Genomic DNA, 144,179 nt, shown 5'->3' with positions numbered 1-144,179 from the left:
CGTTATGCAAGTTATCAAACTGTAGAAATATCATTAACGTTAGTTTACTCTTCCATTTGAACCACCGAATCATCCGCCTGCAATTTTGATAATAGCAGCGGAACATCATTTATTAAGTTATATCAATTCAACTTTGTTATAATTATTGCGTGTGTGTCAGCCACAGATTTACGAAAACCTTTTACTCGTTTAAATTGTGTTATGTAGAAAATCCTCGTTAATTAACCCATATTCTTTATAGCTAACGACGGAGGTATTCGTTAAGAATGTTATAAAAATGCAGAAACAGAATTCAGATATGATATTGAAGTACATGTATATACCTGAGTAGCATTTACAAAAGGTGTTAAAATACACCAAATATATGGATACACAAAGTGAGGTATCGAAATTTTCGCAGTTATTAAAAAAATATATAATTTGTTTGCAAGGGGGGGGGGGGTTAATTACTGAATATTCTTAGTTAGCAATTTAGGAAAATGTTAACCCAGTATGTTAATGTCACTCTAACCTTCGTTTTTAACTTGATTAGAAAATTTGAAACGGGGTTGCCAACATATATATATAATATATACTTTTTCATTCAATTTAAATTGAAAGAAAATTTTGAAAACAAACACAGCAGTCAGAATAAGAAATCGATATATACATTTATAATGTATCGAAATATTTTTTTTAAAATATGATATTTTTTTTCTCTATTATATTTGAAATGAATGAAATTCGGTTATTTCGCTTTATTTTAAAAAGACAACAATCGGATATAAAGAAGAACAGTTAAGGGCAGTACTTATTCTTTTCAATGCTTTTAAAATATTTTTTTTTCGTTTCAGTCATTGTCTTACAAGAATCTTGAAAAGAACGTGATCATACATTGCTGGTTTAGACATCTAATTTTAAATTGAGTTGGTGTCGGTACTAATTTTAGTGTAGGACTGAAGAAAATTAGTTTCCCACACAAATGTTTTATCAGTGGACTGACTGAAATCCTCTTCTAGCAGAAGCAATAATGTAAGTTGCCAGGGGAGAGGAAATTAGATTTATGTAAAATGAAGCAGAATTGGAACACTAGCAAATTAGAAATGATATACTTGAACATGATTCTCTGACTTCCTCATAACCGATTTAGAAAATGTTGATACCGAATCTAGGGCAGACTCTTTGCAACAGTTACATACTTTATTGTATAAACCTGAGGGCCTGCCTAACAGTCTAAACTTCTACATCTATTGCAGCCAGATAGCCATGTAAATGACGCATTATTTCATAGATAACCAGTCATTCATTTCTTTATTTTCCTTGTATTAATTTGTCTAAGCTCAAGGCTATCAAAGGGATGAATTCTGTTATAAGTTGTAAAATGACATAGTTTACACACTTATGCTATGCCAGAAATATACTGTATCAGGGTAACGGTATCTGTGCATTCCAGTGATATATTTTTTTTTTTAATTCTTTGACATTTTTGAAAGTATTTGTAGTCTGTTTTTCCGTTTTGTTTTACGAGCAATATCAGTTTGAAGATTATGCTTTTAAAATTGTTATGGATTATGCCAACAAAATCAGCCTGCTTTTGAAATATCAAAAGGTTTTCCTCAATATAACTGAAAAATAAGCAGAATCGACAATACGAAACATTATTCCATTGATGACGTGAACGTTTGGTTCTGCTTTTATCAAATAATAGAGAAAACTCGTTAGAACCATCTGAGTCGGTGCGACAGTGTACTAAATAGATTTTGACATGCATATTATTTTACTAGTTGGTGTCAAATTACAGTACGTCCATGAAAGGTGTGATCAATTTTCCCACGTTATAAAATAACTCGCGCATGTTTGTCTGCATAAACTGATTTCAAAGTAAAAGGTTACAAGAAAAGGTACTCTGTTAGAGTTGTTAACTGCATAATCTAATCAATGAACATGTATATTACGATCCATGCTCACTTCACCTTTAATGACTAGGATTACACGATGCCTTGAAGGAGCATGGTCACGATTTTGGTCAAATTGTATTTTTCTGTTTTTATTATTTACAGTGCTTTAGGAATGCATTTCCAATGACCAAATGAAATTGGAGAGTCAGTAGTGAAGTTATGAGCAAGATACAGGGCTAAAAATTCTTTGTCGTATAAACAAGGCTCGTGTCCTGTTTTTGTTTACATTAGTTCAATATACTGGTAAAAGTTCTTTTTCAAGCTGATTTTTCCATCTTCTTATTCATTTTAAACATGAAGAAACAGATCTTAACGTTTACCACATTCATTTTCGGTCTAAAACTGGAGTTCTAACTTCAACGTTCAAAATGTAAACAAAAGCTTTGTTTACATAGCAAAGAATTGTAAGCTCTGTTACTTGCTTATAACTCAACGAATGAAACTTAAGTTTTGGTTGCCTATTAAAAATGCCTTACTGAAGCATTGTAAACATTAAAATCAGAAAATAATTTTTGACCAAAATCGTGACCATGCCCCTTTAATTCCATCTGTAACACTGTGCCTGATAATTATCCCAGTAGTAGAGTGATACAGAGCTTCTATATCCAATTGAATCATATGTGCTTTGTAATAAACCATTGCCTATAGAATATATAACCACTTCTGTTTATTGTGCATCTCATAGGAAAATGAAAACTCCTAAAACAGAAAAAAATCCTAAAGGACATTAATGAAAACCTGAAAGATATTTTAACCAACTTATTTCCGAAAAATAAATTTTCTATTCAATTGGACATTTAATTTTCTGACCTGATCAAAATATCCTTAAGAAAATAAAGTCAAATCCTTTTGGAAATTTGAATTTCTTTAAGAAATCTGTTTACTCCAAGGAAAAATAAATTTCAATCGGGATAAAAAATTTTCAATTAGTTTTTAATTTTAAAAAAGGTATTTATCATATGCCAAGTAAGATACACTCAAAACAAAGTTGGTTATATAGCCTATAGGCAGTGGTCTATCATTAACCTTTTAATATGATTCAGTTAGAAACTGCGCATTTTAAGAAGGCAAAACACCTTGTCACTGAGAAAATTATACAGCACACTGTGCATTGCGTGGTTCACAAATATCAAAACAAATATTTATTACTGAGATGGAATCTTTTTTAAATGTTTTGAATGTTTAAGACAGGAGATTTTAGAATTCATATTAACTCTATACTGTCGAGAGTTTAACCTACCCTCTTTCATGAACATAAAAAAAAGTAATAAGTCCACCTCGAAAAAAACGAAGATTAAAAATTTGTCAAGGAAAGGAACAAAATTAAGCAAGACAGTGAACAAATGAAAATCTATACTATATAATGTATATTATTGTATAAGGTATGAAAAGCTTAAGGTTAAACGCGACATCTTACATTACGTGTATTTTCTTTTTCTCCGCAATGGCAATGTGAAGATTTTCACTTCATAATTCCAAAATTATATTTTCATGTTATACATGGATGATATTTTTTCTATTTGAAAATATAGTTTCAGTTGAAAATATTTAATTATTATGACTTTATGAATAAGCATTCAATTGCATTTTGCGTGTTATTGAATGAACCGAAAAATTTATCAAAATATTCTAACTCCAAAAAAAAAAAACTGGTAAAATATCCTGAATTTTTCTGGGCATGAACAAATAAAGAAAAAAATATATCAAGGACGTTTTAACGGTAAAATAGGAAAGCAAAAACAAACAAACAAACGAACCACAACCAATATTCAGGATAAAAATCAACAGCCAAAATGAAATTCAACAGAGAACAAGCAGATTGGCTGTTTTGGTTTGCAAAATTTGACAGTTTTTAAATTTAAAAAGCTACGAGCTCGTATATGTAGATGTATGAGAAACTATTACAAACAGTCAATGGTATTTTGCTCTTTAATCAATTCTGACTGAAATTTAAGCGCAAGAAAGTTTGCTGCAATATATCTACATCTACACTACATATCTGTCTCTGAAATAATAAAACATCTCTAAACGCAATTTGTTTTAAATATAAAAACAGATTTCAATTCAAAATGGTATTAACTCTAAGATATGAACTCAGGCTTAGAACTTGGATGCGGTTATTTTTGGAGGGATACGTGTAATTTGATACCAATGAGCAGAAAAAAACTAGCAAATTTAATCAAATGGTATCCCATCATTTTTGGTAGTAAAATGATTGTTTTCTCTTATATTATCAAGAACATTAACCTTACCTTTCACTGTCATATTTTTTAAAAACAGTAATCATAAATAATTGATATATGTGAAACCAGTTTGTTGAAACGGAGAAAACCCTTTGCAGTGGTTATCAATGATTAACTTCTCCTTGTGTTATTTTGTCATACCTATCTTGAAGAATGAAGGTACTAGGTAAATCCATGATAGAACGATATTTATTTATTCCAAATCAGGGCCCTTTAAATTTGAGCACATAACATATATCTTCATAAAACAATACATGTACATGATATTATGGTTGTCTTATATAAGTATTTGACATATTTATCAATCTGTTGTCGCTTTATGATAAAGTTTAGATAATTGGGCCCATGATTGAGACACCTTCAAATGGATTTTGTAAAGTATTGTAAACAAGTGTCACGAATTTGTATCATATGATGTATAATTACATAACATAATGACAGATAGTTCTGTAAGGCGATAAATGTAAGGTATGAGACAGAACACTTGTTTTAAAACTGTACCGATACGCTTAATGAACAAAAGGTGACGTGTCATTTTGCCGAGGTAAAACAACTGATAGATCGCTTTGACAGTTGTGTGACGTATTGTGAACGAAATCTCCTTTTTAAAAATGGCATGCAAGCCAGCCAACAACATATTCACTTAATTATCGTTTTTAATGCATTCAGAATTATTTAACAGGATCATTAGGATCATTTATTTAACAGGATCATTATTGATACATGAATTAAGTAAATGGGCATATGAATATTCTTTTAGGTAATTGAAAACTTTAAAATAATTTGAATAACATCGTCTCTGTGGCGCAATCGGTTAGCGCGTTCGGCTGTTAACCGAAAGGTTGGTGGTTCGAGCCCACCCAGGGACGTAATAACGTTTTACTATATTTGGAATGAATTATGATTTTAGTACTTTTAAAAGTCCACATAAGAATCAGACAAATAGTGATACATGACAGTTTTCAGAATTCAATGATTTTTTGTGCAAATATTCCTTTTACTATACTGTTCAAGCATTGAAAGAATTTATGAAATCAGATTACAGTTGCTACGGATATCTTCACTTCGCAAATTCCCTTGCAACCACAGGTTATTCTTTAACAGATTGCATAAAATTCTCATATTTCGAAGGGGTCAAAATCTGTCTTGATGAAATAAAATATTGGTATGAAGCTTTTGTCAAGAAAATTGACTGTTTGTTCTGTTAAAAAAACTAAGATACAGAAAAAAAAAATTTATGGAATTTTATTTCTGGGGGGAACAAATTTGTATGTTTTGCAAAATTTGCTGACTCAGCATTTTCACAATTCTAAGTGAAATTCAACAAGATATAAAAAAAAACCAGCAAAAAAAGATAGCAATTCAAAACATGTCAAGTTGTTATTGGGTCCAATCTTTATCAGAATTCAATAGAAAAAACATGGGTTTTTGTTTAACAAGGTTGTTGCTTAGCAACGAATATCGACATTTTTTACATTCTAAGAAGCCCAAAATGTGATTGTTAATGGCTTATAAGTAAATCTCTTTTTTAAATATCACTATAAATCATACAATATAAATAAGTTAGGTGGTTAACATCATATTTCAACATAATGATAAATAATTGTTGTTGTTGTTGTTGTCATGGTAACAATTAGGTTGTCATAGCAACAAGGGAAAAATATAATTTTGTGGCAGTTGACAATAATTGATAATTCATGTAACTATGTTGATCGAAACAAATGTAGCATTTAATTTTTAAAATTGTCAATGGATCGTGTGATATTAGAAAGAGAGAACTCACAGGCTAATTAGCATAGCTTTACCAGCCTTTTCTTAAATACTACACAACTGTTTCATCTGCAACTGTGTTTCCTATCTCTCCACTCTACAACATCATGTACAATTAAAATGAATTTAAATCACAGGTCATTTGACTCATTTTATATAATATCAGTAATCAATGTTGCAATTCTATATTGTGACCAATGATATAACACACTAAAAATATTTCCCCCAAAAAAGAATGTATGAAGTGATTTAATACAACAGGACCACAAAATATACATGTACATGTACATAGTTCTTATACATGTAAAATGCTGAATCATCTTTCTTAAGTTTTACACCATTTTCTTTTTTCTGTTGCCAAAAAAATTGTAATACTTCAGATTAAAATACAGTGTATGCAATATATAAACTTAGCAACTTTTATTTTCATGGGCTTTTTAAATTTATTGTATCTTGCTAAGCAACAAAAAACTGTTGCTTGATAGCAACACAATCAGCCCTAGAAGATCATAAGTGTTAGTCGTTTTACTACATAAATGGAAATTGGTACCTAAAGTGTATAAAAATATACTTGTTTGTTGATTATTAAAACTCTTAAAATTCTCATGTGAATGTTGGTGACTTTTTTTGCTACACCCACTCCTTATAAAACTGGTTTTAATCAAATGGTCTCTCGATCACACTAAGCATTGCCCGTTTTGTATTTTATAAACTTGTTTAAGTGACAGCTGTCAAAACTGGTACACTTGATATACTAACCGTACACTAATATCTGTACATAATCACATTAAGAATTCTGGTAGATCTACATCAAAGACTTCAATGCACAGTAACTTATAATACATGTATACATGTACACAATAGCACAATATGTATTACATGTAATATTTAGAATCCAGTTTTAAGCATAAGTAGACACTATTTTTGTCAAAGATTTTGAATTCCTATTGAAATTCTGCTATAACATCAGCCTTTGCAATATTCAGAAAGATTGCATCCAAATCACCATCATTCATGTCGTTAGTAGATGTTTTTTTTCATAGCTGAAAGTCTTGAAAAAAGGAAGATATCTGACCAACTGCCAAATATTGGTTTGGGTTGAATCTTTTTTCCCCGCGTTCGTTCTTGGCCACTCTCATATTCTGAGAAACTATAAATGGGTGCACCTTTGTTCCACCATTCTCTCCATGTTGGAAGATGTCAGTCAAATAGGATTTCAGATCATCCGAAAATCGAGCATTTTTTCTGTCTTTTTTCAAGGCCCACCCCATGTCAGACTGCACATAACTTTGATCTGTGACTTCCTCTCCAGTACTAGAAGCGTGTTTCAGGGTATCCTCTGACAATAAAGAACATGCATTCCGCCATCTCATCTTGATATCATCATAGGTGGACATTGCTTGAAGTTTATAAGTATGGTTGCCAAGGAAACAATGGTTTTGCATATCCCCATATCTAGTAAAGGTCTGAGTACATCCTTCTTCAGGACAAGGAAAGCAATGATCAACTGCATAATTCTCATCATTCCTACTATCTGTGGGTTTCCGAATGTTCCCTTCTGCTCCATGACTCGCAACAAAACCTGATTTTATTTCTAAATCTGCAATATCCTGTAATCAGAAACAGTTACTAGTATTGATTATTCATTGAAAAAAAGCATTTTACGTGATATCAATGTTAACAATTTCTGTACTTGCTTCTCATTCAAACTTACTTTGTTTTCATGTTCAATAGGGAATTCTTTGCCCCTTCCAATGTTGTAGGCTCGCCAAGTTGTTATAAGTCCTTCACCAAACTTCACATTTGATATTCTAGTGATGCCTTTTATTGGACACTTGGCTGCAGGAGAGGGTTTTTCAAGGAGTTCAACATTTGAAGCTTGGCATCCAGTCGTTCCTCCATGCAAGTCTATAGCTGATTTCATGTCAGTAGCTGTGATGATGTTATGGCCTGATGCTGCTTCTTTACTCAACTTCCCTCTCATATGGGCAATCTTGGCATCACAATAAGATTTCCCACTTTGGGCCTCGCTGTAGTCATAGCTGGCTATGGAAATACCTGAAATAGATAACATGTGCTCTCTTCAACATCATGAATACTCCCTTTTTATGGCATTAGTAATGAACACATTTAGCATGAAAAGTGTTATATTTAAAAAATTCATGACTCTGAAGTTAGTTATAAAATTTATTTTACTCTATATATAAACAGAATTGGTATATCTGATTCAACTGATGCTTAGCATTCCTTTGATTTGATTATACCCTGAAACCTAAAAACCTAGGACAACCTTTATGCTTTTGCTTTCAGCAATTTGGTTGCCAATATAAATTTTAACTTATAAAAAGCAAAATCCCTTACCAGTACGCCTACTAATGCCTGGAATGGCAAGCCATAAGTTGCCGCAGTGGTAGCAACCAGCATTATCACTTCTCAGGAATGCCCTAGTAGTTTTTGGAAGTTGAATTTTGATGTGATGAAGTGTGTCCTCGAGGAGACATGCAACTGCTAACCAGTCCTGTTGCACTCCATCCATCACATGTGCAAATGTTCTATGCTAAAAACAATTCTTTATAACTGAGTTTAAACCAGTATAATATCAGCAGTTGACTTACATGTAATTTAAAATTGCGAGTTATTCTGTTTGGGATAAATTTTACTCAATGAGTTGCTTGATGTATCTCATCATTAGATATTATTTAAGAAAGCATGTGATAAAATTAAACTGGTGTATCTTACAATGAAGACACAGAGTAAAGCATATCAGTACACTAAGTGTTTGACAAGCCTCTTCGTCATGAAGTAAAATATTTGGAAAGGACAGAAAGATGAATGCCATTGGACAGAGAGAAACATTGACCAACAGATACATAATGACCATATCATTTTAAGCACTGGAGCTGTCTTACCTTTAAATTTGAGTCTTCATCCTTGTAAATGCACACAGATACGTGCCAATTTAAGCCCTTCTGGCCATACCAGTTGCTCTGTTTTTCTCTGAATGTAATCGGTAAGAATTTCATGGCCCAGTCCATAATGAGCACGCATGTGTTGAGTGAAATAAACAAAAAATAAAAAAAGAAAAAGGTGCACATAATAGGTGATGCAATGATTTTGCATTACAGTTGACATTTTAATTTTAGTTTTTTTTAAATGATAAAACATATAAAATATTAATAAAATATTGAATTATAGTTCTACCAAACTTCAATTTTATAGTTATACCTTTTTTCATATCATAGATCACATTTTTTCCATGATACAATGAAGTACAAGATGGAAAGATGATATGTCCAATGCTTGTAAAATTGCATCGCGGAAATGCATTTGCCCTGCACTCCTGTCAACTGCATGTTGTGAACTAACTGGCCCATAATATCTGTCATAAAAATATTCAACTTCACCATAATCACGATTCCAGTTCTGCAAATTATTAGGTAAATCTCTGTGATACAGATATCCCCCGGACCCACCGTGATTTTGGATGTACGTATATAAATCAGTCCCATCTCTGAGAATGAAATCAAGCTCTTCGCTAGACAAATTTGATATATGTGGCATACGCTGCATAAAGACAATTAAAGCTATGAGTGCAATTGCAGTACACTGTACACCATTGTAAGGCCTAAAAATATTGCACCCTTGATGCATATTAGCTAAAACGCTCCTTACCATTCTGATGTTTCGTGGGGAAATCCTCAGCATGTGCCGCTATTTTGCGCGGCAATGAACAACAAATATGGATCGTTATTCCTGCAATTACGTTATGTTTCCCATTCATAAAATAATCCTGTACTAAACTTTGAACTTAATTTTTTGAATAACTATGATTTAGAAATTTGAAGATCATGACTTCTGTATAAAATAATTAATTTTTACAATTTTTTAAAATATTGCACGAACATGTACTTACAACGCACGGGCGATTAATTTTAAAAACTCTAACTGTCACTCGTACTTTATATGCTAAATCTCGATCATCCAGACGCTTCTTCAATTTGTAGTAAAAGAGTCCGAAAGAGTCTGGATGATAATAAGTTTTTGTTGTTGTATTTTTGCTTCTTGCGAGAAAAAAATATTATACACGTATATTTCCCCCAAAATACCATAATTTTGTTTATTTTAATTAAACTTTATATTAATTTATTAAAAAAACACCTCCGCAACTTATGCACAGCTCCGCAGTAAATCATGCGACTTTTCTAAACTTATTTCATATAATGGGCCGGCTCGTGCCGGCCCATAATGAGTACCCTCAGAAAAAAATTATGAAAGAGCGAGTAACTAGAGCCGTATACATGTAAGCAATTAAAAATATTATACAATCATGTATTACGGAAAGAACATAATTAAGAATTAATCATTGCTCGTTCTGATTTATCTATAGTTAAAAAGTTATACATACAATGCTTTTTAAAAATACAAAAGTCAATAAGTAAATTTCCAATATATAACTTTTACATATAAGGGGTTTGTGGAGTAGTCAGGGTGGTGCCTCCTCTGTTGTTGGTGGTGAATTTAGACCCGAGTCCTCCATAGTCTTGGATAGGAATATTCAAGACCGTCTGATTTAGGTTTTTTGTTTGTCGTCAACACAAAAACCCCTTTGGAAAACAAGTTAGTTTTCCATCCAATAGCATTAGGTGTGACCACGTATGTTTGATCAGTGTAATGGTGATCATTTGCCTAAAACCATTGGTTTTAGGCATTTGATTCCCGTTGTTACCTCTGCAAATGGTTCTGAATCCGTACAATGTAAGATGTTCCAGCAAGTAGTACCTTTGGCCTATCTTTAGTCGGTGGTCACCATACCAATCGTAAGTATTCTCAATGTTCATGCTGCTGCTAGGCAAGAGTCTCAATCAAAGATTTGCTCTCTTAAATCTCTCAATCACCTTCAATACTTCTTCTTGAACAAGATTGAAGGATTTTCTTAAAATATGCTCTATTGTTTTCACTTTTTTTGTCTTTTCTTGTAGTTTCATCGATATCTTTTCTAATTAGATGACTGCCATTATTAGACAAAATCTATATTAAATAGTAGGTATTACTGTTGATGGATTTACTTTTTACATAACATGTTCACTTGTATCAATGTCTTTTCCGTGTTCATTTTTAATTTACCAACAGACTCAAGCAGAATTCTAATTCTTGATAACGATTTAAGTAAAAACAAAGATTTTTAGGGGGTGGGGGTGGGGGTGGGGGTTGTTTTTTGTTTTTGTTTGTTTTTTTTTTTGGGGGGGGGGGATGTTTTTTGTTTTTTTTTTCTTTTTTGTTTTTTTTTTCATTGTTTAATATAGCCTTGTCAACTTCAGTCTTTATTTAATAAAAAAAAACAAATCTGCGCATATGAATCCATGCTCGTTTCCCTTCTCAATTCAACTATTCAAAGCCAAAAAAACTTATGTGTAACATTAATAGCTTTTGTTATAACAAAGAAACTCAAACTGTATATAAGGGTTGTTTTCTGCATAATATCTATAACTTCTAAGAATTGCTGTCTCACACAAATTTATCCACGTATTGGTGCATTGAAGAAAATCCAAACAATTTAACTATAGACCTCGAAGACTTTTAATTCTCAAAAGCATCTACTTATGTACTTTAAACATGCAATGACTAATCAGACTTTGGCGTATATATGGACACAACGCCATGCTCAATTTCCTTACGTCCACAGAATACCTCGCGCATGTGTGTCTGTATATAATGAGTAAAACGTTACAAGAAAAAAGGTATTCTGAAAGAGTTATTTGATGTTACTATATTATGAACAGATATCTTCCTGATTAATGTTCACATGATCTTGCCATCTATTGTAACTTTGCCGTAATTCCATTTAAACACAATCCCTGACAGTTTTCATTGAATTTGCATATTTAATATACTCATGTAATTGAGCGCTAGAAATGTTAACAAATCAAGCTTATAATTAAGTGTACAGTACACTGTTGAGAGTTAATTTTACCTTCTTTTGTAAAACAAAAATATGCAAGAATGGCGAGAAAATGAATAGAGAGTTATGAGACACATAAAAACCATCAACAAAGATGCAAGATATAATTTCTTTAGATTTGTAATGTACAAGAAAATAAGAACAGAATTTGTACAATTGAAGCACAAGAAATTCGACTGATCCTTTTAAAAATATAAAACACAGAGAACAGAATATGTGGCTGTTTTGATTTACCAAGTCTGAGATTCAAGGAATTTAAGGTTACAATTACAAATCGTTTTTTTCTTCAATTTTTCTTTCGACGAGCCTGCCATTTAGAAATCTTGAACCAATGATAAAATATAAATGTACTGGGCATTACGAATTTTATATACACCCCATATCTAGCTTTGCAATTGTTTATGCATGCCAATGGTTTTAAATAAACAAAAACAAGATTTCACTACAAAAAGCGTTATTCTATGGTATGATAGCAGAATGATATGAAAATCGACTTTTAAGAAAATCTAATGAATTAATTTCGTAATTCATTTATTGCCTTTGTGTATGTTTAACTTTATACCAATGGACAGAGAAAATCATAATCTAGTATGCTGAATCAAATAATGATTGATTATCACTGGTATTTTGTCTTATCAAGAACTTTAACCTTAAGTTTCACTGCTGTGCAAGAATACATTTATTTGATAATATCAACTGGTGAACCATTTCATTGTAGAAACTGGCTTTACGTCTTGCAACGATTAAAAATTATTTGTCATTTACTGTGTCTTCTGTTATACCAAAACAAAGAATAAAAATAAGTAAAAAGGATTATGTGTAAATATAAGTAAATTACCCAACCAAGGACGTTAAAGATTTTTGTTAAATATTTGTACTATATATGGAATCAAATATCATCATATTTGTTATACAACAATTCTGGATGGTTATGGCTATTTTGAAACTATAATAATCTCTTTGAGAAGAAGAGATTAACGTAAAGATACAGCAAAAATGTCTAAATTTAAAAGCTAAAAATCTGGATTTTTCCTTTACTAAATTATAGTTAATAGCAAAACAAATCGTATCTTTAAAAAAATTAAGAAGGAAAAATCTAACTTGTAATTTGGTGACCATCAAGCCTCTTTAAGGACTCTACATGTTCCACAAGTTCTCATAGCATCTACCAACAAATCTTTTAAATAATGCTCTGCTATAACCTATTACTTAGTTAAGGACATTTCTCCAATTTAATTTCGAAATGTGGATGTTTATCAAAATCTTTTTACTTAAGGAGGCCGACTTTAGTTTGCATTGCGCATGTTTTTGCGCATTCTAATATAATACAGTTGATTTATACTTCTTATGAGTTTTTTTCGATATCATTTATAAAACTGAACACAATAAACAAAATACAGATAAAAATATTTAGATTTTTAAAGGAAATTTTTATTTTTAACATGATTTTTACGTTGTGCGGTAGGGGAGCATTGCCATTGCGCTTTTATGATGTTATGATAAAATGAAGCTTTGTAGGAGTACGTTATAAGAAATGACATAAAAGAAAAAGTAATAATTGTACGCTGTTGAAATTTTATATACAAAATGATGCTATCTTCGAGGACATTTTCCTTATTTTTGGAATGAATCCATTATACCAATCATCATTCGTGATGATCCAAATATATAGCAAAATTTGGTACATTTTAATATTTTGAGATGGCCACTACTAAAAACCAGACGATAGAATTTTGTTTTTTTTTTACATATAAGGTAGGAAATGATATTACTAATCATATATAACAATTTGAGAAAAAAAGCTATTGTAGTATATTTTTAAAACTGCTTTGATGTGCGGAAAATGACAGTTTCCTATATATTCCTATAGTAAATGTACCTCTATTTTGAGATGGTCCCTAAAAAGAACCAGACGGTCGATTTTCATGAACCTTCGCAAATAAACTAGAGTTGGTTTATATTACATATGGTTAAAAAATAAAGAGTTATGCTATTGTAGTTTTTCCGCAAAAAAACCCAAATCGGCCTCCTTAACTCTTCTTAAGGATCTTTATAATAATCGACATTATACCTGATATCTTTGAACCTGCTTCAGAAGCAATGTAAAAATCAATATATACTAATTAATAGACTATTGCCTAAAATATATTTAACCACATTTGCTTGTAATTTGGCTCCCCTATTGGCAAGATATTTTCTTTTAAATATTAATATCCCATGAAAAATAATTCCATAAGAAATCTAATATTCCTACAGGATATTCCTATAGTACCTATATGATTAAAGTATTTTTTACAGGATTAAATTCAACCGATTGTTTTCTTACAGGAAATTAAGAATTTCTTTCGGATTGTCAAATCCTTTTAAAGTTTTGTTCAACTCCTATCAGAATTTTAATCCAATAGAAAGTTCTTATATTCAGGTAGAACATTCTAGATATCCCAATGAAAAATCGTTTTTCTAAAGAGACAGTACGCTGCATCTTATATCAAAAACCCGACTTGAAAAAATTTTCCGATCGGGTTCGGTATTTTTGTACTATTCATGAATGTATAAACTTTCAGAAAATTACAAAGTTCTCCATGAAATAAATCTAATTATTTCACTAAAATTAATAATTACGTATAACCTATCACATATTTACATCGCAGCGTGTTACGGGGTTCAGCCTTCTATACTAAACGCATGCGTATTTACTGTAAACAAAACACATGCAGGGCTCGCGAAGTTCTTCTGGACATTTTTGTTGATAAAAATATGTCTTTTCTACTTCTCCCAGCTATTAATTGTTCAAAGTTTTTAAAATAACCACAATTATTAATTTGTAAGAATGTATTTTTCCGTGTTTATCATAGGAGTTGCTACAACCTAAATTCATTTTTGTAAATGAGGTCCCTTGTTTGTTCATTTTAAAATGAATCAAAATTGGTAAACCATTAATAAATTATCGAGTAAGTGAGGATGTGTTCCGTCTAGAGAGTCCTTTTAACCTCCTATAACCGTATGACCTTAGTCGGACGAAGATCTTGTAGTTTTCAGCACGTGTCAATTACGGTCAATCAAAATCCACGTGATACAAATAAACGATATAAGATTATTCCGGTTTGTACGACCCTTAAATTTCTGGAAGCTCATATTACGTTAATTAAGTATGTGAAAGGGGTTTTGATGTATTTCAACTATTACAATCAACGTTATTTCTTATTTCCTAACGATACAATAGGTAAATCTGAAGTTATTCACACATAGGTTTTCAGCTGTACACATACTGTCTCTTTAAGGAAAAAAACCATTTCTCCAGATGACTTTTTTCCTTTAAGGTGAGATACACCCATAACAAAATTGGTTGTAAACCTTTTAAGCAATGGCTAATCATATAACGCACAATCTGTCTGATGACTCCAATAAAATCTTCAATACATGGACAATAACCAAAAATTAACATGGATTATGGCGAATAAAGATATACAAGTACTTGTACAACTCAATGAAATGATTCTTCAAAGTGGTGTATAATTTATTAAATACATATGGTGTTTTATTTACTTCAGAGGGGGAAATTAAGGAGAGCAGAGGAGCATCTCAAACATTTCTATATTGTGCATAGATTGTGAATAAAATATTTTAAAAAACCCCACCGACTACAAAAATTCGAAACAAAAGGTACAGTTATAGACCTTGGTATATAATTGTATGTTTCAAACGGATATATTAAATATTAATAATGTTTATTACATTGATATGAATAACTTGATCTTACTTAATAGAGGTAATTTAGAACCATTTTAACAAGAGCTTGGATTTTGGGTAATTGTGTCAAACAGCAATGTGACGTAGGCCTGACTATTTCATTGCTGGCCACTCAGCCATTGCTTTTTGAAATCAACAAGATTTCTCTGGCTTTTGAGCTAAAACTAAGCAATCGGTGCATATTTCGCTTGAAACCGCATCATTTTTAACTTGTTTTGACGCAAGAAATAGATAGCTACGTCCTACTGAAAGTCCAATGTCTTGTAAAAATGGTTCTACATTTTAGATGCAGCATCGTAAAATAACTGAAAGCTGATAATTTTTTTATATTTCGTCTCATAAGGAATTTTAACACTGAGATTAACTGCTGTGTCAGTAACACATGTATGATATCAACTGGTTAACTAACTGCTGTGTCAGTAACACATGTATGATATCAACTGGTTAACCAGTCCTTTCTATTAACATACTATTCTCGTTCCGGCTATTATAAAAGATCTGCCAGTCCTTGTGTCCTGTCAACTCTGTTTCAAGAATGTTATTCTATATAGGCTAAGTATGTTATAAGTATGCAGCAAGTCAACATTGGTTTATGACGATATGGTCAGTCAACTGTATGATAATATTTTTCAAGGACAAAGGTAGAACTTTATTTACGATAAGACAAATGAGATACAAAGGTTCCTGAATGGTTGAGTTGCAATTAAACAGCTGTTTTACACACTGAATGATCCGAGGTGGTGTCATTCTTTCAAGGGAAAGCAGTGCTTGGACAGCTGCTTGGTGTATTGTCAACGGATTAAAATTACATTCAAATCATTGAATCACACTGTAGCGGTATAAATTGAAACATGCAGTTGGTCTCGAACATTGGATGGTCGTGACCAATTTTTTAACATTACTATTATCCTTAAGATGAAAAACTCTGTCTAAAGATAAAAGAAAGTATTAACTAAATCTAGAATATTAGGATTCTTTCTATACCAAATGTAGGACTAAAAATCATATGTTTAAAGTTATAAAGTAAACATGAAGGCATTCATTTTATATTGTTGGGCATCCAGCCTTTTATATATATATATATATATATATATATATATATATATATATATATATATATATATATATATATATATATATATATGCCATATAAATTTTATTCATTTTTAAATATTCTCATATTTATTTGTAGATATCGTCTCTGTGGCGCAATCGGTTAGCGCGTTCGGCTGTTAACCGAAAGGTTGGTGGTTCGAGCCCACCCAGGGACGTCGCATAAATTTTGATTTTACTTATGGAGCGAATGATGTGACCTCCCACCCCCACCCCACCCCCTTCCCGTATATGGGTTGACGCACAAACTCAATTAATGACAATTTTTGATTTCCTAATTTATACTTCCTTGATTCTGGAACACGTTTATACAATGTACGGATATTATAACATGCTTTATTATATTTCCTTTCGAATAAAATTGTAAATGATATTTGTCAATAATTTTTTTTACCGTTATACAATATGTTATGTTAATGGTTTTCTAAACAGTTCCGTTTATTTCAATATCCATACTTACCTGCATCAATTATTAGCCATGTGCCCCGGTCCCTTCGATCATGCTCTAACATAAAAAAAAAAATTCCCTACCTGGAACTCTTTACAACTCTACTTCCACTCAGTAAGTCAGTTTATGTTTGGACACCGCCATGTTTGGTTGTTTTTCTGTAGCGTGATGATGATTAGAATAAAGTTTTTCCTTTTTTTTTTTTTTTTTTTTTTTTTTGCTTACGTAAACTTAAGATCGTGTAAATGGATACCTATACATGTGTACCAGTACCAGTGTACAAAGGATATGAACGTTTTAGACGATCATCAAGATTGTTTTCGGCACTGGGGATTTTTCTTGCAATATCTGTAAAGCTTGGACTCCGGGACGTAAAAGCTTTGTTCTCTTTAAATACTCTTCGAATCATCAGCATGGACACAACAACAAGTACTTGTCGTCCGTTGCCAAACTGTCAAATCTAGGAATAAATATAGGTTTCCAGAACTTGTTTGAGATCGGCTTCGGGTGCCGATCACATTTGTGTCTATATGAGGCATCCGGAAAATTACTATTTGCGCACGTATTGCGCCTTGCACTACTTTATTTACTATGCAATGACAACCTCATTCAAATCTTTAATTACACGTAGATTACCAAAAACATTACTCTAATCCATTTACCTTGAAGATCAAACATTTATACAGTCACATACATAATGATTCAAATCACGTTATTCTTCACATATATGCGTAAAGATATTAATCGGAAGTAAAATTCGCCCACTAATACTAAAGCTTATTCATGCATTGCTACTTCGTAAATCAACAAAACGGTGCTATATAATAGTCTTGTTTATCATGTTTATTGTATGTAGCGTAATGCTTTCGTTTTACATGAACAGAGCTGACCAATGACATTACTAGTATATGGCGATTACTCAGTATTACTTTAAAAGGAATACGTGTTGCCCTCTGAGTCTTAGCCTAGAAGTGTAAAAAAAAAACCCCAACTTTATCCCTGTTCCTTCAATACGTAAATTATTAATAAGTTGAAAGAGCTTGCAGTTCACTAACGCTTGCGGCCGTTGCCATAGCAACCAAGAAAAATGTTTTCCAGGACAAATACTTTATATGACATGTTGCCAACGGCTCGCATGGAGGTTAGTTAGACAACAGAGGTCTAACATATGGGTTACTGTTAAAATGTCCTATATCAAACTTAATAGGTCTGCGTTAGAACTGACAGACCTTTTTCTTCATCCTGCATGAATGGTAACAATGGCTGTTATGTAACCAGCTGCAGTATTAGTTTTACAACCTCTTTCCTCATGTAAATAAACAAAACAAAAATAGCCAAATCATCTACAGAGGCTGAATATGGAGAATTATGCCGTCTATCACACCAGCTTCTGTAAATTACAAGTCTTGTCAGATACCTCCTCTGTCGGTTTAGGTTCTCCTTACCTGCTTGATATAGTCCTGGGCTTTCCAAGAGAACTTTTTCTTTCTGGAATCAGACTTGAAATTTCCATTTTCCAGATTTAGAGACCCGGGATTGGTATATCTTATATTGCATTCCTTTGTGTCAGCATCTTCCGTGGAGTTTTCTTGGAATGTCTACCAGGAGTTCTAGTAGAATTGGGTACCATCATTGTCTCGGAGAGTGTGGAGCAATCAACACCAGCACACATGGTTTCTTCCGATGTTTCCAATACCTGAGGTATCAATACCGGTGGGGGGAACATATTCAAACATTCTTTTCAATGTCATACTGAGTGAATCTATTGCCCAAGATACAGGTAGCTGATCCGAAAAGGGAGCGAAAAAAAACTTGCAACAGCTTTCTCTCTATATTCGGAGTCTATACGTCTATATTCGGAGTGGAGAACTTCAAGAAAAACTTGTTCACTAACTCCTGTTTTATTAGGCTCCATTCGGATATCTGATATCCCTGTTGACCTCTTTGACAGTCGTCTGCCAACAAAATATGTGAGCAGCTTGGATCACTATTCCTGGATTTGCTCCATTGAAATATCTTCCAAGCAAGGCAACACAGTTGAAAGGACTTCGCCCCCCCCCCACTTCCCTATTGAAAAAATATGACACCACTGTTGAGTTGTCTCAACAGAATTCATGCTCTTCAGCAGTATGCTTTCGAAATGAATCTGAGCTAACTGAACAACCCTCATTTCTAATTAGTTTATATGACAACTGCTCCCCTGGGAACTTCAGGTGCCTGAAATCTGGCCCTGGGGCCATAAAACTTAGACGAGCTCACTTTTTATCTCAGTCTCACTTTTCCACTATATATTCCTTGTGGAAAAGTGAGACTGAGATCAAAATAAAGTTCATCTAAGTTAAATGGCCCCAGGGCCTGATGATCGTTCATATGGGCTCCCCAGCTTTGTGATGAAGCATCTGTCCACAAGGTCACATCGTGTACCTGCTTCTTTTGTAAGGGCACACCCCAAAAAATATTTTCCGGTCGTTTCCAACATTCCAGGTGTCGGAGTAATGCTTTCTTCACTGACAGAGACTGCGTTAAACTGTCTTTGCGTTGGTGTTACATGTAAAAGACATCAGGTAAAACTGGATTGGGTGCATATGTAATCTTGCCAAAGGGGTTAAATCGATGACTTTAGCCATCAAACCCAAGAGTCGTAACATGTTCTGAGGTACAACACTCTTTTTTGATATCATTGTAATCTCTTGTACAATGTTCTTATACCTCTCCTCTGAAGGAAAAACAAGACCCCTTCGTGTGTATTATGAAGTATTTGAGTGTGACCTTTCATTCAGGACTTTTTTTAATCTTTGTAATCTTGTATACATTATAGGTCATAATTGGATCAAAATCATCTTATAAGATAGTGTTACTTTTTTATACTAGCGGAAAAAAGAAACTGTGCATTATTTAATGTATGAAAAAACATTTAAAAATTACAATGAACAAATTTTATTTTTTATAATACTGATAACACATGTATTTGTAACAACATCTCATAACACATTAATGTCAACGTCGAATAACGTCAATTTCAGCACACTCGAAAGTCACTGTTATTTGAAATTGAATTAACAAAATTAATAACGCGTGTGACCACCATTTGCGGTCACGCATGCTTGACAGCGACGCCTCATTGATGACACTAAAGTGTTCAGAAATGCTTGAGGGATGTTGTTCCAGATGTTGGTTAAAGCCTGGCCTAAATCAGCCAATGTGACTGGCTGATTTGATAAACGGCGTAAACGTCTTTTCATTTCATCCCAGACGTGCTCGATCGGCGAGAAATCGGGGAAAACAGCTGGCCAAGGCAAGACATCGACATTCTGTTGAACAAACAAGTCCCTGACTACACGTGCAACGTGTGGCCTTGCGTTGTCTTGCTGCAGAGTGACGTGATTTTGATGTCTCTGTATGAAGGGTATCACATGACGCTGAATAATTTCATCTCGATAGCGTACGCCGGTGAGATTTCCATTGACAATTTGTAGAGGGGTCCTTCCACGTGCTGATATTCAAAGTCAAAAATTTTTGCTTAATCTAATTATGGAAGATTAGTTGGATCGCGGCAATTTGAAGGCCAATGAGGAAAACATGTTCAACCATTCTGCTTGTGGTATATGCGATCTGAGGAAGGAAATTATATATGAACAACTGTGTAAAAGTTTATGTACTACGACATTAGCCTTCAAAACTTTTTTATAAATTTATTGCCATTTTTGTAATATAAAACAATGATTGTTTAAAATATAAATCTTATCATAAGGATATCAGCATTTCCGAAGTTTATCGGTAACGCTGAAGGTGATGAATGTTTACAGTGGGGGACATGTCAATCGTCTAACAGGAGTTTTAAGGTGTACTGTTGCCCAAACAAAAATGATTACAATGTAATACATTTATTGGGTCTCATGCACTGTAATATTATTAACCTCAAGGCCGTTATGTCTTTTAGTTCAGATGGTTGTTTAGACCCTGTTTATTTCCTTCATACTGTGGTTAAGGCTTTGTTTCCTTCTTGCCAAGGCGACTAGAAGGTTGAGTCTTTCGTGCAAAAGTTCCTTATCTGAAGTGAAAATAGAGGGACATACATCAGGCGAGATAGGGCACTTTGCTGTTAACAAAAAGGTCCATTGTCCAAACTAATTGATAAAAGTTTGTTCTCATTTGGGGCGGGGGGGGGGGGGGGGAATGGAGGGGGGGGGGTTGCAAATCGTTGTGGATAATTTGGTATCCGTCTCCCTTTTGCTTTTGATTTTCATTGAGTGTGTTATACCGTAATACAAAGATGTTACTAAAATATCGTGTAATTTTTTTTCTAAAATAACAGCTGGTATCTATTCCTTTCCTTAAGGAAGACATATAATACAGTCTATAAACATTGAATATATTTTTCACAAATAAATTTGATAATTGTTAGTACATTAAGATAAACTTTATTTTTGGTTTTTATAATGCCAAGTGACGTATAAATCTTATATAAACAGCAATGCGCGTCACAAAGAGATGAAGATGAAACGTTCAGGGATTTCAACGTATCGACATGGATTTTGTTGTATACTACTTTTCATTTTGACTTCTCAGCATCTAAACGATTAGGCCTAACGTTTCTTTTACGTTAGCCCAATCACTGTCTATAAAAATGCGAACTCAAGTGGTGTACGAGTAAAAGTATAGGTAACAAATCAAAAGAAATTTTCTCCAGCTTTTCTTCACAAAAACCAAAATACAAATATGTGAATTTGTTTGTCTTGACATTCGATATTGGGGACAATCTTTATGATTGGAGACAAAAAGTATGTATCGTCTAGGTTTATAAGTTAACAAATTTAAAAAAATATCACACAATCCAACGGATAGAATCTTGATTCAGATGCTTGAATCAAACCAAAGATTCAGTTCGTCTTTAAGATGTTTTAAGCACTTTCTATGGTGCACTTTTATATACAGACAACAAAATATTAAATTTGTGAGAGGGTAAAAGCTACAATTAACAAAAGTATTTAATACCAGTCTAACAAACATAGAATTCTGGATAAATGTTAGCAGATGCTTTAAAGTACGCTTCTTCAATAGTACGCTTGATAGAAGGTAACACTTTAGTTACGATGTTTGTAATGAATATTCAGATCTTTTTCTAGACATTTCAGAGTGTAAAGCAGAGTGTAAAGTCCGTCAACTGGAAACTCTCTTTGGTTGTCTCAATTTGCAATCTACGTTGGATAAGCACTTCAAAGATTCTGCCCCTGCCATTATTGATTGCAAAAAATGCTTATGCCGATTCCATAGTAAAAATCTAACTCAACATATTCTAGCATGTCATATACCTGACGGTCTGTCATAACCTGCACCAATACTTCGTCACAGAACCTTTCTAGACTTGAAATTCAATTATATTTTTTTTAAAAAGGTCTACATTGATATAACAGATAGACAATTCATTATCGATATTTTCTCATGTGAATATTCTTCTATGGACCCTTTTTATGGTGAATAAACTATATTTTGTATTTTACAATAGTGATTTACAATTCATTTCATCGCAGTTGCCAACCTTAGCACACATGCTGTATCTGAGAGTATGTGATGCTTGAGCTCAGGATGGTGCATGATAATTACAACTATTGGTCACATAATGACTAAAACCTGTCTACACATGGGGTTTAATTGTTTTTACAAGTTTTATACCCAACTGTATAATAAATTTAGAATGTATGTATCTAATAGAGGGTCTTGTCTCATTCACGCCATCAAGTGAACCCTGCACAAATAACAACTGGGCCACAAGGTATTAGCAACAAAACTGAGAAGCAATCATATTTATCGAATGAGACTCTAATGTGGAACGTTCTTGGAAAAAAATATATGTGAATTTTGCAGCGTGAGTAGCACGTGAGCACCTCAGTCACATGTTCCTGAGCAGGGACGGATAATGTGATAACCGCGAAAGTGTGCGTAGTGATTAGGATCTAGTGAGTACTGCTTCAGGCGGACTGATCTAATAGTTCGGTCACACTAAGCCACAGCTGTGCTGTACAAGAACAGGGGAAGCGATACTATAGCGATTTCAATGAAACAATTATCGAATCGATTTTGTTAGAAACTTGAAATATTTCATTTATGAATGTGGATAGTGCAAAACACCTGAGGCATTCTGATATCGTTTTCATTTTTGAGAGGAAATAGATGACTGTCTTGATACTGGGTTATAATAGACAATTTACTAGGAACTCATGGATGCACATCCGAACATTTTCCTTTATTTCACCCTTTATCAGACCTCGCCATTGTACCGCGTCATTAGAATATCCCGGATTTTCTGATGTAACGTAATTTATTGGTAATTACAGTACAAAAATCTCCAATACTTGAAAGTCCTATATAGAAAAAGGTTTTGATAATTTGTTCATAAAGCATCCCTTAATAAATCAAACCTCACGTATTTTGAGATTAGACGAAATTCCTCCTGCCAACTCCTATCACTGTAACTCTTGAATATAAAGTAAAATGTCATCGGCCACGGTTTCGTGTATCTTTCAGGGTCGTTTTAAGACATGAACATTCTAGGTCAAGTTCAATAATAGAAGATTAGTATTGATCTGTCATTTTGGGGAAGAAAGAAAGGAAATAAATAGAAGTGCATGATGCATGATGAAATATGATTGCATGCATATTCTAGATTCTTTGACCTTGGTGCTGGTCAATGTCATTCCTTTTATCGCCATATATGGATAACAAACTGCCAATCACCGGAGCTGAGAGAGCATTATTTTCATCCTAGAACGTAGAGAGGACGAATTTTTGTTAAGAACCATAAATTCTAATTTTTAAAAAACTTGAAATGCAGTTTTCTTTTTCACAATTGCTCTAAGAGTACATTGTAGTCGTTTGTAGCGCGGGTCTGTGTATGTTTTCTGTCGGGAGTTTCCTTTGTTGAACTGCTCGGAATGGGGTGAAAGCCTTAATGTGATAAGGAGTCCGGGGCATCTATTGGATCTTTTTCTGTAGGTTTCCCGGTCATTGACCTGGCCCACTGGGCGTGCACTCTCTAGTACATAATTTAAAGGGACTTGAACACCATTTGACTTAAAATTTTCAAATTTTATTTTTCCATTTTTAATGTTTATACTGACAAATAAAGAAGTTTATAATGCTATGTCAAAATTTGAAAGTCAAATACCAAGTTTTAAGTATATGGAGCTGGTTTGGTGCAAGCAGATTTACATCTGAGAATCAGCTTTACAGTGGGTTGTTAAAGGGACTTGGACACGATTTGAGATCAAAAATTTTATTTTTATTTTTTATGTATAAAATTATTTACTGGTGCATTTTAAATGATTGACCAAAATATCGAATGTTAAAGTCAAGTTAGAAGCGAAATACAGAGGTAATAACTGAATGTTATGTAAACAAAGCTCGAGTCTTATAGCTGTTTACAAAAACTGTAATGTAGAGAATTACCATTTCTTAGACAAAATGACATGTAAAAAGCAATTTAAACTTATATAATATCTTCATAAATACTATTCTCAACAAAAGAAAGACACATTTGATTGAAACTTACACCAATACAACACAAATGTAAAAAAAAAATGACAATATTCGAGCTTTGTTTACAAAACAAAGAATTATGAACTCTGTATTTTGCTTAAAACTTGATATTTGACTTTCAAATTTTGACATAGCATTATAAACTTCTTTATTTGTCAGTATAAACATTGAAAATGGAAAAATAAAATTTGAAAATTTTAAGGAGGCTGGGGTGTCAAAATATTATATAAATAGTGCCTGTTTGGGAGGGTAACAGTTGAAATTGACACCCCGAGAAAACCATTGTCAACCGACGCGAAGCGGAGGTTGACAATGGTTTTCGAGGGGTGTCAATTTCAACTGTTATCCTCCCAAACAGGCACTATTTATTTTGTTATACTGAATGTCTTTTTTAGAAATTTTAAGAAAATTTTACTGCTTTTATATAGGAATAACGTGAATTCTACAGCGAACCGTACGCGCATAATTTTCGCGCATGTAACATTTTTTAATGTTACCCGTTGCCAAGTGCGTTGCTAACGCTGAGGGTAATAGTAAATATTATTAACTGCGTCTTAACCAATCAGATTTCAGTATTTAACACGAAAGTATAACAAAATATAATATAAAACCATCAGATTTATTTGAAAATTTTATATGCGATTTCTGAAGCTATCAACTACTATTTGATAAAGAAAAATTTCATATATTTTATTATAAAATTTTATCATTTTCCATTATCTTTATATGGAGCTCTTCTTTTAAAGGAGATCAATATTGTCTAAAATGGCAGCCACCCCCCAGCCCCCTTAAGTCAAATCGTGTTCAAGTCCCTTTAAATTATGTACACATTATATTGATAGATTTGGATGACTTGTGGTTTGTACCAGCCCTACATAGCCCCATTGAGTATCTGTATTGTGTAGATGACATTTTTTCCACTCATTCAAGATGAAGGTGATTTTCCAATTTGTAAAATTTAGCGTGTTACCATGGGCACTATAGACGTCAAAAACGTTTTAAAGGGAAAAAATCTTTTTGTAGTTTAATACCCTACAGAAAGAAGTTTAATACCCTTGAGAAATCTGCCACCGAGTAAGACAGATATATATTAGGTGAAGTTGAAATAGGAAATAAACAGGATACCAAATGAAATGGCACCCGATATTCCTTCGCTGCTTTCAGCCATAGACACACCTTACATCAGACTGGATGCGATTTCAAAAGGTGTGAAAAAGGAAGTATGGGCCAGTATGAATCTGAGAAAATGTCAGTGAACAAGGAGAGATCAATAGAATTCCCTCTCTGTAGTGGGGGTAGCATCCTTTATAAGTCGGGCACGGCCTCCAGCTTGTTTCTTGGAGAGAGTCAACATGCACGCATTCATCACACACCCTCGCTCCCAAGTAAAGTGCATTGTCACATCAGTTTTAATTATCTTCATTTTCTGCTATGACTTGGTAAATGTTGATTTGCCTTCCATTGACAGTATGAAGGATTGGGGAACACCTCACCTATTCAAACCCTGGAAAAAAGTACATCGAAACAGTCCGAATTATCTGACGTTTTCCTGGCCTTTTTTAACGATTTTGATATTTTATATGCCAGGTAAACCTTCGGACTACGAAACACTAAGTACTATAACAAACCTACTGATAAATGCTTTTAGGTTGAATGTGACAAAAATTTATTTTAATAACACTTTCTTAAAGTAAATCGGGTACAAAAAGTTTTTTCTGTAACTCCTGTAGTCGGTATATAGTGATAAGATATAACATTTTTATTGAAAATTAACAAAAAATCAAATGCATTCTTATATATTACAAATCAGACGTTGCTAATAAACACACATCAAATTTAAAAAGAGTGCTCCAAAAGACGTCCTTTTCTATACATGACAACGTTATTAAGTCGATGAGTAAAATTCTTCCCAACGGCCACTTTACAGATCCCATTTTCATAATTTAAAGAATCTGTTGCTTGTTGAGTCGCTTTTCCTCATGGTATTCTGTTTTTATAACTTCCACAACTATATCTTGAGTCTGCGTTTGATAATAAAGTATAGTTTAAAAACAGAAGATGCCTGCTCTCTTGTCCGATTTACAATGTATCTTGACAGCCAAAGATTTATGATGCAACTTTGAGACTCTATATACTACTTTATTAAAATAATAGACTCGAATTTTTGGTCTTTAATACCGAAAAATCGGAAGAATACTGTCTTTTGTTTTATATATTTTAAACATCATTGGTACTTGAAGATTACCAATTTGTTTTTATTTTTTCTCAGTTAACATTCGCTAATTAATTATCGACGAAAATTCCTCAAAAAATCCCGGAAATCACATGGATTTTTTAGATTTTACAATCTTGCGCTTGTGCAATACATTCACGCTAACCGGGATCTTTAGTTTATGTTTCCACAATATCACATCTGCATGAATTAACTCAGAAATGATAATACATATCAGGGTAAATTTTTATTGGACTTTTGCTATATAATCTGTTCATATATATTCATGATTTCTTAAGAGACAAAGTATAAAATAACAAATATACTTTTCAACTAAGTACTTATACTTTTGTCTTCGTGATGACAAAAAATATTTGAGTTACACTATATTTGTTAGGAGAGTGAAGATAGAATATGCTTTATCGTAAAAATGAATTATGTCCTACGGACCCAGTTTTACAAAGAAAATACGTGTACGTTGGTGAAAATGTGTTGCAGTCTTCCATTCTATGGATTAAAATGTTTAGTTAAAAGGTATTTGCAGTCTCAAAAAGGTTTGTTGTGATGAATTTGACTGTTATTTTCAAGGAAACCTCATTAACTTTCTCCAAAATCGTTCCGGAGCGATTCTGCAATTTTCTGCGACATTACGGGTATAAGGGAGGCATTCTAACTGTGGGTAGTGCCTTTCCCGAGACACGGTTAGATTTATCAAACTAAGGAAAGTGTAGTGAAATTAATACCACTATTTTAGGCTTATAGCTTTGTTATACAAATGTCAATAATAAACTGTGTCGATGTACCAATTTCGTAAATGTCCGATATGCAATGTCAACCCGTGCACGCACGGGTCAAACTCTAGTCATATTTTAAATAAAAGCACTTTTTCCTCCAAAGCCTTTTTGTGAAAAAATTAAAAGGTTTTACTCTTTGAGTCACAATTAACAAGTTTTGATCTAATATTATTTTGCATATACGAATTTCACATGGTATCAGATATTCTGGGACCCGCTGTATGTTAACATTTAATTGATGACGACTAATTACTGTAGAAGAAATCTATATAAAAATATTTGTCTAAACCGTTAGGCTGACAAACTTGATTAGTACTTTTCTTCAAGAAGTATTATGGAAAGAGAGATAAATCCTGACTGTATAGGTTATATTCTAATCCCACAAAATATACACGTAATTTTTTCTTTCAACACTAACATGCGTATATGCAAGTATGTTACATTTATTGCTTTTTGAATAGTGGAGAAGAATTCATACGGTCACAAAGTGGAAGATTAAAAGTTCTTAAACGGTGCCGTCAACACTAGAATATTGTGTATCTAACTATATTGATTGGTGTTCAATTACAGTTAGTACAGATATTATATTGTTTCGATTATTGTACTTGATTAATGTATATGAAGTGAAACGTTTAATTTTTTCACACTGTTGAATATGGTCGACTTCTGAGGCACAGGCGAGCGAGGAGAGTGTTAATATATTTGTTACAGTTGCACGATTATTCCAGTGAGAGTTGTCCTTCTTTATCTTTAAGTTATGTTTCAAAGACTTAATACAATTTTTTGTATATTTTATGAGAAAGTAAAAAAAAATATGTGTCGTTGCAAGTAAGACACTGTACATTTTAAATTTGATGTGAGTATATGCATGATATTAATATGTAATAAATAATGCCCAGTATTGTAAGTTTATTTTTTTAATACAAAATAAAAAAAAATATATGAAATCAAAGAACATCTTTAGTTCATATTTTTCAATCCTATTGAAAAACTGTAATCTTTAAGAAATGAGTCTTATAGATATGTGTGTGTGTGTGTGTGTGTGTGTGTGTGTGTGTGTGTGTGTGTGTGTGTGTGTGTGAGAGAGAGAGAGAGAGAGAGAGAGAGAGAGAGAGAGAGAGAGAGAGAGAGAGAGAGAGAGAGAGAATGTCCTATATAGCTAGCGCTATTGGTCGGGTTCCGGTCATCCGAAGATTTTTAACGTGGCCATTTCGGAGTTCTGTGGTTGTTTTTGTTGTTGTTTTTCTTTCAAAAAATGCCACTCCCAGTATTAAAAAAATAAGAATAAGTGGACAGAATAGTCTTCCTCCATCCCCACCTCCCAGTCCAAGTCAGAATAAAAAAATTACATGTATCTAGTCGAGTCCTTCCTCCCCTTTTCAAACCGTGCATGTCATTTTTCCTCCTTAGTATGTACCACTGTGTTGGTTTTTATTGTTATCCATTCAGGGAAGTCGGGGGGGGGGGGGGGTACGTGACCATGAGGGGGAGGGGTCTAGAACATCCTCAGTCTTTTTTAAGAAAAAAATTAACCTTGTTTTTAAAATTTAATTTGGAAAATTATATAAAAGTAAAAGTTCAAGCTACTCACTCTTAGTCTCCACTTTTGTGGCCCCTTAGAAATTTTTGTTGAAATTAACTTGTAATATTTTTTTTCAAAGATGACATTTTAAAATTATTATCAGGAGTGGGCATCCCCTCCTCGATTCTCTGGGCAAAATAATATTTTGAAAATAATATTTTATGTACACCCAAAAGTTAAGTGATAAGAAACAACGTATTTCTCTAATCAGAAATCATGTTACTCATATTTACACATGCATTTATATATATGGTCCAAAATATGACTTTAAAATTTTCCCGGCTTTTTTGAACGATTTGCCTGGCAAGTAAAATATCAAAAAATGCCAGATATTTCGGTCTTTATGACGGTATATTTCAGTTGTGACTGTTTTTGCTATGGAGGGATACCTGAGACCAACCCTCTAAATACCTGAACGCCTACACCACGTGACTCACAGCTTTGAAACACCTGTAAAAAGCGCCACCGGAAGTGATTACTAAAGGTTAGATTTGGATTTTGCAAACAGAAAGTGTGAAACCAACGAGAATAGAAAGAAGTTTAAACATGGATAAACAAGTAAGTATCTTCAAATCTACTGATCTCTAAGAGAGTAAACACCAACTGTGACTTTCTGACATCGGAAACACCTGGTTATAATACCTGGGTATCGGTTGTCGGTTTTGAATATGACTGTCATTCATTGGGGGTCAGGCATTGGTCACTCCGTGTACCCCGGTGTCACAATGATCTGGCTGCCAATTAACATTTTTGCTAAAATTAAATGAATTAAATTGGAGGAATGGGTAGGCAGTGACTGTGTTTACCTGAATAATGAAAACATATAGAATTGTAAACAAACAAATAGGTACATCGTACCTATATTTATTAAAACATGTAATTTAAAACGATAATCTCAGATATTTTACTTTCATATGTCATCCGTGTTAAAATGTCTACATCAGAAACATTTTCAACTCATTTGAGATATTATTTTTACCGATCATGATTAAAATAAAATGTCTCTCCAAATTGATCATGTTGATATGATGGATTTACCGAAGCTAAACTCAAAATCCTTTGTCTAAATGACAAATGGCATACATGCAGCATATGTAGCAAATGCTGAATCGATGAACTACTTATAAAATATAAATCGTAATTCAATAATTAAATATATACATGTATGTCAATTTGTACATTGCATGCATGAACAAGTATAACTTTGTTAAGGCATATATAGCACTGAACCCAAATGTGAATAATTGTTAGGGACATTGGATCAATCTGAAGAAAACATACATCATTAACATGATACTCTGTGTTCAAGTTTAATAGAAATGACATTAGAGAGAGGAATTTTAACTGAATGAGAAGCTTGGATTAAACGAGTGTGATCAATCATTGTGTGGTTATATTCCTGTATTGAGATCTACAAGGTAGGGATAGTTCTATATTGTCGGGGTCAGAGGTGACAGTAAGACGGGGGGGGGGGGGGGGGCTACAGGTCCAGCTATTTGCCGAGTCTGCACATTGTGTGCATACCGGAATATACCGGTACTCTTGGTGCATCGTGGCACAAAACGTTCTCGGCAATTATTGCCAAGCATAGTTGTTGTCAGTGACCATCAATTTTGGATCATGACGTACGCATGTATATACAATGCATGTACTACTGTGACAAATATGGATAAGACATTGAATTTACTTTTACCGTAAATGACAATTTGTCAGCTTGGCTTTGGATATATACGTTTAATATGGTGCCCATTTGTGACGAGATAGGCTTTGTTTACTAGCTCAGAGTCACTGAGTATCTCTTTGTTATGGCCTGGGTAATAAATTGTTCAGATGACCAGTTTAAACAATAGAGGTCTGTAGGCTAGGTGAGGTTCACATACCTGTGAATCAGGTAAATAAACTTGAATGACCAACAAACGGGTCAAGTATTTATATGTAGCTATATATACATGTCTACAGGACAGCTTCCATTTACATTAACAGTGAATCATGACTAAATTCTAGTCTACCCGATTAGTGTTAGAGAGTTCACAGCTACCCAGAATAGCTATATCCTAAGGTAGGATGTTACACCATCAGATGACCAATATCAGTGATTGACCATAAATAACCAGATAGCGATCATAGCGGCAATTAGTGGCACAAGTGATTATAATGTTACCTTACATGATTTAATCCCCTGGTCATCCAGCAGGATTAAGTCTTCGGGAAGGAATTAATTACCAGGTAATAATCATAAGACTGATAAAACTGCTCTAGCTTGTTTTTCTGGAAATCACAGACCCATTTAATACTGACCATTCCTTTTATTCTAAGTAAAGTATCAAATAACCATTTTTTAAATTTATTTCTTTCTGGCCAATATCTAAGCACTAAGCATTGAATTAAAAGATGATCGATACTTTATGAGGTCTTAACTTAGGGCACTGCATGTTCACATCAGATGTTCCATGTGGACATCTGCATGCACATTTCATTTAGAAAGAAATATTTAGCATAAAAGCAAAGAAACCTGCAGTAAGTTGAATTCCTTTGTCATATATGTTTAAACTATTGAGGAGGATTTTCTTCAACTTAAGTTTTCAACGTGGAATGATAGAACTTTCTGGGCATTGATTTGATTTTTTTCAAGAAATGCAAATATTGAGTTCCTGAATTCATAAGTTGTCAATAATGCTCTCCATGATATGATAATGGTCTGTGCATGTGCAGTTTACAGATTAAAGGTTTTTCAGCAAACTAAGGCTGACCTATTTATAAAGTACAAGTAATAAAAACTTTATAAGCACCTGAAGTCCAGAAGACAGTACGTGTATATGAGCTAGCCTGTCTGATTACGGGGGATTCTACAGTGGAGTGTATACCTAGCTTAGAATTAGCAGTCTGATAAAGCTAATAGGCACTCAATGGACTTGATCTCTTATCTCCCGGTCTGTACTTTTACAATAAGTATGCATCCATGCAGAGAGTTGGACAATAGACTGAGAGATAACTCTTGAGACGTTACGTAATACTGCTTGTTTTATAGAGTAAATCTTTGACACACTGATCACACCTGGTCATTAGAAATCAGCTGTTGGAGGGAGAGAGGGGGTCAGGTTTACCTGTACTGTCTGGTGTGTTTGATTCTGCATGTTAAATGAAGTAAGTCCATAATACATGTAATACTCTTCGACAGGTGTATTCTCTATACCTGTCCAATGTTTATTGTCATGAATGAACCTTTAAGAATCCTTGAATGTCCGCATTATTATATATTTTTGAGAATTTGGGAAAATAGAACTGCATGCGGATCATGCAGATATCATGCTTATTTTCTATGTTCAGGGTTTATGACTGAACATTTTTGTACCTCAGATACCTGGTAATACTACATATTTTCTGGAAATGGAGCTTTCATTAATTTTGAAATAGTTAACCACCTTGTTATAAGAAGCATTCTATTGAGATTTAGGTAATATACTTCTCCTTTCAGTCTTTTTTACTGGTCAACATACAAAATGTAAGACAGAATAACTCTAAATTGAAAGCCATGGCTATTTATAGACCACTATTTCTGTGGAATGCCATTCCAATATCAATCTTCTATGACATATCTTCACTAGTTGCCCCCTTGTCCGTTAGATCAGCTGTTTATCTCACCCCCAGGGCCGGACTGGTCACTGAAGAACCAGTATGAACCGCTTTGATGGTGAATTATGCCGATGCAAGCACTTTTTTTATGTCCTTGTGGGTTCTCTGATAGTCCAGTTTTATTCTCACATCACAACAGGAGTTTCTTGACCCTTTAAAAACTGAATCCATAAATGCATTTTGTGATTATTACATAAAACTTGAATATGATAAAATTGATGCAAAGATTTGACAAAATATTAGCTAAGTTATTTGATTGGGAGTGGGTTTATACTTTTCAAATGAACTGGACTCAATGTTCAACAAAGAAGAAAACAAATTCTGTCTTGTGGCATTATGGTTACATACTTAAAAAAAACTTCTGGATATTGAGTATTTTTTTTTTAAAAGTAGCTTTAGTTTAAAAAAAGAAATTTTAAGGATCAAAGATTGAGAACTCTTCATTATATAAGTTTAAATATTTAAAAACATTATCTAATCTTTAAGAGGAGTTTATGTTTTATCAATATTATACACACTGATATACATGTTAACATATATCAATTTACATAAAATGGCTCTGAGTCAGGCTTTTTTGCACTTAAGGTAATGTAAAGGGGAAAAGTTGAAGTAAAAATAATTACAGAGACCAGTGAAAGTTTTTATAATTTAAAAACTTCATGAATACAAAAGAGACTGTTTGACGTCACACCAATTAGTGTGTGTTCTAAATTAGTCAAGTAATCCCAATTTAATGGTTTCATTAGGTTACAACTTCTAGAAATAGATCTGTCCTTGTAATTTATGCATGTAAAATACCGGAAATTATAATTTACTATATTTTTTATGGGAAAATGGCTGGAGACCGATAATATTACATTGTTTTCATCCTTGTACAAAATTGTTTGCCATATATTCCATAAAGTAGAAATCTTCTGAAACAAAAATCCAACACTAAGCTGTAAGTTACAAGCGTCAGACCACATGCAGACTGGTACATTTTTGCGGCAGATAAAATTATAAGAGATACATTTACATGTACATGTAGTAATATAAAGTTAACTACTAGTAGATATGAAGACTCTCTGAGTTACTGAAATTGTTTAGTGACTGTCTGCATGCAGTTATTACCACAAAATCAAGTTTGAAATCAGAAACAAAGTGATGGTCTAGATCAAAATGGGGTAGGGAACTGAGGTGTGATGCTGGTGCACCCTATAGATGATAGAATACAGCTCATGTATAATAGAGGGCCAAGGGAACTGGACCGCTAGTTCTCTTTGCAGATGACCAGTGAGTACTTCCTGCTGACAGATCAGAGTGTCGGTACGTCATGTGAATGAGTGATGGCATACTACCGCGGTGTCCATCACAAAGAAATCAAGATGATGTATTACGTGTTAGTGACAAGGGCATCAGACGACCTTGTGCTATAGAGGGACTGGGTCATCAAATGACCTCGTGCTTCAGTGTGCTATAGAGGAACTAGGTCATCAGATGTGTGCTATAGAGGAACTAGGTTATCAGATGTGTGCTATAGAGGAACTAGGTCATCAGATGACCTTGTGCTATAGTGTGCTATAAGGGAACTAGGTCATCACATTACTTAATCACAAGCTTACTATTAAATTGTAGGATCTTTAGAAAAACTGCTTAAACTCCACTTTTGGCAGTTATAAGAGGAGGTAATGGTCACATACCGAGGGATCAATGACATTGTGTACACAGTTTGTTTCATGCTGATGTCAGCTGGTATAAGATCTCTGTAGTATAAAAAACATAATTATGGTCTATCAGTATTTAACTTGACGATTGTAAACCCAGCATGCATATGCATCACAAATTATAAATTGCAAATATATCAAAATTTTAACTGTTAAATGTATTCTTATTTGTTTAAGGGTATCTTATACAGTAGAACAGTTGTAAGAGAATCCTTTGATTTTGAAGTGTGGTCACTTTAAGAATTGGTCAAGGTTAGAGATTAGTCATGGTTCAGGCTGTGATGTTAAGCGTAATCATTATATTATGAAACAACCTCAAGGTTACAGATTTGTACAATCTTTGTGTGGAGCAAAATGAACATTCGGACCAAGTTTACCTTCAATATTAAAACATTCAGTGGTCATACAAAGAGCTCTTCAGATTGAATAAAAAGATTGAATAAAAGAAGGCCGTAATCCCCAGGACATTTAATGTGGGTCAAGGCTGAGAAATAAAACTGTACAGTCCAGTTTATTACGCTGTGTCAGCACATTTTCAAGTTAGACTTTATATAAAATTGCTAGATTTTATATTGTCAATGTAAAGACTCTCCAAAAGAAATAAAAAACCAAAGGCTGTAAAGTTTAAGATTTTTAGGACTGACTGCATGTGCTGGATTATTATAGCTATCCAGAAAAAAAAGGATGTTAAAGGCTCCAGGACCAGGACTCTTGATTTAGTTCATATCATAATCAAAAATCTTTTGACAGGGACTGGTAAATAGTAATATTATCTGCATGGGCGTTTCACTTTCCTGGCATTTTCATTTATTTTTTTTTCCTATATTAATCTGATTACTCTGAGGTATAAAATGCATTCATTACATCATAATCGTGTGATTATGTTTTCTGAATTAATTAAGCTTATATCTGGTTATGTCTGGTTTTCTTCATGTTTTCTGTCGGGAGTTTATATCTACGTATATACGTACCTGTACAGTAGGAACCCTTAGAACCAGCCTTACCACAACACTGACATCTTGTATTAGTTATAAAACTAATGGCGAACTGTAAAACTTTGATATCTTTTACAAATTTTCATAAGAAATAAAGGTCAGAAATGCTAATTAAACCATTACTACAGTTAGCATAAGGCATTAAAGTGATGCATTATAGATGCATTTTGTCAGGAAAATGTTACAAAACAACTTTCTCTTCTCGAAACAAAAGATGAATGCAGTCCATTTGAAAGAAGGTTTAGAAAAATAATTATGAAAACTTTAGAACGTGGAGTAACATGCTGCAGTCACGCAGTGACCACAGTGAATTTAATCTGAAGGCCGATTAAAATAGATCTTCAGTTGGAGATAGATTCAATTCATTTGACATTTGCATTGTTCTGTTTTGTTATAATTTCATCAGGTTAAAGAAATTCAAGTATTATAAGAAATCAAAAAATTATTTCTTAATTAGGGGTTTACATAATGGCGTCACTGTTTCATTTTGTAAACTTGTAGAGTATGATCACGATGATCATGATGATGTAGCTGTGTAGATGACCTAATGGTGTTGTGTTTTTTAAATCCCCAGTGTCTGGCTCAGACAGCCTGTCACACTCTATCATGGGTGTCTATTGTTGCCTGGTGATCCATTCTTTGTTAGAACACCCCGGGTGTTTACAAACACAAACCAGATCTTTCTCCCCATCTCTGCTTCAGTCAAACATCTAACGAGTTATTAACAACACCAGCAAAGGAAAATATAACCGAAAGCTTCTAACATTAGTTTCAAACAACCCCCCTAGAGGAAAAATAACAACTACCTGTTTTTGGACTTGTTAATAATAATTATATGACCTGATGATGCTCCCAAAATATCAGATTTATAATGAAATGTTAATACAACAGCATCATAGATATTTAAGCAGCATAATCAGTGACGTCTTTATTGTTTATTTACGATAAGACGTAACATTCAATACTTATTTTTTATCAGTAACATAAAAGTACAAATCTACCTGCATACTCAGGTTTCTGAAGAGTTACGTCAATCGAGCGCATCTTTTTACGCAAAACTGATAACTGACTGACCATCTATCTGAATGTAAACAACAGATATTTGTAAAGATCTTTTATAATTCTTCTCATTTAGATTGGGATGATTTACTTATAGTATAGATGACCCCTGTAATGTGAAACATAAATTAGTGAGATTTTTGAGACATCTATTGTACTTGATTATAATTCAGTTAATGTTGGGAAACCACGAGGTAAACGTAAGGTGAAGAAAAAGTACTGTTGTTTGTTTTTGAGGTGAGCTCATTTGATATTGAAATACTGAATTTTCTACAACACATAATCTTTATTAAATACTTTATGTCTATGCCATTTGTCACAACACGTGACTGCTCTCTTGTATATAAGAAGACGAGAGTCTTACACTTAATACACTAGTAATGTGATCGCTACCAAAACAAGGCACCGATAAAATCGGGTGTATATAACAGAGCTGCATAGCTGGGCATCACATTGGCAATTGAACTTCAAGAAGGCTAGACCCACTCTTTGCAAAGGGCTCTCTAAATCGCAACCATTGTGAACGCTAAATATCGAATCCAACTTTGACCTTCGATGTTTCTACATGTAATGGTAAGCTAGATCAGTGTACTTGAACTAGAAAAAAAATTACGGTACATTTAAATGCTGGAAAGTAAATTAGCTCTTTGACTTATAAAGTTGAAAGAAAAGAAGTAGACATTGGACTATAGGAGAAGTTTAAATAAAGCAGACAATTGCTCTGTTCTAGGAGAACAAAGGACCAGGTCTGTATAAAGAGGACAGAATAGAGCTGGCCGCAGGTCAGTGGAGCGGTCATCACTGAATTCAAATTCAACAGTGCCTTCATTACACAACCACATTTAGTGCTCTGTGACGGTCCAGGGACGTCACTAGATTTTCTGAGCGAGAGTCCCGGAAGTCTCTCAATGTATAAAGGTGTACTGTGTTCGTCAGAGTGACACCTTTTGGTTGTTAGCCGTGGTGAGCAGACGTTTGGTGATTCTCTCTGTCGTCTGCTCTCTCTCTGTGAGTGACAGTTGGTCGCAGGACAGAACTGTATCGCACAGAAACCGCTAACAATCAGGGGTCCCCAGTCTTTCCTGTGTCTCCATCACTGGATGAATTATCCTTAATATCCTCTAATTAACCAATTATTGATTGATTGGACTGGATAAGTGTAAAGCCAGAGTTTGTAAGGTTTGTACCTAGTGACTTATTGACCGGTGTAAAGTTGTTGAATTTCTGGAGGGAATTTAATTTTCTGATATAAAATCAATTCAATGTTTATGCAGGAGCCTGTTATTTTTCTTGAGTTGAATTGTTTTCAGATTTATAAAACTGCTGTCATCTGTATGGACCAAGTTTTGTGCTTTACCTTGGTTTTAGCATAGAAATGCATGCTTTAAAAAATGAATTAAAATTTTAAATTGTGCAGGATGATTAATTTTCCTTTCTTTTTTTCAGTTATTAAACAACTTAGAGCAACTTTGTGACGTCAGTGAGAATTTTACCTAATGGCTATTGAAGAAATAAAGAACCAGAGGATGGATAATACAAGCAGCATTCTAGAAAAGCAGATAAACAGTGAAATCCTGAGACAGGCCGCCTCCAAGACCCTGTCAGTAGGAGTAACATCCCTTGAGATCTTCAGAAACAGGGTATCCAAAAGAGTGAAAATCTTGGACGTCAAATTATCGTTATCTTACCAGGATAATTTCCAGACAGAGACTGAGAGATTGGAGAAGCAGTTAGTGAGGCACGGGAAGAAGTGGTCTTGGCCGGTCCCCCAGGGGTCACGCTCCATTGTCACATTTCCCTATTGTCCCGGGGACAGGGTAAATCTCAATGTGGGACTTATTGTACACACGACCAAAAAGCATGGATTCTTTAGCAAAGAGGTTATCACAAATCCGGCTGGAAACGCGACGGAATGTATAGTGATGGCAAAGAACAACGGTGTGGGCATCGGCCTCCCCCTCCACACCGTCATCAACCAACACATCAGGCTGAACTTTGATGTGGACGGTTACGGGCACCACCTGACCATGAAGCTCCGGTGTGAGTTACTAGGGGAGTCCAAGGCCAGCCCCTCCCTCTGGCTCCGTCCCTCCACAGCTGACAAACCGTTCAGAACCTCAATGTCCCTGTACGAAATCTTGTCCAGCAATGAAAATTTCCCACCGAAACAGAAAGAAGATGGCGGGAAGATGAGGGGGTACATCTGCAACAGTCAAAGGTAGGAACTAGATATTCAATAGTTTAATACATATGTAGTTAGAGGAGAGTTTATAGATGTTCTGTTGGAATTTTACCAAAGGTAAAGGAAAATTATCACACAGTTAAACTTGTCGAGGAAACTGCATAATAAGATTGTTAGTTTTAAGCAATTAATTATAGTTAAGTTCCTTGTTACAAAATTAATCTTATTAGCCTGAAGGAATACATGGATTAAAATAGCAACTTTAAATTATGATGTTGGCAACATTTTCTACATCTGCCTGTTTATTTTTGGCGCAGGTTGGTGAATTATTTACGGACAGCAGTGACTGAATGCTGGTCGTTCCGACCTTGTTGCTCAAATCAGGAAATTCCCTCGGGGATCCAAGTCCGGCAGATCAGTTCCAATAAACCCATGGCCTGCTTGATTCCAGTGGTGGAACATCGGGAGTACAATGTAAGTGTAATATCACATGAACATCATGAGTACAATGTAATTTTAATGTCACAGGGGCTTAGTGATGAATTCAGTCAGAAAAGTCCGGCAAAAAACAGGGATCCATGGGTTACTGGTTCCCAAGGGTCATTGACGTTGGGTCCCTCAATCATAGAACTGGTTGAAACCAGCTGAAATTCTGGTTCTGACTTTGATGATTTCAATCATGTGGAATGGGTCAGAGTTGGTCATCTAATTAATGTAATTCAGGCAAAGGACATCAAAGGAACTGGACAAAAGATAACTCTAGAATTAGGGAAGATAAAAGGCCAATGTTCAGGTACCTGTCCCAGTGTTTGGTTGAGAGCACATGAAGCTGCTGACCACATCATAGTACTTAATGATTACTTCACAAAAGATGACCAGTAAGCCTGAAGCCATATCTATTGGACCATGCAGTGTTATCTACCTTAGATTATCATTAGATGAATCAAGGGTGGAATATAGCTCTAGCAATTTTAGTTATGGTCAATAGCCAAGATCAACCTTCCTGTGGCCCTCGTATGTAATGTTATCTATCTCTCCATCAATTTTTGACGCTAGAAGAGGCTTTCTCACCTGACCTATTCACCTTGTAAATTTTCAAGGACATTTTTCATGACACTGGATATTAAGGCAGCTTTTAAATATATTTTCATTCTTTTTTTAAATCCCAATTTTTCTCTCACTTCGATTTAATTAAACATTTTATTAATGACCTCATAAACATTTATTACAAGTACAGATATGTCAGGCAGACATTCCTAAGTCTTATCTAATTCTACTTTGAAGCTTGTTGGCATAAAGGCCACTTGTATTTATGAAGCTCCTTTGTTTTAATTGAGTTGGAAAGCCAGTTGTATGACTCAGTAAAGGCGATTAATATACCAGTACCTAAATTAATTAAGTTTGTGAGCGAAATTTTAATAAATGAAACGAGACAGAACAGCCCTGTAAATGCATGTACACACACTTGGCACATCTTCATGCAGGGTTAAAGTTCAGAGCATAGGAAAATTTCATGTCTGCCAAAAGTTGAATTTATTAATTGTTAATTGATGACACAGGAACCTTACCTGTACAACACATGAAATAGCAAGGAAATGTTAATGGCAGAAGATTATGCATCAGGAAATATCTGTACAAATGATGGTAGCTGGGAGGGCATGTTACGCGTACTTCACATATAATGCTTTAATCTCCCTCGGTGATGAATCAATTTGTAGGATAATTAAAAATGACTGACATATTACATTACAGTAGGAATGCTTACATTTTATTGTGTAGTGTTGGGGATGATTTGAGTAAAACTATTAACATTGATATTCTATGATTGTGGTGGTTTTCACATATTTTCAAAAATACACCCAGCTTGATGTTATTTAAAATAAAATAGATTTTTGATTTTAGAAATAAAAAATCTAACAGTAATTTTAGTAAGTTTCTTGTTCTCTGTTTAGTTTGGTCAAATTTTTTCAAAAAATTTCTGTTACATTTCTGAAACAAAATAATCATAGTCTGACATTAGGAAAATCTTGAATATTTACACTCAGTAATTATTTTTTTTTTAAAAGAACACATTTTTTCATCATTAACATAGCATTTAATTGTAATAAAATTTTCTTCTTGATGCCATTTAGTTTATTTCTATACCCTGACAAAGTGACAAAATATTGATTAACTTAAATACTATCATGTATCACATTGTAATAGTATGACTCCAGATATTGTGCTTGCAAATTGAATTGCAAAACATCACTGACAAACAGAGACAATAGAAATTAGGAGTTAATGAATAATTTTAAAACAAAGAAATCATTGTTCAAACTAAGAAAATTGATTTGATCAGGTCTCATAAATTTTGTCGCTATGTATTGATGACGAGGGATTGATGACAGGTTGTATGTCACTCAGGTGTTATATGCTCCCTATTGCGTAAATCATTGTAAACTAGACATGAAAATTGCATCCTTTTGTGAAATCATTTGACAGTTGATATTAAAGACAAGATAAATTTCTTTTTTATGCTAACGATATTCAGATCAGTTAATGATTACCAATATGGTCTTGTACCAAGTTACCTGTACCACCTCAAGTCAAATCAATAGCCAAGAGGTCACAAAGTCATGTACCCTTCATCAAAAGAAACGCTGAATTCTAATGTGAAATAAATGGCTGTTGGGGAATTAAATAAGCCTGAAATTATCTCTCTGGATAGATTGACTTTTTATTCCGCTGAAACTTCAGCGGTCACTGGATCAAATTACAGGGGTCATTTACATGAACTGCGTAGAGAGACGTTGAGGTTACATTTTCTCACCTGGAAGGCCTGTGCCTGGCAAAGTCACATATTTTCTAGCATTTCCTGATGTCATTTATTTGTAATATAGAATTATCTGCATGCTTAACATGTTAATAGTTTTAAATGATGGTAAATTACCATTGAATATGGATGAAATTAGTGAATAACTAAGGTTGAATTTTCTGAATAAGGTTAAAACTGACAAATGTTGACTAAGAAAGGGACATTGGCATACAATGTAGTAACAAAGATAGTTAGGATCTTTTGAATAGTCTGTTCCTGATACGACAGATGAAATGAAAATACAGCGCAAAATTCCTGTGACATACATTGTACACTGTATTATGTTTGAACTTTTTGAAAGTAAAGTTTTCAAGGTAAAAATTAGGATAGAAATGTCTTTTTTAAATGACTTTTGTGTGTAAAATCCTCAATTCAAGGAGAAATGAAGGGCACAGGTTCTCATTGAAGCGGCACAGTGTTGATATCTAGGCTAGTAGAACTTCTCCAGCTATTATTTACCAGTACGCAATAAGTGCATGGTATATATCATTATTTGCATCGTAATATTTATGTTTAATATATTCAGTTCAAATATGAAAGTTATTTTTGTAATTTATGATGAAATTCACATTTAGTTTTTGATTATATTCATTCAGACGGTAGCAGGAGGATAGGGTCATTGACAGAGTCTGCGATTCTTTTTCACGTCGCAGACGCTTCCATCAATCACTAGACATTTACTGTTTTTGTTGTTGTTGTTCGTTTACTATTAGTTGCACATAATTTTCAAATGTTCCTGACAGTGCAAAATATTAATTACCACATTTGTAGAGTTTTCACTGTATTCATCAGTCTGAGACAGTTTGAAATGAAGTTTTATTAGTTTTTAAAACAGAGTTTCAGTTTACACAGAGATATTTGGCACAAGTTTCAGTTTTTTGCTGGTGCAACTTATATTTTATCATTCAGTTGAATTAAAGTATACTGCACTTAAATTAGCAGGTTGAAAAAATGTACAATGGTATGAGTCAAAATTCCTCTCATGATTCATTGATAAATTCTGGATCGAATTCTTGATAGTGTGTGACCCTGTGTCAAAGAAATGTAATAGCTTCTGATACCACAACATTTCCTTGGCATTCCAGTATGCATTGGACGATAAAATAATAACACACCTTTGTTTTGTTTTTTCAGGGTAGACAGCACCTGAAGCTTGCTCTGTTGGTTGTGGGGAGTCGTGGCCCCTACTGTCTGTGTGCCACTAGATGGCGTAGTGCAGGTGAGTCAAAGACTTAATTGTGAATGCACTTAGAAAATTCACTAGCTCATCCTTTAAGTTAGAATATTAAACATCAATATGGGAATCGAGGGCTCATGTTGTAGTCCAGTATGACTATAATTCCTACAAATGACAAATCAACTTTTAAACTAGAAATTTTATGCATATTTGCAATCCGTTAAAAATGTTGTCTGTCAAACATTGGGATCTTATTTTATATTTAACAAGATGCAGGTATGTGATAGATGTCAGGGTTTTGGGAATCCTCTAGAAAAGGCTGTTTATGAGAACGACTGCTTCTAGATTCTTTTGACTTAATAGAAAGCTCTACCTAGCACAGTTTTGACAGTTAGGAAATCTGCATTTATTAATTGTTAACCACAACAGAAATAGCCTGAATTGCTATTTAGAATTATGAAGATTCTGGGGTTTTTTCTCTCCTTGGATGAAGTGGATATCTGATGAATCATCAATGAATTAGGAAATAAGTGTAGGTTTGACAGACTGACAAGCTTATAAAACATGTCATTGTATGTAACAACTGAAGTTGACAGCGCTTTGTAGACGTCTTTTACCACTTAGGACACTTCCTGTATTTTAGCGGCCATTGTACGTCAGGTATATTAAATATGACTATAAATAGGTTCACACACAAGGAGCGAGAAGGAAATCACTTGTCAAAAAGAGATTTACAGTGGTAACGTCAGAAATTGACATACTGCGCATAGGTCCTTTGCTAGGGTGCTTGCTCTCCTCCAGATCAAACTGGTTTTCTTGCAAAATTTGCACTATTGGCGAAGTCAATTGTGCTTCAACATTTTTTCTATTACATTAATAATTTTTTGGGCATATAGTTGATATTTTTTTGTTTTTAATTTCATAATTTAAAAATTGATAAATATGCTGAGGTTTTTTAGAGATACAAAAGATAAAATTTCCATTTAACAACCATAATGAACCTATCAAAATTCTAAAATTGGAAGAAGAAATATTTTATAAAAGGTCTATAAGTATAAACTACTTACAAAGAATTTTTCTGTCAAATCAAAGGTCATAAGTTGATTAGTGACATGTAGTTCTCGACTCCTGATTGACGTTGTGAATTCATTAACTTCTCGTATCAAGTAAAAGCAGACGTCATCAGTTTTATTTTTACATTCAGTAAACATGATAAAAGACTAAAACTTGTCAGTTTAAATATGGCCCTATAATTTAGTAATTGATATACTAGCATATCAAAACCAAAATAGCTAATTTTTTATGGTTAGTGTCTGCACTGTCTTTAGAAATTCTTTTCAATTAACTCTGTCATCTATCATATTAAGTTTCATGCACATGCTATCAATCATGCTGCAAGATGAGAGAATAGAGGCCTTTATGAAACCTGTATTAAATATTTGCTTTTCATTCTCCTTATTTTATGAAGTTTTGTAATAATTATTTACTTTTTGTTGCAGACAAGTTTGACTTCAAGATTCACTACTATGAGAAGGACGAGACATGGGGACAAAGGATAAAATGGGCAGCGCGTGACTTCCTGGACATCGACCACATCATCACTAACAGTACTGCACACCAGTTCTACTTCAAACCTGAGAGGGAAAATCCCTTTATCGACCTGTGTGTAGGACTGGCCCTCAAATTCCTGGTGCGATGGTCAGACGAGATCATGCCATGGAAACTCGAGGGCGCTCGCGAGTTTACTGAGGCGGACTTTGACCAGTGCAATAGCAAAGAGGCTGATTTACTGGGCGCTCAGAGACCACGATCTTCCGTGAGCTCGCTGACCAATCAGAATGAGAGTCTTCCTGAGTTCTTAGAATCTCACAATCTTGCGCTGTTTTCAGACATTGCAGCCAAATTGTCACATGTCACAGAATACATTCCCCCTGAACCAGAAGTCCCAAGGAGCAAGTTAATGCGGAGAGGAAGTGGAAGTAGTTATGGAGAAAGTAATCACGGTTCTGAACGTTACATCAAAAAGGAACAGAAATACCGCGGAAGCACAAAGAAAGACTTCAAAAAGGCAGGCAGTGCAATAGAAATTCGTAACGAGAGCGACGGGGACGATTTTACATCAGGATTTGTGGAGGGTTGTTCGAGTGGTCCACGGTCCTGTCCTGGGTCATACGTAGGCATCGAGTCCCTGATCGACTGAGAAAAGAACCAATATCCATTGTATATGTACATATCATTACATAGAATGTTAACAAATTATATTACTGAGAGGAAATCAGACTCCCAACACTCTGACCCATTTCCATTGTATATTTAAAATGTTAAAATATTTTATGAACTGTGTTTATTCAAAGTATAGATAGGTTGTGTATTGTTGTGATAAACAAATTTCAGAGAATTCCAAAGTACTGCAGTGAAGAGCTCAGCACTGTACGAGTACACATAATTAGGTCATAGTTATAACGTATTCACCCAGCCACTTTTCACTGTTTTATTCATGCTTTCATTTTATATTATTTGTATTTACGTATTTTATAGCTCTTTCAGTTTGTATTGCAGCACAATTGTGTTTTACTATAGCGAGCTGTGCATCATATGCAGTTGACTAAATTATTTAAAATCAGAAGAAATATAGCAATTTATGGCACAATTTGTTGTTCTAAATTATTATAGCCAAATTTATAATATCATATAAACAACATATAACTGAATAAATACTCAGGCTTGTTTTGTCACATAACTAATTCCCCCGGGAAAACAGTTTTTGATGTACAGCACTGCATTGTGGGTATAACGGCCAGATTTCATTTATGGTTTATGATTTTATAATTATTGGTGACAAGTTGTACATAATATTGATTATGTATTGTGTATAAAAGAAACCCTGAACTATATTTTATATATTTTGCAAGCTGTTAAGTAGTCTCATTGCCTTTGTAATCATTGTTGCTCTGTTTTCCCATGCATTTTTCCATGTTGAATAAATTATAATGTGTTAATGCAACACGATTACTGTTTTATCATCCGCTTTTTAAAAAATTATTTTTACACCAACTTCAATCTTGTCTACCTTGGTGCATTTAAACATTTTCGTTTTTCGCAAATGGCAAAATCATCAGAAAAATCTGTGAGGGTCTAAATGAGTCATCCTAATTAATTAACATTCTTTACTTTTATGAGAAGTTCAATCCATTTATCATGGCTAGGTCATTATCTTCAACATAATGCTCAGTGGTCACATGACATAACTAGACAGGTCGTAATATTTCATACGGAGCCGTCGCATATAATGTCTTGTGTACGATATTTTGCATTAATTTGAATTAATAAAAAGTAGGAAGTTAACATCAGGTTTAGACAAGGATTTCTGAGTGGAATTGCCATCTTGATTTTAAATGCCTAGAAGGTCTTTGACTTTCAACACTGGGTTTGGTCGTGGAGTATGATGGTTATTGTAAAACTCTATACAGTAATCATGGAATATACCACAGAGAACATTGTTCCCCTTCCTCATGTTGTATACTTCATATTTCACATCTGTGTGCACAGAGTTTTTATTCATTCTGAACATTATAATAGTATTCCATTATATTCTTTAATTAAGAGTTCATGACATTTTTTTATCACTTTGTCAGGAGAAAAAATGTCGAGCAGTCTTTCACATGGTGCCTGTCTGTACTTGCATAATTGGCCGTCTTGAGTATATGTGTTCTGTATGTCAATCTGTTTCACGTCTGTTTTTATATTGACTTGTGGTTTATTGTGTGATTGGATTATTTTATCAGAGAGTATATGTTAATTATACTTTTACACTACCTGTCAGTGCGATTACCAATTTACCGTAATGCAGTCTTTTATCAAATCGTTTGTGAGTTTATGATATGAGTTTGGGTCAAACATCAGCAAGAGCTTATTCACAGATTGTCTTTTGTCTTGTTCTGTACATAATTTGTAGTTTATTGTGTCCCACACTGTATCCATCATGTGTAGTTGTGTCCCCTGTATTGTTAGTTTTAGTCCTGTAGAGGTCACTGTGTTCAGTTTGTATTGGGCACCAGTGACCTGTGTCTGCCCCAAATTGTTTTACATCAAGTTACAGCTCAATAAAATCACTAAAACTAAACAATTGTGTTTCTCTTGTAGTATGTTGCATCAAGGACAAAGTGTCAAAGTACCAGTGATATTTTAGATAAATTTATATGCTTCTGTGATTTTGTGCAACTTTGATAAGCACATGCAGTATACAAAGATTCCTTGCTGTATGCATTCCATCATTACTATTTTAAACTTTCAAAGTGACCTTGGATGTATTCAGTAGATATTCTACCTGGCATAATCAAATTACCAGTATCTTGTATTACCCTTCTCTGGTTGTTGGATGGGTTACAGAAAATGTAGACAAGGTTTCATATCTATAGCAGTGAATGTTTTTTCCAGTGAATGTGGCATAGTGCAATCGCTATGCAGGCATATTCCAATATAGCACATTCAAGTGAAACTGATTTACAAGCCATTGAAGTAAAGAACCAAACAGTTTTTTTTTTCAATAAAAAGTTTTATTGCTATTGATAATGTAGGTCATAACCAGCAGTGATAGTCAGCTAATTCAACAATAATAAATAGTGTAATTTGTATATACACAATGTGATCTATATCAAACGGAACCTGGTCACTCAGTGAGGTCACGCTGTGTAATAGAAACAACAGGTGATCAATGCATCAATTCCCCACCCCCTCAACAAACGAGGGCTCCACTGCAGGATATCCGACCCAAGTAACAACCGCCCACACAGTCTCTGACTAGGTCCTCCCCTAGCTACAACTATATAACTACAGTCCACAAATGTTACATACTTCATATCACTGTACTCCTTAAAGCAAGGCTATATTATGCATACTGACACAGCAAAGGGAAAAATTCAAATTGTCCAAAATGAATGAATTCATACAAATGACATAAATCTAATTACATTGTAACTCTGCATGAAGCACTGACCCAGATGTTGTAGCCGGCTTCCCTAAATACGCTAAGGGAAAAGCTGAAATCTAAATACAATATTGTGTGGGGTCAAACTTTAAAGAATGATTCAATTCAAAGCTTTAAAAATGTCCATTATTAATTATGAATAACATGAACACTACACAGTAATTTACTGATTTTCTGTTCTGCACTAATTATAATTTTTTTTGAAAATATTTTTTTCTGAGAAAATTTGAATGCAATTTTATGCATACTATGACATGATAGATATTAATTAATACCAGGTATATTCATCTCAGATATCACAGCTAGAATATACACCTGCTAAATACACCAAGGACACATCATTTCTACATTTCATGATCAACTATAAAATGAGTAAAAATATTGTACTTCATGTTTTCACCATTAGTTAATTTACACATTTCAAAATCTCAGTCATTATCATAAGTCAAAATTCAATATATTGTCACATAGGTCAACTCTGATACAAACTGTTAAAATGCTAGAAGAATAGAAGTAAACATGTATTCAGGTATTTTCAAAAACACAGAAATACAGACACAAAAAAATTAATAAAAAGTTACATTACATCTTTACAGTTCCCTTAGAATTGTATAAATAATGCATGTTTGTGCAAAGGAAAAGTTCTATTAATTTACCAATGTCTGTGTGGAAGGTATTAATTTATTTGTACCCTTACATAGAGTATATTTAGAGTTTATCAAAACACATTTTCTTTGGAACAAATTTGAGAAACACATCACAATACATGAATTTTTCCCCTCAAATGCATTCTATTAGAAAGGAGAGTATCTCTCACTGAGATTTATGACCATGTACCTATATATGTATATACACAGTTTCTTATCTCTCTCTCTCTCTCTCTCTCTCTCTCTCTCTCTCTCTCTCTCTCTCTCTCTCTCTCTCTCTCTCTCTCTCTCTCTCTCTCTCTCTCTCCAGCTACCTTAAGAATGTACAAGCAATAGAAAGCAACATGCTCACATTTATCAATTTAAGGGACTGTAATGGTACAATCTTACTTAATTACTTCTATAACTACCGATACATGAGTGAAATTTTATACTGAGGTATTTATCTCTCAAAGAAATTCAGCTTTCCCACTGTCTAATAAGTGTAGAGACTAGCTTGTTATTTTCTATGGAATGCAAAAGATGCAGGAATATCAAAGAAAATAAATTAAATATATAATGAAAAATTTTGGTTTCAAAATATAAATGTAAATATGAAAGCTTAATAACAGAATTAAAACATTGAAATGCAACATAATATATAAAACAAGTGCATTTACAGATACAAGAAAATCATAAACATCTGGCCAAACTGTGTAAAGCTTTACAATTAAAGAAAGCATCTGAAATATGAAATACTTTACAAGAGACTAGCTTCCTTTCATATTACAATCTACATTGCACAAACCTGTACTTGACAATGTGTTTACATCATCGGAATGATACAATTTCACCACAGATTTAAGCTATTAAAACCGTAAGAAAATGTTTGTTTCTATAGAACAATATTGCAGCTACGTACGTAATTAAATAAAGTTAACTAGAGACATGGTTTAGCAAAAAACTATAAAAGCCTTACTTGTCTCAAATCTTTGTTTGCTTTCAAAGTAAGAACAGACACCAAGTTGTTAAATTCCACAAGGTCAATCCAAACTATACCAGAAATCTACACACTGTCAGATATATACCACACATAACAGGTAGTTGAATACATAGAAAAAACCCTAAAAAGCTACTGTTATCAGGTGTTTCTCATTGGTTTACTAAATAAATTGACTAGGTATTACCCTTATATAATATGTGAACATGTATAAGTAAAAAAAATGTCTACCCCATTAAATACACTTGCAAGTATTTCTATTATCCCTCTAACACCAGTCTTACCCTAAATCAACAAACACAATAAAGATTATTACTTCACTTTTCATAAAAAAAAATGATCAATTTTCGTTGTTAAAGGTTCAAAAAGCAGAAATCTATTCAAAAACAAATTTCTGCAATGGAATGTATATACCGTATTTAAAAAACACTTAGTCTTTTACCTGCGCACTAGAAAATTGTAAACTTTATTTGGTTAGTAATTTTGGTGGGCATTTAGTATCTTTGAAAAATGTAAATGCTTTCTGACAATTATTTGGAAATTCAGTTTTAATAACAATATACAATAAATAGCAAATGCTTACTTTCATTTTAATACACATATATACAAAACACAACCGATGATATCAATCCTGTAAAAACAAAGCTGTGACACAAATAGGAAGTTATAAAACATGGGATATATACAGGTAGATACAGATATATCTGTATCTACTTGTATTTTGTTACACTTAAACCATACCATTAAAAAACAATATGGGAAAACTAAATTTCAAACCAATACTAATTCCTCTGTCAATAGCTGATATCATTCGGGGAACAAACGACAAAAGTTGCTGTTCTTCATTTACCATCATCTACATAATGCTACATGTAAATATCACAAAATAAATAAATCATTAAGTAAAAGATAGTAAGCACTTCACAAAGGAACACAGTCTAGAATATCAGGTTACAGGACTGACAAACAGCTAGGGCTGACCAAGTGAGATTGGTAACCACACTCGAGTATTAAACTACTCACAAACAATGGAGAAGGCTCGAGCACAGACTTGAGTACCTGACCAAAAGTTAACATCATTTACAAACAGCTAAGGCTAACTAAGTGAGATTGGTAGCCATACTTGAGTATTAAACTACCCAAAAATAATGGAGAAGGCTAGGGCTAGGGCACACACTTGAGTACCTGACCATAAGTTATCAGAATTCACAAACAGCTGAGGCTGGCTGAGTGAGATTGGCAGTCACACGCGAGTTAGCTGCTGTTGGTCCTGTCTTTGTTTTATTTTCTTGAAACAAGCAGAACAGTAATCATTTTGCTCCGGACTTCCGAAGAAATCACAGCCAGCAGTTTTACATGCTGTAGCTACTTTAGGCTTATCCAACTGTCTGACAAGCTCTGACATAGGGCGTCTGTTTGTCTGGGGGGAAGTGGTAGGGGGCACAAAATCAGACACAGGGCGCCCCGTCTGCTGGGGAGGGCCAATGCTTGGTTTCCCTACAGAAACTGGAATTTCCTTCAAACGAAAGGAATAGTCCACATTGTCATAATCTGGGGAAGGCGTCCGGGCCCTGACTGGGTTTGAGAGAGCGCGAGTTTCCCTGATCTGGGCTGCAGTGCCTGGTTTGGTAGCCACACTATGAGAAAAAGACTGGGGCCGCATCTGAACCTCAGGCTGGGGTCTCTCGGGCGGTAGATTGACCTTCTGAGGAGCAAAATGGACGGGTTTGATGTTTGAGGTAACTGTTTTATTGTTGTGCGCTGTAATTTCCTCCTCGTCTGTTGGTATATAGAACTTTGATTTCCCATAACTCTCTACAGTGTCTTTAGACGACTGTTTCCCAGTCTTGTATTTTTCCTGTAACACAGCCTCTTGTTTGTGATCATTAAAGCACTTAGAACACATATAGTGGGTCTCTGGATGACCAAACATCTTACAGCCTGGATTGATACATTCGTTGTTTCTATCCATCTCCATGGACCGGCGCCGTATCTCCTCCCCCCGTGCCTGTCTCTTTTGTCGGTCCTGCTGAAACCGATGACGCGCGTCCAGCATGTAATTTTTTATCATCTCTTTATGCATCTCCGTTTGCTTGGTTGACACTTTGGCACACAGAACCAGAGACTGCTCTTGTTCAGCGAAGGCTGCTATGGTCATGGGTACTCGTGTACTCTGAGTCAGGCCACTGCCCACCGACCCTTTCTTGCTCAATTTGCTCTCTGGTCCCATGTTCTTCAAGGCCTTGCCCACACTGCCAAAGTTCTTCTTGAGTTTCTTGTTGATGCTCTTTCCAAGACTCCCGAACTGCTTGGTGACATTGCCGCCCTGCTGCTGTGTGCCCTGCTTGTCTCTCTTCTTGGTGTTGTCGTCCGACTCTGTGGACCCCCCACTCCTCCAATCACAGTCACTGTCGTAGTCCAGGTGAGTGGCAGGGAGACGCTCGGTCTGTAGGTATGAGTTCAGCAGGTTGATTTTGTCCTCCTCACTGTACACAGTCTTTGCTTGTGGACCAGCTGTATTGGTGTTTGTGTCCCAGTTGAAGGTCGGTCCGGGGTCAACGAGGAAATGCACAGGAAGTAATTTGAGAGCAGGATCCACCAATGGGATGGCAGCTGAAACAGAGCAAGAAATTAGATTGGAGAGGCCACTGACCAGTCAGAAACCAAATAAACATAGAATTTGATGTTTGAATTCTCATTATGTCAGAGTTATCACAAATTACCGGTATGACATTTTGTAATTTTATATGCTGATGAGGCCTCAATAGAAACCTTAAACTGCTATATCAGGTTAGCTCGTGGGAACATTAACAAGCTAGATGTCATCTATCATATGTCTTTACGATATTACTTACTTGGAAGACAATCTTTTTCATCTGTTTCCATGGGAACTAATGCTGAGAAATGTGCTGCATCGTAGGTTAGAAGAAGTGGCGACTGGTAGCAAGACTTAGGATCACATTCCAGGGGCAGATAAATCCCTGTAGAAACAGGACATGTGACACAAATATAGAAGCAGTAAGTAATCAAGAGAAGCATGGTATTTCATTGAGTTATAGTTAAATCTTTGAACAAAAATCCCAACATTTTTTGGAGTTACAGAATTCCTAAAATTTACACAAAAATCTTTTTTATCCCTGTCATGCTTTTAAGTTGAAGGGAGACAACTGCAAGATTTACCTCCGAATGGAATGGGGGCCAGTGCCTCACCCATGGAGTCCTTTAGTACGGTGTCTGCGACAACGATAATGACCCGCTGAAGGATGTGGGACAGAACGAAGACGTGGAACTCCTCCAAGCTCTCGTAGATCACAGGGCCATTCTCACTAAGAAACAGGAAATATCACTTGTGAAATGTCATAGCTTACAACTATATATATATGAATATTGAATATGTAATAATGAGATTTTTATTAACCCTAGTTAATACTATACTCTTGCTAAACAACAATACCATCATTGTTAATGTTTGTAACATTTTTCAAATAATGTAAAATCAAAACACATAGTTTTGTAAGTTTACATTTTTGCATACATACATGTACAGTACTTGCATAACAAAATGTATACCAAATTCAGTCAAAACTGTGTCTTACACAGCACAAACATTTAAAATGTGAAAATTAAGGAAACGTAGATAAATGGACTAACTCGCTAGAATTTGTGATAAGGCTGTCACAACAGCTGCTGTTGCGGCGGATTCCCGGCATTATCCGAGGTTCTGTCGACGCCAGCTTCAGTACACTGTTCCACTCCGTCTGCCACTCATCCTCCGAGAAAATCAGATCCGCCTACAACCCAGACAACAGACATCAGCAGGTGCTCGTACAGATTTGTAATTTGTCAATATTAATCTACTGGTAAGTTATCTAATCTAACAGAGAGGACAGTGCCAGTTATTGACTAATCACCCTCCATCAAAACCATCTACAATTGAACAATTCATTATTATTTCTAAGGCAGTATGTGCAGTGCTGAGCTGATATCTAAAGGACACGTAAGTGTCACTGATCTGAAGAACTAAATCTATACCCAGTATATTAATTTCTAATTTCTTGGTCCAGAGGCAGGAAGAGATGTCAACTTTATATTTGACCCTGTTAGCTTCTGAATTCCCCGACACAATGCATGACGTTAGAGATACATACTACTGTATCATACTTTTGATCCAAGTCTAACATATTAAGTAGATCTCTTTGCATATAATGATATCAAGTGAAAGTTCAAGAAAACATTCAAATATTAATTTAATAATGTTAGAAGAATAATTTAACAATTTTCATTTCAACCCTTTCCTATCCTGTGATATCATCTGGTTTGATTGCGTTAATCTTAGTCATATTCAGCTTGGCTGAAACTGAATTTGCAATAGCAATGTACAGGTATATGTATATGCAGGGTTACAGATAACCAAGTACAATGTATGATGTGTATATATAATATTTGTTGATATCAAAATGCACAAAGAGCAAGAATTAGATGTATTTCAGCTGATTACATTATTGTTATTCAGAAAAGTAGAATTTCCAATAGATGTTGATATGATTATGAGATGGTAAGAGACCTGTTAGAGTTACCTCCCTTTAGTTTCAATGTCTTACCTGAATCTTGGCAGATTCCTTTACTGGTTAATTAGACATAGACACAATATATTGGGTAGAGTATACATGTATATATGCAATGGTCAACAACAGAGTATATTTACATCTACCAAGTATGATTCCCTCTATTTCTTATGGAAACTTATAGTTAATTCATAGCTCTATAGAAACAGCCAGACTGAAATCTACACACCCCATTTATCGATTGGTCGAAATCTACAGAGGCTGAAACTGACAAGAAAATGACAGGACAGATATCGACACGCCCTGTTTATCGATTTGTCCAAACCTATAGCGACCTAAAAAAAATCACGGACTGCATGAAATAACCATGACGATGTCAGACTCAGTCTCACAGGAGACGATTTGGCTGTTTCTTTTAGCTAACTTACTTACGTACATTAACAGTAATTTAGTGAATTTTACTTACTTTTCCTAATCAATTTATCAATTAGCTTAAAGAAAGATGTTAATATAAACAATAAAATGTGTTCTTTAATGATTCATTTGGGTTATGAACTCAAGGTAGTGATCATTGCAGAAAAAATTTACATAGCGGGTTATGTATTTTTTCTGCAATGTCACTACCTTCATATTCCGAATGAGTCACCAAAGAAAGCATTTTATTGTTTAAATAAGACAAAGAAAGATACATGTTTCCAAAATAGATAATAATATACAATGAAAGTGTTGGATTTCACACATTACAGTATTGGACAATCGGAGACAGATTGAAATTCACTACTCTATTCCCAAAATGCAACCTTATAGAAGTTCTCTGGGTTCTGGCAATGGACTGACTTCCTGTGGCTGTACACCAGGGAAGTCTGGCTGTTCTGTGGGTTTTGGCAATGGACTGACTTCCTGTGGCTGTACACCAGGGAAGTCTGGCTGTTTACTACAGTGGCTTGTTTTGCGCGGCTATTTTTCACTTGGTTTATACTGATCTGCTTGTTATGTGTGGCGAGTTTTTAGGTGATTTGTACCAACCTGTTTGTTTTGTGCAGCTTGCTGCCAGCGCCACCTTCTGTACAGAGCCTGCCGGTACGACTTCTTGGTTAGAGTCTCGTAGAGCTCTCGCCGCAACATCAGCTGGCGGTCATGGATCCCCCACATAGCTGCCGAACAAAGATTGATTAAATATTTAATACAAAATCAAAATGTTTGATCGGTAATATAACAGTACATATATGATTTGCAATGTTGTTACTGGATCTTGGCACAACTTCTAAATACTAGTAAACACATCTCAAATTTTTTTGAAATAAATACCTACGGAATCAATGAACCTTACAAAATTTCTGCAAAACTGACAAAGTAACACAACAATATACTTGAACTTATGCTTGTGATAGTTTTATATGCAATTAGTAAAATAGCAATAAAACTCTGTCTCAATTCCCTGATACTCAGTAATACATGTACATACTGTTAGTTTATACTTCTTATATAAATACATATATCACAGGAAAGTGCCCATGAATGAAATCTAACTATAGAATCAACTTAATTTTGTAAGTTTAGAACATATTTCCTCAACATCAGAGTATTACTTACCAAGAGAGGCCGCATGCAGCAAACAGTTTCCATCCCCAGTGGTTGCCATGGGAAGCAGTCTCTGGCAAATTCCCATCTCTGCCCACCAATTAAGACGCCCTACATAATATTAGATTTGTGACACTTGTCAGACACAGAACAGATATAACATTGTCTCTAAAATTCATACACAAAATTTTAAAATATTCATGTTCACGTGAAAAAGAGTTTTTACTTAAAATGAAATTCCTTTTTAAAGACATACAAACTGACAATCAAAACAATGATCTGAATTGATTTTATGTACCAGGTTTATGCTTATTTGATTTACATTTGCAGTTTCCTTTATTACATAAGACCAATCGAAATCAGTTGCAAAATTTTAATATTGGTAATTCCTTTTTTTATTTCTTTAAAAAGAATCATAACTAAGACTCCTGGATTCTCACCTGCACTCAAACAAGGACTCTTACCTGTAATTTTTATCTGGTCTTTCACCTAGACTCTTGCATAGATTTTCACCTAGACTTTTACCTGTACTTCTGAATTCTTACCTGCTTGTTCCAGTGACACCAATGTGGACGTTTCTATCAGGTCCTTCTCCAGAAAGGCCCGGTAATCGGATGAGAATACGGTTAGGTCTGGGAGGATGAAGGTCTGGACAAACATGTGGTCGTGGCTGGACTCAGTAATGTCCTCTAGCAGACCCTTCCTGGCCATGTCCACCAATGACTCGTTCTCCATAATCTTAGAGAAGCCACGCTTCAGAACGTGGGGGGCTGAAACAGAAAGGTTTGGTCAGCTACTCAATGGTTGACAAGTAGGAGTCAAAGATCTTTTCAACATTTGGAAACAAGGCAAAGGTTATTTCAAAACTTGAGAGCATACACATGTTATATCATTACCTTTTTCAAAATATAGATGTAACATATCTATTGATGTCTTTTTAAAAATATAAATTCTAAGAGAATGTTTTGTAATTAGGTACATATAACTTACAAGCTGCCGGGGATGGGGTTACAGCCTTACTCTCCTCTGATGAGGACTTCTTGATAGATTCATTAACAGCAGGAGAACTTTGACTAATAGTGGGAGTGGATCTAGTTCCCTGTGAGGTGTGCGGCAGTGCAGTCGGACCCGATGATATGTTTGTAGAAGTGACTGGCGTGGTTGTACTGGTAGCTTTGGCTGGTTCCCTGGCACTTCCAGAAATTACACTGGGCTTTGTATCTACAGGAGCATAGGACTTTGTGCCAGCTTGAGGCTGAGAGCTCGTCGACTTACTGCCAACAGTCTGCTGAGTGACCGACTTTGAGTTGACTTGAGGTTGAGTGACTGACTTGGATCCAGCTTGAGTCTGGGTGACTGACTTAGAATTGACTTGCGGTCGAGTGACTGACTTAGATCCAACTTGTGTCTGGGTGGTGGATTTGCTGGCAAGCTGCGGGTTGAAGGTCACCGTTGGCCCCATGTTCACTAGTTGCTTAGAACCTGAGAGATTGGGGTAAGGGTCTTGAAGATTGGGTCCAGGGGGCTTAGCACTGATTGGGGGAGGGCAAGAAGCATGTGTGTGGACCACTGGTTTAGGAGCCACCACAGGAGGGGTTGAGGAGAACCTGTGAGTGAGGCTTGAGTGATGAGGGGCAACAGGCTGACTGGAGTTGATAGGGGTCATCACACCGTGTCCTGAAATAATACAACAGGATTACTAAGAAGTTAGTGGTCATAAGGTTCAATAAGATCTGCAAAAATATATTGCTTCCTTTATATGTCAAACAAAATTTAAAGTAGTTTCAATAAAGTATGTTTAACAATGTAGGGCTAGGTAACAAATTCAATGATGTTAATACACATGCACAGTTTTATCAGAAACTCTTAAACTCTTTAAAAATTCAATCCCTATCAGAAAGTTACATATCCATTACTAATATTGTTTGACCTAGTATAATATCAAATTCTTAACATAGGACATGGCAAGTGATTTAGTAGTGATTGCATTGTGTCAATGAAAACCATATACAGATCTGAGCAGAGGAGAGTTTAAGACATGCCTTTGTTGGGGACTCTCTCTATTGGGATGATCCGTTCCACTGGGGGATTTCTGACCTCACCATAGGGGTCAGACCACTGGGGGCACAGGGGGTTACCTGGTACTGCAAAACATCAAATCAATGCTGACATCAATCATAATCAGAGACATGTAGTAAACAAAAAGACATCAAAAAATTGATTGGCATCAGTCAACATGTTATTAAATCAATAGAAGAGCTAAAAATATATCTAGAAATTGTTAAATCATATAATGCATAACGCCAAAGTAAAACTTCATTGCGATTATTATAAATATCTGTACATGAATGTACAATAGCTTCTGATTCAAGAATTTTGAAATTCCTAGACTTTATATTTATATCATATATATCAAGACTTCTTTCTCCTGAACTTGTCTCTTCAGTCTATTTTGGACTTACACCTAGAGTATCCTGGTGGTCCCTCTCCTAGAGGTCTGTGGGCGGGGCCAGCCCAGCCCGCTGACACCTGGGGTGGGGGGTAGACAGACTTGATTCTCCCCGTCCGAACATGATCCTGGAACCTCTGAATCCCCCTCCCCACATCCCAGTTCACTTCTGAAAAAATGTCAAACATAATGAGAACCTCCCACCACAGACGAAAGATGACTCAACTTTATAGAGAATACTTAATCAGGCGGTTACACAATAAATCTTGTTTATTTTAGTAAGAAAAAAATTAACCGTGGATGGAATTTCTTTAAAATGCTCTAATTCCAATTGAATGACGAGACACCAAATATTTCATTTTATGAATGGCACATGCAAAATCATGTAAGCTGTCTGACATCACAAAGATAAAGTTTAAAAAATTCATTCCAGTGTTCTTGATGAAACAAATTCAGATGAGCTTTAATCTCCAGGCAAGAGCATTATATAATTGTTTCTATTCGACAAATTACATAACACAGAGTAGATAAAAGCATTTAGGAGAGTAGAGAAGAAAGCACCTCACAACAGCCAAAACTTGAGTAAGAGACACAGCCAACAATTCAATTTCTGGAGCTGTAATGTAAGTCATCACTGTACCAACGCAGCCACTATTGAGATATGTGAGTCGTCATGCAAAGATAACTCACTGATTGGAATCCCTCACACATAGCTTGATATTATAATATGTGAATTAAATGTAATACATGATACATGGTGTACTTATAGGTCAAGTAAGTGACTGACCAACTCTCAAACCCCCCCCCCCCCCCCCAAAAAAAAATGATCCTTCTACTTCACTGTATTTTCACATGCCAAGGGTTTTTTCCTTGATCCTGGTGACTCCAGTGTTGATAATTAAGACAAAAGGAATGGAATAAAAACCACATTGGCTAGCATTTAGCAACTATGTACACACTGGAGAAATACTACTTCAATATCATACAGATACATGGGTTTTCTTTGAGAATCTTAGTAAACATTCACTACACACTATCTAAGTAAACATTCACTACACACTATCTAAGTAAACATTCACTACACACTATCTAAGTAAACATTTACTACACACTATCTAAGGTACAACAGCGGCAAAAACAGGGTTCCTAGAGGACAGCTCTCAGTGTCTGCCACATCTTCAGGCATGCTAGTTTTGATATTGGTCAATTAAGATTTAATGTTGATGTCAGACACTTTCTGAGAGTTGAAATATAATAGAGGGATCACATTTATACAGTGTAAGTGTTGTACAGTGAAATTTTCACATCACAGTTGTAGAGCTGGACCTACCTAAATGATATGATGGCATTAAACATACATGTACACCCATAGAACTGGGACTATTTGGTTTCATGCATTTCACCTCATGCAACAATAGAACTTGGACTACTTGGTTTCATGTATTACACCTGTAAAAGCTGCTCTGTCAGAGGACCTACCTGAGAGAATTTGGGCAGCGAGATCTGGCTCCAAACCAGTGTTGTCAATGAAGCTTCGGAGTGCGTTCTGCTTCTCCATCTCACTACCATCTCACAGTCATCTCAGTGACAGCAAGTACATCTCAGTGAACACCTAGAGCAAAACACAGCCAGAAACATTAATTTATCTAAAAACACACCTTATGACCTAATTATAAGACAATCTACGACATTACAACTTAATAAGCATGACAATTGTTGACATATCCATCTCACTAATTCCTAATCTTAATGAGATGAAGGACATCAGACAGCCTAAAAAATAAATGTCTAAATATGCTTAACCCTATTGGTAACAAACTTTGATGGAGTAGATACATACATACATACATACTGATCACCTAATGCACATGGAGAGGTCCTATTGATTCACAATTATTCACCACACTGTCAGCATGTGGAAATTGTATAAGGAAATGAACCTCCTTTCTGTTATCAGATCATCAAATCAAAGCTACTCAACATGGAGTGCTATAAAATTTCCATTTCTGGGAGCATATTTAAAATTTGTCTAATCAGTAATGATAGTACATGTAATCTTCAACACATAAATCAATTCGCAAAGATGACATTTTCAGAGAAATATTTCCTCTCTGTTTTATTTGAATGGTAGTCCATTTCCTTATATGAATGTAAAATATTTGAAGATTAAGCTCATTCAAAACAATGAAGTTGATTGAAGCACTGCATCTTAATAGAAGATCTTAATAATTCAAAATCTAAGTGAAACCAGTTAGATGTCTTGTTTTGTTTCTGTGTATGAGTAAACACCACTTTATGCTGGTTTCCAAGAGAGGCTAGAGGACATTTACACTAACATGTCTGCTTCTGTACACCATCCCCTGACAGTCTGAGTCAGAGAGAGAAGCTGTGTGTAGTCCTTGGAGACCAGTTCTGAGAAAACACCTCCCCCTTTTAAAAAAAAAATTTCAACATACATCCTAGTATTGTACCACATACAGCACTGTAACAGCAGGATTGTTCATTTGTGGGTCTGTTTTTAAGATATACCTTGTTTATATATACTATAAGAACATGTACTTCATCCTCCTCTATATCTACCAACAACCTGGTTATTATCTGAAGCCACATAATGGTTACTGTACCAGACGTTGGTCCATGTATACCGACAATCAATACACAGTACTGGCAATAACTACAGAGGATACTGGATGGATTTATTGCTGTCAGGTTTACCAGATATTCTAAGTATTGAGAGATGGCCAGAGTTAATTTCGTGCTTAATACTTAAAATGCTTGAAATTAGAACTGAAAGATAGTGAAAGATCAAGGAATTGATGCACAAAAACTGTTAGGATATCTGAATCAGCATTGCCAGAGAGAGGGGATGATCTTCAGAGGATACTCGTTACAGCGGTTTCAGAGAATACATCTGTACAATGTCACCCACTTTGTGTCTACTCCTGACTAAACAGGGAGGTGCTCCAGATTAGTAATAATTAGCCCAATACATTCTGTGTGATTATAGTTAGAACTTTATACCCAATACAGGATAAAGTATAAGCACGAGTGTTGCCTTTTATAGACTTTATCCCCTGAGAGCAAGATTAATTGTAGAGTGTACCCAGTGCACGGAGACACACCAGTAGGAAAAAAGCTTGCGCTGTTACATATGTATAATTAAAGTAAAAAAGAAACCGCCTCAAAAATTTAAGCACATAGATAAATTGTTAGAAATCTGAATTATTCCTAGTATGTGAAGACGGAAAATGTACATTTAACTCATCAATGACCAAATTAACTTTTTCCTATACATCATTACCTCAGAACTTATGATGTATGTCACATATTTCTCCATATTAAATTTTCAAAAACCTTTTCCATGATTTTCCTTTTATTACTGAGACATTAAATAAAGAAAGCTTTCCAGCTAATACTTGACTGAGGCCATTCATTGCTTTTCAAAGATGTTTCATAGATAAATCATGTGCCCATTTATTTACCGAAATGTTACTGTAACAGTATTTCCCATAAAAATCATTAAACCAATCACAAACTGATGATGAATTTAGTAGGACAAACATTAACAAAAAATCCTCATTTGTAGAACATAAAAACTTGATGCCATATCGTTTCCTAATCGGAAATTGTAATATGAGTGACCACATTCGCTAACCTAAGCACGCATTCCAGTGATCGGCAACAAAGGCCACACCAACAAATCTGGACTTGTACATGTAGGTTTAATAGGATGCAGTATTAAGGGCAGACGCGACCTATCTTTCATTTTTTTTCTATTTTTTCCTATCTCCACAATGTGAAGATTTCCATTAAGTAACTTACATAATTTTATTTTCATGTTATATGATACTTTTTTACATGTATAAAGACATAAAGTGTTCAATTGAAAATAATTATATAATGACTTTATTTATATTACGCATTCAAATGCATTATGCACGTTATTTTAAAGAAAATTCTAATCATTCTAGCTTCAGAAAGAGCCTGGTACCCTGAATTAATTTTATAAATAAGGAATAATGTATCAAGGAAAATTATATAACATTGAGGAACGTCTTGTGTGTCCTTAAAAACCCCTAGCTATGCTAGTGACCATTTCCCGATGACATCAGCAGTGAGGCTATATTGATGAAACAATTCCAGCGCAAAGTTCGTCATTTAAAGATATATCGTATACTTATAGAAAATATACCCTTTTCCGCCTTGTGTGATATAAACCAAAAATTTGCCTAGGAGTGTGATATAAACCCTAGGGGTGTGATATAAATCTTATATCACACCCCTCTCCGGCAGTCTTCGGATGTTATATCACACCCCTTTCCGTTAATCATCGGCTATTATGACATAGAGTTCGGTATGCGTTGTTCAACTCCAATCTCCCAGTATGATGCTGAAAAGTTACGTTGACATCAACCTAGTATACAAACAGCTGGCGCAAAAATTTCATGGAAGTTTATCAAATATATAGACACGGAGCGATTTGTTAACAATAATCATTCATCACATGATGTTTTTTACTGTCTCTTTAATATTTTCTATAATTATATGATATAAAAATAATAACATGGCAATTTTTATATTGCATTCTATATTAGCCCTCGGTCGCGGTATATCAGCCCTCAAGCCTGACGGCTCTCGGGCTGATACACCGCGACTTTGGGCTAATATAGGATGCGATATAAAAATTGCCATGTAATAATCTATATGTATCAAACACTTTGATGACTTACTTTTAAAATGAAAATTTGACGACAAAGTACTATATCTGGTTTGAGCCTAAAATTGTCCCCTTAAATGAATATTGTTATTTTACTGTAATTCTTTGTTTTATTTGTACAAATATACAATTGAAGTTTTTTCATAATTTTCATTTTGATTTTAGTGCCCACAATTTAAAAACATGACATCATAAAGTTTACCTTTTCCCGCCATTTTCTCATTTTTAGCATAAAAACTACTTGTTTTGAAGCAGTTTTTCTTTAAGGAAACATTGAGCGACTGCCTGAACAAACAAAATATTCTTACCAAAGATTTTTTTCTCCAGTACTTATAAGTGACAAAAAGTTTGTTCTTGTTCAAAGAGTCGCTCTATATTTCCCATTCGAAAAAAGATAAGAAAAATGTCAATTTTTGACTGATTTTGATTGAATTATAAAAATAGCGTCACTTCTGACGTCATATACTGCCAAACCAGTGAGTGCATATAAATCAAATAAATAGGTAAAAAACATATTTTATGTCAATTCTTTCATAAAATAACACAAAAATCTAATGTATCTGAATCATTTCAAAAATAGCCAATTATGGGGGCCAAATTTGAATAATATCATGTATAGTTCTTTACAGATTTCTTCTTTCTATAAATGTCTTACAGTGTAGCGCTAAAAGTTGAAGCGTAACCTACTGATGAGCCAGTCATGAGTTTAAAACCTGCAGGAGCTCCTACTCCAACCATTTATCATCTTATAAATAAATTTCTATTTATTTTCATGATACATTTTTGGTCAAATATTTTACAATCTAATAATAATGAAACAGAGAATGTGATGATATTTGAGTATGTCATTTTTTTTATCCACATTAATAACAGGAATCATACCTTAACCCACAGGCCTCTAAATTTCTATCAATAAGCCGTTAAATGTAGGGGAAGAGTGAGGAGTATTTATATAGAGATAAGGTATATATCTCACTCTTCCCCTACATTTAACGGCTTATTGATAGAAATTCAGAGGCCTGTGCTTAATATGTATATATATCAAGATGTTATTAATCAACGAAAAAAATATCTCTTACATTATTCGTGAAGGATTCGTGGGGAGTACTGAGATCTGAACCCAACATGGTGCTGTTTACTGTTTAGAGTCTGAGTCACGGTGATGGTGACGAACAGTCAACATCCATCATCCACCGAATCTTTTGATGTTTAAAATAAGTTGGCTCTGCACAAACTTACCGCTAAAAAGGCAGCGGTTGAGTCGATAACGAAGCCTTGGTGACCACAGAAGGATTTTACGTCTTAATTTCCATTGCTTACTCGTAAAAACTGGAGTTATGCACTCATTAAATTCGTAGATGTTAAATGACACTTCAGTAGAAAAAAAAAACAAATTACCGGAAGTGGAGGTGTGTGTAAATTACATTAGACCGTACATATATTATTCGTTTCCGCGTATACATTGCGCTTCCTGTCAATGAAAAAAATATTGTGTTCCATGGTTCTTACAACAAAGATTGTTTCCACGGGAAAAAAAATGAAAATTGCAGGTCAACTTTGTATTTTACAAATCCATGTTAGCAATGTCGTTCATCCAAGTCTGTTTTTTTTTTTATGTCAAAAACACCAATATGAAAGATTACATCTTCATATTAACATTATTAAATATCTTTAATAATTGAAGTGTTTATGCATAAATAACATATTCATAAGATTCAATAAATATACCTCAAATTATAAAAGGAAAAGTAGAGAAAAAGAAGTAAAAAATTCTTTAATAAAATGAAAAAAACGATCTACAATAATTTATTACATGAAATCAACATTATAAGATCACAGTAGAAAAGATCATTGTACATGTAGCAACACATTATGAGTCAGATAAAACACTGAATGGTTATTTGTTCACTGGGCAAGTCCCTTATTCTCGCCTTTCCATCTCTCCTCTAAATGAACCTCACAGCCTAGGTCTCTCAGCGCCGCCTTGGTTTCGTCTTGACATGACTTGTGGTTTCTCTGTGCATCCTGAATCAAGCTCTCCGCTCCGAGCTCAAGGAACAAGTTGCAATACTCACGGGTCCTTGCGACGAGATTCCTGATAGCCATACAACACTGTCTCTGTGGAGGAAACAAACAAAAGCTATTTTTAACAACTAGTTTAATGGTGTACATGTATGAAATATATCACACTTATGGAAAACCTTAACTTTTAGTTTACATCAATTGATAACCTTCTCTCTACTTAAATTTAAAGTAAAAATACCCAAATAATACTACTTATTTTCTAAAAAGAATTCTTATTCATCTATTTTATGTTTAAAAGTCATAAACAGGCATGGATAACATGCATAAATAAATGAATACAAAAAATTCCTCAAACATGTAGAGAGGCAATATGTTCCTGTAAAGATCGAGAGCCTTATGACAAGTCAGTACCTGTACATTAACATCTTGACTGTGGATTTTCATGGCTTGCAGGAGGACATGGTGTGCATTTAACTCCATCACCCTCTTACAATTGCTCTCGTTTCTGAGCACGATCGCACCGAGAGTTGCCGCCCCGAGCTCGGCAATTCGGGGGTTGGCCTGGTGCTTGGTCATGGCAGCCAGGATGACCTGGACCCCCCCATTTTGGACCACCGCCTCCTTGACATTGTCATTCCCAGCCAGAGCTTTGGTGACACTCAGGGCTTGTTTGGCAATATCCTAGGGGAAAAAACAAGCTTTATAATAACTAAGCTTACACTGTACCAATGACATATAGAGCCATTTTAATAAACCATATATATATAAAGTTGTGCCAAACAGCATTATGATGAAGGCTGTCTATTTTTGTCATGAACAAGATTAATCAAATTCTAAAGCTGTGCCTATTCAGGTTATCTTAATACAAGTATTATGACTTGTAGGGTAATTCTAATATTATGACTTGTCAGGTAATTATAATATTTTGACTTATAAGGTAATATTAATATTATGACTTGTAAGGTAATCTTAATATTATGATTTGTTTCGATTCATTCAAGATTTAGATAGTTACACACTAAAAGTCAACTGTCTTGCTAAAGTTTATGAAAATTTTGTATAAAATTGTTCTGTTTGACTCGAGTCACATTATAACTGTGAACTGTCCTTCACCTTTTTGGCGATGCTGTCCTGAAATGCGGACAGAATGAGGTGGATCCCTCCCATTTCCATCACGGCCTGACAAAACTCATTACGGACCACCAGTTTACTGATCGTCGCAAACAGCTCGCTCATCACCTCTGGCTTCTCCTTGAAATCTACAAATTTTAATAGCATACAGCATACCATGTCGTTATTCAAATCTGCATGTACTTGAAACACCAATGAATCTAATGAAACCATAACTACATGTCCTTTTTATTTAAAATACAAATATGATTAATTTTTGCTTCATTAATTTAGAATAAAAATATCTTGACATTAATTTTTTTCTTCACTGTATTGCTAGATTTGATCACTTCTGTAATTAATAGGAAACGGAGGATGTAAATTCCATGTTTAGGAGAACTTCTGATCTTACAGTGAAATGCCAGATGAGATCTAGAGAAACTGAAATGCCATCCAAGTTCTTTACAAAACTGACAGAAATGGGATTTTACATCACAACAACAAAATATCAATAGTCTCCTAACATGTAAATGACCCATTGGCAGATTTAAGATTGTTAATATAGTCCCACTTCACAAACTGCTAAGTGAAAACATGATCATATTAAACTATTCCACTCCTTCAATACCAACCTTTACAGAGATCGATGATGAGTTTGAGTGCATTCCCTTCTGTCACAATCATCTTAGCATGCTCATGAGCCTGACCGAACAGGACTCGGATGTCATCATCAAATGTCAACACCTGCAGGGTCTGGCACGTTACCATGACAATGTTAGCTTGACTTCTGTGTGTTTTCAAAATGGAGGCTAATTTTTCTATCAAACCTAATTTAACAAAGGATTGTCTGTTTGCTTCATGTTTAATGCATGTGTTCCTCATGAACAGAAGGGCAAGTTCTAAAACTTCAGGATTTGATGAATGAAGTTCCAGCAATTCTAGAAAGAGTTCCTTCCCTTTGTTATCTAACAAATCAGGTTGTCCATTTGTCAGTGAAATCATGGATAACAAAGTTTGTTTCAGAAGAGATAGGTTGTCTTTGTACTTTTCCACAGCTTGGAGGAGAGTATTATAAGCATCATTATTGCCGGCGGTACACCTGACAGCTAGATCTTTGTCACATTCCAGCTTCAGCTGGGCTAATACCTGTAGAATGTCCTCCTCTTTATTCGCTGACAGGGAGGATTTGAGAGAGTTCAATGCAGAGATCACAGGGAGCTCTTTCTTCTCTCCATCAGAGCCATATAAGGATGGATCTTGGATAATGTTCAAAAGATTCACTCCCTACAATGAAAACATATCTACATAGTAATGGAATATCATAACAAAATGTACCAGAGTATGATTAATAGATCATTTATATTAATACTCTATATTGTGGATTTCAGCTAAGTCAATCCTTTTTCTAAATATGGTGATAGAAATATACCTTTCTTACATAAGTATAATCAAGGAAGTTACAAAAAATCAAAAATGGTCATAGTATTGATACATTTCACTCTAATCTTGGCAAATCTTGCCAGTTCAAATCAGAGAAAAACTAACTGTCTAATGTGTGACTGTACTTATTTAAGACGAAAGTGTAAGAACAGTTACAAATGTATAACATCTGACTATTTATTTACAACTTAAAGAAAAGACATATTATTTATAACCTATGACGATATGTTAAAAGCTATCCAGACCTGTAAAAGGAAACATGCTTTCTAATCTGTGTCAATTCATACATATATCAAGTTAAATTAAAGGACATCCTGTTTAACCTATGACTATAAAAAAATTTTCTGTCTTACCTGTGACTGTTTCTATTTTCTTTCTATTAACTTAAGATTGTGTCTATTTTTGTCTTACCTGTGAATTTGTCCACCTTCTTTTTAAACTAATACTGCATGTATTTTCTACATAATTTATGACTGTGTCTATTTTCTGTCTAACCAATGTGTCTATTATGTAATCTCTGTCTATTTTCTGTCTAACCAATGTGTCTTTTATGTAATCTCTGTCTATTTTCTGTCTTACCTTTGACTGTCTATTGTCCATTTAACTTATGACTGTCTGTTGTCCATTTAACTTATGACTATTTATTTTCTAGCCAGTGACACCTCTATTTTCTGTCTAACCTTCGACTGTATAAATTTTTTCTCTAACCCAGACTCCATCTATTTTCTATTTTACCTGTGACTGTACCTATTTTTTGTCTAACCTTGCTGTCTAACCTGTGACTGCTTGTTTTCTGTTTACCCCATGACTGTCTCAACTCTCTGTATAATAAGTGACTAGGGATGGGACGATCCACCGATGCAACGGTGTATCAGGGTATTTTTTTTATGATATTTGGATCGATACATAATTAATACAACGATACTTTAGCGAACTTTTTTTTATTTTCCAAGAATATCTGAGCTTTATATATCGGCTATTTTTAGTCCGTGCGTCTAATATGAAAGTACAAAGATTAAGAAAAACCTCGTAAAGTTGTCAAAACTGTTATGAAGCTAAATCTGGAGTGTGGAAAACTTTCGGATTACTTGTTTATAAAAAAGTAGTAAATACAAGACTAAAGTAATTTGTAAATTGTGCAACACTCATTTTACATATATTGAAATCACTTTGGACATGCGGTAATAAATTGACAGATTCAATAAATTTTAAGCTCTTATTCATGCTTTCCTTAAGTTGCAATGTATCATGATATGTATTGTATTGCATCTCATGTATCATGATATGTACCGATTCGGCTAAATAAAGTATCGTCCCAGCCCTATAAGTGACTGTGTCCACCTTTTGTTTTACATGTGACTGTGTCTATTTTCTGTCGACGTAACCTGCAAATGTATTTATATATGTATCTAAAGTACTTTCTTTTCTGTCTCACCTGTGACTGGAACTGTTCCACTGCGTCATTGACCGCCTCCTCTGCGCTCATCTCAAACTCCACCATATTTTCTTTGACCACATCGTCAAACGTCGCCTGGGTGATCACCTTAGCCATGGTAAGGTGTGTCTATCTGTACCTACTGTAGACGATGGGACAAACTACAGTCTTCTATCAAGCATGTAGACAAACTTAAAGTATTAGAACTGATTGGCAACATCGTAATAATTGTAAACAGAGAACGAATGACTCATTTTCAACAGTCTAGAAAAATCCACATAAATTAGTAAAGTCAAACACATTTTCTACTATTTCTGTTGTTATTGCTGAACGCTATAGTGATTAAATATATATTTGAATTGTGTATACATATAAAAAGTTTATATACAAACCCCCCCTTCCTACCTATAACGACAAACCGGGTTATGTTAGGACACGCTGTTTTGTTTACAGTGGTTTTGGGTGCGTTGTGGTCGCAGCAGTCGTTCTTCAAACATTTCGAATTGAATTAAAAAATGGTGTTCTCAGTCGACCCGAAATCACTTTTTGAAACTATAAAAAAATGTTATATTTAAACATAATTTTTTTCCCTATGACTGTGTACATGTAACTCTTCCCTTTCCTCTACCTTGGTATATGTACATCCACAGAGTATAACTTAAAATGTCATTTTTAAAAAAAGGTTTTAAAAATATACCTCCCTTCCAGAAAGCTATAAAAAGCAATTTTTTTTAGACAATGTAATAAGCATCGATCACAAACCAAGTAACGTTAGCCATAATATGTTTTGCGGTGCTACCGTTCTGGCGAGCACAGCAAGAATTACACATACCTTGCATCATTGTCAACCTAGAGAGAGAGAGAGAGAGAGAGAGAGAGCCCGGTCCCTGTTTGTAGGTGTGTAATTTCCCACTTTTAAATTTAATGGTTTGGCTATATGCAGTATCTACATAAATTTTTAAACTGTTTATTTTTTCATTTTATTCCTTTTTATTTAGTTCAAAATGTCCTTTTGTTTATTTCCTCCCTACTCATATACTTACCTGCCTACTGAACATGCATGCACAATTCTGTAGCTTAAAAATGGATCGATATGAACACTAAAGTATCATGGCTCTTGCTAGTATATATCTATATAATCTCTATATAAAAAAATTAAAAACAAATCATATGTCAATGAGGCAAGTATCGCAGTTTATACTGAAATAGCTAGTACACTCATTACAGATGTTTGATCCACCTCTAAATTTATCGCGGGAAATAAGCATGTAACAAATCTTTTGAAACTCTCCAAAGCACATATATGCGGTACTCAAAACGTGTCTTCAAACTTTAAGACACCCTAAATTGCGAGTTAAAAGTCGGCCATTTTTGGCATAGCACCACGGGTGAAAACATTAGATAGCATTATGGGACGTAGACAAAAAATTTTCTTTGATGAACTGTAGGTTTGACTCGTTCCTTTTCTCGCGCACACTGGTTCTTAGCGCTCGCTTCGTTCGCCGGCGCGCAGCGAGCTGTGCTCGCTATTATAACTAATTTATTTGAATACATATAGTATAGTCTCTCGGTCAGCCTTTTTGTTTCTGTAATTCTCAGATTTTTTACAATCCATCCAATAATAAAAAGTTAAACCATTATTTGTGCATATTTATTTAAGACAAATCAAACACCTCTTGTATCTGCCTAATAACATTTGAAAGCCCCACTGACTGAGGCAAAGCCGACAAGCTGCATTGAGGGTTGTCAGGATATAGTTTATGTAGACTAGCATTATTTTTATTATTCAACAGAATAGGAGCAACAGTTATTCCACTACCACAGGTTTCACCTTGTCCAGTTGATACATCTGCGACACCTCGTAATTGGTCCCTATAGGTATCCTGTGGCAAAGGCACCAATGAGGCACCATTTGTCACTTTGGTATCCTGGTTAAAGGGCACCACATGAGTATTGGTGTCAGCAACAGAGAGGTCTGAAACAGAATGTTCTACAAGGTCTGTTCTTGATACAGGTGCTTTTTTGTTTGAGTCTAGAGACTTCACTCGCTTGACCGGGGGCAGTAATCCGTCAGTGCTTCCATGGATCCGCAACGTGTGTCGCCTTAAATTAGTCAATCGTTTGAACCCTACACCACACCAACACTTGTGAGACTTCAACTCGCTGTGCACCAGACTATGCCTTTTGAGGGCATTTTTCACCTTGAATGTTGCCTCACACACATTGCATTGAAACAGCCGGGAATCATTATGCTTAAAGGCTATGTGTGTGTCAAGTGTGTTCTTGGCATGAAATGCTGCCCCACAGACTTCACACACAAAGTTACGTTTAGATTCAAAGTGGAGGTCCATATGTCGCTTCAGATTGTTTGCCTCCTTGGAAGTGAAGCTGCAGAACTCACACTGATGTGGAGCTTCTTCTTTGTGGTTCTTTAAATGGCGCTGGAGAGATTGCTTTCTGAAACATTGATCAATGTAAAAATCCTTTAAAAACTTATTATAAAAATATCTTATTTGAAAAAAATTGTTTGGGAATACATGTAGAGGCATTTTTGGGAATACATGTAGAGGCATTTTAAAGTACATTAGAAATCACCCTAAGAAAGTTTGAATAACTTCCCAACAATTTTCAAAAATTATATGCAGTTATTATACACTGTTTAAAACAAAATAATTTGATATCTGTTTGCAACACTTTATTTCATTGGCTAAATCAAAAAATGTACACTTGTGTATACTTTTGTGTTGACATGATATTCTCCTGTGCTAAAATCACATAAATTTGCATGACCTTACGCTTAAATTTTATACTACTGTTCCTATAATGAAGCAAAAATTTGTCTGATTTGTGTTTAATGATGGTGAATTGAATTATAAAGAATAAATAGTATATTGGTTTATACTCATATGGTATTATTTTATTTTGGAATATAATATTTTTCCACAGAATTGCCCTTTTCCAATAATAATTTTTTCAATATCACTGAGGTCCTTTTCAATTTTCCATTAGAAAAAGAGTGAATTAATTCTGAGGAAAATAGTATTTTCTAAATATGATAATATCTTGTTTAATCATGTAAGAACATGGAGAATATTGTGGCTAAGTTGGGCTAACCTGAAGTATTTTCTTCCACACATTGAACACAGATATTTTTTTTCGTTGATGACATTTCCTTCCTTCACTAGGTGTCGGTTTGTCTGTCTGTGTTTCAGCAAACCTTTCATGGTTCTGAAACTGGTTCTGCATTTACAACATTGAAATGGCTTCTCCTCTGAAATTTAAGTTCAGTTCACAAGCACAAAACCACACAAATGATAAAGTTGTATAAAGATATGCATAAATGCAACAGAATAAACACTAATTCTACGCAATCATTAAAATTTGAATGATAAACAGTTTGTGACTGTGTATTTCAATAACGTCTACACAATGTACATTGTACAACAGTTAAATCATGTCTCCACCTTTAAAGGACTGGAGGACTGGACAATTAGTTAGCACTTGGCCTCACCTAGAACTACCTGGACTCACCTGTATGTACCTGCCTGTGGAATTGTCCTGCTGGTCTTGATCTAGAACATGATGAATCCTTGGATTGTGTTTCCAATATTTCTTGAGAGGAGTTATTTTCAACTGCATGAGTTTGGTTTTCTGTCCCAGAGGAAATCAGATTTGGAGCTAGAAGATTTCTTAAAGTTTCTCTACTATTCAGAGTTTGAAGATGGTTTGATTCGCCGCAGAGCAAGTTGTGAGTTTGGATTGACTGAGTAGATGTGAGCAGTTGATGACAGAATCTACAACAACAAGGGCTTGATCGGTGGACAAACACCAGGTGCTGTAAATAAGGAGTTTCCTGGGAAAATTTATCATCACAGAGTAAGCAAGAGAAATTTTGTTTTCTGTCATCTTTTCCCAAGCATGCAGTTTCTCCATTTTCTGCAAGTCTTTGTTTGTAGGCCGTTTTAACAAGCAGTTTAATTGGTTGCCTTCTTTCTATTGGCTTTCTTTTTCTGTGTTCCAGTCTATCATATTTAGTGTTTTCCCAAGTAAACAAAGGGGAATAAATTCTTTCAAATAAATTTTTACTTCTGTTTGGAGGAAGATGTTGCAAACTGTAAGATTGCTTTTCCTCATTGCCAGTATTTTCAATCACACTGTAAGTGTATACGGTGTGCTGTTGCTTGTCTTCACTATTGCTTTCACAGGCGGGTTCTACTGATAGACACTGGTCTACACCACCCCTCACAGATTTTTCCAATTCCTCCTCTAATTTTGATATTTGTTTTTCCAGGAGTAGACTGAAAGTCTGTATAACATCTCCAAGTTCCTTATCCTTAGCTGTTTTACAACTTTCACTGGTTCTGGAAGTATCTAGTACTATTGAAGAGTTGTATCGTCTAACCACAGACAGTAAGAACTGCAGGGCCTGTCTCTTCTCTGGTTCAGAAAGGAAGTTGAAAATTCCCTCTGCCTCCGCAACCTGCATCAGGGCAATATTCATATTACAATTACTGTATTTAACAATAAAACAAGCAAGAGAGAGAGAGAGAGAGAGAGAGAGAGAGAGAGAGAGAGAAGGGGTAGGTGGGAGAGTGAGAAAGTTTGAACCCCTCTGTCCAATGTGAGCTCGCCCAAATTCCAGGCTTCAAGATTTCTATATTACCCTACCTCAACTAAAGTAAACTTTTCTGACCTATTTTGTTCTTGGCCTATTCATTCTTTTGTAATAATTTCACACAGTCAGGTGAGCTAATTATGTTATCTAGCACATAGGCTACAGTTGAAATAAGTTTAAAACTATGTTAGAGCTGCTATATGCATGGTATTAAAGGACTAGCGTTATTCTAAAGAAGTGCTATAGAACTTTTTTGTAATAATTTAAATTGCAATTGAACCCCAGTCAGGTGAGCTAATTATGTTATCTAGTCTATAGGAAGTTCAAGACTATATTACAGCTGCTATATGCATGGTAAGGACTATTCTAAAGAAGTGCTAGAACTTTCAAATGCATACCTTTACTATAAATTTCGCTGCACTTGGATGTTCCATAGAACACTGTTCCTGATACCCGTTTATTTACAGCCATACAGGGGAACTGCCGTTTCGCTCCGATGGAAGGATTCACGAGTACCCATGCAATTCGCTCCGGAAGACATTTTATGCCGAGACGTTTCTCCCTGAAAAAAAAATAAACGTTTTCTAAAGTATTTAATGACTTGAATTTAACATATTGTCACTTTTTGGGTGTTAATATAATATGTATCGAATATTCATAAATTTATATAATATATCTACCAAAGCGGACTTTAATATTATGAACTTAAAATATAGTTATGAAAATTACATGAATACATACAAAGTTTTTGATAATCGTTTGAGGCACAGTGATTTACATAGGCGCTTGTTTCATACAGGAGGTCTATTAACTATGTTATTGTATATAAATAATATACCCCCTGAATGAAACAAGCACCTGTAGTGATTAAACATTAGATAATGCACTGCAGCTATAGAGTCAAGAGAAATCTGTATATATTAATTCAGTTTAAATTGTTATTTAGGATTGTACAATAAAAGAAAATCTCAAATATAATTTTGTTTTTTTAAAACACTAGTACAAATGACATGTGAGTATATAATAATAACCTTGAGTTCATATAAACAAGAGGCCCATGGTCCACATCGCTCACCTGGGGAACAATAAGTATGATTAAATCAGCTTCATTCAGTCATAATACAAAATTTTTGGACAATGTTGTATAATACATTTAGATCATGTATGAATAATTAAAATCCGTTTCCCCCTGAATATTCTAATGTTAATTATCATAATTAGTTCCTATTCTACCAGGATGACCTTATATAGTATAATATATTGAGCATTGCAGTTCTCAAAAAGATCCTAAACAATTGTTTAAATATAAGGTATAAACCTACATTAAACTCTGATCGAACCCTTTGAAGCCCAAAAATCGTTAAAAATTTACCCTTTATATTCCTATGTAAAAATTCGACCCCCATTGTGGCCCACCCTTGTCTACACTTTCTGAGGATGCTTCCAAACAAGTTTCAACTTTTCTGGCTGATTAGATTCTGAGAAGATTTTTAGAAATTTACTCTATACATTCCTATGTAAAATTTCGACTCCCACCCCCGCTGTGGCCCCGCTCTACCCCCCAGGGTAATGAATTTTACAACTTTGAATTTTCACTACCTGAGGATGCTTTCACACAAGTTTCAGCTTTTTTGGCTGATTAGTTTCTGAGAAGAAGATTTTAAAAGATTTACTCTATATATTTATATGTAAATCTTCGACCCAACATTGTAACCCCACCCTACCACGGGGTCATGATTTTCATAATTTTGAATCTACACTACAGAGGATGCTGACACACAAGTTTTAGGTTTCCTGGCCAAATAGTTTATGAGAAGAAGATTTTTTGATATTTATAAAAAGAATTTAATAATTCCTAATCATCTCCCCTTTGAAAGGGGTTTGATCCTTAATTTTTACATCTCTAAATTCCCTTTGCCTAAGGGTGCTTCGTGCCAAGTTTGGTTAAAATTGGGTTAGTACTTTTTTAAGAAGATGTTGAAAATGTGAAAAGTTTACGGACAGACAGACAGGTGAACGACAGACAAAATGCGATCATAAATGCCCACTTGAGCTTCTTTCAGCTCAGGTGAGCTAAAAAGGCAACCATGTCTCATTTCGTAACCTTTATAGATTTTGTTTTTGGTGATTGTACTGCAAAACTCTTGCTTTTCTGGGACTAAACAACAGTCAAACGGTTCACGGCATTCAATATTCGCAACAAAGAGGTACATGTATTTACAAACTTCGCGAAAATTTCTCGCACGTGAGATTAAAATTGGTTACAGTAGCTGTAGTAATCAGGGTTTATTACAAAGTGCATGAGTCAGAGACAAGTGCATTTGGAACCAAACTTGACTTCTACAATTATAAAGGAATAGATATCGATTAAATCGTTCTTTTGATTTTTTTTTTTTTTTACAATTTTTTCTCTATAATTATACATTTTTACATACATGTACACGCGTTGTTTACTGTGTATTTCTGCTTCTTCAAATTTTTCGCAAACACGTGACGTTTTAATGGTATTTTCATTTTTTAGCAGTATGTTTAAATATGATTAATCTTTACTTAAAAACATTTTCGGTCAATGATTTTGTTTAACTTTATTTACATACTCTAATTACAATGTACTTATCAAGTTTTCTTGATCTTGCGACACTTTCTTTATGACAATCTTACTGGAATATATTAAATGTATGGAGCTTTAATCATATGTATTGTGTGACTTGTTATTGTGTAACTCTTGATGTTTTCATTTCATTTTAAGAACATTTTATTTTTTACAATTTTTTACCATATGTACATTAAAGCTTTGATAATTCAAGTCTCTTTAATTATGTTATCATGTTACATGTAGCTCTGATTTTGTAAAACAACACGTAAGGAATTTTAAAAAAATCTTTTTTGAAAATTAATCTGTTATAAATTCTTTAATCAAGTACATTAATACAAAACGCAATTCATATTAAAAAATAGCCATGGCAAATATACATATCATAGAATTAATTAACTCATCGAGCCGATGATCGTTACATGTACATACAGATTTAGAATGTTTGTATCCACATATACATTATTGTAAAGGTAATTTTTAGCTTGTCGAAGGGAAGCCCAGCACAAATCAAAGGCTACAGTTAACAAGAATCATGACATAATTTGGTCTTATATAATGCATAACAAAAATCTAATGAAATGCCATTACATAACTCACAAAAGAATATATTTTAAGCATCCTCTCTCCTGTCCTTTTGTACCAATTTTTTCAGTATTTGAATACAAAATAATGACCAATGCATGCAGTCCATACACCTCCTTCAAAGTTCATGCCGATAATGGGAGGAGAAGGGGGGAATATATTTGACAATTGCAAGAGCACAAACATATCATATAGGTAACAAAAATATGTGTTTAAATGAGAATAGGATTGCAAAAGAAGTCAGCTGTACTGATTGAAATTGATAAGAAAACTCAGTTTAAGATATTAGCAATTTAAAAAAAAATATCCCCCTAAAATGATAATAATAAAACTAAATCTTTCGCCAGTTATATTGAATGGTCTCTTGTTGCTAAACTCATCATTTTGTACCAATGCATGTAACTGTGCAACTAATACACGTTAGAATACGAACTATTTCGCACAGTTTGCTTTCCATGTTGCTAATAGAAATTATTGGTGGCTGTACGATATGGTGGTTCATCTAAATTTAAATCTTGATATGGTGGTTCATCTAAATATAAATCTTGAATTCTCTGTTTGGTAGCAGTTTGTATTTTATGGAATGGTTCTTGTCTGAGTGACTGTTGGTATGAATACAAGGCAGCCTGGAGGTTCCCTGTCATCTGTTGACAAATCCCCAGGATCTCCCAGGAGATGTCCCTGAAGTCTAAGGGTATTAACGTTGTATTTTTATCAATAATTAATATGCATTCTAACTCAGATAAAGCTAATTGAGCTCTCTCTTTGGCAACATGACTAGAACTCAGAAATTTTAGCAAGAGTAAAAGAATCCTAGGTGGAATATACAATACAGAACATTTGTGTTCTATGCTTGTCTTTTTTTCAAGTAAAAGTTCATTGATATAACATATTCTATTATCAAGTATGATATCCCGTGCCAATGCTAGTTTCATTTTAATTGACCAGGATTTTCCTCCTACAGCCTCTAAATAACTGTCAGCGAATACATTATTGTCATACATCAGATATGGCCTGTTAAAGGCAAAATAGTACATTATGCAGTTTTGTTGTTTAAGGTGGAATGCTACACCAAATTAAAATTTAATTCTATGGATTGGATCGTTAGTGTATCATTGTTGCAACATGATTTCGTTGCTTAAAGCTTTAATGAAAGTGTAATCAACATAGTAAAGATGAATGTACACTTTTTTCAGAAGACATTGTTGCCAAGGTGAGCGATTAGATCATTGGTCATCCTGTTTTTTAATGTATTACCGTAACGGTTACTAGAAAAGATTATATATATATATATATATATATATATATATATATATATATATATATATATATATATATATATATATATATAAAATAATGTTGTTTTAAAGTATACAAATTGAAAATGATATACATTAGTAATAAGGAATCATTCTTTGAATATTATTTATAGTTTATATGTAATATTTCCAATTTGACCGTGAAGCTTGAATACAGGAAAAGGCAGGTACGGTTGTTTGCTTATTAAAAAACACAGCAGCTTTAAATTCTTCGTAGATGCTTTAGGCGCAATGACTTTATGTTTTGTAGATAAAATCGTAGAACATATTACAATTCTAGATGCAATCTTCTGGCTTGGGAAGAGGTTCAAACTTCCACCATCCAGAAATTTTTTTAAAGGCCGTATTCACTTGTAGAGAAAACAGTGATTCTGATGAATTTGACGACGAAGACGACGTTTCGCTATCAGTATTAAAGTTGTCAACTGAAGTTTTTCACTGAACTATCGCAAACTGACGAATCATAGGCAACTTGTGATAATTCGGTGAAAGATTGGGACAAGTCAGCAACTGGACTTTTAAAAAATGATACATGTAACTCTTTCAGTGACGAAAGTTACTGTGCAGCTAATGAAAAGAGATTGTAAATGATGCTATCTCTTGTTCTTTAGCCGATTCCCATGTTTTTTGTGGACAATTTAAAAGTATTTGCTCAATTTCGTGGTAACACTAGATTGCTTCAAAATTGCATGAATTGCAAGTCTGTCGGTTATGTCTGTAAATATGAAAAAGCAAAAAAAAACTCTCATGAACTATAATACAAAGGTGTAACAAAAAGAAGCACGTGTAAATACATATATGTGACATTACATGTACATAATTCAATAAATCTGTATTATGATTAAACATACTACTTATAATTCACTCATAATTTAAGATATCTGTGGATCTAAATTAATTATAACATTAAAAAATCCAAATTCACTCTTTTTTCGCGCTCAAATTTACATTTTACTTTGTTCATCATCGACGTTTCAATATTTGCTTCTATTTTTTACATACTTATTACAAAACAGCAAACCAATTAAACTAATTGCAGTGCTAGCGCTTTAGAGCTTTTTCATCATTCAGTTGATTAGATTTTAAGGTAAATTAAAAGGTAATTTATGAAAGTTTCATTCTGAAATAGAAATAAAAAGCTTCAGGTATAGCAAGACATAAACACCGATTAAATATGTGCCCGTTTACTCGTGATAAAAGCTGTGTTTAAGTCAAAGTCAGAACTTGTGTTTGAATATCTCGTACCGTACTGATTGATATAAACATCATTTATTTTGTTCAATTTTAATTGCACAAGTTACTAATATTCTAACAGATTTATCTCTCTTTGCAAAGGTTAGATTTAACTACTTAGATTTTTTTATTTCTCACAAATAAAATTTAATGAAGTAAATTTAACACTCTAAAAAGTTTGAATAGTGTAACGTGGATAATTCATTAAAAAATGTCAAATTTCAGGAAAAACATTTTACTTTTATTATCAACGGGGATTTTCAAAGAACTAAAAAAAGCAAAGACATTTTTTCTTAAGAAAATCTATGAATTGGAGAAAGCAGCGCAATGTAGGTTTTTATGATTAATAATGTTTTGAGCATTGTGGATTTTTTAATCAACTCAGGAAGACTGTCCATAATCTGTCAGAGGCATTGTATGAAAGAATGTGTCTCGAGATTGGAACCCGAGAACAGATAGCCTCTAGGAGAGATATAGTTGACATCGAAGTGTTTCTGAAAAATCAAGTAAGAAAATGTGATGGGTTCAACAGAATGGATAGTGGAAGCGAAAGAGAAGGATTTAGATTACAAAAATCAGATATTGATATTATGTATTGGCAATTGGATTATCAAGTGATCTGGGAGTTCTCTCAATCTAAATGTTTTAACTTAAACAAACAGGTTCTGTTTCTCGCTGACAGCTCGAAAAGTCCGCCAGGGTTCACTTTACTTTGGTTACCATATGGACGTGCTAATGAAGACATTTTTTCAGTTTGTGTAACAATGCGTAAAAGGAGTTATATCTCAAGTTCTAAATACATAGAGATGAAAAGCAAATCATATATTCCTGGATCCGAAACAAAAGGGCCTAGCAGAAGAGGTAAATTACATGATGTAGAATACGATGAAAATGGTTGTTTTGTCATTGATTTTTTGCCTCCTTCTGCCTCCTCATGGATAGACAGATGTCATGCACTCATGGCCCCAACCTCATGTAGTAAATGATATTGTCAGAAATGGATGTCACTTCGTAGCAATAGGACACAAACTAGGAAACCATGAAGACAAAGAATGGAGAATTTCTTTCTCTCTGGCAGAATACAAAATTGTGTACTCAATGAATCACACACAATTCTTAACTTATGGAATGCTGAAAATATTCTTAAATAAAATGATTAACAAAGGATTAAGTGATGAAGACAAAACATTGTGTTCCCATCATATTAAAACAACTATTTTTTGGGCCATTCAACAAAGCACTCTAGATTTCTGGTGTCCACAAAATCTCTTGGCTGGTTTCTGGGTCTGCTTTAAACTTCTCCTAAAATGCGTGTATAAGGGAGTCTGTCCTAATTTTTTCATTCTAGAAAACAATATGCTTTTGAGTAAAATGCATGGCAATAAACAACATCAATTGTTCCATCAATTGTATGGAATGTATAAAAGAGGTGTTGCAATCCTGCTAGACTGTCCATTAATCAGATCCCTTTTAATTGATGCCCTTTGTAATCCAAGACAAATAGTCAATACCAACGAAAGAAGTCTAACGTCAGAGACTGCGTTTGATATATATTTAATTCAAGAGATGGGGGTAAATGATGCACTTCCAAAACCGGATCTACATGCCTATATGGTAGCCCTTCTTACAGTTGATATATTCACCACTGTCACAATATCAGAAGGTCATGTTCCTGCTTTTATTTTGCATAACATGTCAAATGAAACTGGTGTCAACAAACAAATGTATGTTGTTAACAGAAAGTCTAGTCAGTTGTTTCGATTAGTATCACAGTTTGGGTGTGTTTCTGACATGTCGTACATTGCTATGTATTATTACAAGACACTCAGGTACAGGGAAGCAGTATCCGTTTTAGAGAAGACGAAGGAAATGTTAGCAAAACCGTATCTGATGTATGAGGGACATGTAGATCACAACAGTTATTCAGAGGCTGTAGGCGGACAGTCCTTGTCAACAAAGATGAGAAAGGCATTGGCGCGAGATATCGTTCTTGGTACTAAAATTTGTTACATTAATGAATTGATTCCAGAGCAAAACAATGAACTATCTTTGCTGTATATTCCACCTTTCGTTTTGTTACACATGCTAGAATGTTTCATCTATAAACAAAGCAATAACGATTCCAGCTTTGATAAGGCTTATAATAATCTAAAGGACCTAGTCCACCATGATGAAAATAATTTAATTCCTCTCAACCTTAGAGACATTTCCTTGGAGATCCTTGGGATCTGTCAACATAATGCAGGGGACCTTCAAGCTGCCCATTTCTCATACCATCAGGCACGTCGTCAAATACAATACAATAAAATAGGAGCTGCTAACAGACAGAGAATGGTTGATTTAAATTTGCCAACCTTTGATGCAGATACTAGGTATTCACAACGTGAAAAGCACACGGTGCGAAATGGTTTGTAATACACTGTAACCTACCATGATTACAGTTAACGTATATCTAACATATTCCAATCATATAAATTTATTAGATGGACAATTATCTAAAGCTCAGACTAAATAATTGTTCGCTTTATTCGTAAACAATCAACTTAGAGAGTCTTTTTATGGGGTTTGACTTCATATGTGAAGTAAATGCAACAGTTGTTTTATAAAAAATATGTTTAACAATGTATTGGATATGATGTCTTAAAATGTTTGTGATATGGAAATAGAACATATCGAAGATTAAAAAAGTAACCTTGAAATTGCAATAACCTTGTTCAATGTTAATTATATATATGATATGAATGCAATTAAACAAAAGGAACATGGTGCGTTATTTTGTGAACGCCGTTGTTGATTATACTGGATTCAACACGGTCCTCTTAAGTTAAAGTTAAGAGTTAAAGTTAAAACTATTTTTTTTACTTAAACATTAAGTTTACCAATTGCACTTGTCACTTTAAAAGTGTATTTTTTTAACAACAGTAATCAATTATTCGTTAATGAGTTTTTATGTGCCTTTACAATGTAGAATTATCAATCAGAACACATTTTGTAGAACCGTAACGTCACAAAATGATGTTTGAAATATCTAAAAATACTCAGTACAGTAGGACCTGATAAATAAATGTAATTACCGTCAATTTTTTTGGTTTTTTCTTTTAAAAAAAAATTTAATTAGTTACACTTTATACTACATGTAAGAAGAAATTGTAACTTGTGATAGAAGTTCTAAATATTGTTGGATAAATACTTCATATAATTTATCCTTAACACTTAATTTTCATCACTTGTTGCATTCATTTTACTGATTTTTTTCTATGGTATCAAAGAATGTGCATGTGATCCATGTAGTATTTAACTATGGCTCATTTGAATGTTTTAAAAATGAACATTTATGTATAAAATCCAATTGGTATGTAAAACCTTTGATCTTCAGTCAAACAACATTAGTCGCATTTTGAAAATAAATAAAAGAATTAATGTAAAAAGTATATTACAATGTACATCGCAAGTCACTGGTGTAGTTGAAACGCACTCAAACGCACTCTTAAACTTTGCCTACTGCAAAAATTGAGTTTTCTTCAGATAGATAGATAGATAGATAGATAGATAGATAGATAGATAGATATATATATATATATATATATATATATATATATATATATATATATATATATATATATATATATATATATATATATTATGAACGTAATTTTGTTTCTCTTGAATAGATTTCAGCCATTCATGTATCATAAAACTCAAATTTGCGTATTGTCAAAAGATTTCTTTGGATTGTATATTGATGTAATGTAAATTTGGATTTGTCATTGTGTTAAAAGATTTAACAGTAAAACTGTTCTAACAAATTACATGGAATATTTGTTTTCACATTTTCTTTGAGATGATCATGACCTTATTATACAAAATGTAAATTGTTGATATATTTTACATTTCTATCAAGCAAAGGTTCGATATCAACAGCGCCAGCCCAACTAATCAAACACTTGGAATAACTCTTATAAATATAGGTTATTTTACCTGGTCAACGTTCAAGCGAACACCAAAAATGGAAATAGCTCTGTGACACGCACATTATAGTTTATATATCAACATTTAAAGTAACATAAGAATATACATGTATCTGCTTTATTGTTGTTTACGTTCAGTCACAAATACAATTTCCTTCGTTTAAAAAGATGTTAATTTTTAAATCATGATTTCTAAGAGTGGTTCCTATGATAACTACTTAGTTACTCTCCTAAATAATGATACATTTTCACTAAATCAAAACTAAATAAAATTGTTTTGCTCCCATTACTACAAACAAAGCCACCTATGATGACGTTTTTAAATTTCTACCTATGGAAATTCGGAATTATGGGTAGTAAAAGTATAAAGTAGTAAATAGTTAAATTGGGTATTTTCTACATTTTGAAAAATTGCCTATTTAAATTTGATACTTTAAAACTCCAAATTCAATTAGTTTTTAATTTTTGAGGAACTAAAATAAATTCCTCACAATTCCTGTCAGTGGGGAATGTTCAAACCATGGTGTGATATTGAAAGGGTTAACATATTTTGTGTTAAAAAGAAACATGTAAGTTAAAACCGCTATATTTCGGGGGGGGGGGGGGGGGGGGGTTCTGTCAAATAGATCATTTTCGGTTAATTCTGATTTCCATGGAAACTGCCATCCAAAAAAATTAATTAAGTTGGTTTTCTTCATAAAGCTTTTGAGTACTACTCTCCGAATAAAAATATGCATATTGGGAGTATTTGTTTGAATTCTTTGGTTTTTACTGGGAATGACCCTCAATTTACTTATTTTTAGTAGGTATACATTTTAATGTTTTGGATAATATTGCTAGCTAAATAGCTATTCGAATTTTAAAATAACACATGGTGTTTTTTAAGAAATATACTAAATTCATCCTAGGACCGCGCACTATAATAATGCATTAGATAAGACATATCTGACATACGTGGTTCTATCCGGTACGTGTATTTTTGTTATGTACTAACTAGTACCTTAAAGAAATCTCAACTATGCTTCAATGTTTGAGTTACTTGTGTTGACTCACAGAACATCAAATAAATAAATAGATAGGCGAATAGATAAAAGCTAGGACACAAAGTATGGATAGATAGATAGATAGATAGATAGATAGATAGATAGATAGATAGATAGATAGATAGATAGATAGATAGATAGATAGATAGATAGATAGATAGATAAATAGATAGATAGAGAGATAGATAGATAGATAGATAGATAGATAGAGAGATAGATACTGGATAGATAGATAGATAGATAGATAGATAGATAGATAGATAGATAGATAGATAGATAGATAGATAGATAGATAGATAGATAGATACTAGTAGATAGATAGATAGATGAATCGTGCACTGTAGCTTTTATAGCCTGGCGATTGCTTACGCAATGAGCCCGGATAACAAAAGTTTTCTTACCACAAAGGGTTTCTTTGCAGTCCATTGTTGTTATTATGTCATTGTAAAGTACACAGCTTGTACATAAGGATTGTTATTTGGCCCTTTTGAAATAAACACTAGCAAATAGAATCCACATTTCTGTAAAGAAACACGGATATACCACTGTTCTTGTAGAGAAAAACCTTTAGAGATATAATGAATTATCATTAATTTATGTTCCATCTGGGTCGTGATTAAAACCAGGTGTCGGGCGAGACTCAGTGCTAGCCGTCTATAAAATTGAACGTGGTCATGCAGAACCAACAGGAGTCAGCTGTAACCCCAATACTAGTACACGTGTAAGTAAAACACATACCTCTCTCTCTCTCTCTCTCTCTCTCTCTCTCTCTCTCTCTCCCCGAGACATAAGCAACGAGGATATGGACATGAAATAATCTAATACATGAACAAGTAACAACAAAATTGGCAACTTTGTCCATACTGCTGTATTTATACAGGATAATGGTGTTTATTTAACTATACATGAACGGTTTGCACAGTCGATCATACTTACACCTCTATCTCTTGTAGGATTACATTACATTACTGACTTTCTACATAAAGACAGTGTCAAGAGTCGCTCTTCTACATGCCTGGTGACTTTAAATATGTGATTTACAATTACCCCTATAGTAAGGAAATGCATGCAGTCAATCTGTATTAAAGAAGACGGGAAATCAGTTGTAAAACTATTAGCTAGGTCACAGTTAAGGATCAAAGGTCAGGAGCCCCCCTGAGCATACGCTGTTATAAAGTGAAAACTTGTTTTTTTAACTTTCGGATTTTATACCTACACAAGTGTAGGTATACACTTGCCTGGTCATACTGAAACAAGACAGGTCGCAGTGATGTTTTCTGGGAGAGTGGCTGTCGTGACAGGGTCGGCCCAGGGGCTGGGGAAGGTCTTCTCCGGAGTCCTCCTGGAGAGGGGGAGTAAGGTAAGAGAGAGAGAGAGAGAGAGAGAGAGAGAGAGAGAGAGATCAAGTCACAAGGAAAACCCTAAATATGTGTTTGTATGTTTTTAAAGTTTATAGACCGATCAAGGACAAATCTGAACGTTTTTTAAATAATATGTGTGGGAGGTTGATGTATGTAAATACACTTCATGTTAACTTTTCCGCTTGTTAAGATTTTTAAAACGTCTTATCACAAGTCGTCATGCATCATGTATATTAGATTTAAAACGTTCTCCAGCAAAATCACTCAACAGAACATATCTTGTATTTTAATTATAAGAAAAAAGAGGTTAGAATACAGTACTCCTTTTGGGTTTTAAAGAGTATATTATTACTTAATAATCTTGTGTACACAGAATATTTAGCTTAGATCCATGTACCATGTCTTGCATTTAATTAATCGTCTTAAATCTATGACTTTATATTCTTGATTGAGACATTAATAAGTGTTATTGAATTTGTATGTAGGCCTTTAATAAATTCTATTAATTCATTACTAGGTCTGTATTTCCGACGTTAATCAAAGTGAATTAGAGAAAACTTACAAAGAGTTCAAATCAAAGTATGCCGAAAACGTCATATCCCAGCAGTGTGACGTCACGGATACAGAGCAACTCAAAGGTTTTTCAAATAATTTTTTGTCTGACAAATCTAAAAAGATCTAAATGCATAGTCACATGTCATTATTTTATTAACAGACAATTTTGAATTAAATTTAAAATGTATGCGTACCTCAAAAAGTGGCAATAATATTTTTTATTACGGATTGCTTTCTATTTAATAGTCATAAATATATTTGACAGAGGTTTTCAGGAAAACCAAATACACATATGGACAACTTGATCTGGTGGTAAACAACGCAGGGATTGTGAATGAGAAAAACTGGCAGCAATGCATCGACGTTAACCTGGTAACGATTTCACCTGTCACCGGGCACCTGTCATCTATATTATTCTATAAGCTAAAACGCCACTGTCAATCAATAGCTATGCTGAAAATGCAACTTGTTAACCATATCAATCAAGTAGTCAATTTTTTGGAACAGAAGGTCTATTGATTCTATGATAATCCCATATAGCAAACGTACAACATATGGTCGGATTTAAATGTCTAAGTACTATATTAACTTTGTTTTTTTTTTTTTTTCATTGAGAGATTTTATCGGTTTAACGTTATATTGTGACTTCTTGTCCTTAGAGGGGATGGGGTGGGGGAGGGGGGGGGTAAATACTGACATAGATCTGTTGTTGTCCGACTGCCTTGGTTTGTAAATTACATTTAACAAGTACCACGAGTTCTCTATTGTAAGCGGAAAGAGGGGAGGAGTACGTTATACCGATTTCCGTTTCCCTTAGTAAGACGTTAAGTAGTGTTTAGTCGTTGTATATGACAGAAATGATACAATAATATGATATTACAGAATTATTAATTTATAAATTACGATTTTATATATAAAATAGAAATGGCATATATTGAATTACCAACCGACGTGAGCGGCCTTTATCAATCTAAAAGATAGTTTATTATCAAAATTGTATTATTTTAAAAGGATACAAACTATTTTGATACCATTTTTAATGATATATGTTTTTATATAGCAATATATAATGGGGATAGGACATTAGTTCCGTAACTTAGATCGACCTATCTGTAAGCCATTACACATTACATGTAATAACTTTCTCTGTGAAAACTTTTTTTTCATACCCGGTATTCGAGAGATAGATATCTTTGAATTGAAAGCTCATGTCGGCATAATACATAAAGAAGCTTGACTGTTTTGCCGATGTTCTGTTGTAGAACGGGACGATCCGCGGAACCATGCTGGGGATGGAATACATGCGGAAGGACAAGGGCGGTAAAGGGGGCCTTATACTGAATATGTCCTCTCTGGCTGGTAAGACTGCAATCTAATTAAAACTAGATCCGCTTGCTTACTCGCTACACAAACGAGTAAGCGAGTGGATCTAACATCTGATTTTAATTACATTGGTTATTCTCCTCCAAACGTCTCTAAAAACAATTGGGTTTTCTTTTTTCGTTTTATAAATTGAAACACATCTATCCGGTTCTTTTTTTATTTCTTCAACACACTTTGTACTGTGATTTTTTTTATTCTGCGTTCCTGCTTTTGTGCATGACTTGCATCATTTTAATTATAGGAATCTTCCCTGTGAATTATACTCCCGCCTACGCGGCCAGTAAACACGGAGTTATAGGTTACACCAGGAGTTGGTCAGTAAGTATTCCCAAACAGTAAACACAGAGTTATAGGTTACACCAGGAGTTGGTCAGTAAGTATTCCAACAGTAAACACAGAGTTATAGGTTACACCAGGAGTTGGTGAGTAAGTACTCCCAAAAAGTAAACACAGAGTTATAGGTTACACCAGGAGTTGGTTAGTAAGTATTCCAACAGTTAACACGGAGTTATAGGTTACACCAGGAGTTGGTCAATAAGTATTCAATACAGTAAACACGGAGTTATAGGTTTCACCAGGAGTTGGTTAGTAAGTATTTCTACAGTAAACACAGAGTTATAGGTTTCACCAGGAGTTGGTCAGTAAGTATTCCTACAGTAAACACAGAGTTATAGGTTTCACCAGGAGTTGGTCAGTTAGTATTCCCAAACAGTAAACACAGAGTTATAGGTTACACCAGGAGTTGGTTAGTAAGTATTCCTACAGTAAACACAGAGTTATAGGTTTCACCAAGAGTTGGTCAGTAAGTATTCCTACAGTAAACACAGAGTTATAGGTTTCACCAGGAGTTGGTCAATAAGTATTCAATACAGTAAACACGGAGTTATAGGTTACACCAGGAGTTGGTCAATAAGTATTCAATACAGTAAACACAGAGTTATAGGTTTCACCAGGAGTTGGTCAGTAAGTATTCCTACAGTAAACACGGAGTTGTAGGTTACACTAGCAGTTGGTCAGTAAGTATTGTAGACAGTAAACATACCATGTTATTCCACGTTTCTTCATTATACCCAGCTATCCAATTTAAACTTAAACAATAATTAACAGCACTCCAGATTTCCAGTTTATATTTAATTACCTCTACCCTCAGGTCAACCAGTGATCCCCTTAATAATGATCACATTAAGGTATCATATACACTCTAAGAGACATCCACTTTATAACAAACTAGAGCACGTACCCTCCAGATTCCCAGCCTTACAAAGTAATTTAACATTTCCACTTTATACTTTTAGATATACCCTTAAAACTTCCAGCCAACACTTTATTCTTGTACATTATTCGGGTATTTGCTTTAGATAAACAATTCTCGACGTCGAGGGCTATTCTGCAATATATACGAAAAATCCTACCTTTTTCTTTGAATACATAATTGTACGTAATCAATATGTTATATTTCAACAACTCTTTTGTTTGTAGATGCACCCGGATGTAGTAAATAATGGCGTCCGGTTAGTCTGCCTCTGTCCAGCTTTTGTAGACACAGACATGATAAAAATGGATGACGACTCAAAATTTGTCGGAACAGATTTGGCTCAACAAGTGATTGAAAAATTTGGGATCATGAGGTAAATAAATGAATTTACGGGACGTGAAAAACATTTCTTGCTGTTCATTTTATGTCTCTGTCACATTTTAACCAATGGCTGAACGATAGAAAGGGACAAAAAACGAATGCATGAAAAATGTACTGGAAAAATGTAAACTCAAAACAGTCATTAATGAAACTGATGGCAAATATTGATACTATCGTTCGACGCCCAATTAGCGAGCTTCGAGCCGCTGCTACATATAGTCAGTCGACAATCGACAAACTACAGCTGTCGATCTTTCAGGACTTCCATCCATTAAATCACCCTAGTGTTTTATTCTTCCCGAAACGTTCCGTCAATCGTCAAAAAGAAGTCTTGTCGACATAAAAAATAACCGGTCCACTTACTTAGATGGCGGAAATTGGGCATCATGACAACTTCTGGTCTCCGGACTGTCGCCCAGTTTTATAAGTCCACCGGTTTCTGATCGGTTGTTGAAATGTGATAGAGGCATTTATCCACAAATTACATGTTATCATATTTTGTTATTGTTTGTAGCACGGACCATATAATCCCCGTGTTTGTGAACGCTATTGAGGATGAAGAAAACAATGGGAGCGTCATTTCCATCACGTTGAAAGGGGCGAATAAGGTCCCGTTACCTATGCCATAAGTTCGAGTAGACTAGTTGTTGTTTTTTGTTCGTCACCCTATCGATTTGTAGCACTAGAAAATCATTTTACCAGTATGATTGCAAGCAACTTGAAATTGTTTTTATCGTTTCTAATATATATTCGTCTTTACTACTAGATGATAGCCCGCGCAAGCGCGGGAAGTAACACTACACACTATTATCATATAATGCGTAATATGTTGAACCATATTTTTGTTCATTTTTGTATATACTTTGTCCGATTTTTTCTCACCTTATTCTTTAAATTTGAAATGAAAAATTAAACTGCATTGTTTGATAATTAGAGGAGCGGGCAGGGATGAAAAATCTAAAATGAAATGTGTAATATATAAATGTACGTGGCCTGTTTGTTGCAGCTGACCGAAACAAAATAAGCTTCATATTGTATTTATTTCAAATCAGTGATTTGGTATTTAGTGTATCTCTCTCTAAATTTGGTTGTTTTGGTCAATTTTCGATATAGTTTGTATTACTCTCCCAAATAAGAATTTCAGATATAGGACGGTTTTGAAAAACAATCTGGAGGGGGAATCCCCATTCAACTTAAAAACGTAGAATACAATAATCTGTTCATTAATATTTACAAATTAATGTCTAAGGTTTACAATCAATTTGTCGTGGTATAAAAAAGTATGAAATTAAAACACGCTAGATTATGCATTACTATCTATGGAACGCCATCGCTGCCTTATAGCATAAAAATAAAAGTACATTATGTCAAATTATCATTACATTGTGTCAAAGTCCATTACGTGGTGTGAATCTATCTTTACCTAGGTCTAATCGTTATTACGTGATGTCAAAAGCACGTTAGGTGAAGTAAACATGTCTTTACATGATGTCAACTTTTTACGGTGTGATGTAAAATCATCCTTACGTTATGCCAACATTGTACAACCAAAGGTCAATACATCATGACATTATTTTGACACTGTATTACATGGGGCAAATGTATCCTTACATTATGTCAACATTTTCTTTCATGATATCGATATATCCTTAAAATATATCAACATTGCAGTACATATCGCGATTCTATCCTTACATTATGTCAACATTTTGTTACATGATATCAATATATTTTTACATTTTATCAACACTTTATCACATGGTTTAAATATATCGTTTTATAATGTCAACACTTTATAACTTGATGTCATAAATTTATCACGTTATGTATAAACTTAATAATGTGATGTAAATAAGTCTTCGCTGTAGGTCAGTTCTCTATTTCATGATGTACACGCTCCATTACTTTTTGTTGAAACATCATTTTGTTATGCAAACAAGGATATCCTTGGCTTTTCTCTATACATAGAAACGGTAATCTGTTTCCAGAATGGATCCAGGGGCTATTGGAACTTTGTGGAACGGAACGGAACCAGTAAAGGTCACCCAATAAAGGGAAATTTAAAAAAAAATTAGCAATTTTGTTTTTATTCATTATATTTCAAAATAAGTTTGATCTTTAATGTTTATGTTTAGATTCGTTGTTTAAAGAAAAATATAGATATATTACTTACTACTCTAATATTAACACATTACAGTTTTTTTTACAGCAGAACTTACTAACTGGTTTAAGCTAGCAGAAGAATATTCTATATTAGTTAGAGATTTAAAACAAACGAAACACATTCCCAAGTATAACATCTTTGAAATAACAATGTCAACAGTACTGTAGATTTTATTTCATATTAAGTTATCAATTGTCCTCTTGAATGAAAGGGGGAATATTCATTCGTAGAAACATAGGGTACTCCCTCCACAAACATTATTCCCACCCCTCTGCAAAATAATAACAATAGCATAATAATTTTGTAGCAGAACGGCCATACCCAGTTAGGGTCAATCTCCTTAATTTAAATACCAATAGCAACGTATATTTTAATTAAATGTGAAATTACAAAATTAGATATGTACTGGGTTTCTGCGTCACGGCATACATGCTTTGGAATGATAAAGAACTTGACTGTTTAATGACTGAGTGTGTAGTAAAGAACTTAATTTGTAAGTTAAAAAGTATAACCAAAGATAAAATTAAATATCTTTATATTTAGATTTTAAAACAAAAAGGGTTTAATTTAAGCTTTTATTTTATTCTAAGTATTTAAGGGCCGATGAGCACGAGAAGACTTCCATTTTAAGTCTTTAAGTACGTAGACGTTCATTCACTCTCGGGAAATAGTCAGCAACTAAGTCACTTACAGCTCTCAGAAAAAACTTACGTAGGCTTATATATATTTTCATTCTACGCGGCTATGTTAAGGCTGTCCGAAGCTAAATTTATATCGAAAAATGATACTATTTTAATTATCGACAAATACTTTAACAGAGCGAGTTTCTTTAAACTTTTATTACATAATTTAACAGTGACATCCAACACTAAATTAGATGTATTTTTGTGACGTCATATATTTTTTTAAGCACGTGACGGGTGTATTCTAACACGGTAAATAATCTATAAAATCGCTTCGGCACAAGTGAATAATGTCATTAAATCAAAAATATTTTTATGAAAAATCCTTCGATAAGTAATGTATTTTGCAGTTCTTGCTGGGGGTTCATATAAATATTTCGTTTATTTGAAATATTGTCAAAACATTTCGCACCGCCATCGAAATTAGGCACATTTTTACCTTTTAGGCTCGATTTACACAAAATCAAGTCAATTGGTAGGTTTCCCCCAGCAAGATTCACATTGGTACTTATTTTCTCTCCCGATTTCACTTAAAATATACTAAGATTGTTTTTATCTTTCACTTGTGCCAAGCCGTTTTTTATATGCATATACATATCACCATTCATTAGATTACACGTAGCAGGGGGAGTCTCAAAACCATTAGTTTATAAATAGTTATTTACCTATTACGAAGCTTAAAAACTGTTGATTTTTTTAATACTCCATATCGGTGATATTGAATTTAGTATCACTAGTATTTATAACAGTGTCTATGTAAAGGAATGAAGCGGTTTTATATTATGCACAATGAATATCACTTATTACGTTACGATACATTCCCTAAGAACGATCGAAAGGAATGCAGATCGTGACGTCAAAGTTAACTATGACGTCATATCTTATGAAGTACAGACAAATGACTCTCTACATATCGCTGTGAAATTAATCGGGCAGCCTTAACATAGCCGCGTAGTACACGTATTAATAAATCACTGCTTTTTCCTAGTATTTTCTGTTGGGGTTTTCTGGGTCTGTTTGGGTAAATCGGCGTACCAATTCTAAGTATATGTCATGTTGTAAATTTTGAATTTAAAACATGACATAATGTATATATAAAGGCCTAGGATAATCGTGTTTGTATAACGGAATGATGTTTCAACTTAATGTAATGGAGCGTGTACATCACGGAATAGAGAATTAGCCTAATGTTAAGATTTATTCACATCATCTTATAAAGTTTAGACAAAACGTCAAGATATTTTTGCATCAAGTAATGTACTTTTGGCATCAAATTATAAGGCTTTGACATAATGAAAAAATGTGTTAATTATAATGTGGTAGAGTGTTATTTTTAATATGTTTTTATTTAAATGATTAAATATCAAATGCAACTAATAATTTCTACAATTCGCATTTTCGAATATCCGCGATGTTTTGACTTTCCGTAATTAATAAAAGCATACAATACTTTTGGTTTTTATTTTACTTATTCATATAAGTCCTGAGGGTAGTATATAGATCCTTGTTTTTTATTGGTTGAGAGGGCTTCCCGCGAAGTTCTTCGTGCTGGTCAGTAATAGATCAATAGTTTTTCAGCCAGTTGAGATATTTTGACCTCCTGACTATTTTCATTAATTGATCACGAAAGACTCCAGGACATCGACTGTAAGTTGGCCTTCGTTTTCTTACTAATTCCTTATTTTCCATTAATTAATCTGTTTCTTACTTTCAATGTAATTTTAATGCAATATACTGAGTATCAATTAATAATGATCAAATTAAGCTTTGATTGAATCAAAGTTCATGTATATGAAGGTTTTCATATCAGTCTTGTATGTTTATTAATACGGCTATCTGTCATTCAGTATTCACCCATTAATCGGGTATTGTACAATTTGGAACCCTGATCCACAATCAGGTATACATGTATAGAAATATATATATATATATATATATATATATATATATATATATATATATATATATATATATATATATATATATATATATATATTATATTATGCATAAGAGTTGTGTAACTCATATGATTATTATTTATAAAAGTGAATGTGAACTCATTAATGTTCAAGTTCTTATATAAATACGTGTATATCACTTTGATATAAGGGGAATAACTCTTATAGTTCTTTTGCATTTACTCAGTAACTATTGTTAACTTTTTTAAAAAAATTTATTCGTGTTTAAGTCTTTGAAAACATCATTGTATTAATAAGATATATTTGTTGTTATAATGTATGCTTAAATTGCTGTTGTTAACCTTTTTACAGGTTTCATAATGAAATAATTATAATAAATATAAAGAACCTGAGACGTGGCATTTTCCTTGCTATCAAACAAAGAAAATACTACTACATTAACACCATGTATTAAAGAGTTGATGAAATGTAAGGATATATTGATAGCATGTAAAAAATGTTGACATAATGTAAGGATACATTTGCCCCATGTAATGCAGTGTCGAAATAATGTCATGATGTAATGACTTTTGTTTGTAGAATGTTGGCATAACGTAAGGATGATTTTACATCACAACGCAAAAAGTTTTACTTTACCTTACGTGCTTTTGACATTACGTAATAACGATTTGACCTAGTGTAAAGATATATATTCACACCACGTAATGGACTTTGACAAAATGTAGTGATAATTTGACGTAATGTACCTATAGTTTTATGCTATAAGCCAACAATGGCGTTCTATAATTATCCATTTGTATGCATATTTTAAACCAAAGTTGTCAGATTCAAAGTATCTGGTCGATAGTTTACTCGCACTACACTTTCCGCCATAATGTCAATTAGTAAAATTGTTCCTGGGCACCCCGAAAACTTAACTCAGACCATTTATCCTAAAATTGCATTGATTGTTCAATTTTATCTCTTAACATTTTGTATTAATAATAGTCCGATCCAAGGTATCTACCCACGATGCATGATGAACTCGTCCTACACTTTTCGTTGATTAGTCAATCCGCGTTCTTGGTTACCCCGTTCTGGAAAGTTCTTGAGCGAATGTGTATCAAATCTAAAATCGCCCACTAAAGAAACGAATTGACTCATTTTATTTATTCAACATTTGTCAAATCTTAACTTCTATGTATTCTCTAAATAGGCTCACAGTAAATATATTCACTTTTTACGTAATCATTTAATATTATTTCATTGCAAGTATATATTTTGATGCAAACTATCCCTGACTTGGATCTGCCAAAACGTGTCCACCATCTGACTCTCATTTTTGCTATTTCGGGCTTGTTTATCGAAAATGAAAGTACGTTTTTGATTAATTTCAAAATAATAATAATATCAGTTAAAATTCAATTATACCTTACGGACTTCATCACGCATTTGTTGAAACACCAAAAGTGTGAGCAAGCATTTTGTAGTTTATTTGCAAAAAGCCTTCATTTTAAAGTATAGATTCTTAATAGATTGATTGAGTTCTTTAATTATCCTTTTTACAAAACAATAAAAAACAATATTTAGTAAAATCATTATTTCCTGTTTAATTCCTAGATTTTATAAATTGCTGATAAATAAATTGCTAACAAACAAGTTGTTGAAACAAGAATATCAAGATTTTCCTCGATTAAAATCATCTTTGACGTAAGTTCTGTGGTCGATACAATGACCTTGTTTGCAAGTACAATGTTTCATTAAGATGCATGCTGATTGACGGTTTTCATTCTTTTTAGACCATTATTTATACACCGGACTGACTCCGATTTCTTCCGTTTATTATGATCTTGAAAATGAGCACACGGCATGTGTGACCGGTCGGCAGGGGATGCTTACTCCTCCGAGGCACCTGATCCTACCTCTTTTATATTTTTAGAGGTACGTGTTACTCTGATTTGTATTTGTATTATGCTCTTTTAAAAAGTGGTAACACTTGAGGTTTAAAGGTTAAGGTAAATTTTTTATAAAAGGAAACAAGAATCCATTTCAGGAGGTTATGGTTCAACGCTATTTTAGTAAAAATATGCATTTACAGTGTTTTTAGGGTGATAACTTTATCACAAGGGAAAACCATGCCCCTTATTTTTGATAAGTCTATTACTCCCCCCCCCCCCACCCACCCCACACCGACGCCATGCACTGATAATGATGATTGTTTAACTACCGCGATTTAGTACAGAAGGTGTATAGATGGGTTATTCAACAATCATCTGAAAGGTCTCATGATGTTAAAGGTTAACATACTTCTGTCACTACTTCAATGGATAAAATGCTGACGGGAAAAGTAGCAGTCATAACGGGATCAGGACAGGGGATAGGGAAAACATGCGCCGAGACATTCCTGAAGAATGGAGCGAAGGTAAGCATTCGAGAGACTTTGTACCGCCATTTTTGTTTGTATATCATGTGGGTTTTTTTCTTGTTGACATTGGCGCTCAAAATAAATGATTGGTTTTCTTGGTGTATTCATTAGATTAGTTCGGTTTTCATATAAAGGCATGTCGTTGCCCAACGTATTTCAAAAGAAATGCAAAAACTTTTTATAAAGAACGTTACTACTATCGTGACAATCGTTTAAACTTCTACGCATATCTTCATTGCACCTATGGCGAGCATTTAGGTGTAACACTGTATGTGTAGATATGTTCTCTAATTCAGTTTCTGTCGTCATAATGGAAGCTTACAGATGTTGAAATACAATAAACAGATAACACAAATTTTAAACTAGCATGAATAAAACTTTACAAATGCTGATACATGAATGATAAAATCAGAATTATTATAAAGACAGGAATACGTTTTATAAATATGACTGTGAAACACTTCGAATTACGAAGACATTAAAAAATATACATATTGGATACAGTTATAAAATATTGACCCCTACGATTTTCCATACATAAACTCCTGCATTGCATTATAGGTTCATTGTCAATTGATAATCTATCTGGCAACAAAATATTTTCAGTGTCTTTGTCTGTGATAACGATTCTGTAATCTACAGTCCAATAAATCAAATTGAAGCATTGTTGGGGCGCACGCTGGGTTTGCAAAATCAAAAGATATGAAAATCACATAAGTATGTCAATATTTTAGTATTTATTCGTACAATTGCTGAAAATTATATTAATCTAAGTAATAAGGAGTCATTCTTTGAATATTATTAAGTGGTAATATCGGTCGGGGCGAGATTCCCGTATCACATGCGGAATCACATTTCAACCTCAATTCCTTTATAAAATATAAAGTGCAAAAGTCTCATATCTAGGAACAAAATATTAGAATGCAACCCCAAGGTGCATGGATGGGCTGAAAAATGTTATAACCCTACCTTTCCAAATTGTTCTTTAATGTCATACATAATACACACCCTCCCATCAATCAGCTAAAAGGAATAACGTCACTTTGGTAACACGTGATTCTTTGTCACTTGTGATATCATAAAGGAAACGATGCATTTACCTTAATAGAGGTAGTCCTGATGAAAAACGACAATTATCTTATAAAAATGATTTCATATTCTTCTCGGTCGTACAACAATTTTAAAACTTGATAAAGAAAAATGTTAAAATTCATGCAGTCCAGGGAAAAAATAATTCTAAAGTATATGTGAATCTCCAGTTTGATTTTGATTGATTGATTACCGGTGTAATGTCTATAGTAAATAATGTATTCAATAGTATTACTTTGAAGTATTGCAGTTTTTATTCTGAAGAAATGTGTATGTGTTTACGTTGTCAGGTTATTTAAATTCTCCTTATAAGAAAACACCGTTTTGTCGAAAATCTAAGCCACTCTTTCTGACCTATATTTCCCTTTGAGATATCATAATAATTCATACGTTATTTCTCATTGCCCCTTCACATCAACGTGAATAATGCGTAAAGTAATAGAACAACTAAAAAACTGAGAGTTTGCCCTTCTCTTGTGGATACACTTGATTTAATAAGATAGGACTTTAAAGTTTTTAGCAAGCCATTATAGTTATAATCTTATCATTCCAAGGTAGGTTTTTAAAATCAATGTGAACTTGTCACCAGGTGTGTCTGTCTGACGTGGTCATTGACCGACTTCAAGCCACATATGAAGAGTTCGAACGTCAGTATGGGGCTGAAAATGTCCATCAGATTCCTTGTGACGTCACAGACAAAACACAAGTAGAAGGTAATCCCCTAATCCTTAGAGTTGTAGGTGTATCAATTGTGAAGATTATTCTTTGTTTTAACATCAATAACTTTGCAAATTTTTAAGTTGTGACACATTGAACTAAGATTGGAGTTAACATTGCTTTTCATTTGGTCTACAAAATCTTCATCAAATTTAAACAGTTTAAAGATGCTATGGTAACGAACGTTTCAGACCTGTTCAAAGGAACTGTCGACACTTTCGGGGCTATAGACATTGTGTTTAACAATGCTGGTGTGACAGCTTCGGAAGATTGGGAGAAAGTGATCCAAATAAACCAGGTATTTAAGCATTGATCATTATTTTTTGAAGATATAGTCTCATAGATGCAGCGATGTGTGCATAAACATTGATTAACGCTTGTTAGCGCGTTGTGAGAATTTGTACGCACCCACCGCTGCATTTATGAGATTTTGTCTTTCAAAAAATGATTTACTGCTTTATTTTTACATTTCATTTACTTCTTGCCTTGTCTGCAAATGTGATTTATACCTTAAAATGTCTTTTTTATCCCAAGGATAAAAATAATAATTCAAAGCTTCTATTTATATTTTTTAAAACTTAAATCTTGCCTTGTCTGCAAAGGTGATTTATACCTTAAAATTTCTTTTTTATTCTAGGGGTAAGTTCATATTTAAACGGAAGAGCTATTGTAACAGCTACAAGCGTGAACTCTGATTTTCGCTTGTGACGTTGCATTTTACAGAATTCAACGTTTTTGACGTCATAATAAAACTTTTTTTATTCATTACCCTGTGTGTTTTACAGTGTTATAACTGCAGTAGCTTTCAACACACTTTACATGCAGTAGCCTTCCACACTTTTTACACGCAAAAATATGTGCAATGTAAATATTGTAAAATGTATAATAAATATTCATGTAATCACAGTGTGAATATGTACTAAATACATGTATGGTATTACTAGATAACAACTAGATAACAACTTTGGTAATTGTTTGAAAGTTTCTTTGTTAAATTTATCCCATCTTGCGAAAAAATAACTTTTCTGCGTTACAAGACACATTTTTAAATATGCACAAGTTAATGTAAAATATAACAATAAATTTTGAGTATGTCTTATGACAGATCGGTGTTATACGCTGCACTTACCTTGCTCTTGAATACATGAAGAAATCATCCAAAGGTCCAGGTGGAATAATAATCAACATGGCATCTTTTGCAGGTTTGGTTTAGCATCATCTAAATTTTCATCAAATTAAAATTCTGTAAGGACAAGTTTTTTTTAGAAACTCTTTTCCTGAAGTGATAATTTTTCTCCATAGTCTTGCTCTAAAGAGTATAAAGACCTACTGTACCATAAGTCAAGAGTCAATCCCCCATTCTCTAACTACTACAATCACCTAGTAGATTAAAAAAAGTTAGAATGTCAACAACAATATTTTGAATGGTTTCGAACAAATATTTCTATAAGTAAAAATACATTTTTTTAAAAAGATCAATCATTTTATTATAATGAAATGAAATAGAATATAGCAATCTAATGTACGTGCGTTTATTTGATTTCAGTTCAACGCTTGCGTCACTCTGTCAAAGATATTTACCTAATTATGGTTTACTGAAAATATTTGTATAATTTTATATTGTTGTCAATTACATATACCAGTTAACCTTCTTGCCTATTATGTCAAGTCAGTGGCTTAAGTACAAAAATAGAGCTCATATTTTTTCAAAAGGAGAGGGAAACCATAAATATGTCAATGAAACGTAGTGGAAAAATACTTGAAATTATTTGAAAAAGAGGGGGGTGCTACTGCACTCATTTCTACGGTTTGGCAACTAGGGCCAAAAACTGATAAGTATGATACAGTTTCATTGAGTATTTGAATTTTATTGACTGTTGGTTTGTGTCTATTATGTACATTTCAATTTTTAAAATGTTTGCTAGAAAAAAAAACAGAAAACAAAACCAAAAAAAACAAACAAAACAAAAACAAAAAAAGAAAGAAAAAAAACCTATATCTAACAAAATGGGATATAGCCTAATAGACTCTCTAACAAAAACTACCTGGTGACTATTGATAAACTATGTTTCTCTGTTAACAATATATGTACAAATCCATATTCTTGTTTAATAAAATTAGTATGTTTACAATATAGTTTTTGAAAAATTTTCATGATATACATTTTTGTTTTTTTTCCAATTTTCTTAAAAATAAAAGTAATATTTTTTACTTTACTGTCTATCATTACATGTTCTTAATTTGTAGCGTAACAAAATGTATTTTAGTGAATGCTTTAATAAATTATGAGATAATGTTTCATGGTGTTAAAAGTTGGCCATTGAGTTTATGAACCATGTGAGATAAAGCTCAGTATAAGAAAACAAACGTGCAAAGGTATGAATATTTTATCCGTTTAAATAAGTCTATTAGTTTTTTTTAACCATTTAAGATTTTTTTTTAAAGTTGGCTGGGTCTACGTTTAATGGGCATGGTCACAACTTTTGTCAAATTTTATTTTTCTATTTTTATTGTTTTCAATGCTTTGAAAATGCATTTCTAATGATCAACCACAATATGGGTGATGGTCGTAGATTTTTAAGCAAGATGTAGCGCACATAATTCTTTGTTAACAAGGCTCATGATGAAAGTTTTTTTAAGCTGATATTTCAATCTGTTAATTTGTTTTGAACATTAATAAACAGTTCTTGGCATTTGTAATATTAGTTTTATTCCAAACCTGGAATTTTCCACTCAACATTTACAATGTAAACAAAAACATTACCTGAGATTTGTTTGATAACAAAGATCTGTGAGTATCTTGCTTATAACTCTACGAATGACTTTCAACTTTTGGTGTCTATTAGGAATGTTTTACTGAAGCTTTGTTAATATTAAAAACAGAAAAATAAACTTTGACCTAAATCGTGACAATGTCCCTGTAAGTGCATATTCGCAAACCCAGGGTTTACGATCCACTCATCTCCTCTACAACCCTTGGAAGATTTAGCCGACAAAATCAAAACTCGCGAAACGGAATCTGATAGGGTGCGAAGCGAGGCGATCGCAGGGAATCTGCTTATTGGTGGTTTTCATACAAAATTTAAAAACAGTCATTTTTACAATTTTTACGTAATAATTGAATAACATACGATATATAATTGCAAGTATGTTTTAAAAAATATTCTTGTTTTTTCCACAACTATTTCTTCAAATACCTCTTAGATGAAAAATGCGTATTTAAGCTGTTCCAATTTAGATTAAATCCTAGATGGCGCTGTGCTAAAAAAACATTCGTCAAATCTGCCAAGGGTTGTAGAGGAGCAGAGTGGATCGTAAACCCTGCTTTAAGTGGTGAGTGTCGAAAATTTTAGTTCTGTCTATGTGGATATCTAAGTTTGTGATATTGAACGAGAAAATTTGAATTTTCCTAGGGTTGTGTCCTTCCCCATTAGTCCCAATCTATGCGAGCTCAAAATTTGGTGTTGTTGGATTCACCCTTAGTCATGCGGTATGTAACAATAAATCCCTTGTAGATATTTTATCGGGTATCCTGTCATAGAAAATATGAACTGTCAATTGTATATTTAATGAAGGAATCGAAATTCAAACTAACTTTTATACGATCTTTTAATCATAAGTGGTTAGATGTCTTTTTATCACTTTTATGCGACAAAATTTAATTCAAGCCTTTTAGCAAAAGCGGCTTCCGCTAAATCAAGTAATTCGGATAATGCTAAGTTGTTTGAAAGTCCGCCAAATATCGTACACTCCAATTATGTTACGTTTACAGTCATAGTTTGAGATATAACAAGTTTGAAAAATCGCATTGATAGTTGTGTTTAATGTATTTTTCTTTTTATTAGCTCCAAGCTGATTTTGTAGACAGTGGTGTGAGGATGGCGGTCCTGTGTCCTACTTTCGTCGAAACAACGATGATAGATGTTGACAATATAAAAGATTACATTGAAAAAATTGGGATAATAAAGTAAGTTTGATAAAATAAACAATGTTTACGATTTCACTTGCAAAGAAGCCATTTTTATTGAAGTAAGCACAGGTAAAGAACTCACATTAATTGCATCATGTCTCTTGAAAGCTAAGAAGTTAAAAAGAGATATTTTTATTCATAGTCACAGGCACCTGTCGTTTAAATATAATTTTTATGGTTATCGAAAATAATTTTCTGAACTATAATGCAAGCAGTATATCGTCACTGTCGCTGTTTTAATTTTTTTCATCATCTACTTTAATGATCTTCTATGTTTTCCGAACTCTGTAACTAAAATTTCTGAAATTTCCTCAGCTTCAATTTCGCACGATCACTCCTAATTCAATCCTGATAGATGTCTACATTAATTTATGCGGAAAATTACTAAAGAAGACGTGTAACATTTTTTATATAGCTGCTTGCGTAAGGTTTCTTTGTTGTTATTGTTGAGTTTTGACCATTTGATGTTTCGACCAAATCTGAATGGTTTTTTTTAGCTTTAGCTTTCTGGATCTCCCAGAATTCCCTACTTGAAGTCGACAATGTGTATCATATGCATGTTGCAGCTTTATAGCATGTCAGAAATTTTCCATCTACCCACCTTTCGTGTTATTGTCTGTAATTTGCAATTTAAGTGCTTAAAGTCTACTTTAAAGTCATAAACGCAAGTTTCACATCTTACTTCTGATTCTTTTGTACCTAACATTAGGGTGCAACATATTGCAAACCAATTTCAGGAATCTTCCCTTAAACTGTTTATGATAATTAAAAATCATTTTACGAATTTTAACAACATTAACCAGCCATTCACGATTTTTCAAAAAATGTTTTTCTACTTTGCTCAAGTAACGGAAGAGAATCTAAGCAGATGTGGATGTGCAGATGAAAAAATAGCAACCGTGACGATCCTAATTGTTTTATGATTGTTTTATTATATTAATACAGTAATTATAAATTAACTAATTACGAAAAAAAATTAACGTCATGTATGTTTGATTATAACATTTACCAGATGAAATTCTGTGTATGTTGTAGAAAGGAGAAATTGGCTGAAGTTGTTTTAGAGATGGTCAAAGATGAAACAAACAACGGAAAGTGTATGGTTGTCACCCCTCAGTTAAATTATTACAAGGATGATTTTCCAAAAGTGGAAGATGTTTTTCTTTCGGCAGAACAGTCGTAGAATCTAGGATGCATTCTAGAATCTAAAACTTTGCAATATTCGTACATAAATTATGAAGTGTTATTTTAAGCATTTTCCAATTTTGACTCTCTTTGCTTTCTATTTTTCAAAATGAATATAAATTTTTTTTATTATCAAATTAATCAGACAAATTTTGATTTACGATTGCTACTATCAATACATGTTTTAACTAAAAATTTGTCCTGCGTCTCTAATCGTTGTAGTCAACTTTCACCCGCTTTTCTGGAACTTGTGGTTGAATACATGTATTAAGCTAAGATTAGAAACACATCCCTGAAGCATCTGTTGTATTACCCTTATGAAGCTTATTACATCTTATGATGTCCATAAAAAGAGAAGAACACTTAGAGATATTGATTGGGATTAGAGAGAGTAATAATTTTTCATAAAATACATAGAAAAGAATCGTTCAATACATTAAAATGAAAGGTTTCAATTTTAACATGATGTCAAACATGAGTTCTAATTGTCAAGATATATTTTCTATCGAAGAAAATGTACAACAGGAATGAAAGGCTTTTAGACATCATTGATAACTGCTTTTTAATAAAAATGGATCACGTAAATTTTCTTACCCTTTCATCGGTCATTTACAAAACTATTTTGTTAAAAACCATTCAGGTTGCGTACACAAGTACTCTGAACATGAAACGAAAAAAGTTTCCAACATATATATATATATATATATATATATATATATATATATATATATATATATATATATAAAATTTTTTTTTTGTTTAAATCAGGTTTACCAACAATGTGTTTGGAATTCCCATGGGTACCCCAATTGCACTATTCAGACCTGTTTCAATATTAATGACAAGTGGTGATAACGATCTTTGTTCTAAATCAAAAGTCCAAAGGAAAAATACGAAACAGGAGCAGGGTAAACACGGACATCTATAAAATTCGGTGCTATGGAGGAATGAATATGCTCTGCTAACAGGTCACACTCATCATGCGATTTGTCTTTATCGGGAAAACGAAAAAAATTGTACACAATTCGCAGGATAATAATAACAAAAAGTGCCACGAATCATCAAACGTATATCCCTCTGCACTTAGAATAACTGCCGCCCTTTTTATCTTCAAGCAAATGCAAGAACACGAGAAAAAAATCATTAATGTTAGTCGTTCATGTGCATAGTTTAAAAAAACAAGCCTCATTACGATGTTTTTGCGTTTGTTATAATAAGAACAAAATAGAAAATAGGTTTGTTCAGACGTTTTTTAAAAAAGTATCACACAACAAATGATTGTAGGCCATTGCCCATTTCTTTTAACACCAACCTTAAACATATTTTTAATGTATAATATGATACATCGAGATACTACACCTTGTCTAATGTTTCTGCTTCCGCTATTTTTTGCTTAATATTTAAATAATAATAAATGCATTTGTGTGCAACGTACATTTGTTCACAAGATTTTTCCCCTTAATCTCTTCAAGTTTCAATACACAACAAATACACAACAAAAAAATGCGGATTTTGCATTGCAAACGACATGAAAAGTTCACGGATGATAATGTAAAAATGTGCAAAGAGATACGAAATTAGTTTCAAAGAATAAAAGATGTCAGATTTTCTCAATAATTGATCTTGATTAATAATTGATTGAATAAAAGATACATTTTTGTTTCTTTAAATTTTTCTTGGTATGATGATAGAACCAGTAAAAATAATAAATCAGAGAATGTTAGCATATATTGATTTCAAGTGTTTATCACAGACAACAATAAATGATGGAAACGGTAATCTGAAAATTACAATAGAATGTTTTTCAAAATACTCTTAATACTATGAAACGCATTAATTACCCCTCTTACTGACCCAAATACACATTTTCTTGGACTTGGATTATGATATTGCCTTTATCGTACATTGATGTTTTCAATGTTTTTGTCTTTTCCAGAACAAACCTTTGACCAATAAGAAATCATGCTTTTTTTGTTTATATTTGGTATCGACCAAAGTCTCTATACATATAAAAATAATGAAATCTCAAATAATAAAGTCCTCTCAAATAAATTTAGCTGACATAGTATGCAATTTAATCTTCCGTTTTCTTACTTTTGTACACTTATTATTACGCTTTTTCTAGCTGCCTTTTTGGACGTAGTCATAATTGCAAAGTTGAATGTTCCTGATATGCTTATTGTGACCCCCAACAAGTGGAATTAAATAATAGTAATCATTATATATAGTAACTGTAATTTGTGTTTATATCGACCTTTATTAACACTAGAATATACTAAGGGACAGGCGGTTCTAGTGTGCAGACGTGTACAGCCCATGATATTTTGTTTCTGTTCGATGTTGTAAATCAAAATACGAAATATTTCAAATTTAATCTTTCAATAAGTTTATTTCAGATTTAATATTTGTCTGTAAAATAAAAAGTATTGAAAATGAAAAATTTGATTGACTATGATTTTTTTATATTTTATATGTTTAAAAATTGTAAATTTTTGTATAATTATGTTGCATGGAAAAACGGTCTTCGTTATCTGCCAATACAGCTAATACATTTAAGAATTATTCAGTCTTGGCAAATTTTATCTCAAATCAGAAAACAAAATTGTTTATAATTCATACATATATTTTTTCGCTGGCACAATGTCAAAAACAAAAATTGTATGAACGAATGAAAAGTGAGCTTAAACAAAAGTTGTGATTTTCGTATGTTCAGAATGAGAAATCGATTGTTCCTTATGCTTCCAAAGTTCACATATATGTGTAAAATTGAAATCAATATTAGATAAGAAAAGTATTTATAAACTAGAGCAAAGCTCGTTGCAAAGCAACGAGTGGGTCTTCCGTTAATGTCGGAAGTAAAGCCGGAAGTTCCTGTAAGAAGCTGAGCTCTAAAACCAACAACAAGAGTAACTAAAATAAAAAGATGAAAAAATCGAATTATTCCTGGTACGACTTAACAAAATCCGAATGATTTTAAGTACGAATTAACAAAAACCTTTCTGATTATAAGAACGACATGACAAAAAAAATCCGAATGTGTTCAAGCACGACTTAACAATTATTCTTCATACGAACTAATTTTACTTTGAACATTAGGTAGCAGGGGACAGGTTTTTTGATGCATGAAATTGTGGGGTGGGGGTAGCACTATGTTGCGGGAAATATATAATTTGCACCTGGATCAAAATGACTTGTAACTACCTGTTAGACTTAAGGAAGGACATTAAGGTTAAAAATTTACCCCAAATGACACCCATATTTTTTTCTGGTCAAATAAAATGTCTTATTGACCCCCCTGTGTAATATCAAAATTTTACCCATTTTGGCCCATTTAGACCCCACCCTACCGTATTCCCTGCAGAGAGATGACCCCCGGGACAGGGTGCAACCTGTAGTCTAACATGTCCCCTCCCTGCCAGTCTGTACCGTCCCACCTCCCATCCATGTCATTTTCACACTTTTTCACTTACCGTCTGCCCTACTTTCTTCTTGCATGAAAAGTGAGCACACCTGTCAACAGCCGCCGTTTCGCATCTGACTCCCAAGCACCCCCTATAACACTATGGGACCTACATGCTTTACATCAAAATACAGGAATGACTCCCTGCTACCATAAAATTATCACCTATAATCAATTCACTAATTTTCATAATACATACAGGCCTTCAAATACAGTAACACTCATTTTTACTAAAATATTGACGGGTACTTTATGCGAAACTGTCCCTTGCTACCTTTAACTTTGAGTGAACCTCCTTAAATAGGGTTGAAACTGCCTTAAAGGCTACCCAGGCCTATGACGGAGTAAACTTGACAAAATTTTGAAGATGGGCACTATGGAGAATGAAATATGCCAGTGGAACAAAACATGTAGATTTTGAATAAAAAAGCTCTTTCCGAGAAAGTATGAGCTGTCATTTGTTAAGGGTCCAAACTACAAAAACTCAAAAAGACTGAAGACGACTAAGAAATAGAGGAATACTACAGAGCCTATAGATTCTATATCAACAGATTTTACCCAACTCTGACTTATTGCATCCAGGTGAAACACTTACATTTTAGCCAAAATGGTCTATAATTTTGAATTTTCCCTACATTTTTAGTAAATTAAATACAATTAAAACACATGAAACATCTTAAAATACTGAAATTTGATACAAAGCATTTCTTATTAGCCTACACGGGTCATGTATGCCCTCAATGACTGTTTATCTAAACTCAGCAAGTGATAATGTGCAGTTAATCTTAAATCCAGGGGGAGATAATCTGAAGACATGATCTGTGACCACCACTGACAGCATCCATCAATTCACCCCTTATAATCCTAACAAAGCCTCATAAGATGGAAAATTCCTTACCAGATACTGGTTACACTCTTAATTTAAACAAACACATTAGTGATAAAAGGATGGGGATACACCAAGTGCTGCAACTATATGTAGCAGGTACCCAAAGGCAGGCCACATTCAAACATGCCCCGCTCCAAGAGAACCCAATACAGAATAAACCACGGAAAACGCAAAGGGTATTTCCAAAAGGGTCATCCCTATTTCGGTTCAAAAGTCGTACCTGTTGACGGTTGCCATGGCGACGACGTTGGAGATGCTGATGACAGTTCCCGGTCAGTCTCGGCCAGTGACCAGTGGACGCGTCCGCCCCAGGAAGCCTATCGAGATGCCCTTTCATCCATGTCCTCTTCATGCCAACAGTCCGGTGCAGTTCTGCCATCCCGACTCCGTCCTGTTAAGCCTACAACAGTCAAACTTGCAAGTGAGGATCGGTCTGACGGAGAAAACATTATAGTCAACGTACAATCACTGACCACGCTACTGCAAAAAACAGCAGTCCACCATTACTGCAGAAGCCCTAAAATGAACTTCAGCATTTCCAAGAGACAAGGACTATGCATAACAGGCCAGTCCAAGTGTCTTACCTGTCGGTTCAGCTCTAGTCAGGTGCAGCTGTACGATATACACAAGAAATCTAGAGGACCGGAGACTGGAACCCTCAATGAGGCCCTTCTACTCGGCTGCCTAAAAACAAAGGTTGGAGTGTCAGACACTAGTTTCATTCTCAGCTGCCCTAACGTTAAGGCACCTGATACAAGGGGAATGCAGAGAAAACTGAACTCACTCTGTGACCGAGTGGAAGAAATTAACTCAGAGAGCATGCGAGAAAACCAACGATACGTGAGGAGGGTGAACCGCTTGGCAAGAAGGGAGGAAACGGAAGTTGACTTGGAGACTGACACGTCATATAACAACAGACCACAGGCCGGCTTCGAGGCTGGGACTCAGAGCTTCTCACCCCTTGTAGAGAACAACACTCCCCGGAAGCAGGTGCTGGTGCTTAAGACTGCCAACAAGCTCTGTAGTAAAAGATCCTGTGACCACCGGAACTGCAAGAAAAATTATGAGAGTGATGAGACCATTGCATCAAGTGAAGCTATCCTTGTGAGGAGAAACTTAGATTCCCTGCGCGAGGAGAACATTCTCAATGTCAGATCAGTAACCAGTGACTCCTCTGCAGAACTTGATAAGACACTCAGAGACTATTCCGCAGCGACTGGCACTGAAATCATACAGTACAAGTGCTTTATTCATAAGCTAAGGAACCTGCAAAACAACATCAGGAGCATAAAGCTTAAGTCCCCCCTCCCACCCGGTAGCAACAGAGATGCTTTTATTCACAGACTGGCAACATGTGTGCGAGCACGAGTTCGATATGAACTGGTGCACATAAGAAAACTGTGCAAGTCTGATGAACTTTTCATAAATAAGGCTGAGCAGGCCATATCCAACATTCTGCCATGCTTTTCCGGAGTCCATGACCACTGTCGCAGGATGTCGTTTACGTTCACCTACCTACTTACAGCGCCAAATTCCTACCTTATGGAAGGCACCTGGACCTGGAATTTGAAGACATTTCCAGCATACAGAGGGTCATCAATAAGCAGATACTGGGCCAAAACTTACCAAAAATCTGCAGACTCTCAACTACTAATAAATGTGAGAGTCTCCATCAGACAGTGTTCACTTATGCACCGAAGAATACCACTTGGGCCAAAAACTTCACCGCACTTTGTCACTCTGCAGTTCATACCTCTACTCACGGCACCGGATCTTCCTCATCTCTCATTGCCAACAAGGTCGGTGTGCGCTGGGACCATCCAGGACCATTCTACCGGAAGATGACACAGCTCGATCGCCTGAGGCACTACCACAGCCTACGAAAGAAAACAATGAAGTACAAGACCAGTCGACACTTTGGGAGGAAGAAGAAAATGAACCGAACACTCCGAGAACTCTCCCTCTACAATAACGAAAGAGAAAACAGGGCAAATGAGCATGCGTGAGGAATTAACCGCTAAACCTTAACAGAAACATCATACTACCTTATGGAAACAGACACTGCGGATATGGTTCATGACCCATGCATCTCCTTAACGACTTACATGTTTTCCGTTAATTGTTTACAGACTACGGCTCAATAGACAAATGCTGTGTGTTTATACAATTTTACAGTGACACAGATGAGAAACATGTTAATTTTTGTCAATATGATGTCCTTGTATAAAAAAATAAAATCTGTGCACTAATACTTTGTGTTGTTTGCTATTGATAACGGGGCGAAAAACCCCATACCCTGACTCGTTAAGGCTGCCTAACCAAAAATGACAAAAATTGGTCCTGTCGACCTTCCTTTCAATTTTAGATATGAACTGAGCTTTCTGTTCTTCAGTTAAATTGATTTCGTAAATTGCAGACATAATTACATTAGAGATGCAGAGGTTAAAAACCAAATATGGTCATGTACCTGTAAATAACAATAAGGAAAGATCAATGGGCCATTTTAATTGATAATTTAATTAATAATCTGCTTAATTAATTAATAAAATGAAGTGATGGGGCAGCATAAGCCAAAAATACTGTTACCAAGAGCCCCCAGTGTCTGCAGGTCCGTCCATTGTGCTATTCACCAGGCTTAGTAATCACTGCCTATTCCTAGCCAAATATTAGAGTTATCTTTCCTTGGCTACAAAGCCAAAAATGAGTGTAATCAGATACAACAGAGGACAAAATCTGGCCAATTGGAACTAACAGCATCTAATGCAACACAGATATGTCACTAAAACGAGTTTTGGGGGAATTTATAATTTTGACCTATGCTTGAAGGTAGCAGGGGACAGTTTTTTTGATGCATGAAATTGTGGGGTGGGGGTACCCCCATTTAGCACTATGTAGCAGGAAAAATATAATTTGCATCTGGATCAAAATGACTTGAAACTACCTGTTAGACTTAAGGAAGGACATTAAGGTTAAAAATTTACCCCAAATGACACCCATAATTTTTTCTGGTCAAATAAAATGTCTTATTGACCCCCCTGTGTAATGTCAAAATTTTACCCATTTTGGCCCATTTAGACCCCACCCTACCGTATTCCCTGCAGAGAGATGACCCCCGGGACAGGGTGCAACCTGTAGTCTAACATGTCCCCTCCCTGCCAGTCTGTACCGTCCCACCTCCCATCCATGTCATTTTCACACTTTTTCACTTACCGTCTGCCCTACTTTCTTCTTGCATGAAAAGTGAGCACACCTGTCAACAGCCGCCGTTTCGCATTTGACTCCCAAGCACCCCCTATAACACTATGGGACCTACATGCTTTACATCAAAATACAGAAATGACTCCCTGTTACCATAAAATTATCACCTATAATCAATTCACTAATTTTTTTAGTACATACAGGCCTTCAAATACAGTAACACTCATTTTTACTTAAAATATTGACGGGTACTTTATGCGAAACTGTCCCTTGCTACCTTACGCTATTTTTTAAACCAAGGACGCGGAATCAAAATTTCCGGAAAAATCAATTTTTAAACCCCGATATCTCTGTAATGCATTGTCCGATTTTCAAACGGATTTCAGATTTGAATTTACCATTGCAAGTTCTATAGGACTGCAGTATTGTCTTATTTTGTTAAAAAAAAAAATGAAAATTTCCAAAAATTGAAACTGCTTCCGGTTTTGAGCAAAATTAATGAAGAAAATTTTAAACCCCCCAGTACATTATAAAATTGATACATCTATTATCAGTAAAAATTTCAAAGCGATATCTATAAAGTTTACGGAGATTTCTTCCGGACAAAATCACTTTTTTTAAATATAAATATGGCCGCCAAATTTGAACGGAAGTGACGTAAATGCTAAAATTTTAACATCTTTGAGACACGGTAATTTTACAAAAGCTCTGAAAATTTCATTGAAATCGAATGAAAACTTTTTGAGATATAAAGCCGAGAAGGAGTCAGAAAAAAAATAAAAAATAAAATAATGATAAAAAGAAACCGAAGAAAATCAAGAGTCTGTCGATGAAATTTTAAACGTCAAAAAATCAATCGTCCATTGGAAGAGACTGGGTAGTAGTTTGGCATTTTACTTTATGAAAAATGTTGCAGTTTTTAAATACTAGACAAACAACAGATTAAATTTATAAACAAAATATATGGTATGCGTCTTATTTACATAACAATTAATTGATAATTATATTTTTTTAGCTTGAAAAAAATGACAAAAACAAAAAGTCAACCATCTAAAAAATCCATAAAACGAAGTACAAATTCAACGCAGAACAACACAGACCACTTAAAAGATAGAGGTAGGATCAGGTGCATAGGAGGAGTGAGCATCGGCCGGCCTCTGCTGAGAGGTCACACCCGCCGTGTGCTCTTTGTCGTAATTGAAAAAAAAAAACGAAAAAAGTCCGTAGACAATAAGGTGGTTAATTATGGTCTAACAATTAGTATGAAAAACGTCAGTCTGTATGCGACCCAGTGGAAGATGGTATCTGCTGACAAGGTCTTTGTATCGACCATAGAACTTACGAAAAGATGATTTCAAACGAGACTGTTGATAGTCCTGTTTTATGAACTTGTTTGTCAGTACCTTGTCTCGCCTTAGAAACTGTTTATACGTGCCCTTGCCCTTGAGTATCGAATTAATTTAGAAACAAAAACACCATATGCAGGTGATAAAGGTATTTTGCTATATAAGTAAGGAAAGTTGACTATAGTAAAATTGAAGTCATCGCATTTATCATAAAGTTTTGTTGTAAAATATCCAAATATGAAACAGATGATGTAGACTCTGTGGTATCTTTAATTTCAGGTTCCCTGGAATATATCGAGTAGTCATAACTATGGAAATAACAATTCTTAATTGATAATACGTCATCGATATACCTGAATGTTGAGTTGAAGGCCACAGCAAGTGATTTATATATTCACGTACAAGTTTCTGCTTCATAAAAACACAAAATTAGGTCTTGGGCACAATGGGGCACAATTGGTACCCATGGGAATTCCAACAGATTGTTGGAATACTCGATTTCCAAAAACTACATAGATGTTGTCTATCAGAAACTCAAGCATCTTTTTAATGCCAAATTCACAGTACTTGTGTGTGCAATCAGAATGATTTTAACAAAATAATATTTTAGATTTTTAATGACAAGGTAAGCATTTTTACGACTTCGATTTTTATTGAAGAAACAACTGTCGATAATATCAAAAAGCCTAGATTTTAATTTGTCATGGGAAATGGTTGTATTAAGCGTTGAAAAAAAACGTACGTTTTGGTGCTATCCGTTTTGGTAAGATTTTTATGACCTCAAAATTTCTAATAATTCTTTAGAGTTTTTCAGTATCCACATCTGATTTACACCACTTCTGGAGTATATTGTTACACAGTACTCTTGAAGGTTTTCATTCACTACTGTAAGAATTTTAGAAAGGAATAAAGAGAGAGGTTCGGTAGAACAGTTACTGGAACTTGATATATATATATATATATATATATATATATATATATATATATATATATATATATATATATATATATATATATATATATATATATATATCTGTTTGTAAGGACTTTTGTGAAGCTTTGGAATCCAGTACAAAAAGGGTAAATCAAATTAATTTTGTTTAATGGGGGTATTAAAGATATCCATAACCGATTTATGATTTTGAAGTATTTACTGCTTGGAAAGGCTGCTATGGGTGTAAGTAGGATTACTATGTGTTAAATTGAAACCTAATTCTTTGAAAATGCTATTAATATAATGTGCCTTACAAACAGAGACAATGTTTTAACTTACCTTATGGCCCGACGATTTAGTTGACCATTGGAAATGCCAGATTGTTATTGCAAAATAATATACGCGGAGAGATCAAATTTGACAATCTAATTAAATATGACTCTTTAATTAAGCATTCTTTTTCACGGAAAAAATTCAAGTCAACACATATACAAAATATTTGTAAACAAAGAAGTACTTCTAGATCATATTACGGAAACACTGGTCTTTGTTTTGTGCTTATCACAATAACCTAGAGACACTTAGATAGTAAAGAAAGAACGTAAATGAACTGCGCGGACGTGTTATAAACAGTGTTTTCTGGATGTTTGGCAGATTCACATATGGTTCAAGAGTCGAAAAGATGCAGCATTTTACGTCTTTTGTAAGTACTTGATGTTTGAAATCTATATTAAATGGCATTCGTAAATTTTCTTTTCTTGTCAATGGAAATCTGCAAAATTGTTTTTGTTAAAAACCATATTGATTGCACTCATAAGTACTCTGAATTGACATTAAAATGATGCCTGAATTTTTTTTTTTTGGAGACCAGGTCTTCGAACAATAAGACGAAATTCTCATGTGAACAAATTGTGCCCCTCTATTGGCTGACTTATTTAAACATTCATATGACGCAGAATTTTTTTTCAAAAGTTTGTACAAGAAAGAATAAAACACTTGCTTTGGCCTTGAATGCGACATTTAGATATATAGATGATGTGTAATCCATTGACAACAGTTACTTTCACTCTTATGTTAAATCGAAATATATCTTAATGATCTTGAAATAAAATATACTACAGATTCTGAGACATCTGTTTCATATTTGGATATTTTACTCGAAAAGGGTAACCTATAAACAAAACTGTATGATAAACGTGATGATTTTCATTTTTCCATCATCAACTTCCCCTACTTATATAACAAATATCATCGTCACCTGCTTGTGGGGTTTATGTGTCTCAACTTATCCGTTATGCAAGAGCATGCTCTACATAGACCAATATCTTAAACCAAGCAATCTCTTAACAAAAAAAGTTTTTGGAACAAGAATATCAAGAACCACGATTAAAATAATTTTGAAGCAAGTTCTATGGTCGATATATATGAACTTGTCAGCGAGTACAATGTTCCATTAAGGCACATGCTCACAGACGTTTTTCAGACTTGTTTGACCATTATTTATACAACGGACTGACTACAGTTTCTTCCGTTTTTCATGATCATGACAATGAGCACACGGCGTGTGCGACAGGTCGTCAGGGGATGCTTACTCCTCCCAGGCACCTCCTTCCTCTATCTCTTTTTAGGTCCGTGTTTGCTTTGCTGTGAATTTGTTCTTCGCTTTATGGATTTCAAAAACGGTTGGGATTTCTAAAACGTTTGACAATTTGTTATTGTCATTTTTCAATGAGATAACACCAATTCTTTGTCTAACATAATCCTAAAATAATAAATCTAAATGATTTGAAAATAATAATATTTTCTGTCGTAATAAAATATTGTATTGTGGGATAAGGCACAAGATTTACGTTGGTGTTCAACCTCATTTCGTCGGATATTTACCAAAGGATACAAGGAAAACCAGTAGCACGACATATCTTTATAAACAATTCAATGTTCCAATATATCAGTGCGTTTTACTAGTGAAGAAAAAACGTTTATTTTTTAAAAAAAAATTATTTAGAAAAGGTTGAGATAAAATAATCTTAATAATGTCATCTATAATCATAGTCTGTACGCTCACAGTTATTGATATAGTTTACTGAGAATTTTATATCTGTCTGAAGGGGTTGTTAGCAGTGGTCGCCCTTGTATTGATGTCTGAGTCAGACGCTTGGTGGAATTTTGGGATAAATGGGAACAATCACCAATGCCAATGGAAAAGTAAATAAATATCATCAAATTAAAGAAATATATTGGTTAATATAGGGCTGTTTATCGAAAATTGAATTATTTTTAATATTGTCAATGTTAGACATTTATACGCAGATTCTCATTGAACAGAGAAGTGTAAAGTAAGCATACCTTTGACTCGATATAACATTTTGTATATATACCTTATTCTGAGTTGTAGCCTCTCGCCAAGGCTTTGTAATGTCTCAGTTTAAGAGTCGTTTATCTAACAGCACCTGATATAGTATATATAAATAATATTGACATTTTATTGCATAGTTTTATACTTCTTTATACTATTTCTTGGATTTCGATAATTTTAAGCAGGCACATGTCCTTATTATTTCGGCAAAACTAACATGATGTCTATGGCACTAAGCAGCAGAAGCACAAGCAGCTGAATAAAGCGTTCTCATCCTTCTAAAGGAGTTTGGGATCTCATTCATCGGTTTATATACTACGAGGGTTTATATTTCGAATGGTTTGGTAAGTATTGTTCTCAAGAAAATCATTTGCCAACTTCTTTTAGAAGTTTAATTTTACATGTATAGATGTCACATAAAATTCAATATGCATGCAATATTCAATTTTGGTTGGATATTTGTGCTTTGGTTTTATAAGGCCTTACTCCTATTTCTGATGAATATTTCTAGACAAATTTTAATTGTGACTTTTTAGGTTTTTTATTTTCATTTTCTGCCATTTCCTTTATAATTTGTTTGTGCAGCCTTTCTGGCAGCGTATTCCTTGCTTTAGAGTTGACGGTCTTTGTCATTTATTCCTCATAGTTTACTTGTCATACATTTACCGTCTAGAGATTACTATTTTGTTAAAATATTGTTTTGCTATAATCTATAGCATGTTATTTTTTGGGAGTTGATTTTTAATCAACTCTCCTATGCAGGCACTCGGACAAACCGAAAGTGAAACAGTGTTTGGACCTCAGCACAAATCATTGCTCCTGACAAGACTTAGTTCTTGAAAATAATTGATGAATTCGATATGTAATGTATGCTAAAGCATTGTTTTTCAAGGAAACTTATTTACAAATACCTTAAGAATAGTCAGATTTTAAATAATACGAACAATTTCAATATTTTTTGTAGTCGTATGTATTCCTACGCCAGAGTTCAATACAGTCTCGTTCAACTCGACGCTCGGCTGTCTCCGTAAACCCTTGTCGGAGATTTACGGTGTCAGCCGAGCGTTTGGTTGAACGAGACTAGAATTCAATATTGTTTGGATCCATACAATTTTCGAGAAATATTTCTACCACTGATACATAGTTTGATTGAATTAATTTTATCTTTAAATATTGTTTAACATGATTCATATGGAGGTTTCTCGGCATTCTAGTCGAAAAAGTTCAAAAATTCATAATATTAAAATATGCTTATTCAAATTAGAAAATGCGTATACATGTACTTGTCATGCAAAATAACATATCATTGATTTTAAAATAAATAAACATCGACAAAATCAACTCCCGTCAGTTCTTCAGTACTTTGTTATATAAAGGCAACCTACAGGATGAACCTCTGCAATTCAGTCAACTGAAATTTAACTGAAAGGTAACTGAAAGGTGATTGAATGGCATAGTTATGAATTCTATCTCTAATTGTGTCTGGGCAAATTCGATGCAGGGCGAGTGTAGAAGGGCGAAGAAGGGCAAGAAATGTCCCTGTAGACAGTATATATCGCGTTGTCCAGGCTGATGCTCCGTAGTGTGTTCATGTAACAGTGTGGACAATGGGTATCAGCCTTTTTAATATTTTACATAAAAAACAACAGAAAAAGAAGAATGATTCAAGTGTCAAACAGTAAACCAAACTTATGTCTAAAACAGTGAAACGACTAATATTTAAAAGCATTGTTTGACCTTTCAAACACCTCATGCTTTTGCAACACAGAGAATCAGCCCTCACTGACATATAGATAGAGTGCCGAGTTCCCACAATTTATACAAGTACATTTTCTTATCACTTTAATATACGTGTCTAAATAATGACCTATAAACGCAAATTGGAAAATCATAAGACTTCTTGCTTATATTATTACAGGTATTCTACAAAAATACACATGTACATTATGGCCTCAAACATATAAGCATCTTACTTAATCATTTCCTTGTGTGGTCAGCTGTTTTTATATAAAATTTGACTTTCTTTCTGACAAAAAGCGCCTAATAAATTTTGTTCCGGTCAATATCCCATACGATGTGCATTGTTTCATTCAAAATGTGCTATAATAAATTCAGTTTGGTTATGCGCATTCAAGAATTTGTTTATCAATTTCAAAAGTTCAAAAGTCGTAAATGAGCTAAGGTATATGTCGGCATATATGACTTTAAATAAAGTGTGTGTAACAAAACAGTTTTGTAAAATGTTGCATAATTAAATGACGTGTTGTCTGTTTGTTTAACAACGCACAGGGAAATTCGTTTAAAACGAAATATATCATTGAAGGTTTATACGGAGGCGGGAAATAATCAGACTCAACTATAAACTGATACAAATACACTAGTGTGTTACGTGTATACTTTACACTAGGTTATTGTACCACTCTTTGATATACTCTTTGATATACATATAGGATACAATTGATTAATTATACGATGAATCTGGGGAATATTTTATCAGATGAAAGATGCAATTTTCGGGTTTTTTTTGTTTTTTTTTTATAATTTCCCATAACAATAATGTTAAATTGTCTGGGTACAAAGAGGGAAAGTATAGAAAAATTTTTTCAAAGTTTTGCAATTTTTTAAAAGAATTAGTTGGGTTTTTTTTTCACTGAAAGACATTCGTTTTTACTACAAAAATAAACAGAGGGCCATGGTAACAGTTACCTGGGACATGCTTTAGTGAATTAATATAGATGCAATATCTTATTTTTAAGAGCGCTTGAAATTAATATTTTATAGTTGATTGTTTAACCAATTTGTTTAATGTTGTTTTATTTTTGGAAAAAAGGCAAAACAGTTTATGTATTTTTTGCAGAAAATCATATTTGTTGACATTTTATTAATGCAGAATCTTAATACGTAAAGAAAATATAATTTATCAATACTTATACATGGAAAAAAGTATGCATAAATTGTATCTTGATTTTTAGTAGACTCAACTGCTCGCATATCGAATGTTCGTCAATGTACAAAATGTGCTGGAGGTTCGGATTGCTATATAGCTGGATACAGTAACTTGAGTGTCTACTGCATCAAGGTATGTGCCATGAAATACAAATGCACATTCGGTATTTACAATCTTTTTGAAAACAACTGCCACCGCTTTGCGGATGAACTCTCCAAAGTCCTTTGTACCACAGTTTCCTGTCCTGTTTTGTGTCTTCGAAACTATAACCATGCTGTGGAGAGATATTACTAATGATCTGGAATAAGAAATCGACAAAAAAAATACTTTACATAATAAATCAAGGAATAGGCGTTAAGACTAACAAAAACAATGGTAAAATGACAATCAATTAAAAAATCATTTATTGTTTTATTCATTTTATTCAAGTCGATCCTAAGTATCTTTTTATAAAAATAAAATTAATAAAAAGCTTACATAAATATGCTAGTTAGTGAATGACGAACATATATTTGCTAGCGTCATGTGATTGAATTACAAAAAGCTATGATTAGTAATGAATGAGGTTAATGGATACATTAATTTTTCTGAACGAAGAGTTCATTGTCTTGGACGACCTTTTTCCTTAGTTCTTTGTTTTACCAAACCCTCCATATTTTAAGAAAACTTAAAGTTATGTCTTTAGACAGACAATTCGAAATCTTAAAATAAAAACTTTAAAATGGAGGTTGTTCCTTTAACAAACAGCTTATCAGTTTGACTGTGTCAAAATTTCATTAATTTCTTATAATAAGAAGTATGTATGGTATACAGGCAAAAGTGGCTCGCATGACTCTCATATGAAATTCGCATGAAGTTCATGCGAATTTTTCGCATGAGAAAGAGACGAAAAGTAACACGCATGAATTTTTTGCAAAAACTGACATAATTTTCATGCGAATATCATATGATTAAAATTTCGCACAATATTCATGCCAAAATTATATCTTATGTTTCATTGTCGTTTCATGCGAATTCATGCAAATATCATGCACTTTTCATACAAAATACTATGCAGCAAAATTTAATAATCTTGAAATCTTGATCTCTTTTTATCTAAATTGAGAATATACACCAGGTTGACAAAGATATTTAAATATGGAGTAGGATAAAGAGACATGCTACAGAAGAAGGAAGATAAAGGCACATGATACAGACACCAGAGTGATTACACCAACATCAGTCCAATAACATTGGTACACACTGAGACTTGAGACCACAAAGGCCTGGATTCTTTTGAAATATACTGTGATCTGTGCAATATCACTTGGAATCATGGAAAACCTGTATCACAGTGTTAACAATTTTCAGTGAATATTTATTGTCTAGCATAGAAATAATTAATTTTATGTTTAAATATATAGCTGGAAATTTTTCTATATGTAATTCACTTACTGCATTCAACAGGTTTGGTACACGCAAACTCATAAATTGTATCTAAAAAACATAAGACTTAAAGTATGTATCCTACATAATGACCAATGCAATCAGCACAGTATTATACATGTAATAAAATCTTAATGTTTACGGACCTTCTAAGAAGAGAGATATAACTCTCAGTGGGTGGGAATGACTATTGTAAAGGCAACGTTTTACATGTTTACATAAACAAAGACTTTAAAAGTTTTGAAAACATTTATATTTTGATAAAATGTAAACTCTATTCTAATTTTTATTAATACATGTATCAATTCCAACACATGTAGAAATTGTTTAGTTGTCTTAATGTCAAATTTGTTAACAAAAAAGACACTAGTATGTCAACATATGAATGAAGAAGAATGTTTTAAAGTGTTATAGATTGATTTGTCATAATGAAATTTTTATAAGAAAAACATGCAATTTTCATGTGAATTTTGCATAAATTTTATATGAATATGACACAAATATCTAATCGCATGAGAAACATACGAAAAATTATTTGCATGAAAATTGTACATTTTTCATGCAAATATCATGCGAACATAATCGCATGCTATTTGCATGAGAAACTTTTCATTTGATTTTCGCATGATTAGCGCATGATTTTCATGCGAAAAGGAAATCGCAAGAAAATTATGCGAGCCACTTTTCCCTGTGTAACGAGAAGACTCCTTCCTTAACATTATATGTCCATTTTGGCACAACCATGGAGCTGTTAATACGAATTACAAATACCATTTGCAGTATGACTCATGAGACCTAAAAGATAAATGTTTAATAACCCATTTATACAACAAAATTGTAACACCGTGAATGCATATCATTTTAAACATATTTATAAGTTTAGATTGATAGAACGCTTGCGAAGCACGAACCTCTGGTGACAGACTGGTAAAGAACTTTCCAGAACGGGGTAACCAAGAACGCGGGTTGACTAATTAACGTCATGTTAAAATGGTAGGAGGAGTTCATCCTTCATCACGGGCAGATACCTTGGATCGGACAACTCTCGTTATACAAAAAATGTTAATAAAGAAACAGAACAATTTAAAACGATTTTAGTTTTAACTGGAAAAAAAACTTTTTAGAACGGGATGTCCCAGGAAAGCGGGTTGACTAATTAACGTCATATGCGGGAAAGTGTAGGCCGAGTTATTCATCGGGTATTTACTTTAGATCTGACAACTTTGGTTTTAAAATAAATAAATTTGACTACGCTAGCGTTTATTTCATACATCAACCTTAGACATTAATTTTTTTAACGATAAACAGATTTGTTATGCATAAAACGGGGAAATTGAATAAATATTTTTTTAGAAAACATATATTATCTGAAATTCTTATTTGGGACAGTGATAAAAATCATAATGTTTAAATCATGTATAATAAATCATTTGACCTAAAGAACAAAATGTAGAGATACGATGCACTAAATACATACTCACTGGTTTCAAATATTAAAATTTTAGAAAAAGCTTTTTTTCAATCCTGCAATAATAAGAATGAAGGCTACTTATACATATAGAACATCAATTTCAACTTGGATTTTTTTTTACCCTCTAAATAGCTAGCCATGCAGCCATGCAAGAGTTTTTTTTTTAATTTTAAACAATAAGTTCAGAAAAGCAATAAATAAAAAATTGGACACAATGTGAATAACAATGAACAAAGAAGCATGGTTCAACATATTAACATTGTATCATATTAATGTGTAAAGTGTTAATTCCCGCCCTTGGGCGAAATATCATTTAGTCCTTTTGCTTGATAGGATATCTATCAGCCGCATTTTGGTGTATTGATAGGATTTGTAAAAGCTATGTTTTGGTGTATTGATAGAATTATAACAGCTACATTTGTGTATTGATGGGGTATTAACAGCTATACTGTGTGTAATGATCGGATACTAACAGTTGTATTTGATGTAATAATAGGGTACTAACGGCTACAGTTTTTGTATTGATGCGATATTTAACATCTACATTTCGATGTATTGATAAGATATTATTAAGAGCTACTCTTTTGTGTATTGATCGGATATTAAAAGCTACATCTCGAAGTATTGGTAAGATATTATTAAGAACCACATTTTTGTGTATTGATAGAATATTAACAGCTACATTAAGTGCTACATTTATGTGTATTGATGGAATATTAAACATCTACATTTTTGCTTTAAAAATGGTATATTTATCAGCCACAATTTGGTTTATTTATGTGATATTTACATATATTGTAGCTACATTGCGCTATTGATTGTATTTATGGTTTTCGTTTTATGACTGGACAATTAAAACATATTTTTGTTTTACTGATGATATATCTTACATTTAAACTATGAGTAAATTATGTGATATTAAATATTTACATGTTGTTGTATCAGGCACGTAGCATCGTTTTTGAAAGTGGGGGGGGGGGGGGGGGAAGACTCATCCAAAATCTTGACAGGCAAAAAAAAAGAAAAAAAAAGGGAAATTTAAACTTTTCCAAAATCTTCAAAATCCTAATCCGGGGGGGGGGGGGGGGTTATATAACTTCAAACTTCAATTTCACTCTTCATTTCCTTATTTTCATATCAATTTTTTACATACTTCCAAAAAAGTGGGGGGGCCAACTCCGTGATAATTCACTTTTTTATATGTAAATTTTTAAAAATTTGTTGCTGCGAGAAAAAGTGGGGGGCCAGGCCCCCCCCCCCCCCCCCCGATGCTACGTGCCTGTGTATTAATGATATTCATTTTATATACATGTGTATTTTTGGAATCATGCCTGCTCAAGGGAATGATGTGATCCATGAGTATATCAGTTAACTGTTAAATACCTGTCGGTGTACTATATACACCTCAAAAGTTAACATACGTCTGTCATTACTTCAATGGATAAAATGCTGACCGGAAAAGTAGCAGTCATTACGGGATCAGGACAGGGGATAGGGAAAACATGCGCCGAGACGTTCCTTAAGAATGGAGCGAAGGTAAGCATTCAAGAGACTTTGTACCGCCATTTTTGTTGTGTATATCATATGTTTATTCTTGTTGACATTGGCGCTCAAAATGAATGAAATGGTTTTTGGTGTAATCATTACATTAGTTTGGTTTTTATACAAAGGCATGTCGATGCCCTACGTATTTTAGAATAAATGCCAAAACTTTTTATAAAGAACGTTACTACTATCGTGACTATCGTTTAAACTTTTACGCATATCTTCATTGCACCTATGGCGAGCATTTGGGTGTAACACTGTATGTGTAGATAGGTTCTCTAAATTACTTTTTGTCGTCATAATGGTAGCTTACAGATGTTGAAATATACTACACGGATAACGCAAATTTTTCACCTAGCATGAGTACCATTATAAATGAATCATGAATTATTATTAAACCAAATTAAACCAAAAACATCTAAAACTTTACACACGCTGATACAGGAATGATAAAATCCGAATTATTATAAAGACAGAAATATGATTAATGTGTGACATTTCTATTTCAAATTTGATGTAATTACGAAGACTTTCAGAATACTAAATACATATAAATATAGGTTACAATTATGATATATTAATTCTTACGGTTTTCCATACATAAACTCCTGCATAGCATTAAGGAATCATTTTTTAATTGGTTATCTACGTGACTTATCTGAAACAACGAAATATTTACATTTTCAGTGTTTTGTCTTTCCTAACGGTCGATTCTGTAATGTACAGTCCAATAAATTAATTTGCCGCATTTCTTGCTAGCACGCTTGGTTTGCAGAGTTAACAGAAATGAAAATCACATAAGTATGTCAATATTCTAATATTTAATTGTACAATTGCTGAAAATTAAATTAATAGGCCTATAAAAAATAAGGAGTCATTCTTTGAATATCATGAGGTGATAATTTCGGTTCGGGGCTAGATTCCCGTATCACACGCAGGACCACATTTCAACCTCAGTACCTTTATAAAGTTTTGGGTGCAAAAGTATCACATCTAGGAGCCAAAGTTGAGAATGTATCCCCAAGGGTGCGTGGGTGGATGGGAAATCTTACTACCCAACCCTTCCTCATTCTCCCATCAAACAGCGAAAAGGAATGACGTCACTTCGGTAACACGTGATACTTGATCACTTGTGATATCAAATATATCATAAAGGAAACGGTGCATTTGCCTTGACAGCAGTAATCCCGATGAAAAACGACAATCATCTTATAAAATTCATTAAATATCCTTCTTAGTGGTACCACAACTTTTAACACAATGTGATAATTCATGTAGTCTACGGAGAAAATAAATAATTTTGAAGTTTGTGTGAATCTCTAATTTGATTTTGATGGATCGATCGCCGGTGCAATATAGTATTTCATAAGTATTGCAGGTTTGTTGGGGTTTTTTGGCCGGGGGGGGGGGGGGGGGGGAAAGAAATGTGAATGTGTTTCCAACAGGTCAGGGAAACTTATTTCTGTGACGTCGGAATAAATTAACATACTATTTGAGGTACAGATGTAATCGACCAACTGACCAATCAGCTGAATGACATTCCTGGATTGAAATGCATCATGGGTTACTACAAAAAATACTATGTTTAAAAAATGCTACTTTTTCTAATTGCTTTTTCAAAGGCATATTTAATTTTTTCAAGCATTTTGTACACTTAAAACAATATTTACATCATTATCTACTATTTCCATGCTCACATTTACAAACACTCATTTTACAATGGTAAAAATTTGGGTCCATCAACTGCATTGATTGTATAAGTCTATTTGTTGACAAAAGCCTTACTGCCAGCGCTGATTTTTTAGTGAAGACAGATTTCATGTGATTTCATGGTCCTGAGCATTCGACTCGGAGGTGTTGGTACATTGTCAGGCATTCAAAACCTCATGTGGCCATTTAAAGTCCGCGTGTTTGGCGCGTACTCTTGATAATAATCCATGTATTCCTTTAGACAGTACTTACAGTTAGTGTATGCATCTACTCGGACTTATGGCATTCCATTAGAGCGAGTATATAGAAAGATGACACATACTTCTTATATATGCATGTACATATGTACAATGATCAATGTACATGCGTATTGAATATTACTTTTGTGTTATATAAATGTCATACAACAATAAACATGTTTCAAAAATGAATTCAGTTTTAAATTCTAGCTAACAAATAACACTACAACAGCGAAAAACAGAAAATTTACGAAAATCAAATACTGGAATATAATGACTTGTGGAGACTTCATGAGAGGTATTTCATCGTACTATTTAACATAAAAAAATCGGCAATATTTGTTAATGTGAGCATGAAAAATCTTAATTAGTACCTTATCTTTGCATTTTTAACCAAAAAAAATGAAAAGTTTTATATATTGACGTTCCCGCAGTCATTTAAAATCAAATCGTTAATTAGTCTAAACCACGTGATAATTGTAAAAACGTAAACATGTAGTAAATCACATGTGTTGCTTTTTATTCACTGATTCAACATTTGTTCGCGGTACGCACCGCTCTGCGCAATGACAACAATACCCATATAAGATAGTTTCCCCGACCTGTCCAGAGGGCCTTTAGTTGTTATGTTGTGAAGTAATTTTACATAGGGCCTACTGCAAAAAATATTATCAACAAGAAAACATACCATTAATAAAACTGTTATGTAGAAAATTAAGCTACAATATTTGACATATTTCCATTTGCGGGATCGTAATAATTCATACGTGTTTTTTTTTGCCCCCTTATACCTGCATGAAAGAAATACGCATGAATAAAACGTCAAAAAATAAAAACTTTAAAAACATATAAAACTTAGAGTTTGCCTTTCTCTTGTTGATACACTTGTTTTATAAAAACTCAAATCACGGATGGGACTTTAAAGTTTTTAGCAAACTATTAGAGTTATTATTTTATCATTCCAAGGTAAGTTTTTTAAATCAATGTGAACTTGTCACCAGGTGTGTCTGTCTGACGTGGTCGTTGACCGACTTCAAGCCACGTATGAAGAGTTCAAACTCCAGTATGGGGCTGAAAATGTCCATCAGATTCCTTGTGACGTCACAGACAAAACACAAATAGAAGGTAATATTAGCATCCTTAGAGTTGTGGTTGTATCAATTGTCTAGATTATACTTTGTTTTAACATCAATAACAAATAAGAATTTTTTTTGTTATACTTTCATGTTAAATACTGAAATCTGTTGGTTAAGACGCAGTTCATGATCCGTTCTATTGCCCTCAGCGTTAGCAACACACTTAGCAACGGGTAACATTAAAAATTGTTAAATGCTCGAAAATTATGCGCGTACAGTTCGCTGTAGAATTCACGTTATTCCTATATAAAAGCAGTAAAATTTTCTTAAAAATTAAGACATTCAGTATTACAAAATAAATAGTGCCTGTTTGGGAGGATAACACTTGAAATTGACACCCCGAGAAAACAATTGTCAACCGACCCGAAGCGGAAGTTGACAATTGTTTTCGAGGGGTGTCAATTTCAACTGTTACCCTCCCAAACAGGCACTATTTATATAATGTTGTGACCTCTTGAACTAAGATTAGAGTTAACATTGCTTTTCATTTGGTCTACAAAAGCTCCATCGAATTTGACAGTTTAAAAATGCTATGGGAACTAACGTTTCAGACCTGTTCAAGGGAACTGTCGACACTTTCGGGGCTATAGACATTGTGTTTAATAATGCTGGTGTTGGAATTTATGAAGATTGGGAAAGTGTGATCCAAATAAATCAGGTATTTAAGCATTGATATTTTTTTGAAAGATATCGATATGGTCTCATAACTGCAGCGGTGTGTGCATACAAATTGAAAAACACGCGGGTAGCGCGTTATGAAAATTTGATATGAGACCATATCGATATCTAATGCTAATTATATACATTTTTTTTTACTTCTTACTTTGTCTTCAAGTAACAGCCACAAGCGTGACCTTTGATTTTCGATTGTGAAGTTGCATTTTACAGCGTTCAGTTTGTGACGTCATAATAAAACTCGTCATTTTAACTTTTCAGTACCCTGTGTGTTTTACAGTGTTATAACTGTAGCTTTCCACACACTTTACATGCAAACAATTTGTGTTAAGTTAATGTAGTATTAGAACTTCCGTAGCTTTCAATATACTTTACAAGCAAAAAATAATTATAGCCTTATACATGTAACTGCAATAGCTTTCCACACTTTTAACACGCAAAAAGTATGTGGAATTTAAATATTGTTTAATGTACATTAAATTTACAAGTGACCACAGATATAAATATATATTTACTAAATACATGCATTGTATTACTAAATACAGTAAAACACGGTTAAAGCGAAGTCCTATGCTTCGTTATATCCGTAATTCGTTATATCCGTGTAACGAATTCATAATAATAACTATAGCGAATTCATGAAATACAAGTTTTCTTCCACAAAACTATATTTTTTGCAAATTTAGTCTTAAAAATAAAAACACGTTAATTTGATACCTTTAATAAAAATTGAATAATTTATATGAAAATAAATTTATTCAAACAATTATGTCAAATAGTAGTGCACACTTTTGAAACTGTTAAGAACTTCTTTAAAAAAGTATCAATTTTCGTTATTATTCACCTCTATCGGGCTCAAAATGAGTTCGCTATATCGTAAAATCGTTATATTCGAATTTGTTATAACCATAAAATGTTGCAAGGATTTGCGTAAATTCGTTATATCCATATTCGTACTTAACGAGTTTCACTGTAACAGCATCGGTTATTATTTTGTGAAAAAATAACTTTTCTGCGTAACAAGACACAGTATTTTCAAAATGCACAAGTTAATGTAAAATATAACAATATTGTATAGTACCGGGGTATGTCTTATGACAGATCGGTGTAATACGCTGCACTTACCTTGCTCTTGAATACATGAAGAAATCGTCCATAGGTCCAGGTGGAATAATAATCAACATGGCATCTTTTGCAGGTTTGGTTTAGCATCATCTAAATTTTGAACAAATTAAAATTCTGTAAGGACAAGTTTTGTTTGGAAACTCTTTTCTTCAAGTGATAATTTTCCTCCATAGTCTTTCTCCAAAGAATCTGAAGACCTACTGTACTATAAGTCAGTCCCCATTCTTTAATTACTACAATCACTTAGTAGATTAAAAAAGCTGGACTGTTACTATACGAAAAAAAAACGTTTGGAAGGTTATCATATATATTTATTTTAAAAAAATCAATCATTTGATAATTAATAAAATCTTACACTGGGACGCATGTTGATTGACGTTTTCCATGTTATTGTTAGACTATATTTAATCACCTAATTGCCTACAAATTTCCCGATTTTCAAGATTACGGCAGAGCACACGAGGGTATGAGCGGTCAGATGCTCACTCCTCCATGGCACCTGATATAACCTTCGATTTTTTAGAGTTCCGTGTTTGTTCTGCTTCTGTTTTGTAATTTTCTTTTGGACTTTTGATTTTGAACACTGCTCGTTATCACCACATGCCATGATATAGAACATACCAATTTAACATTAACATAAGTCCATTTATTCGATTTCAGTTCAACGCTTGCGTCACTCTGCCAAAGATATTTACTTAATTTATGGTTTACTAGAAAATATCTGCATTTTATATTGTTTATTGATCTACGTATACCAGTTAACCTTCTTACCTTGTAATTTGTTTTAACCGTTTTAAAATTGTTTTAAAAAGTTTGGTTTGACAAATATTTTTAGAAGGCCTGGTCTACGTTGAAGGAGCATGGTCACGACGATTTTAGTCAAATTTATTTTTTATTATCATTGCTTGCAATGCTTTGATTAAGCATTTGTAATGATTAACTACAATCTGAGTGGCAGTCTTAGATTTTTAAGCAAGATATAGCACACATAAATATTTGTTAAAAAGCATCGTACCATGTTGTTTACATTGGAAATGTTATTTTTCAAGCTGATATTTCTATCTGCTAATTTGTTTTGAACATTAATAATCAGTCGTCATATTTTATTCCAAACCTGGAATTTCCCTCTCAACATTCACGGTGTAAACAAAACCATGCCCTGGTCTGTTTCACTACAAAGCATAACAAAACTCTACGACTGACGCTCAAATTTTGGTCGACCATTACAAATATCATACTGAAACCATATAAAAAACACAACTTTTGATCAAAATTGTGAATATGTCCCTTCATATGTTATGTGTTGAAAATTTTAGTTCTACCTATGTGAATATATATATATCTGGTTTTGCGACATTTAACGAGAAAATTTGAATTTCCCTAGGGTTGTGTTCTTCCCCATTAGATCCAATTTATGCGTGCTCAAAATTTGGTGTTGTTGGATTCACCTTAAGTCATGCGGTATGTACAAAAGCATAACATGAAACACTTGTGGATATTTTATCAGGTATCCTGTCATAGAAAATATGAATTGTCAATTACCCATGTCTGTTTAATGAAGGAATCGAAATTTAGAATTACTTTCATGTGATTGTTTAATTTTAGGTGGTTAGATGTCTTTTAATTATCTATATGCGACAACATTAAATTTGATTTAAGCGTTTTAACACAAGCGACCTCTGCAAAATCAAGGAATTTGCTTAATGCTAAATTGTTTGAAAGCTGTTTTCTGCCAAATATCGTACGTCCAATTATGTTACGTTTACTGACATAATTCAAGGTATAACAAGTTTGAAAAATCGCATTGATAGGTGTGTTCAATCTATTTTTCTTTTTATTAGCTCCATGCTGATGTTGTAGATAGTGGTGTGAGGATGGCGGTCCTGTGTCCTACTTTCGTCGACACAAAGATGATAGATGATGACAATATGAAATATTTCATAGAGAAAATTGGGGTCATAAAGTAAGTTCGATAAAATAAACAATGTTTATGATTTCACCTTGAAATGAAGCCATTTTAATTAAAGTTAGTACAGATAAAGAACTAACATTAAATGCATTATGTCTTTTAAAAGCTAAGAAGTTATAAAGAGATAATCATAGTCACAGGCACCAGGCGTTAAAATATATGTTTTATAGTTATTGAAAATACTATAATGCAAGCATATATCGTTACCGTCGCTGTTTTGATTTTTTTCATCAGTTCATTTATGAAAAAATGACAATAACAAATCGCGAACCATTTCAAAAATCCATAAAACGAAATACAAATTCAAAGCAGAGCAACACGGACCTCAAAATATATAGAGGTAGGATCAGGTGCATAGGAGGAGTGAGCATCCTCTGCTGACCGGTCACAACCGGTGTGCTCTTTGTCGTAATCGGGAAAAAATCGGAGAAGTCCGTAAACAATTAGGTGATTAATTATGGTCTAACAATTAGTATGAAAAACGTCAGTCAACATGCGACCCAGTGGAAGATTGTATTTGCTGACAAGGTCGTTGTATCGACCATAGAACCGTGTAACTAAAACTTCTAAAAATTTCCACAGCTTCAATTTAGCACGATTACTTCTAATTCAATCCTGATAGATCCTATCATTAGTATTATTTGGAAATTAACTATACAAGACATAACATTTTTATAAGGTTGTTTTCGTGGGTTTTATTTCTTATGTTTTTAGATATTTTTTGGATTTCTGACTATTTGATGTTTTGCCCAAATTTTCATGATTTTTTTTAGTGTTAGCTTTCTGGATCTCCACTCTCGGCAAACCTCGGCCGATTCCTTACGGTAACCATAAATTTAAACATTGAATACGAATTGGCCGAGGTGTGTTGAGTGGGATCCTTCATTTATTTTGCTCAAGAAAGTGAAAGAGAATCTTAGCAGATGTGGATGTGCAGATAAAAATAGCAACCGTGACGATCCTTGTTTCATTACAACAATAGAGTAATTGTAAATTATAATTAAGAAGATATTGTTAACGTCCCATCCCTATGGTTATAACAATTATTAGATGAAATTCTGTGCAAATTGTAGAAAGGAGAAATTGGCTGAAGTTGTTTTAGAGATGGTCAAAGATGAAACAAACAACGGAAAGTGTATGGTTGTCACCGCTCAGTTTCATTATTACAAGGATGATTTTCCAAAAGTGGAAGATGTTTTTCTTTCTACAAAACAGTCGTAGAAAACTTTGCAATATTCGTACATTAATTATGAAGTGTTGTGTTTTAACATGTTTCAACTCCTGCTCTCTTTGCTTTCTATCTTTCAATATGAATATATGAATATCAATATGAATATATTTTTTTATTTAAAAATATTGGAATTTTTTTATACAGTGTTTCTGAAAATGTATCAAATTATTTTTTTTAAATAGAAAATGATGTGCATCTATCCGGAAGCTATTTTCAAAGAACCAATAAAACAAGTCTAGATTTTCGATAGTTTTAACTCAAAATGTGTACTGCGTCTGTGATCTTTGTAGTCAACTTTCACTTTTTCTTCCGCTTTTCTGGAACATGTGGGTCAATATTAAGCTGAGATTAAAATACATATCTAAAGCATCTGTTACAGGACTAGTTTGCATCAGCCATATGAGGCTTAATAATTTTATGATGTCCACAAAAAGAGTAAAACAGATAAGGCTATTGGTAGGGTTTGATGGAGAAACATATATCTAAGCATTTAATGTTGAGTAATTTAAATCTCTCTTTATACTATTTTTAAAACGATTTTACACTTTTACAATTTGATCATATTTTATTCAGAAACCATTTCTGGCAATTCAATAATATGACATGATTCTCATGAAATATGATTATGATTTGATTCTTTTAATGTTTGGCTATCTTTGATATACAAATTAAAATTACATTCGCTGACAATCCATCAAACTGCAATGTCTATGGTCTAAAGTTCGTTGAAAAACAACAAAAAATAAGATTGTCTTGGTGTCATAATCAGTCACTGTATCAAAAGTCTGCAGAACAACGCAGAAGAGCAATCCCCATTCATGCTGGTCATAGCATCACACAGTATGGTTAATACTTGGTGCTTTCACATTTTGATTGATATTTGTTTCCAGTCATTTTCCCAATGAAGAAAATGCACAACATCAACCGCAAAGTTTCAAAAGATCTTTTTTTTTTCAGAGAGTCCGTAGACAGAATTGTGACAACTGTCAAAAGTTCAAACATTGGCCTTATAAAGTATACATGATAAAGAGCATTCACAATTATAAATAACCATCAAAGATCAATAGCAAATCCAATTTTTAGCGATGCACAATAAGGAGCGTAGTATCAAAAATTAAATTAATATTCAGAAGAAAAAACAAATCGACTCACCATTTAATGCGTAACAATATAAGGAATAGAAAATACTATAAATCAAACATTTTTTAGAAAGACATCTTAACCACTTTTTGCATTCGTTCTTTCCTGATTTTCCATCTTCAAATCAACCAAAGGCTTTGTCATACGAATTGTTAATTTTTTCCTTTTTTTATTCATTCAACGTAGGAAAAATGGTAAGCATTCTTATTCTGCATTGATACATGATAAGTATCTTTTTTTACACGGCTACTTAGAGACATGTGTATGCGTGTAAACTTTAAATTGTTAAATGTATCTTTAATATACACAGCTATCCACTAAACATACCATTCTTATACCAATTATTCACCACATATTCGATTCATATCTATCAAATATATTTTCAACATATCACCATCCACTTTAAATGTAGGTTTAGAAACTTTAAGGGGGATGTACCTTTGAGGATGAGAATGTGAACATTTCTGGAACTGGCTTGTTTCTGCCCGAAACTGGCCAAAAAATTTGCCAAAAGATATAAAAGCAATAAATATGAAGTCCTACATGTTTGAAAAGTATGCATACAAAAACATGACAATGCATTTTTAATCAGTCAGAACAGCTGTCGAACTGCGCAGACTAATTTAAAGATTTAAAATTTTGAAAAATATGAATAAGGTTCATTGGTGTCCTCTCTAAAGCATTTGTTGAGAAAACATGTTCTGTTTAATACCGTTTTTAGGGATCATATTTTCTTTTATTACGTATTGGATTAAGTAAATAAAAAAATGTGAAATTCTTGTACATTTTGTGACTAAATATATGACACAAATACTGTTTGGTCAAGTACTGTGAATATTGAACTTTGAAATGGCATGTAGAATAAACATCTGTTATGTAATATCGCTGTATCCATTCACCTAGATGAGATAACATATTTTATGATTGCTAACAAGAATGTAGTTAATGCATGTTCACATGTTTTAAAATGGAATTTTAGCTCACCTCAGCCATTCGCTGAAGTTCTAAAGTGACCAGATATAAAATATACGCTAGTTGTTGTTAGGTGCGTTTAGTATCAAATTTCCGTGTTATAAAATCACTGAGTCCACATTCATACATAAGCGTCGGAACGGGGAAGGGGGAATAGGGGGTTTAGCCTCCCTATTTCTTTTGTCAATTTAAACATAACTATAGCCATTATCTTTTTTCTCTTATTTTGCTTGTCAAGATTTCTGTTAATCTAGCCCCCACCCAACTTTAAGTTTGCTTCCGACGCCACTGCAATACCTTGTAGAGGGAAATAATTTTAGTGTTTTATATTATTGAGCTGTTTTATCAAATGAAGCATTATTAATGAATGATTTCGTTTTACGTAATGAACTTGGGAAACGTTTAGAAGACTCTTTACTGCCAGTTTTGTTTTGTATATTGTTTTGTTCTCTGGTTGACGAAAATGAATAGATAATAAAAAAATTTGCCTGTGTGTGTTTTTTTTTTTACATTAGATATATCATAAAACCAAGGCCCATTGATATTATATTTACTTAGGTATGTTTACAATTGAATCAAAATTGTAAAATGCTAATCACTGCATTCATTTATTTTTTACGCATCATTGCGTAGCTATGGAATACCACATATATTTATTTATATCTGTGTTATCGTATAAATATGCTGTCTAAATTTTTGTCGTCAAAGTGTAAATAAGTATTCAATGTTGAAACTTAGTAAAGGAATTAATAGAAATATCTAACAAGAACCAGAGCAGTCATAAAAGAACAATTTAATGAAATTCAATGAACCTAGCAAACGACGATTTACAAAGTTTATTATCTTAATATAAATCGCAAATTCCTCTTTTTTAAAACACATGTAAAGATAATTCTTCTATTTTTGTTTGAACAAATAGAATAATTAAGATAACAGTGATGCTTATCATCAGCAATTCTAGCTTTCTAAACAGACTACATGTATCTTCGATTTCATTTAGAGAACAAGAAACCAACAGACCTTGCCAGTATCAGAGCCCTTTAAGAGTCTTAGGAGTCTAAACCCTCATCCCAGACTTCCCTAATTGCTATCCCAGCCTTCTATTTTTCGATTTTTTAACAGCATTTATTTATAGAAATGGAGTACAAGTGTCGGTGGGATCTCGAATTATTAATACCCTAGCTCCAGATGCTTAAAGAATTATTAATACCGTAGCTCCAGATGCTTAAAATTGAAAATGTGTGTTCAAAAACGCCTGAAGGCATTGTAAAGGTCAATCCTATAAAATATTTATATATAATCTATAGTTAATTAAAGAATGTATGGAGACTTTAAAAAATTACATATTTCCTATATGGCAATATTTGTAACCACACCCCCACTATATGTACCACCACCACAAAATAAAAAAAAGCCTCAAATCTTGTCAATTTGGAGGTGAATTTAAGAACGCTAAAAAGTTCACTGTGTACATAATAGCAATGTATTTAGTTTATATCCCATAATTGAAAGTACAGAAAAAATATAAAAATGATACCTTTTTACTATGTGGCCATATTGTCCCTACCCAAGGATTTTTAACCACTGACCTAGAGGGCATGAATTTGACATTTTAGGTAGAGGGTTTCATTAAAAATACATTTTCACTTTTTCTCCATAATGACTCCACCCTAGAACTTGAGGTCCTAACCAAGTGACCATGAACTTCACAATTTTGGTTGAAGGTTTCATGCATTTACTTATTCTCAAATATATATGACAGTAGAGAAGAACATTTCTTACATTTTCACTGTCCATATTGGTTCCGCCATAAGGGGTTATTAATTTAACAATTTTAGTAGAGGGTATCATAGACATCAAAACCATGCATTTAGAGGGTTTTTTCCAAAATGATTAGAGAAGATTTTTGAACTTCGGTCTTTTTTGCTTTATTGGCCCTCTCCATGACGCCCCGGAGATGATACAGTCATGATTTTCAAAATTTTATCCTAGAGATGTTTCAAACGAGTTATGGTAAATATTGGCCAAATAGTTTTCAATAAAAAGTTAAAAATTTGAAATTGTGAACGGACGACGCACGACGAAGGACAAAGACTAATTGCAGTAAGTCACCTCATTTACTCAGGTGACCTTAAAGGATAGAAAAATCCAACAACCATCAAATTTTATACCAAATGTTTGAAAAAAGGAATTCGAAAAAGCTTTTGAGATCTCATAATTATTAAGAATGTATAGAGACAGTTAAAGACTGTTTATAAAATCTAAATTGTACATTTGTGTTTTAATTGAAAACTCAACGGCTTGAATTATTTGGTTTGCATTTGTATTGAATATCATTATCTCTAAGTTATAGGTTGGGTATTGTTGTTCTTGGGAGCAGTTTCTTGTATATTTTTTTCTGTTTCATGGTCCAGCTATCAGTCGGTTCTAAATGTATGGATGTATTATAATACAATTCATTCGAATGTATTTTAAAATCATCATTTCCATGCTTATCTACAGGTATTTGTTTCATTCCTTCAAAAAACATTTACCCATTAAAAAAGGCGTCAGAGGAGTGTAATTTGTTCAACTCACGACTTTGGCAACTACCGATCATTGCGAGTACAAAGTAATTTGGTATCAGCAAAATACATAACTATTTTATGGGATGCTTGCTAAGTTCATTGAATTTCAGTAAATTGTTCTCTCATGATTGCTCTAGTTCTTCTTGGGAATATGTAGCTACTACCCTCAATAAATTCCAACATTAGCAAGCTAATTTACTCTATGAGGCAGAGAGTTATCTAGACAACATAACTACATAATTACACAGATATAAATATTCCATTCTGGTTCGAGAGGTGAAACATGTACTTATTATTATTGAAAAGTCTTTTTCTTGGGTATAAGTCAAAAAAAGGCCAGATAAAATAAACGAATAAAAATAAAGAAGGATTTAAAATGTACATTTCTGATACTTTAGTAGAAAGGCCAGTTGCAAGGACAGGTCAAATATTTTCACCCCCTCTTTTCATGCACTTGCCATTTTTCTGACAAATTTTCAGCACTGAGGTGTATTACTATTGGAAATCAAAAGATACTATCCAGCTCAACAGCTTTAGCTGTATTTGGACCACAGAATCAATTGTATGAGATAAGACGTTTATAACTATTGCGTTTTGTTACCTTCTTCCTAAGCCCCTCGCTACAGGAATGACCCCTACTCGCAGTTTTTCTCATATCTATACATATGTGAGAGTTCTTTCAGAAAGGATGTCGGATTATTTTATGATTACTATGTACAAATTCTTTAGTTACACGACATTGAAATAAAAATAAAAACTTTCCTAATTCAATACACAAAATATTGCAGGTAACTATTGCCACACATGGTATCATTCCTGCGATTGCTTGAATTTCTTTTAAGAAAGGTCAAAAATAAAATACAAGGAACTATCATAAGACGAGACTTCATGTTAGACCTATACTTTTTTAATGGTTTTCCTGAACTATAAGGGGTGTAATTGACAGACTCCATTTAGTAATATCATATAACAAAACCGAAATTCCACATCAAATAATGTATCTTATCTGACGGGTTATATAAACAAAGAACTGTATATTATATATATAATTTCAATTTGAATAAAAGTCTTTCATTTTAGATATATGATATAAACACATATCAAGTTATCTAGAAAAAGTTTTAATCTTTCTGAAATACTTCCTGACGCCAATTTATAGACACCATTAAAAAAGACAACCATACTCTGTCCCGAGTCTTTGCTTCCACCACTTTTTGCTTAATATTTCGATGATAATAAATACCTTGGTGCTCAAACTACGTTTATCCACTAATATGAAAAATGTCCAGATTAATTGTTTTAAAACTCCCCCTCTACTGCTTCAGGTTTCAATACACACCCACAAATAGAAAGTCGACGGGGATTGTGCATTGCATCAGCCATTGATAAGCCCGGATGATAACGTTGAAAAATTGCACGAGGTATCACGAGTACTTCCAAATGGACAAAAGATGTAAACATTTCCCATTATAAATCTCCGTAAGAAAGAACTATATATGATATGAGTTAAATTTGGCCCCCATATTCGCCATTTTTTAAAGTGTTTCGGGTACATGTACAATAAAATGAAATGTTAGTTTTTAGAAGAGTTGATTTAAAATATACTCTTTACCTACTTATTTGATATATTTGCACTCACTTTCAGTATATGTGACCATATTTCTATAATTCAATCAAAATCGGTCAAAAATTGACATTTTCTTATCTTTTAACGAATAGGAAATATAGAGAGCTTGCTTGAACAAGGACGAATTTTTTGTCACTTATTAGTCTTGGCTAGACACATCTCTGATTAAAATATTTTGTTTGTTCAAGAATGCGCTTTATGTTTTCTGAAAGCTAAAAATGAAAAAACGGCGGGAAAAGGTTGTCTTTACGATGTCATATTTCTAAATTGTGGGCACTTGAATCAAAATGAACATTATGTAAAAACATCACATATATATCTGTACAAAGAAAACAAAGAATTATTGTAAAACGACGATGTTCATTTAAGGCGGCCATTTTAGGCCCTTATCATATATAATCCTTTTGAATGTTATCCAAAAAAGACAATTTTGATTGCAATCCTCTAAAATTGTTATATTTCCTTCAGCTCAACTAATTGCAATTGAAAACAAACTAATACAGAAAATACATGATCGTATAAAAAATACATATCCTGTAACACTCAAAGGGATTTTTAATTTTCTATCGCATTTTTCATTTTTTTTTTTTGGGGGGGGCGCAAATTAATAATTAAGGTTTCCTGACGCTCAGCCTCAAAATATTTTTTTCATGCAAAATTTCATCCATGCATTTTACAAACTTATTGCAAATAAGCCAAGAATGGATATAATGGAATAAATATACAAGTTAAGATCACATTAAAGAAAACAGTTGTACCTATGTATCGGTGGCTCGAACCCCTTTACTATTATGAACCTACTATAGATCTCTTTGGCCCTACTAAGCCAAGTATTTCGTTAAAAAACTAATCGCAATTTTCAACCCTGATAATAATGAAATTTGCCTAAGAAGGGCAGATTTATGGTACAAATTAAAGAAATCAAGCTCATTTAGAGTTATCGGACTTTGGTGAGGATGGAGATCGTTTAGCAAAAATTTTCTAAAAGTTACATAATTTTCAGCTTACTTTTCAATGCTCGTTGTGATTTTTTTTTTCGGGTGTGTAAATCTGAAGTGGTTGTTGATCAACTTCAGGCTACGTTTGAAGAGTTCAAACTCATGTACGGGGCTTTAAATGTCCATCACATTCCTTCTCAAGGAAATAACACAAGTTAAATGTACTCACACACCCTCAACGTGTAGAGATATGCTTCAATATCTTGTGATATGGTTGTATTTAAGTTATCGATAATCAAATGAGGTAAGTTAACATTCAGCTTCTATAAAAGGTCCAAAAATATACATATTAGCAACAATTAGTTTGTAAATATACAATTTGTGACCTAGTAAATCTATGGCATGTCAAACGTTGCAATATTCGATCTTTTCCATTTGTATCATATAAATATTCATATGTATTGTATAATTTTCTATTTGTATTGTATAATTTTCCATTTGTATTCTATAATTTTTCTTTTGTATTGTATAAATTTCATTTGTGTCGCCGGGTGGCGTTGCCGCTCCAAAATAATAACGTTCAATAGGTTTACGTAGCTTTTATTCAGGTGATAATTTACAGATAAATTTCCAATTCTTCAACAGACTTGAGATTAAGGTACAAAAAGGGATCTGAAATATAAATGAAATGATAATACACAGATAACATTATTTTACTCGTACTTGCATTTTACTGCGCATTACTTTACTCAATACATTTTCTTGTATTTACACTTACATTTGCACATTTTGCTGTACATAACTTTACTTCTCCACTACATATACTTTACTTTACACAATCACTAGACTCGTACACGTACTTCACGTTCATATACTTGTGTACTACATAAATACATTTATTTTACGGCAACTACTACGCGCCTTACTCTGAAATACATACAACATATGGTTACATCACAACAATACACATACTTTTACTTTATACTTAATAGTTTTCGTACGAGCAAATACTCATTATCACACATTACTTCAAAATACTTCCAAATTTCTCACGGAAAATATAAAACAAGATTATCTGGCCATTTTAGGAATAAATACGGCATTAAATCCGTTTCATTTAAATAAAAACAAACTTACCCAGAATAGTTGGACTCTGGTCAGTTATACTTATACGTAACAGTAGGAGGAAATGAGGGAGCTGGTAGAAAACGTCCGCTCTCTCCAATTGCTACGCCCAGACTGAATTCTTAGATGCACGGGATTAGAACCCGCCTAGTAAAACCGGCTGAGTGAGCTTTAAACTATGAAAAGCAACTCTAACAATAAATTAGTAACATTATAAATGTAGCACAAAATGTATGGAAAGTAATTAGGGACGTAAATTGTGACATACCTCCCCCATTTCAAAAAAATATATATATTTTTTTATACACAACAATTTATGTAAATGAACTATGTTTTTACGTTTTTTGTTTTAAGATAAAAACAAGACAAAACTGTTCATTTCCTCATTTTATTTACACTGAAACACTCACTTTTACTCTTACTCACGTCTGACGACTTAAATAGTCCGCTCGAACATTGTCTTTTCCTCTAATTGCAATAATGCGGAATCGATATGACTGTAACAGCAATGCCCAGCGCATCAATCTAGAATTCACTAACTTTGTTTTGTTCAGATACATGAGAGGGTAATGATCAGTCTCTAAGATGAACTCTTTTCCATAAAGATATCTATGAAACTTTTGCACTGACCATATGATGCCCAGACATTCCTTCTGGATGGTTGAGTAATGTTCCTCACTTGTCTTGAGTTTGCGACTAGCGTAAGCCACTGGGAGTTTGAGATCACCTTCTTTCTGTAGAAGCACTGCTCCGAGTCCTCTATCCGATGCGTCTGTCTGCACTATAAAAACCTTAGAAAGATCTGGCAATTTCAAAATTGGAGATGTGGTAATTGAGGATTTTAAAGTTTGAAAAGCTAGTTCTTGAGCTTCCGTCCACTGAAGTTTGCTTGGTGAGAACTTCCGGGTGAGATCTTTTAAAGCAAGTGCAATTTGAGCAAAATTCGGAATAAATTTTCTATAGAAATTTACCAATCCTAGAAAAGACCGTAACTGCTTTTTCGTTGCAGGATGATTTGCCTCTCGAATAGCTTTGACTTTGTCGGGATGAGGGTGCAGTTTATTGTCTCCCACTATATGTCCTAGACATCCCAGCCTTGGGTACGCCAATGAACACTTCGTTGGCCTTGCTGTGAGATTGGCTGAACGTAGACGCTGTAACACCTCAGAAAGCACAGACATATGATGATCAAAAGTATCAGTAAAGATCAAAATATCATCGATGAAATTGTCCACATTTGATACATTTTGCAACACATCACGCATGAGACGACAAAAAGTTGCTGGTGCTGTGACCAACCCAAAAGGCATTTTAGTGAACTGGAAAAGACCTAAAGGAGTCTGAAAAGCTGTCAAAGGACGGGCAGAATGAGTCAATGGAACCTGCCAATACCCCTTAGACAAATCTAACCGAGAAAAATTTTTATGACCTGATAGTTTAGCAAACATTGCATCGACATCTGGCATTGGTTCAGCGTCAAACACAGTGATACGATAAAGAGCCCTAAAATCAACACAAAAGCGGTATGTGTTGTCTTTCTTGGCTACAAGGACTATTGGGGATGAATAGGGACTATCTGACGGTTCTATGACCCCAAATTTTAGCATCTTGCTCACCTCATCTTTGACTGTGTCCATCATAGCAAACGGGATTTGTCTTGGACTTACTCTTACAGGTCTATCTGTTGTCGTCCGTATCTCATGTTCGAGTACATGCGTATGCCCTGGTACGTCTGACAAAACATCACTATACCTGTACAGAAGTTCTTTCATTTTCTGCTTTTCCTCTCTACTAAGCTCTGGATTTACATCTACATCAACGTGTGTTTCTTGAGACTGAACTTCCAAGAAATCTGTTTCTTGACTACACTCAACATCTGAGTCATCAATCTGCTCTGAATCTACAACTGACATAACACAATTCACAACTGGTTCACATCTTTCTACATATTTCTTCAACATGTTTGCATGATAGGTCTTTACTTTGCCCTTTACTTCTAACTGATAGTCTACTTTACCTAATCTTTTAACTATTTGGTATGGACCTTGCCATTGCATTAGGAGCTTGTTACTATCAGATGGCAAAAGAATCAAAACTTTCTCACCTGGTTTCATATTCCGCACTCTAGCCTTCTTGTCAAAGTACACTTTATTGCTTTGTGTTGCTTTCTTCAGATTCTCCTGCGCTAACTCCCATGTTGATTCTAACCGCTCTCGGAGATCTAAAACGTATTGGTATGTAGACTTTACCTGCTGATCTTGGATTTCCTTTGTCCACAATTCTTTAAGAATTGTCATTGGTCCCCGAACAGTACGGCCATACAATAACTCAAAGGGAGCAAACCCGAGGCTTTCTTGGGGAACCTCACGATATGCAAAAAGCACAGTGGGTAAATATTTATCCCAACCTTTAGGTCTATCTATACACATACGCTTCAGCATTTGTTTGAGTGTACCGTTGAAACGTTCCACTAGCCCGTTACACATAGGGTGATATGGCGTAGTGGTCAGCTGTTTCAATGAAATGAGCCTACTTACCTCCTTCATAAGCCCTGAAGTAAACTGACTTCCCATGTCTGTCAATATTTCCTCTGGTTTGCCTGTATAAGAAAACATTTCGAGAAGAGCTTCAGCTACCCGCTCGGTATCTATTCCAGGAAGAGCCTTGGCTTGTGGAAATCTTGTAGCGTAATCTACTAATGTTAAAATAAAGCGATTACCTTTATCAGTAGGAGGATGTAATGGACCCACAATGTCGACTGCAACTCTTTTGAAAGGTACCTCTATCAAAGGCATGCTATCTAACGGAACTTTACTCACCTTTCCTTTTGACACTGTCCTTTGACAGGTATCACAAGATTGACAGAACCGTTTGATCTCGGACTGCATACCTGGCCAAAAGAATTCTGACAAAATTCTAGAAATCGTTCTCTGTATTGCTAAGTGCCCTGACATAATTGATTCATGAGCCAACTTCATTACAATATGGCGAAACTTTGCAGGAACAATGAGCTGAGAATAGGTTTTACCTCTATTTTTTTCCAATCCTTCATATTCACGGTACAGTAAACCTTTCCTTTCAATCCATTTTACTTTACCATCACGTGATGTTCGACCTTCTCTTGCATACTGACGTGCTGTTTCTAGCGAAGGATCTGCTTGTTGTTCTCGCAGTATGTCCTCAGGACTGATTTTCTCTTTGACGATTTCAGGAACCTTGAGTGGTGGGTATGCTTTCTGTTTGTTTTTTACCTGCTTTCGCGTCTCCACAGTAGACACAGTGTTTGGTTTCCATTCTGGATCTGGATCATGTGGTTTTCTTGCAGTATATACTTCACCTATGATCAAATCAAATACAGGGTTATCCATACACCAAACTTCATATTCACCAGATGCATAAGGAGAATCAATAACAACTTTTGCCACTGGGACCACTATCCTTGTACTATCTGCTTTCCTGTTTACCTGTAAAGTGGTCATCTCTTACAAGACTTTTCCGTACTACAATGTTCCGACAACCAGAATCTCTAAGTAACGTTACTGGTTGACCATCAACGTAACCCGCTGAGAGTGGCATTGGTTTTTGCACAGAGTGACAAGCAGATGTTAAGACAGGTGTATGGTCACTTACTTGAGTATAAATTGATGGACTCTGGGTGCAGATAAGAGCAGCGCAATTCTTTGCAGTAGCTTGACAAGTGGCTTGTTTGTCTTGGTCGTCCTGCGCATATACTGCTGCACTAGAATTTCTGTTTCTGAATTTGCATTGTGGTGCTATATGACCGTGTTTATTACAAATATAACACTTTCTTTCATTTATTGGAACAAACCTTGACTTCTGTTGCTGTTGAGGTTGTCCGTCTTTTGGTTTCTCTGGTATTTTGTTTACTTCAGCTGGTTTCCTCATGACTTTTGAACATAAGTTTATAGCACTTGTATTCCTTGCTTCCCTGAACTGATCGGCCAGTGTACACAACTCATCAGCTGTCTTTGGAACGTTTTGCTTAAGAAAGACTGACAATTCAAAATTACATACATGTAAAATTTGATCACGAAGCATAAGATCAACTAGAGATTCAAAAGTACAATCTATTTTCGACATTTCAATCCAACGAGTTAAATACGAAGAAAGTCTAACTGTGAACTGAAAAATGTTTCTCCAACTTCAGGTCTGCATGAATGAAATTTCCGCTTGAAACCATCTTCAGTCATATCGTACCTACGAAGTAAAGCTGCTTTGAGCTCATCGTAATCACTGACTTTTGCTGTAGACATGAGAGCATAGACATCCAAAGCTCGTCCTTTCAACAGAGCACTTAAATGTGTAGACCACAACGATTTGTCCCAACCCATAGCGGTCGCATATCTCTCAAACCTTCTCAAATAGCTATCAATCTCATCTTTATTCTCTTCGAATGGAGGAATTTTGGGATTAACCATTGCGTCAACAGCCTTACCTCTAGCAGTTCTAACTCGTGTTCCTCTTCTAACTCCTTCATTTTCATTTCGTAGTACAAACGTTCCATCATAAGTTGATGTTCTCTTTTATCTTTTTCTTTTTGACGAATTTCTGCTCTCTCTTCTCTCTGAAATTTCTGTTGATCACTAACATATTTTTTCAACTCATCTTTGTATCCTAACCTTTCACCTGCAGCTATTAACTCTTGTACTGAATCCATATTAGACATTTTGTAAGACACAAATACTTTACTAACACATTGGTTTGGACACAAATACTGCAGTACTTCTTTGTAATCTACCAACTTTTTATTTCTACCACTTTTTTCAGCAATTGACTTTTCAGAATGGGCGACACAATTGTACTTTGTTTTATTTACTTTGATACAA

General features: G+C 33.9%; 8 protein-coding genes and 2 non-coding genes across 19 annotated transcripts; 6 read left to right on the top strand and 4 right to left on the bottom strand.

The window, feature by feature from the left end:
* Positions 1-4,975: 4,975 nt before the first annotated feature.
* Trnan-guu (transfer RNA asparagine (anticodon GUU)) lies at positions 4,976-5,049 on the top strand. Its single transcript has one exon. It is a non-coding gene; the product is annotated as a tRNA-Asn (tRNA).
* A 751-nt stretch (positions 5,050-5,800) lies between these two features.
* LOC128178028 (uncharacterized) lies at positions 5,801-8,985 on the bottom strand. The gene is made up of 4 exons (XM_052845018.1): positions 8,860-8,985; positions 8,312-8,507; positions 7,665-8,008; positions 5,801-7,560 (listed from the first exon to the last, which is right to left on the bottom strand). The coding sequence occupies exons 1-4, from the start codon at positions 8,983-8,985 to the stop codon at positions 6,988-6,990; spliced, it is 1,239 nt and encodes a 412-aa protein (XP_052700978.1). The 3' UTR covers positions 5,801-6,987.
* A 7,871-nt stretch (positions 8,986-16,856) lies between these two features.
* Trnan-guu (transfer RNA asparagine (anticodon GUU)) lies at positions 16,857-16,930 on the top strand. The gene has a single exon. It is a non-coding gene; the product is annotated as a tRNA-Asn (tRNA).
* Positions 16,931-29,745: 12,815 nt separating this feature from the next.
* Positions 29,746-47,076, top strand: LOC128176142 (uncharacterized). Of its 4 annotated transcripts, none has more exons than XM_052842233.1 (5): positions 29,746-29,902; positions 38,181-38,952; positions 39,234-39,390; positions 42,908-42,992; positions 44,450-47,076. In XM_052842233.1, the coding sequence occupies exons 2-5, from the start codon at positions 38,231-38,233 to the stop codon at positions 45,148-45,150; spliced, it is 1,665 nt and encodes a 554-aa protein (XP_052698193.1). In that variant the 5' UTR covers positions 29,746-29,902; positions 38,181-38,230; the 3' UTR covers positions 45,151-47,076. The 4 variants fall into 4 exon arrangements, with proteins under 4 accessions (XP_052698193.1, XP_052698196.1, XP_052698195.1 ...); XM_052842236.1 differs by lacking the exon at positions 29,746-29,902 and adding an exon at positions 32,013-32,488; XM_052842235.1 differs by lacking the exon at positions 29,746-29,902 and adding an exon at positions 36,950-37,307.
* Positions 47,077-48,895: 1,819 nt separating this feature from the next.
* Positions 48,896-64,273, bottom strand: LOC128177150 (uncharacterized). Of its 2 annotated transcripts, none has more exons than XM_052843730.1 (12): positions 63,955-64,273; positions 59,638-59,770; positions 58,172-58,327; positions 57,752-57,853; positions 56,700-57,386; positions 56,255-56,479; positions 55,722-55,820; positions 55,155-55,282; positions 53,215-53,354; positions 52,744-52,889; positions 52,419-52,544; positions 48,896-52,176 (listed from the first exon to the last, which is right to left on the bottom strand). In XM_052843730.1, the coding sequence occupies exons 2-12, from the start codon at positions 59,714-59,716 to the stop codon at positions 50,807-50,809; spliced, it is 3,258 nt and encodes a 1,085-aa protein (XP_052699690.1). In that variant the 5' UTR covers positions 59,717-59,770; positions 63,955-64,273; the 3' UTR covers positions 48,896-50,806. The 2 variants fall into 2 exon arrangements, with proteins under 2 accessions (XP_052699690.1, XP_052699691.1); XM_052843731.1 differs by having other exon boundaries at positions 64,115-64,273.
* Positions 64,274-64,633: 360 nt separating this feature from the next.
* On the bottom strand, positions 64,634-69,404 carry LOC128178776 (armadillo repeat-containing protein 6-like). Of its 4 annotated transcripts, none has more exons than XM_052846102.1 (6): positions 69,291-69,404; positions 68,886-69,027; positions 66,643-67,294; positions 66,014-66,159; positions 65,312-65,581; positions 64,634-64,993 (listed from the first exon to the last, which is right to left on the bottom strand). In XM_052846102.1, the coding sequence occupies exons 2-6, from the start codon at positions 69,000-69,002 to the stop codon at positions 64,781-64,783; spliced, it is 1,398 nt and encodes a 465-aa protein (XP_052702062.1). In that variant the 5' UTR covers positions 69,003-69,027; positions 69,291-69,404; the 3' UTR covers positions 64,634-64,780. The 4 variants fall into 4 exon arrangements, with proteins under 4 accessions (XP_052702062.1, XP_052702061.1, XP_052702064.1 ...); XM_052846101.1 differs by having other exon boundaries at positions 68,886-69,056; positions 69,291-69,371; XM_052846104.1 differs by having other exon boundaries at positions 68,886-69,053; positions 69,291-69,340.
* Positions 69,405-70,520: 1,116 nt separating this feature from the next.
* On the bottom strand, positions 70,521-84,780 carry LOC128177400 (PR domain zinc finger protein 5-like). The gene is made up of 5 exons (XM_052844090.1): positions 84,643-84,780; positions 73,899-74,062; positions 72,417-73,365; positions 72,000-72,156; positions 70,521-71,342 (listed from the first exon to the last, which is right to left on the bottom strand). Exons 2-5 carry the CDS (start codon positions 73,932-73,934, stop codon positions 70,541-70,543), a joined length of 1,944 nt encoding a protein of 647 aa, XP_052700050.1. The 5' UTR covers positions 73,935-74,062; positions 84,643-84,780; the 3' UTR covers positions 70,521-70,540.
* A 42-nt stretch (positions 84,781-84,822) lies between these two features.
* On the top strand, positions 84,823-92,071 carry LOC128177401 (15-hydroxyprostaglandin dehydrogenase [NAD(+)]-like). Of its 3 annotated transcripts, none has more exons than XM_052844091.1 (8): positions 84,823-84,962; positions 85,463-85,601; positions 86,120-86,240; positions 86,423-86,529; positions 87,420-87,516; positions 87,782-87,858; positions 89,020-89,168; positions 89,691-92,071. In XM_052844091.1, exons 1-8 carry the CDS (start codon positions 84,916-84,918, stop codon positions 89,803-89,805), a joined length of 852 nt encoding a protein of 283 aa, XP_052700051.1. In that variant the 5' UTR covers positions 84,823-84,915; the 3' UTR covers positions 89,806-92,071. The 3 variants fall into 3 exon arrangements, with proteins under 3 accessions (XP_052700051.1, XP_052700052.1, XP_052700053.1); XM_052844092.1 differs by having other exon boundaries at positions 84,828-84,962; positions 85,195-85,601; XM_052844093.1 differs by having other exon boundaries at positions 84,841-84,962; positions 85,468-85,601.
* A 4,116-nt stretch (positions 92,072-96,187) lies between these two features.
* Positions 96,188-103,515, top strand: LOC128176410 (15-hydroxyprostaglandin dehydrogenase [NAD(+)]-like). Its single transcript, XM_052842714.1, has 7 exons — positions 96,188-96,343; positions 98,025-98,148; positions 98,344-98,450; positions 99,258-99,354; positions 101,566-101,642; positions 101,998-102,119; positions 103,158-103,515. The coding sequence occupies exons 1-7, from the start codon at positions 96,245-96,247 to the stop codon at positions 103,303-103,305; spliced, it is 774 nt and encodes a 257-aa protein (XP_052698674.1). The 5' UTR covers positions 96,188-96,244; the 3' UTR covers positions 103,306-103,515.
* A 19,206-nt stretch (positions 103,516-122,721) lies between these two features.
* Positions 122,722-130,968, top strand: LOC128176412 (15-hydroxyprostaglandin dehydrogenase [NAD(+)]-like). Its single transcript, XM_052842715.1, has 7 exons — positions 122,722-122,869; positions 125,829-125,952; positions 126,515-126,621; positions 127,740-127,836; positions 129,148-129,224; positions 129,605-129,726; positions 130,806-130,968. The coding sequence occupies exons 1-7, from the start codon at positions 122,771-122,773 to the stop codon at positions 130,951-130,953; spliced, it is 774 nt and encodes a 257-aa protein (XP_052698675.1). The 5' UTR covers positions 122,722-122,770; the 3' UTR covers positions 130,954-130,968.
* Positions 130,969-144,179: the final 13,211 nt, after the last annotated feature.

Source organism: Crassostrea angulata, chromosome 3, assembly GCF_025612915.1.
Source record: "Crassostrea angulata isolate pt1a10 chromosome 3, ASM2561291v2, whole genome shotgun sequence".
Classification (NCBI taxonomy): Eukaryota; Metazoa; Mollusca; class Bivalvia; order Ostreida; family Ostreidae; genus Magallana; species Magallana angulata.
Note: the sequence above shows the minus strand (reverse complement) of the source record. Positions and strands in the feature narration are given on the sequence as shown.

What these genes read in the sequence shown, in the direction of transcription:
- LOC128178028 (XM_052845018.1), bottom strand. Translation starts at nt 8,985, where the DNA reads ATGGACTGGGCCATGAAATTCTTACCGATTACATTCAGAGAAAAACAG. An exon ending in ATGAAGACTCAAATTTAAAG is followed by an intron (nt 8,508 to 8,859) that starts GTAAGACAGCTC and finishes AATTGTTTTTAG; the next exon opens with CATAGAACATTTGCACATGT. An exon ending in CTATTGAACATGAAAACAAA is followed by an intron (nt 7,561 to 7,664) that starts GTAAGTTTGAAT and finishes TTCTGATTACAG; the next exon opens with GATATTGCAGATTTAGAAAT.
- LOC128176142 (XM_052842233.1), top strand. Translation starts at nt 38,231, where the DNA reads ATGGCTATTGAAGAAATAAAGAACCAGAGGATGGATAATACAAGCAGC. An exon ending in TGGAACATCGGGAGTACAAT is followed by an intron (nt 39,391 to 42,907) that starts GTAAGTGTAATA and finishes TTGTTTTTTCAG; the next exon opens with GGTAGACAGCACCTGAAGCT. An exon ending in CACTAGATGGCGTAGTGCAG is followed by an intron (nt 42,993 to 44,449) that starts GTGAGTCAAAGA and finishes TTTTTGTTGCAG; the next exon opens with ACAAGTTTGACTTCAAGATT.
- LOC128177150 (XM_052843730.1), bottom strand. Translation starts at nt 59,716, where the DNA reads ATGGAGAAGCAGAACGCACTCCGAAGCTTCATTGACAACACTGGTTTG. An exon ending in AACCCCATCCCCGGCAGCTT is followed by an intron (nt 56,480 to 56,699) that starts GTAAGTTATATG and finishes TTTCTGTTTCAG; the next exon opens with CCCCCCACGTTCTGAAGCGT. An exon ending in GGCCCCCATTCCATTCGGAG is followed by an intron (nt 52,545 to 52,743) that starts GTAAATCTTGCA and finishes CTGTTTCTACAG; the next exon opens with GGATTTATCTGCCCCTGGAA.
- LOC128178776 (XM_052846102.1), bottom strand. Translation starts at nt 69,002, where the DNA reads ATGGCTAAGGTGATCACCCAGGCGACGTTTGACGATGTGGTCAAAGAA. An exon ending in AGGACAGCATCGCCAAAAAG is followed by an intron (nt 65,582 to 66,013) that starts GTGAAGGACAGT and finishes TTTTTCCCCTAG; the next exon opens with GATATTGCCAAACAAGCCCT. An exon ending in GTCAAGATGTTAATGTACAG is followed by an intron (nt 64,994 to 65,311) that starts GTACTGACTTGT and finishes TTTCCTCCACAG; the next exon opens with AGACAGTGTTGTATGGCTAT.
- LOC128177400 (XM_052844090.1), bottom strand. Translation starts at nt 73,934, where the DNA reads ATGGAACATCCAAGTGCAGCGAAATTTATAGTAAAG. An exon ending in CAGCGAAATTTATAGTAAAG is followed by an intron (nt 73,366 to 73,898) that starts GTATGCATTTGA and finishes GCCCTGATGCAG; the next exon opens with GTTGCGGAGGCAGAGGGAAT. An exon ending in CCACAGGCAGGTACATACAG is followed by an intron (nt 72,157 to 72,416) that starts GTGAGTCCAGGT and finishes CTTAAATTTCAG; the next exon opens with AGGAGAAGCCATTTCAATGT.
- LOC128177401 (XM_052844091.1), top strand. Translation starts at nt 84,916, where the DNA reads ATGCAGAACCAACAGGAGTCAGCTGTAACCCCAATACTAGTACACGT. An exon ending in GGATACAGAGCAACTCAAAG is followed by an intron (nt 86,241 to 86,422) that starts GTTTTTCAAATA and finishes TATATTTGACAG; the next exon opens with AGGTTTTCAGGAAAACCAAA. An exon ending in GAATATGTCCTCTCTGGCTG is followed by an intron (nt 87,517 to 87,781) that starts GTAAGACTGCAA and finishes TTTTAATTATAG; the next exon opens with GAATCTTCCCTGTGAATTAT.
- LOC128176410 (XM_052842714.1), top strand. Translation starts at nt 96,245, where the DNA reads ATGGATAAAATGCTGACGGGAAAAGTAGCAGTCATAACGGGATCAGGA. An exon ending in AAGTGATCCAAATAAACCAG is followed by an intron (nt 98,451 to 99,257) that starts GTATTTAAGCAT and finishes GTCTTATGACAG; the next exon opens with ATCGGTGTTATACGCTGCAC. An exon ending in GAAAAAATTGGGATAATAAA is followed by an intron (nt 102,120 to 103,157) that starts GTAAGTTTGATA and finishes TGTATGTTGTAG; the next exon opens with AAAGGAGAAATTGGCTGAAG.
- LOC128176412 (XM_052842715.1), top strand. Translation starts at nt 122,771, where the DNA reads ATGGATAAAATGCTGACCGGAAAAGTAGCAGTCATTACGGGATCAGGA. An exon ending in CAACATGGCATCTTTTGCAG is followed by an intron (nt 127,837 to 129,147) that starts GTTTGGTTTAGC and finishes GAATTTCCCTAG; the next exon opens with GGTTGTGTTCTTCCCCATTA. An exon ending in GAGAAAATTGGGGTCATAAA is followed by an intron (nt 129,727 to 130,805) that starts GTAAGTTCGATA and finishes TGCAAATTGTAG; the next exon opens with AAAGGAGAAATTGGCTGAAG.